At 33.3% G+C, this 144,179-nt stretch overlaps 2 protein-coding genes and 1 long non-coding RNA gene across 9 annotated transcripts; all 3 read right to left on the bottom strand.

Moving 5' to 3' along the window:
- Positions 1–32,560: 32,560 nt before the first annotated feature.
- Positions 32,561–102,636, bottom strand: LOC129809927 (uncharacterized). 6 transcript variants are annotated; one of them, XM_055860073.1, is made up of 10 exons: positions 102,137–102,636; positions 100,564–101,097; positions 49,174–49,398; positions 48,882–49,086; positions 45,417–45,529; positions 45,195–45,329; positions 39,807–39,861; positions 38,808–38,977; positions 33,507–33,725; positions 32,561–33,391 (listed from the first exon to the last, which is right to left on the bottom strand). In XM_055860073.1, exons 2-10 carry the CDS (start codon positions 100,927–100,929, stop codon positions 32,792–32,794), a joined length of 2,088 nt encoding a protein of 695 aa, XP_055716048.1. In that variant the 5' UTR covers positions 100,930–101,097; positions 102,137–102,636; the 3' UTR covers positions 32,561–32,791. The 6 variants fall into 6 exon arrangements, with proteins under 6 accessions (XP_055716048.1, XP_055716049.1, XP_055716051.1 ...); XM_055860074.1 differs by having other exon boundaries at positions 100,564–101,145; positions 102,137–102,600; XM_055860076.1 differs by having other exon boundaries at positions 100,564–100,934; positions 102,137–102,600.
- On the bottom strand, positions 61,846–68,508 carry LOC129809928 (uncharacterized). 2 transcript variants are annotated; one of them, XR_008752689.1, is made up of 5 exons: positions 68,356–68,508; positions 67,698–67,884; positions 66,425–66,478; positions 65,921–66,088; positions 61,846–62,601 (listed from the first exon to the last, which is right to left on the bottom strand). It is a non-coding gene; the product is annotated as an uncharacterized LOC129809928 (long non-coding RNA). The 2 variants fall into 2 exon arrangements; XR_008752690.1 differs by having other exon boundaries at positions 67,698–67,839.
- Positions 102,637–135,666: 33,030 nt separating the features above from the next.
- On the bottom strand, positions 135,667–142,188 carry LOC129809926 (thymus-specific serine protease-like). The gene is made up of 4 exons (XM_055860072.1): positions 141,880–142,188; positions 141,749–141,818; positions 136,244–137,017; positions 135,667–136,185 (listed from the first exon to the last, which is right to left on the bottom strand). Exons 1-4 carry the CDS (start codon positions 142,165–142,167, stop codon positions 135,770–135,772), a joined length of 1,548 nt encoding a protein of 515 aa, XP_055716047.1. The 5' UTR covers positions 142,168–142,188; the 3' UTR covers positions 135,667–135,769.
- Positions 142,189–144,179: the final 1,991 nt, after the last annotated feature.

Below are 144,179 nucleotides of genomic sequence, written 5' to 3'. Positions count from 1 at the left end.
AGGCCGTTTAACCCAGTTCATTTTGTTCTCATTGGACGCTTTTTCTGTTTAGAAGTGGTCTGATATAGCTCCCATAATATCTGCAAGTAGGTATTGGACCAAGGAAGGATGTCTTGGTACTATATTTAGCCAAAGCAGGGGAAAGTGCCAATGCTTCATATGATCCCAAGCTAGGGTAAAGTGATATAAGTTGGACTTAGTGTTACAAGTTGGAGAATTTGCCGGTACAAGTTGGACATGGCTGTTTTCTTGATAAATACAGTACAAAATTAGTTTTTAAGCACAAGGAACCAAATTATACAACTAAAGCATTAAACATATACAAATAAAAATTAAGTACTAAATTTATCAAGAAAAAAAGCCCTGTACAAAAATTGTACCATTGTCCAACTTATACCACTTTACCCTAAGTAATGACTAAATTTTTCCTAAGTTTCTGAATAAATGTGACTCTGCAATATATTTTAAAAACTGGGTATTTTCCCCTTGTTTTTAAAACATGGATTCGATGAGTCACATTTTATTGAAAAACTTTAAAAAAAAATTAGCCATTACGAAGCTAGGGATCGTACGAAGCATGAGCATCCGGAACCCTATCCGGAACTTACTACTTAATTATTTGTTTAAGTGTCTGTAAACTTTTCAAAGAACCAAGCCTATTTCAGTCGAAAAGGGTTTTTGTCAGCTTGACCTAGCTCTGTATTATCCACAGTTACTCAAGGACACTATCAGGTTCTTCTTTCCATCGTTTTTAAGGACGTTAAGTCATTTGTACCAAGGCTAGAACGCTACCGTAAAGGCTCAAATAGACTCAGGTTGATCCTCGATTAGCCTGCAAAATATGGAAGTAAATTTTTATTCCAAATTGCCAAACACTGAGGTCTTAGGATCATCAATTAGAAGTCCTTTGCATGAATTTCCTTCACTTTCCTTTAATGAATTCCTAATCTTTTCCTGTCAAATTTTACAGGCTAAATATTCTCGAGGATCAGCCTGAGTCTATTTGGGCCCTAAGGTTCGATCTATTCGATTCTCCTTGTAAATTCTCGGAACAATCTTGCTTTTTACGAAAAGGTGTTGTTAGCTCCTCGCCTAATTCTTCTTAGTAGGAATATATCCCTTATTCGTTAGCCTCCGATTAATGGCTTACTCCTGCGCTTGGTTACCTGATCTTCTATCATTCAAGTGAAGATAACAGTTGAGTTAATTTTCCTTATTCCTTATTCAGAAGTCTTATGAATTTAAGGGTCCTTTGAGCTTAAATATCACTGTCTAGCGAATCAGTGGAATATGCCGAAATACTAAGATATTTCAGGCAGAGATTATTGTATCTTAACAATAAATAAGACCTGTATATACTTTAGCACTCGCCTGTTAACGCCTAGGCGTAAAATCGAAGTACTGATTTCCATTAATTTCTTTAAGCTGTCTTTTGGCTTAAACCGTTTTTTTAGGATTGTAGAACTGGTCTCACTTAAGTATACATATCGTTCAATACCGCATACTTACTACAACAACATACGCACATCCGAGACACCATCTTAACATTCGGTCTAGAAGTCTATCCCACAAGAGGGTCAATTTTAAACTGTACCAAAAGGTTGAACCAGAGGGTTTAAATTTCAAACTATACTGCTTAACCCATTCCTTACCATGGTATCATACATCATACGCGAATTGAGTGATTTTGGATGATTTATTCTTGAGCAATTGCTCTTCGAATTGCAGTCAGGAATAGATTTTTAGTAACTTTAGTCCTTCAATTACTTGGGAAAAATAGTCCGACAGAGATGGGAATACATTTTGTTATTCTTCACTCGCTTCGTGGAAAGTCATGCAAAATTTTTGCTCAAAATGGCGATGGAAAATTCGACATCCTGTCGAGTTTGTTAAAATTGGCCTTCATCCTCTTTCCTGATTTGAATTCTAGCTGCCAATTTGTGTTCTTGTATAGTTACTCTATGTAAATAAATAGAGTTTATAATTAATTAATGTAAAGAATTTAAATTCAGTGACCGTTAAGATGTGTCTTTGATAGCGGCACCCCACGCCCCCGTAATAGATAAAAATTCTTTCTTTTCCAAAAAAATTATGTTTTAATCTGTATGAAACTAATTCCTAAATATGAGCATTCTATCTCAAGTATTTTTAGTACATTGATTGAATGGGCTAAGTCGAGAGACGGCTTAACATAATTATATATAGTCAAATAATTATTAGACTACATTCCCATCAGTTTCCCATTGAGTCGTCTTTCGACTTAACCCTTTAACCCTTTCCGGACGAGTGGTACACCGGGTGTTTCAAAAATTGGAAAATTAAAAAAAAATTTTAATATATAGAAAGTTATTTTGTTCTATAAATTATCCGAAAAATTAGTTTTCTTTCACCGGGACACCGGTATCCCATTCGTCCTTAAAGGGTTAAGCCGTAACAGTGTAAGGGTGTAAGAGCCTTTAGATATCTGAAGACTGCCCAAAAGACTGCTTAGATTAAGTATAATCGCAATAATGATCAACTATATTTCCATTGATTCCAAGGCGTCTATCGGAATTATTCTTTAAGGACCAGTAGGTCACTAGTGACTCATACTCATGCACCAGTCTTCAAGGAATTACGTCGTAGATCTATCTAGGACTTGATGGAGTCTGAGAAACTTTTAAATCAAGAGGTAAATACAGAATTTGATGCTCAATAGACTCAAATGGTGGCTAAGATACAGACACTAGGAATTCTGAGGTCTAGGAATACGTAAAACAAGGAAAAGGTAATGGAGTGTTTAAAGATGAAAGTTGAGCCATTACGGATTAGGGCCGCTTTAATATACAATAAATTTTAATCAAGCCAAAATTTCCATCCCCATTGTCACCATTCTTAAAACTATATTACTGAAGGCAATCACTTTATCCAGTCTCAATGCAATGTTCAAAGATAAATTTACGACTTTCGGCTAAAGATTGATTTTCAGTTTCAAAGCAGTAGCAACAAATTCCGTTTTTTAGATAAATATCCCAATAATTTTTTTTGTGTTGTAATTGTAATTGAGTTGTATTAAACTGTTATTTATAATCTTTTTGCTATTGTTATTATAAGTTTATTTTCTGGTACTTGATAATATATCTGAAAATAAAGTTGCTTTTTTTAAATAAATTTGTGTTTTTTTCTAATTCATACATAATATTCTAGATTCTAACACTCAGAGCATTTGACTTTACTTTTATTTATAAATAAAAATATTATTAAAGCGTTCTATTTACAAATGAGTAATGATGGAACGTGTAAACAGGAATAACATCAGGTAAACTGAAATACGTTTTATATAGCGATGTTAAATGAACCATAAATCACTAAATTTCAATTTTTAATCCAAATACTAACAATTTTTTTACTATTTAACAAACCTGTGTTAATGATTTCCATTTTCAATATTTGAATTATTTGAATGCAGAAATATAAAAAAATAAACATCACCTTCAAACTTTTTTTTTCAAATATGTTTTCAGTGAATTCAAATGCAAATTTCAATATAAGCTCAGAGAGCATGAATAATCTCACAAATCATATATTTTAGGCCATAATTCTATGCTATCACAAATTGAAAATACTTTTGCCAATGAAATTCAATTAATGATTAATAATGGTGAATTGCAATTGGTAATGGATGGTGGGTGAGGGTGGAATAGCAATGAAGTTCTATGAGTTTGAAGTTGAACTTATGGCAAGTGTCAGGCACAGTTGCGGGTTTTATTAAAAGGGAGCCCCCTCATCACTATACCTTTATTCTATCCTCAGTTCCCTGAGAAATTTCTTCCTTTGGGGCAAAAATATAATTATGCTTTCAAAAATAAATGGAATCATCTGTCTCTGAATTAAAATATTCTTCAAACTCAAACCCTTTTCGAACTGCCATGGAAACCAGAATGATGTCACTAGAGATGGAGTATTTGAACAAATGGCACAGGGCTTTTTGAGAAAATTCAATATAGTACTGGATTTTAAATTAATTCTCAAGTAAGATATTTTTAATGAAACAAATTGATTCTTAAGACTCAATCTCGAACAATGAATAAACAACTCTGAACTTGGTGGATGTTATTGTGCTACTTTGAAATTCTATAAAAATGGACTACAAGTGAGTTAATTCGGTTTTGAACAATCTAACCAACAAAAATAATAATGAAAACTTCTTTCACCATAAATATCAACTTTACAGTGAAAAAAATTACACAACAGATATTGTTCTAAGCATTTGTTCACCATTATTTCCAATTGAAACTTTTGCTATTCATCCACCAAATGTTTTCTGACACGTTTACACATACCCCAAGTTTTCCCATTAGAAAAATTTTCCTGTTACAAAACACATTTAGAGAGGCAAAATTTCAGAAATGCATTCACCAATGGAAAATTTCCACTCTATCAAGTTCCACAAAAATAACTTCATAGCTTCATCTAATACAGAACCACAAAAAAAAATTCCCTTACTGGTACAATTTGTTCAAAGGAACTTTTTGCTGATTGTTTTCTCTTTGATATGCATTCCACTTTGCATTTTGGAGTTCTTTCAAAAGGAATTTCTTCGTTGGGAAATTCAGCAACTGGCTATGGGGAAGTTATATTACTTGTAGTTGGTTATCTAAAATATGAGTATTTATTGGAAAATGGATAAATTGATGCATATGCTGAATTGTGCTGCAATTAAATAAATTTTACGTACATGTGTGGATTTAACTATGTTATGTGATTTTATTCAGCCATATGTATTGATCCATCCAGCATTAATTTTATTATAAAGTTGTTACGTTTTATTTTTTACACATTACAATACTTCCAATTCATAATTGATTATTTTATCTGTGTTATTAATTGTAATGGTGTAAGCACAGATTTTTTTTTTGTAATTTGTAATCTTGTTTGCGAAACTGCTGAAAATAAGCGAGACAACTTAAATTGATTTCCACTTATTATTAAATTGATTGTCGGTGAAATTATACAGACCTTTGCAAAATATTCTACTTTGCGCATTGTATTTTTTCTAATTATTTTATTCAAATTACAGAATTTTTCCAAAAAAAAAAATGATAAAAAGAAGGAGTTGAACTCAGGAATCTTTACAGAAATTGAGACAATTAAACATTATTTAATTAGAAGTATAAATGAGATATTATAGAAAGAGAACAATTAAAATAAAGCATTATGAGGAACATAACACGTATGTACGAATTGTGTTCTATAAACATATCTCTCAATTGTGTAATATTTTTTTTAATCCATAAATTGGTCTGCAAAAGCTCAGTCGTTTTCTCTTAATTGCTCAAATTTACTTTTGTTTTAAATTCTTTAGTAAATTGCACATTATACCTCTTCATCTGCTAGTAGATTTCATTTGAATTTTTGGATTTTCGTTTAAGTCTTTAGTACGATACTCACAGAATATCACAAGGCATAAAAGTAAAATTAAAAAAAAATCTTTCAATGAAACTTTTGATACAATTTTATCAATCATATTTATCAAGTAGACTTTTAAAGGCAAAAAAAAGTTAAAAATATGCTGTCGGATCCGAATATTGGATTTTTTAAAAGTAAATTTCCATTATTACTATATTCAGCAGGGGTGAAATGATGACTTTGGCTATCGCTAGTATCGATTCGACACTATCGAATCTCTAGTATCGTTAGATCCAAATGATGAGATGAAATGACTGTCGGCTCTTTACCCATTGTCGACTCGTTATTGTGACACTTTGGGACAGTGAAATATAACCTCACTTTCGCTTGTTTTGATTTTGCAATCGGAGTTATTTTAGTGATGGTTTTGCTTTTAAGTTATAAAAAATCAAAAATTAATTTTCATGGAAAGTGTGGTAATTGGGGAAACCCAACATTCTTTTGGAACGAGAAGACACGAAAATTCTGGGATAAAAACAACTCATTAGAGCTTCCGGAAGATGTGTAATGTGTAAGGAAAAAAATCATTTATAGCTAATAAAGTCTATCTATCAAAATATGTCTTTTTTATTTGTCTTAGATTCTTACAAACTGAATGACTTGCTGCACTAATGCTGCTGAGGAAATGGTTACAGGAATTTTCAGAAATTATGGGAATGATATCACTCTCTGTTCCATAAGTGCTGTTGGATTGTGGTTTTTTAGACTTTAGAGTTACCAAGGAAGGGCAGAACCTCTGAAGAAAGCTGACGAATCTATGGTCATCTCCGATAATTTACGAGTTAGATTCAATCTCCAAGATTCACTTCACTGTCCAAGATTCACGGAATCTTGGACAGTGCCTTTCAATCACTGAGTATGATAAATAAATAAAATAAATAAATAAATAAAAATTTCCCGAGAACTGTTCATTATTAATAGAATTTAATAAAGATGTAACAAAAGAATAAAAAAAATATTTATTTTTTAAATTAAATGCAAAATGTTCACTAAATTTCACTTCGAGAGTACAAATCGACAGCTCCAGAGGTGTCGATAGACTAGTAGCGATAATTATCGACACTAGCGACAAAAAATGTAAGTTATCATCTCGTTCGCCCATAATCGACACTCGACACTAGCGATGGGACAATTTGAGAGAGTTATCAACGTGGCTGAAGTTAGCCGAAATCCACCCGAAATGTGGTTTGTGTCTTGGATGACCCGAAAGGCTATAAGCCGACAAATGGTTTGTGTCTTGGCTAAACAAAAAGGTGCATGACCCGACATATGGTGGGTGTCTTGGCTAATGAATAGGCCTTTACGTTATTTTTTCATGCAAAAGAAACCCAATCACTAACAAACTAAATTTAACGATAAGTGATTTTTTTAAAATTATTTCCTTGTTCATTTTCTTTTGATTAACTCTCTTTTTCATTTTATTTGTTTAGCAATCACTTTATCTGTGATCATAGCGACACCCGAAAAATTTCGGGCGTTGATCTCAGCGACTCACCCGAAAAAAAATATTTCAACTGAAAGAATACTCTAATAAAATTGTATACACAAAATAACATTAGAGTTAATTGTTTTGATTAAAAACATAATTTCCTTATTTAATACAAGTGCGTTTTCCTGTTTATTTTTTGAAATTATTAGTTCATCGCTGATCCCAGCGACACCCGAAAAATTTCGGGCGCTGATCTCAGCGACACACCCGAAAAAATTCATTTCCACTGAAAAAAATATTTCAATGCATTTTTCCACACGGAATTGCATTTAAATAAATTCGAGTGATTAAAACATTCACTTTTCCATTCATTTTTTTTACAATGTGAGTGCGTTTGCGTTTTTAATTCACGAAAAATCATTTTTCCGTTAATCTCAGCGACACCCGAAAAATTTCGGGCGCTGATCTCAGCGACTCACCCGACAAAAGGTTGTTGTCTTGGATATTGTCGCTGATCACAGCGAATCACCCGAAAAATTTTGAATTTCTTAACGGAAAACATTCCATTGCAATTTTTCCAATTTTTCACACGGAATTACATTTGAATTAATTCTTTTGATAAAAAATATCACTTAACAATTAATTTCTTTACAATTCAAGTGTATTTGCGTTTTTAATTCACGAAAAATCACTTTTCCGTTACTCTCAGCGACACCCGAAAATTTTCGGGCGCTGATCTCAGCGACACACCCGAAAAAATTCATTTCCACTGAAAAAAATATTTCAATGCATTTTCCCACACGGAATTGCATTTAAATAAATTCGTGTGATTAAAACATTCACTTTTCAATTCATTTTTTACAATTCAAATGCGTTTGCGTTTTTATTTCACGAAAAATCATTTTTCCGTTAATCTCAGCGACACCCGAAAATTTTTGGGCGCTGATCTCAGCGACTCACCCGACGGTTGTTGTCTTGGATATTGTCGCTGATCACAGCGAATCACCCGAAAAATTTTGAATTTCTTAACGGAAAACATTCCATTGCAATTTTTCCAATTTTTCACACGGAATTACATTTGAATTAATTCTTTTGATTAAAAATATCACTTAACAATTAATTTTTTTACAATTCAAGTGCGTTTGCGTTTTTATTTCACGAAAAATCACTTTTCCGTTAATCTCAGCGACACCCGAAAATTTTCGGGCGCTGATCTCAGCGACACACCCGAAAAAATTCTTTTCCACTGAAAAAAACATTTCAATGCATTTTTCCACACAGAATTACATTTAAATTAATTCTTTTGATTCAAAATTTAACTTTTCATTGAATTTCTCTACAATTCAAGTGCGTTTACGTCGTTTAATTCATGAAAATTCACTTTTAGGTTAATCTTAGCGACACCTGAAAAATTTCTGGCATTGATCTCAGCGACACACCTGGAAAAATTATTTCAACTGAAAAAATTTTCCTAATGCATTATCCCCATTATCCCATATCCACAAGGAATTACGTTAAAATTAATTCTTTTGATTAAAAATATTATTTCATAGTTAATTTATTTCCAATCCAAGTGCGTTTGCATTTTTATTTGATGAAAAATCACTTTGTCGCTGATCCCAACGACACCCGAAAAATTTCGGTTGCTAATCTCAGCAACACACCTGAAAAAATCAATTCCAATGAAAAAAAATATTCTATGCACTTTTCAAAACGGAAATTATCTTGTATTTTTTTTTGTTAAAAATATCACTTCTCAATCAATTTCTTTGAAGTTTAAGTGCGTTTTCACTTTTATTTCTTGAGAGTTGTTTCCACCCGAAAAAGATTTGAATATTTTTAACGGCCCACCCGAAAAAATTATTCATTTTCAAGAGAAGTAATTCTAATGCATCATTCAACACAGAATTGTATTATAATTAAATTCTGTGTATTAAAAGTACCATTTTTTCTGAATTTTCTTTCATTATAGTGCTTTTTAATTCTTAATTTTTGACAAGCCACTTTGTCGTTGATCACAGGGACTCGCCCGAAAAAATCTCTTACTTAGTGCGCCCACCTGCAAAATTTGAATTTTTTTTAACGGAAATCACGTTCAAATGCAATTTTTTATTGAAAATTATTCTATAATGGTATCTACACACAAAGCAATTTTCGTCAAAAATTGTCTTTTCCCGTCATATAATTTCGTCAGATATCTTTAAGTTTTCTGCAGAAAATATCTACACCTCTGCCGAAAATCTGCCGAGAAATCTGTAGATATTCCTACGAATTTTATTTGCGCTTGGGACAGAATTCGTCAGAAATTTTTCCAGATTTTCTGACGAATCCTGGTGCATACTCTGACGAATTTTTGTAGATATTTTGCCGATTTTCTGTAGATGTTTTTCTACATTCCAGACTTTCCAGACAGCTCTATTTGAAAAGATGGAATATTTTTTCACTGAAGTTTGGAAAATTCAATAAAGCTATTCTTGGTGATATCACAGTATTTATATAAAATAAAGAATTCTGCGATGCCGTGTTATAAGTAGAGAATAGTGAAGTGAAAACTTTAAGCAAAGTGTCGACCTAAATTTCGTGTTTTTGTGTCATTCGATTGGCGATTTTTAAGAAATTAGTATTTTTGCTTGAATCTTTTTAGTTATCTAAAATGTTTAATCGGAAATGCTTGTTAAACAGAGCATACCATTTTCTTGTAATTTCTACAGTTTCTTGATAAATCAACAATATTTTTATTGAGACAATGGATATTATGCAGATTTCCTATGCAGAAATTCTGCCGAGAATCTGCAGATTCTCGGCAAATCTCAAATATTGTTGATTTATCAAGAAACTGTAGAAATTACAAGAAAATGGTATGCTCTGTTTAACAAGCATTTCCGATTAAACATTTTAGATAACTAAAAAGATTCAAGCAAAAATACTAATTTCTTAAAAATCGCCAATCGAATGACACAAAAACACGAAATTTAGGTCGACACTTTGCTTAAAGTTTTCACTTCACTATTCTCTACTTATAACACGGCATCGCAGAATTCTTTATTTTATATAAATACTGTGATATCACCAAGAATAGCTTTATTGAATTTTCCAAACTTCAGTGAAAAAATATTCCATCTTTTCAAATAGAGCTGTCTGGAAAGTCTGGAATGTAGAAAAACATCTACAGAAAATCGGCAAAATATCTACAAAAATTCGTCAGAGTATGCACCAGGATTCGTCAGAAAATCTGGAAAAATTTCTGACGAATTCTGTCCCAAGCGCAAATAAAATTCGTAGGAATATCTACAGATTTCTCGGCAGATTTTCGGCAGAGGTGTAGATATTTTCTGCAGAAAACTTAAAGATATCTGACGAAATTATATGACGGGAAAAGACAATTTTTGACGAAAATTGCTTTGTGTGTAGATACCATTATAGAATAATTTTCAATAAAAAATTGCATTTGAACGTGAGTTCCGTTAAAAAAATTCAAATTTTGCAGGTGGGCGCACTAAGTAAGAGATTTTTTCGGGCGAGTCCCTGTGATCAACGACAAAGTGGCTTGTCAAAAATTAAGAATTAAAAAGCACTATAATGAAAGAAAATTCAGAAAAATGGTACTTTTAATACACAGAATTTAATTATAATACAATTCTGTGTTGAATGATGCATTAGAATTACTTCTCTTGAAAATGAATAATTTTTTCGGGTGGGCCGTTAAAAATATTCAAATCTTTTTCGGGTGGAAACAACTCTCAAGAAATAAAAGTGAAAACGCACTTAAACTTCAAAGAAATTGATTGAGAAGTGATATTTTTAACAAAAAAAATACAAGATAATTTCCGTTTTGAAAATTGCATAGAATATTTTTTTTCATTGGAATTGATTTTTTCAGGTGTGTTGCTGAGATTAGCAACCGACATTTTTCGGGTGTCGTTGGGATCAGCGACAAAGTGATTTTTCATCAAATAAAAATGCAAACGCACTTGGATTGGAAATAAATTAACTATGAAATAATATTTTTAATCAAAAGAATTAATTTTAACGTAATTCCTTGTGGATATGGGATAATGGGGATAATGCATTAGGAAAATTTTTTCAGTTGAAATAATTTTTCCAGGTGTGTCGCTGAGATCAATGCCAGAAATTTTTCGGGTGTCGCTAAGATTAACGTAAAAGTGAATTTTCATGAATTAAACGACGTAAACGCACTTGAATTGTAGAGAAATTCAATGAAAAGTTAAATTTTGAATCAAAAGAATTAATTTAAATGTAATTCTGTGTGGAAAAATGCATTGAAATGTTTTTTTCAGTGGAAAAGAATTTTTTCGGGTGTGTCGCTGAGATCAGCGCCCGAAATTTTTCGGCTGTCGCTGAGAGTAACGGAAAAGTGATTTTTCGTGAAATAAAAACGCAAACGCACTTGAATTGTAAAAAAATTAATTGTTAAGTGATATTTTTAAATCAAAAGAATTAATTCAAATGTAATTCCGTGTGAAAAATTGGAATGGGGAATGTTTTCCGTTAAGAAATTCAAAATTTTTCGGGTGATTCTCTGTGATCAGCGACAATATCCAAGACAACAACCGTCGGGTGAGTCGCTGAGATCAGCGCCCAAAAATTTTCGGGTGTCGCTGAGGTTAACGGAAAAATGATTTTTCGTGAAATAAAAACGCAAACGCATTTGAATGGTAAAAAATTAATTGAAAAGTGAATGTTTTAATCACACGAATTTATTTAAATGCAATTCCGTGTGGAAAAATCCATTGAAATGTTTTTTCAGTGGAAAAGAATTTTTTCGGGTGTGTCGCTGAGATCAGCGCCCGAAATTTTTCGGCTGTCGCTGAGAGTAACGGAAAAGTGATTTTTCGTGAAATAAAAACGCAAATACACTTGAATTGTAAAGAAATTAATTGTTAAGTGATATTTTTTATCAAAAGAATTAATTCAAATGTAATTCCGTGTGAAAAATTGGAAAAATTGCAATGGAATGTTTTCCGTTAAGAAATTCAAAATTTTTCGGGTGATTCGCTGTGATCAGCGACAATATCCAAGACAACAACCTTTTGTCGGGTGAGTCGCTGAGATCAGCGCCCGAAATTTTTCGGGTGTCGCTGAGATTAACGGAAAAATGATTTTTCGTGAATTAAAAACGCAAACGCACTCACATTGTAAAAAAATGAATGGAAAAGTGAATGTTTTAATCACTCGAATTTATTTAAATGCAATTCCGTGTGGAAAAATGCATTGAAATATTTTTTTCAGTGGAAATGAATTTTTTCGGGTGTGTCGCTGAGATCAGCGCCCGAAATTTTTCGGGTGTCGCTGGGATCAGCGATAAACTAATAATTTCAAAAAATAAACAGGAAAACGCACTTGTATTAAATAAGGAAATTATGTTTTTAATCAAGACAATTAACTCTAATGTTATTTTGTGTATACAATTTTATTAGAGTATTCTTTCAGTTGAAATATTTTTTTTCGGGTGAGTCGCTGAGATCAACGCCCGAAATTTTTCGGGTGTCGCTGTGATCACAGATAAAGTGATTGCTAAACAAATAAAATGAAAAAGAGAGTTAATCAAAAGAAAATGAACAAGGAAATAATTTTAAAAAAATCACTTATCGTTAAATTTAGTTTGTTAGTGATTGGGTTTCTTTTGCATGAAAAAATAACGTAAAGGCCTATTCATTAGCCAAGACACCCACCATATGTCGGGTCATGCGCCTTTTTGTTTAGCCAAGACACAAACCATTTGTCGGCTTATAGCCTTTCGGGTCATCCAAGACACAAACCACATTTCGGGTGGATTTCGGCTAACTTCAGCCACGTGAGTTATCATATCACCCCAGGTTTTCTTCGTGTATAGTCAAATAATATTTAAAGACTTACAATATTTAAAAAACAATCACGAAAAGGCATAAAACAAATGAACAGTAAAATATCTAATTAGGTATGGTCAGTAAAAAACTTAAATCTTTACAAAGATGTGTCTAATTTGTATATAACATTTAAAATATTTGCAAATAGATTGAAAAGCCCTTTATGTTCCCTTTACCAAAATTTGAACGATAATATCCTGTTTTAAATTTTTTGTTACCGCTCAATTTTAACTTTTTACTGATCATATATGTATGTGTATACAATGCATTATGAAAATAATATCTCTATCATTACTGTATAGCATTTCCATTCTATAAGACCTCTTGAAGATAAGAGACGAGAGACGGTTGGATTTTGAATATGCATGGAGGGAGAGAGAAGGAGGAAAAAGTGGTGAATAAGATCAGCTGGAAAGAAAGTAGGGGAATGAGGGGGAACTAGTCTGACAATTACGTGAGACTTGATTTTTGCAAAGAGACGTGAGGAGAGAAAAGTTGTTAGTTTATTTTGTGAATTATTATAAAAATATTAACTTTAAAATACAGAAAAACGACTGTGACGTAGAGTTAAACTGTGTTCAGTCTAGTAGTGGAGAAATTGGTGTAAATAAATAATTGGTGAAGGGAATAATTGTGTTTCACTGCCTCAGTGGATTTGGAGAAGAGCATTTGGCGGTCATCGAGGAAACGTCTTCTGGAAAATCCAGCCGCCTACGTTCCGGATCACTGTTGAAGACATTTAATAAAGGAATATATATTTCCAGGTACGTGAATATCACAAACGGTAGAAGGAAGCCCAAGAAACACACAGTCCCTGACAGATTTATAACACCACAATATATTTATAGGTAAACTGGGCAGGAAGAAGAGGGTATTAAATATCACAGAATCCTATCACAGAGAAATTATTGTTTACCACAGGTAATTCTCCACAATTACAAAAGATTGATGGTTATGTGAACAGTATAGCAAATCTCATGATGGAACAATGTCTCATGATGTCAATTGGTCGACAGGGTAGTTGATTCAAATAGAGAATAAACGGAATTTCGACCTGGTTCTTCTTCACCTTTATTCTCTAGCCAATGTTTCGGAGATGGATGGCTCCTGGTTAGTTGATTGTTTTATCTGAACTGAAATTTTATTGTTTAAAACCAGAATTTAATTAGCTTTCTCTTGGTGAAATTCGTGTTAAAAAAATACGGATTTATGCCTCAGTAATTGCAAAAACATGGAGAGCATGCGAAGATTAAAAGTTGACAAAAAATCTAAATGCGCGTTATGCTAAGATCGCGAAATTGATCGGAAAAAGTGCAGCCCCTTCATATGGAAAATTTTAATTCGGTTCAAGGAAATCAAGCTTGTTGTTCGGAAGAAGCCAGGAAGTAGCCAAAACCTGAGATTAAGAACAAGGGGATGGATAGGAAAGTGATAGAGGTTTTCGAAGAGCAACCCAATCTTTCAGTGCGAGATGTTGCCAAAAAGATGAGAATATCTTAGAGTTTTGTTCAGAAAAAGAAGAAAAGAATTAGTTTGATAACCTACAAAGCTCTGGCCGCTCCCCATCTGACCGATAAACACAAAGTGCTAAAACAAGGTCGCAGAAGCTCAACGATCATCTGTTTAAATGATTCCAATGCTGTATTTGGATGGACGACGAACGGTCGTTAAAGGTCATTTCAATCAGCTTCCTGGTTAGCAATAAATATTATTCAGTAGAGACACGTACGGCTGTGGCTAGAAAGTTCTGGTACTAGAAGTACGACAAATTCCTGAAGAAGTACATGGTGGTAGCCATCTGTTCTTGTGAGCCTTGCAGCACTGATTTCTTCTCAACGGGCAAGATGTACAAAGATATCTACATTAGAGAGTACCTTCAGAAGCAAATTCTACCTCTCTAAATCACCATAAGATCCCCCCAGTGTTGTGGCCTGATCTGGGATCATGCAATTATGAGAAAGTCACCTTGAAATGGTTCTGCAAGAACACTGTTCAACATGTTCCAAAAGATGTTCCACCCGTCCTGCTCCCTGATAGTCCGTCCGATTGATAAATACTTAGGGATTTGTAAGACCGATCTAAGGAAAAAGGCTCAGCCAGCTTAAAATATGCCAAATTTCAAGAGGATTTTGAAGAAAGCCTTTTGCGACCGTGGAAACGATCTTGTCAAATCTCTAATGAAGGGAATGAAGAAAGTTCGAGAATTCGGCAAGAAGGCATCAGATTAAAAAAAAAACTAAAAATCTAGAAAAATCCCAATAATAATATCTTTCCAAAAATATATTTGTTTTTCTTATAAGACAGAATTGTATAAACATTTTAGTTGAAATTAAGTGCAAAAATCGTAAAATTCGCACTAAATATTGTACAAAAGTCAGTATATGGGTCTTTTAGTAATCGGTAAAGGGGTTTATAGGGAAAAGCGCGCTACCTTCGGATGACCCAAGTTTCGAACAACTCATTTTTTCAACACGTTTTTAATTAATTTGAAAATTTCTAATACAGTGTGACCTCGATAGAGTCAACTAATTATTTCCAAGCCTGTTGACTCCATTGGATTCACTGACTCTATCGGAGTCCGGAAAAAATCAATAAAAATGTGAAATTCTGATATAAAGGGGTATTATTTTATGTTTGTACTAATTGATAAATTTAACACGATAGTAGAATATTAGGTGAGATTCTTAACAATCTCACCTACTATAATCCTAACAAAATTTCATGTCCTCCGATCGCGCTCAAACTTGGCCAAAATGTGTTTCGCCACTTCCTGATCACGAATATATGGGGGGCTAAGTTACGTTCCCGGCCGGCCGGCCGGCCGGCCGTCCGGCCGGCCGTCCGGCCGCTCTTTGGAGCTTAATAGCTCCTAAACTAAAAAAGATATCGACTTGCGGTTTTCGGCAAAGGTTAAATATCGTATGAAAATTGCAACATGGTGCATTGACCCCCCACCCCCCACCCCTCCTTCCGCCATTTTGAAGACCCCCCTTTTTTTGTTTTCTCAATAGCTCCGGCCCTATGGCATCGAGCGGGCTCAAATTTTAGTATGTTATAGCTGGGCCTTAGAGCTTTCCATCAATACCAAACTTAAGGTCCCCCGACCCCCCTGACCCGAGCTATAAGGGTCCAAAAAAATTTTCTTAAAATGGCCATAACTCCGGTTCTAATTGTCAGAATTTAAAAAATGAGGGCTTTTTGGAAAGCTCTCGTGAAATGCCACTTCCTCTTCTAACATCTCAAGTTCATAAAACCACCGCTAGGGGCGCTATTATTAAAAAGAAAATTTTTAAATCTTAAAAGTTAAATAACTCAAAAATTCCTTATGCGATCGGGCTGAAATTTTAGTATGTTGTAGCCGTTGATTATACCTATCAAACAAAAAAAACCTTAAGTCGATCCATAACCCCTGACCCGAGCTATAAGGGGTCAAAGTTCGAACATTGACCGGCCTCTATCTCCGGTTCTAATTAACATAGCGGCCTAAATTTTACCTTTTTGGTTTCGTCTCGATGAGCACTTTCAGATGGAAGTTCAAAAAGTCACCACAGGTGGCGCTGTGATAGCGTCAAAATTCATCGAAATTCAAAGTCACTTTTCTCAAAAACGGCATTGTGCAAGTTAATGAAATTTTAGTATGTTGTAGTCCAGTCTAGGACGTTTCCAAAATGGTGCGTATGTGCGCTGTGGTTTCAATAGAACCGGAGATATGAGGGGTCAAAGTTCACGAAATTCAAAAAATCATATCTCCGGTTCTATGTGACCGATTTTGATGAATGAGGGCTCAGACGAAAGATCTCACCAAATGCTACAACTTTCTAGAATATTTGAACTTCGTGGGACCAACACCAGGGGCGCCACAGTCGAAAAACCAATTTCAATATCACATAACCTCAATTATCTCGACTGTCGCTTAACCGATTTTGATGATTACTTCGACACAATTGTAGAGCACATTTGTCTCTACATTTCGTCCATACATCATTTTCCACTCAGACCACGCTATCACTCCGATTTTGCCGTTTTAGTGTGAAAAAATTGATTTTTCCAATAATAACGCTTTGAAATCACTCAGATGCCAATTTGACTGCCTCTACTCCACCAAGACACTTAAAATAGGGGTTTAAATGGAAAGTCCAGCAAAATACAACAATTCTTTGATATAGTTGAAGTTCAACAAATGACTACTTGGGGCACTCTGGATGAAAAAACGAGTTAAGAAACAAAAAACCTCGCTTATCTTGACTTCTGAGTAATCGATGAGATCATGTTCTATGGGAAAATTATAGAGAACATTCTGGTCTACATTTCACCCATATATTACTTTTCTGTCAGTTCATCCAAATCCTTGATATTTTGGTTGAAATACAAAATTTGTATAATTTCACGAATTTGATTCAAGATAACTGAATGGCGTCTCCCAACTTCAGCTCTAAATCGAATTTGCATGCACTCCGAGTTAGCTCACGTTAAGAATCTCACCTACATAAGCCGGTTAGGATTATCTGTGCCTTTTGTTTACTAAACCCGTGACTTCTGCACCCTCTGGTCTAAAAAAGTCGTATATTTGGGCAAAAGTTGAAGATTAAGGAATGATTTTACATAATGTTTTTATTATTAGTAATTATCTTAAATGAAAATTACTATTCATGTGATAATATTGAAGTCCATCCACGATGTTAAGATAAGGAAATGATGTCTTAAAAATTTCTTTTTTAACTTTTTTTTAGAAGAGCTCCGCTAGATATTTAATTGTTGAAAATTTTGATCCAATTAACGTTAATTATTTAGAATTTATTTTAAGCTTTTATTATATGAATGAAGAATTGGTAGTTTTTCTTTTCGTTATGCTATAACTATGGCTCTAAATTTCACAAAAAGAGCAATAAAACCATTTTTTTCTCATTTTCTTGTTCTAAAAAATGGGCGCTAAATGATTAGAGATATCTACTAGGAGTCTTCAGATGACCCCCTAATAAGTCAACCTGGGGATTATTATTATGACCCTCATTTCCTCCCTACCACTCCGCTTCACCGCCAAATTCGTTTTTTTGTGATTACAGAAAAACACGTCATTCGGGATTAAAAAAATCTTAAGACAAGAGAGAAAAGATAAGAGAACTTTCAAAAGCTTAAAATCACAAAAAAATTATTTTGTCGAAATTTAATAACACGGTTAATATATGAATTTTATCATAATATTATTTTTCTTGTGTTAAAACGTTACTTTGCTACACCAAAACACTAATTTTAATTTAGAAAAAGTCATACAATATTATTAGTTCAATAATAATGAAAAAGTTGACTCTATCGGACTCCGTAGAGTAAAAAATAAGCTGTTGACTCTATTGGAGATTGACTCTATCGGGGGTTGACTCTATCGAGGTTCCACTGTATTACTTTTTAATAGCTAGTCCAATGACTCAAATTTCCTGAAAAGAAGCATGGGTCAAATCCATTAAAAACACAGAAAAAAATTGAGTTGTCCGAAGCTTGAGTAGTCCGAAGGTAGCTCACTTTCCCCTATATTCATTTAAGCACTATTCAAAGAAACATGACAAAATTAAAATTGGTTTAAAAAGAAATCAAATGTGAGCTGTATTGATTTTAGAATTTTAAAAACCTTGAAAGTATCATTAATTTTGGGCAAAGGAAAAATAATGAGATTTTTCTTTTTACCTGTAATGGCATAAGAAGCCATTAGTTAATTCGATTAGACCCTTTTAACTGCTCGAACTTCAAGAGAGAGCAGTTTTTTGTGCAAGTATCTAGGTTTTTTATTGCTTAAAATTTCATGTTCATCTGGAAAAATTTAAGTTTTGCTCATTTTGTGTTTTCTCCACATGAAAAAATACTTCGTAAAATTGTTCGTAACATGATCACTCGACGAGAGCATTTTTTGTTCTTTTACAAACATTTTTTTACACAATAAATTATCATCGGTATCGAACTACTTTAAGTCTTTTAAAATGTATATTGAAATACTTTGTCAATTTTTATAAGAAAAAAGAGCTCATTATCTAGAATTTGAACTATACCGCAAACCACTACAGTGTCTTTCTTCGGTTATTCAAATGAAATCGAAGTAATTCATCAAGATTGAAAGAATATCTGTCTCCTCCGCATAATTTCAAGACCATCAATTGAGATCTTCGCTGTCCACATTTCTGTCTCAATAATCAATCTGGATTATTCGCTGAGAGTTCTTCCACAACAGACGGCTCCCTATCCACTTCAGTGATTAATTGAATTGAAAGTTGATGTGAGCTTTTCTGCCGTCCTCCACCCAACAGTATAAATATCAAGCTATCCGATAGCATTCAACTTAACGTAATTGAACTCTGCAAGAAATACCAAGCGGCATGTTCAACTGATTTACCAAAACATTTTTCATGGTAAAATATGTGCAAGTGGCATGCAATTTGCAGCAAAAGCCCAATTTCCACATCCTTTTTCTAACACCCAAAACGCAAAGTTGGGTGTTTTCTTTTTTCGAAAATTGTATGGGAATTCTCACGAGGCAAAATTTTCACCTTTGGTCTATTCACATGATACCCATATTCTTTGAAATACTTTTATGCTTGTATGTGATAATTACATTTAGTTCTTTTTTTTTCCTTTCTGACAAGTTCGCAAATGAAACATTCATTTCTATATATTGAGGTGGGTGGTTTTCGTTTCTCCATGGTACTCTCCCCATTTGCAACATCTCCCACAATAAAAATAATGGCACATTTGCTACCACAGCAGTTCTGACATTTCTACTCATAAATAATTACCATTCTATATCCTGGCAACTGCACACGCCACCACTGAAATGTTATTTTAATTTGCCACCAACGCAAAATCACAAAACACCTCTCAAGCGTTCACACATTATATTTCAATAGAATACGCAATTTCCTGTAGCTTTTGCAGCAATATCCGGCCAAAATGAGGAATTAGGCCACAAATATTTAATGCCCCTCTCACTCTCTCTTGTATTGTTACAAAAGCGGAAGCATTCCCCAAGAGCTGTTTTTCGTCCATAGGAAACCCTTTAATTGACCGCGAATTCATAATTCATATCTGTTCCATTGTTTCTAACCCGATTAATATTTACATTGTTTGATTCCTATGCAGCACAGGTGAACAAACTCAGTTAAGGATACTTTGCCAGAACGGAAGTTGAGATTTTACCAAAATCAGTAAATTATTCACAAGAATCGGAAGAGCGGTCAGCACTTTATCCCGGAATGAAGCAATTTCAGCTTAAGGGGTTCATACACCGGTGCTTCAGGATGCAAATGAAGGCACTGCAGAGGTCAAGTACAATCGATTTATTTTGGCACGTGTTAATTTCACAAAAATTCCAAAGAAGCTTTACCCAATACATTATGAATAAATTATCTAAATTTAAAATTCTTTTGCAAACGAATCCTTCGTGTTTGAAGAAGAGGAGAAGTTTTTTTTCTTTTATTTTTTTACGTTTATTTTTTTTTAGAAAGAAATTTAAAAGACTGAAAATTAAATTTTAATAAAATGAATTCTGTATCTTTCATTTTATTGAAAAATTTTTAATGGATTTTTCTCGGAATATTCTGCAAAATTAAGTACAACGCTTTAACAATAAATTGAATTGAATTGAACTTTCTAAAGAATTTTATTTTGTTAAAAGCAAATGAAATTACTCTATTAATTTTAATCTGAGAAATTTGGGAAATAAAAATTCCTAATTCTTATTTATGAAAGGAAATTTTGATTTTATCATGTTTGCCTGCACAGAAAAAAATATTTTGTAAAAATTTTCGTAAATGTTTGTGAATTCCTATGGGGGAGTTACGAAATGCTCATGAATCGCATAACCCACAAACATGTTGTACTTTTATCACAAACACTGTTCGTAACATGATCATTTGAGGAACATTTTTTGTACTTTTACAAACATTTGTTCGTAAATATTCGTAAACACACAAAAAATGTTCGTCAAATTTTGTCATTTGTTCGTAAATGTTTGTAAAATATTCGACAGGGAAATAACGAAGTACAAACTTTTGTGGGTTACACGATTTACGAATATTTCGTAACTCCCCCATAGGAATTGACAAACATTTGCGAACATTTTTACAATTTTTTTTGTGTGATATAAAAAGTGTAATGGAAGGCTTTAAACTTTAAATCCTTAAAACATCTTTCATACTTTCAGGTTTGTAAGTTACCAGCAAACCAATTTCTTTCAAAAGAATTTTTTTAAGATCTTTTTTTCAATAACAATTTTATGGTAAGATAGAATTCAAGAGAACTTAGTAGGAGGAGATGGGGCTACTTTGAGCTGTAGGGTTACATTGATATACGTTTTTTTCGATTTATATATTTATTTATTTATTAATATACGATTTATTATTACATGATATTACTATACACAGTAAAAACATTTCAGCTACTTTACCATGATTTTCATTGTAAATTTTACATAAATATGCACAGTAAAAAAAATCATCTACTTTATCATGATTTTCATTGTAAATTTTACTTAAAAATGGTATCGTGTGTACTAATACGCATTTGTGTACACAAAATGTGTAATTTGTGTACAGATTTTGTTTGGAAACTGTGTAATTTATACACATTTTGTCTGAAAACTGTTTAATTTTACACGAAATATGTAAGAAAATGTACACAACTGTAATCATTCGCAGTTGGTTACACAGTTTACCATTATATTAAAGTTAAATTACACATTTTCAGATTATGCATTTGCTGAAATACAAATTTGTGTAATTGTACAAGAGTAATAGTTGTAAAAAAGCAAATCAACAATTATCCTTGTAATCTTTTTTACTGTGTTAGGCAATTTAGTTAAAAAATTGTTTTGAAGAGCTAAATCACATTACGCGAGCAGTTTACTTTAGAAATATGCAAAAAAGTATTGTATCAATATAGACCTAGCTCATTGTAGCCTTACTTTCCCATACATGATTTCAAAGATGTAATGAAAAATATTAGGGTCGGAGGAACGTCTGTTCGACAGGGAACCCCTATTGACACTTTTGTCAAAATGTTGAAAATTAATTTATTTATCTAGTAAAATATAAGTAATATAACGTTTTTTCTGTAATATACGTTTTACTATAAACAGAGGTGTTCAATTTTCATATCCCAAATGGTACAGAGTTAAGGTGTCATTATGTGCTAACACGAGTTCTTAAAGTATCAATAGACGTTCCTTTCACCCTAATTTAACACCCTTGAAAAATTTAATGAATAAGGACAGGTTATAAAATTGAGAAAATCGGCTTCTAACAAGCATTTTGAAAATAATTGCTCCTGAGCCCTAAAATGAGTTAGGCTTTGATTATCTCATGTGGTAGATTCCGTTCCGTCCATCTCTTAATCCTCTTTATCTTAATGGTGAGATTATCCCAGTTGTCCCAAAGGAAAAGAAACTTGGAGTAATTTTCAATAATTCTTCGGTTTGAGACGATCACATCTCCTACAGCATCAGTAGGAGAGTGAAGAGAGCTTCACATCAGTAGGAGAGTAAATTTCTCCCTTTAATAATTCTAAGGCATGAATTCTTCATCCTTCAGGACATTCGACTACTTTTAGTTCGTATCTTGATCCTTCATCTTTTTCCTATGGCGCTGAGCTCCTTTTTACAAGTGAAGAAGCTTCACTGCGTCGCTTGATCGTAACGTTTAATAACTGCTTTCGTTTTATTTTCACGATTCGTCTTTATGACCATGTTTCCCAATACTCTAATGTGGTACTGGGACATACTCTACCACCGATCTTGAAGTCACGGCCAGTCGATTTTTTAATATCGTCAGATTCTTCATCTTGTTAAGCTGCTTGAACTTGGTTCGTCAGCCAGATCTTCCTGTCGCATTGTGCCCAGGTCGGGGAGCCTCATTTCTCATAGCTCACTCTTTGTCAAGGGGGTGACTCTCTGAAATGATCTACCTAAAGAAAGGAAGCAGCGGCTTATTCGATCCTTTCTTTCGTCTTGAATACTTTTTTCCCTTTTGTTTTGTATTAGTTTTTCTTCAACTCTTTGTATATCTTGTACTCTCTGGACTTGGTTATAAACACTGTATAAACATTTATAATGACCTGCAAGGGAGTCCAGCGTTTGGTTCTACAGGTTGGTCACCAACTCTAAGACGGCGATGGACGTTAACTGTTTCTTCAATTGCTGAAACCCTTTCTGTGCTTTCAAGAGACTTATTCTCAATAGTATGCACTCTTGTTGTAAATAATAAGAAAAATAATTAACAAAAATAAAAATTCTTGGAAGAATTATCTATATCCTTGTGAAAATTGTGAGAGATTTGGACAAATTGATTTTGAAATAGAAAAAAAAATTAAAAATATTCAAAATAAGGAATTATTTCACATTAAACATGACTTAAATACTAAACACATTAAATTTTTAACTTAGATATTCATACGTTCGCTATTTTTGATTAGATTAATCAAGCGATAAGATCATCTTTGTCTCTCTTCCAAATTTTGGTATTGGATACCGAACTGACTGAGTGCTTCTAGTAGTATCGCATTGCAAATTTTCGATAAGGTAATCGACGGAGAAAAGAACGAGAAATCACGGATTGTTAAATTATTTTATTAACCATAAAACTTGCTGTAAAATTACTTCTAGCTTATTTCCTACAAAACACTAGATTCTCGTTCAAATAAGGTAAAATTAGTAATTGCTGAAAAATATCTTAAAATCTGAAAAATTGTCTTTAAAATAAACTTCAAAGAACCCGTAACGAAATTGTTGAAACGCTATCAAAATCCTTACATCCAAATCAGACTTTCCGGAATTTTGTGTTATCCGAAATTTCAGATATTATTCTACTTTAATGAGTTCAATAAACAAGAAATAAAATCTATGTATAAATTTTCATTTGCAAAATCCTATTTACTTCATGTATATTTGATTTTTTTTGGAATACAATTTGGAAATTATAGGAAATTAAGTTAATTTCCCTATCAGGAAGATATTTTTGGCTCCATTTTATTAATTATACTAAAAATTTAAAGAAAACACAATATTAATGATAAACCATAATTTTTGCAGTTCTTGGTTCAGTTTAAAAAAAAAATAATTATAAAAGGCCGTAAAATTCATTTATTTTTATTCCTTCATGTGATTGATTTTATCATGAAAAATTATTTTGACTGACACTTTTTAAAATCCTTTGAAGTGTTTTTGAGTGAGACTTAAATATTAAGACTACTTAATATTATTTTAATCTCTAGCTCATAAACGTTTTTAAATTAGACTTAAATGAGGCCTTACCCCTTACCTATATTCAAATTAAGACTTGCTAATCTGTGAATCCTTTAAAATGAACCTGGTTAGACCGACCTTCCTTAATGTTACTCAAAGTAATTAATATCTATTTAAGGATCATTCCTCAAATTTGTACCTGCATACCGAAGTATAAATACCTCCGAATTTCTTGAAGACATTCAGTTTTTAACTTCTTCTTGTTGAGTTAAGTTCGTTCAAAAATGGAATTCACACCCGCTGAGTTACAAGCTGAACTGAAAAGGATTGCTGATGAAGTCAGGAATAATTTGAAGGATGGAGTCCTAACTGTTGATTTCGAGGATGTCACGAAAATTCCGCGTTCCAACTACGCCGACTTTTTACTGAGTGCCACTCTTTCGGATATTAATATCGTTGTGGGTGAAGACGAAGCAGTGGTTCCGTGTCATAAAATCGTTCTTGCAGCTCATAGTGAGGCCTTTGCAAATCTCTTCGGAAACTTTGAGCTAGATCCCGTTGACATTGTGATAAAGGACGTTCAATACGAAGGATTCTACATATTCCTGGAGTACATTTATACGCACAATACTTCAATCCCGGAAGAGACGATGTTCGATGTGCTGAAGATAGCAGCAAGATTTGGTGTGGAGCAATTGGAGTCGAAAGCTCTCGATTGCATTCGTGAAAACATTACCATGGAAAATGCATTTGATTTTCTGGACAAGTGCCTAAAGTTGGAGCATACTCTTATGATTGAGATCTTGTTCAGATTCATCGGACGAAATATCCTGACCATAATCGAAAGGGAATATTACTTGTCTGCAAGCTACGACGCGCTCTTAGCTTTCATTGGACAACCAATTGCGGATTGTCCGGAAAAGGAACTTGCAGAAATGTGCGTTAAATGGTCTAAGTACAAGTGTCGAATGGATTATAAGGAGCCTACTCCAGAACTAGTGAGACGTATTCTTGGAGAAATTTTGGACAAAGTTCGGTTTCCATTGATGAAGGTTAACGACTTTGAAAACTTTGTTGCTGCTCACAAACTTCTCGACGAAACTGAAATTTCAAACTATCGTAGATACTTTCTAGGATTACATAATAATGTAATGCACTCGCAAACCGTAATGAGGACACTGGATTTCGTTAATATATCCGGACCGTTTGAAAGCGTTGCCTTTACCAGGGGACATGCCACTGCTAACGTGGCCTATCCCAATAATTTTGAAAGGGGCATCAAAGTCAAGGAGAAGACCTACGTTTGCGGCATTGGGATACGGATCAAGAAATCAGTTGAACTTGTTGAAGGAGCCTATTTGGTGATCAACAATACTCAGATTGATCTTGGAGAGAACTTCGAACGCTGTTACAGACAAAACTACTCACAAGATGAAGATTTAATTGTGGTCAAATTTCCCCTGGCTTTTGTCGTGGAAGCAGGAAAGATATACGATTTTTGTTTCTACAATCCTAATGGATTTGGCATTGGGTGCAATGAGATTATCTACGCCGTTGGAACGGATAGTGAAGAATTTTGGCACTCTCGACCATATGCTCCGGAGGAAGGGAACAATGCACTAAAATATTTGATTGTGAGAAATAATCAACATGTTGTTGAAACCAAATTGTTCACAGATTTCATATTTTAATTGTAAAATTTCAAGATATTTCAATAAAACTAGGTGAAATGATACGAGTATTTTATTTTGCAAGCCGTTTTGAAATAGCTTTGGAGAGTATTTCCAGTACCTTTTTCAGGATTAGATATTATCAGAAGTTGAATTAAGCAGAATTCTTGGTAGTTGATAAAATTTCTAGTGGATTTTGAGGATGTTTTAGCATCATGAACATGCATATCAAGAGAAAAAGAGCTTAAAGTATTTCTAAAGCTCTTATCACACGATTTGAAATACTTTTTTGGAATTTAAAATGTACAATTATTTTTTTAAATAGGATCTGAAATTCTATTAGATATTCCAATAGTTTACTTTATAATTCACCTCGTGGAATGCGATAATTTAACAAATGTTATTATATTGCACTCTTTTTGAGGTTGAAGCAATAAATGTCAAATTAAATTTACTGTTATGTTGGGAATTTTCAACAAAGCTGCAGGAAAATTGAACTTGCTTTTGCATTGAAAGAAATTTCATTTGAAAAATCAAGCGGCGAGGAGGATAGTAAAATTGACATTGTCATTCGTGAAACACGAAAGACTTTGTTTGTTGTACACATCGAGGATCATAGAGAGGATTTTCCGGGGTCAATTTAGAGTTACAAAATTCTGCCCAACTTTCATCTCTTTGTTCTCTTCATAAACCTTCACCACATGACGAAATTTTTTGAAAGTTTTAAATAAAAAAATAAATTTCATTGCTGCGTAATTATTACAATTATCATAAATGCATTAGAAAGTTGCAAAAGCCTTATTAATTCCGAATTAGTCGTTAAATTTGTAAGCTGAACTGCATAAAATTTCATTTGTATGAAATTTGTTGTTTGAAAATTGAAGAAAAATGGCATGAATTTAGAAAATTAAAAAAATAGAATATAATTAATTATCATCATCATCATTATCAATCACTTATCCCAAATGGGGTTGTGCGCTTAGGCCGTCCAGTCCAGGTTAGCGACCCACGCCGGCCGATCTTCCGCCACTTCAAGAACACTTCACTTCAGATAAACCCCAAGGCACTCCCAGGCAAGATCCTGAATTTGATTCAGTCACATTGTCCTAGGTCTGCTTCGAGGTAGAGGTTTCTTCACAATGATTTTCGTATCTTTTCTGGGAATCTTTTTAATATAATTGTATAGGGCAATTGGAAAAACGGGAGGTGAAAGAGAGGCTCCTTTAAAATGGGGAAGATAAAAAAAAAAAGAATTTTACTGCTCGAACTCGAAGAGAGAATTTAATTCGTTTTTTCCAAATTGTCGCCGCTCTGGAACTAAGACGATAAGAGATATCAATTTACGGTCTTCGATAACCCCCAATAAAATACATTGTCTCCAAACGGTTTTTCCTTCACCCCCTCAAACCCCTCCAAAACCATGTTCTTTTTGGTTTTGTCACAACTGACCCAAGCTTTTCAATAATTTTTGGATGGATATGTTTTGAAACAGAGCCAGCTAAAATCTCGAAAGCCAAATCCCGAAAGCCAAAATCCCGAAAGCCAAAATCCCGAAAGTCAAAATCCCGTATTTTGACTTTCGGGAGTTTTGAACTACTACTGAGTTTTGAAAGGATCCCAGGTGAACATTTCGTTCATATATATTTAAGAGCGGAAAATTGGCCATTTTTATTTATTGAAGGTGAAAACTTCAACCACTTTGGAGGGTTCATTTTTCAACCGATTTGCTAAACTTTAGATATTTTGGAAAGATCTTGAAATTTCAAACCCGTCTGCGTAGATGCTAACTGGTAATTATTCGGTGAAATACCGGTAATTGAATCATTTTTTTCGGAAATAATTTGTTTAGTTGACCTAGCTAGAGCTTTCCCGATCTAGAGGTTAAACGGTAAGAGACTTCGATTTTCGATCTTCGGTAACGTCCTTAAGAGGGTAGAATCTCGAACAATTTTCTGTCTCGTTTCACTTGACCTACCTTTATCTCCTTCAGGACCATGTTTTTCCGGTTTTATTTAAAACTGACAAATTAATTTAAAAAATAATAGTCGCTCATGGACTATATCAATTACGTTTTTCCCATAAACTTCTTTGTGTAAAGATTTTCGGTCTGCTATTACTAATTTGGTCAATTCCAAATTCTAAAATCTATCAAAATATTATATCTTTAAAAAAATAACGGAAAATTAATTAAAAATCGATTTGGATTAAGATGCAAAGGTGATTCATAACTTCTCAAATTTCTAATTTCCAAGCATAGGGGCGAGTGGGGTACTTTCACGCATGTATTAAAGCGTGTCCACGACAATATTGTACCAAATGATTTGATATTTTTATGACAGATGTCACTAGCTCCGCACTGTCGTTGTATGTAAACATTGTAACACGTGTTTCTACCTTTCTTTTGGTGAAACTCTCATCAAATTCTTTTTATTTTTCACTGAGATACGAAATAATAATGGAAAAAAGAAGGGAACTGATCGTGTACACGTATCCAAAAAAAAATCTTGGAATCAATTACGCGAACCTTGGAAAACTCACAAATACCTCACGCCAGACCGTCCGGAGGGTGATTCTTCGATTCCTCGACAGTAAAACTACTGCCCAGAAACCTGGATGTGGAAAAAATCGGGGTATTTGAGATCGAGATTTGGAGAAAAAGGTGATCTTGAAGCTACAAGAACAATCCTTTGACGATATCTGTGAGAGATATGGCTAAAAAACTTAAATGTTCCCCCAGTCTTGTGCACAAAATCAAACAGAGGAATGGACTGAAGACTTTTAAGGCCCAAGCAGCCCCTCATCGCACGGATGCACAAAGTCAGTCAGCTAAAACACGAGCACGAAAGTTGCACGATAAGATGATGTCTGGCTTCAGTGGGTGGATCTTGATGGATGATGAAACATACGTAAGAGGAGACTTCAAACAATTACCAGGACAGCAATATTAGACCGCAAAGTCTCGCACAAGATGTAAGAAAAAGTACAGGTACAAAAATTATGAAAAGTTTCCAAAAAAATATATGGTTTGGAAGTTTGGATAGCGATCTGCTCATATGGACATCAGAGCAAGGCGTTTTTCATGCAGGGCAACATGAACTCGTCAATTTACATCACGGAGTGCCTCCAAAAACGCCTGTTGCCTCTGTACAAATGCCATGACACTCCCGATCTTCTGGCCAGATTTGGCGTCGTGCCATTACGCAAAAGCAACCAAAGAATGGTACGAGGAGAACGACGTTCGTTATATACCCAAGGAGATGAATCCGCCAAACACTCCAAATCTCCGTTCACTTGAAACATATTGGGCTATTATCAAATACGATATGAAGAAGAAGGCTAAACGCGTCGAGAACATCGAGGACATAAAAAAATGGAATGAAACAACCAAGAACCGCGGTGATGATCTTGTACAGACCTTGATGGGAGGACTCAAGAAGAAGATTCGAGATTTCGCCAATTAAATACTTAAATAAAAAACTAATAAGTGCTGTCTCTCTATATACACAGTTTGGGTACTTTTTTTGACAGTTCTCTCTCTGAATATGCACAACTTTTTTTTGAAATTCTCAACGGTTTTTTTCTTTCTTTTAATAAATTATCATTTTTTTATTGTTCTAGAATTCTCCGTGTTATTTTAAATATAATATGAGACAGAAAAAATAAAATTAAGAAAATTAAAAACAAGAAAAATTAGTTACCAAGAAAATAATTTTCTTTATTACTTTGTCAAAATGTAAACAAATTGATTTTGAATGCAACCGACACAAAAGCTGTGCATATAGAGAGTGTGCATATAGAGAGACAGCACTCTATATCTAATAAATCTACAATGAATTAAAGTTTCAAAAAATATATTTCTGTGTTTTTTAATATTACGTTATTATTCATTATTCTTGGGTTCAATCTTAACGTGCACAGGTACACGCTTTATTATAAATATTATATGTTTATTATTTTCGTTCCATTATCTACCTACTAAAATCTGTTTTAAAATACTTTTATTTTTTAATTAACTAAAATTATGAACAAATTGTTGCAATTAATTTTGAATCCTTAATAAATAATTTAGATATTCGGATCGGAGGCAGCCAAAATCCCGAAATCCAAAATCCCGAATCTTCAAAATCCTGAAAGAGATGAAATTATATGTGTAGAATTATTTCCCAAGACACAGAAAATTTCTCTTTGTCTCCAGAAAGCATGGGTGTAATCATGGGAATAGCTACAACACTTTTAAGAATACAGAATTTTAGGTTTCGGGATTTTAGTGTTATAGATTTTGGTTTTCTAATTTTATAAGATAACTAATTTTCCCAAATTTTCCGAATCAATAAATTGTTTTTTTTTTTTTAAATTTATTTTTTTTTCAAACTTTGAAAGAAAGAAAATTAGAAATTATCTTAATCTTTCACAAAAGTTCTTCAACTTTTGCCCTGGAGGATGTTTGCCAACTCTAAGACGGCGGGGATCGCTAAAAATGCTACACATTTTGTTTTTCAAAGTTGTACTTCTCAAGAATTATGATGAATAAATCTCTCTTATTTTTTTTATAAAATTCTTCGGAGAGCTGAATCTGACTTTTCACTGTACAAAACTTTCACAAAAGTGAATTAAAAAAAAAAAACACTTTAACTTTAAGAAAAAAAAACTTTTATCAGCATTTTTTCTTTATTTTCTGGGCGAATTTCAAATTATAGGAGAAGAAATTTGCATGTATATTGAGTTTGGTAGATTTTTTTGTTATACTACATAAATGGTTAAAAAAAAATTAATAAAATTATCGTTAAAGTAGAAAAAATCAATCCTTTTCTTAAATTTGAGGCTATTATGTTGAAATTAATTAAAAAAAAAAGGGACAGATAATCCTAACCGGCTTATGTAGGTGAGATTCTTAACGTGAGCTAACTCGGAGTGCATGCAAATTCGATTTGATGCTGAAGTAGGGAGACGCCATTCAGTTATCTTGAATCAAATTCGTGAAATTATACAAATTTTGTATTTAAACCAAAATATCAAGGATTTGGATGAACTGATAGAAAAGTGATATATGGGTGAAATGAAGACCAGAATGTTCTCTATAATTTTCCTATAGAACATGATCTCATCGATTACTCAGAAGCCAAGATAATCGAGGTTTTTTGTTTCTTAACTCGTTTTTTCATCCAGAGTTCCCCAAGTATTCATTTGTTGAACTTCAACTATATCAAAGAATTGTTGTATTTTGCGGGACTTTCCATTTAAACCCCTATTTTAAGTGTCTTGGTGGAGTAGAGGCAGCCAAATTGGCATCTGAGTGATTTCAAAGCGTTATTATTGGAAAAATCAATTTTTTCACACTTAAACGGCAAAATCGGAGTGATAGCGTAGTCTGAGTGGAAAATGATGTATGGACGAAATGTAGAGACAAATGTTCTCTACAATTATGTCGAAGTAATCATCAAAATCGGTTACGCACGTGTCGAGATAATTGAGGTTATGTGATATTGAAATTGGTTTTTCGACTGTGGCGCCCCTGGTGTTGGTCCCACGAAGTTCAAATATTCTAGAAAGTTGTAGCATTTGGTGAGATCTTTCGTTTAAGCCCTCATTCATCAAAATCGGTCACATAGAACCGGAGATATGATTTTTTGAATTTCGTGAACTTTGACCCCTCATATCTCCGGTTCTATTGAAACCACAGCGCGCATACGCACCATTTTGGAAACGTCCTAGACTGGACTACAACATACTAAAATTTCATTAACTTGCACAATGCCGTTTTTGAGAAAAGTGACTTTGAATTTCGATGAATTTTGACGCTATCACAGCGCCACCTGTGGTGACTTTTTGAACTTCCATCTGAAAGTGCTCATCGAGATGAAACCAAAAAGGTAAAATTTAGGTCGCTATGTTAATTAGAACCGGAGATAGAGGCCGGTCAATGTTCGAACTTTGACCCCTTATAGCTCGGGTCAGGGGTTATAGATCGACTTAAGGTTTTTTTTGTTTGATAGGTATAATCAACGGCTACAACATACTAAAATTTCAGCCCGATGCACAATGGAATTTTTGAGTTATTTAACTTTTAAGATTTAAAAATTTTCTTTTTAAAAAAAGCGCCACTAGCGGTGGTTTTATGAACTTACGATGTTAGAAGGAGAAGTGGCATTTCACGAGAGCTTTCCAAAAAGCCCTCACTTTTTAAATTCTGACAATTAGAACCGGAGTTATGGCCATTTTAAGAAATTTTTTTTGGACCCTTATAGCTCGGGTCAGGGGGGTCGGGGGACCTTAAGTTTGGTATTGATGGAAAGCTCTAAGGCCCAGCTATAACATACTAAAATTTGAGTCCGCTGAATGCCATAGGGGCGGAGCTATTGAGAAAACAAAAAAAGGGGGGTCTTCAAAATGGCGGAAGGAGGGGTGGGGGGTGGGGGGTCAATGCACCAAGTTGCAATTTTCACCCGATATATAACCTTTGCCGAAAACCGCAAGTCGATATCTTTTTTAGTTTAGGAGCTATTAAGCTCCAAAGAGCGGCCGGCCGGCCGGCCGGCCGGGAACGTAAATTAGCCACATATATATTCGTGATCAGGAAGTGCTGAAACACATTTTGGCCAAATTTGAGGTCGATCGGACGACATGAAATTTTGTTAGGATTATAGTAGGTGAGATTGTTAAGAATCTCACCTAATACCAAAAAAACTATCCTACTCAATTTCTCTAAGTTTAGTATATGCACAATGTTCTTTTCTAATTTATTGTATTCGTCCTTTTCAAATAAATTTTAACATGTCAAGCCTGATAGACAATTTTCAAACTTACCTGAAGGAAGATTTCAATATAAATCAGTTGAGTGTGAATATGTCTGGAAGAGAACCCTCGTCCACTTTGCTGAAAATTTCCCAAATTGCTTTCTCAATTGAATTTATAGTAAAACCACCTTGTCTATGTTATTTATATTAAACGTTTAACAAATTTATTTAACGAAATACTTTAACAAATTTATTAAAAATTACATTTACTTTGGCAGAGCGATTTGCTAACAGATTCAATTTAGCCAACACACGGATGTCTGGGTGTGACAAAGAAGGATGAGGCAAGAACCAAGGTAGCCGGAGGGATGTTTGTAAATCAACATCAATTAAATCGCTAGTCAGCGAAGGTTCATTGTAAATTGCTACCTGAAGGGGATTGACTCGTTGATTAGTTCCACAGCCCGGAATTTTGCCGCATCATTCTCCAAGGAGTCCGAGATGCACTCCTTCAGTGTCTTACCATTGCAGGCTTCAGCGAAGGAGCAGTGTGCCTGATCTTGGGATGATCCAGCTGCTGCACCAAATCGTAGAGGACTCGTGGGATGAACGAGAGCCTTTGTGCTGCTTCCTGAAGCACTTGGTAGACTTTCGGCTGAACTGGCGGAACATGCAAAGGCATTGTCCCGACCAAAGGCCTGGCTGTCCATGAGAGTGGCATTGTGGAAGGGTGCATGACTGACGAATTTGGCGTTGTCTTTGGCGCTACTAGTGTTAACTGAGCCTCGTTTGTTGCTAAACATGAAGATCTCACTGGGTATCTGTGGCTTCTGCTGCTGAATCTGATGGATTACCGCCCTCTGACTCACAGCGGCTGATTTTTGTGGCATGGACATTTTTTTCAACTTCCCCACAGCTCCACACATTCGAGGGTCAACCATTTCGTCCTCATAGTCAGACGAGGGGCTTGGGGTAAGGGATAGGGATTCCTCAAATCGATTTATATAATTGCTGCCTGTGCCAATCTGCAAGAATGCAAATGGGTTTCATGGAGGATGGAGAAAGAGTCTCAATAGCACAATTTCATTTTCCCTTCCATAAATATAAAAAAAAGGATCAACAGACAGAAAAAAGCCTTACCGATACAGAACTGAGCCTGGACGTGACACTTTGGATGTCGGACACGGAACTGGAATAGTCTCCGTTCTCACGTTCACGCAATCTCGTCACAGCTCCGGGTTGTCGGCTGTATCGGCGGGAATGGCCATTTCGATGGGGCAGAGAAATGTCTCCGGCTGACCTCAGGGATATGACACCAGCCTCATCCGCTGACTGTGGGCTGAAGAACACTTGGTCGTCCTGGTGGAATCAACGAAATGACATCACGTTTTAGCCATAATCGAGGGTCGGACAACCAAATAAATAGACTCCAAGGTGGGATTTGTTTGCCAAGACCAATTGTGTGTCCTTCCCAATGGAGAGAACATCCTCTTCAAAATAAAAGCACATGACTTTTATTTTCGCGACGATAATTGCATGTCTTACAATTGTGCTAAGTTTGTTGGTAAATATTTAAGAGAATATGTTGAGTCATTGCATTGCACTCAATTCTTTCGTTCGACTCAAAAGTTATTCAGTTCTTTAGATGAATGAGTGCAGAAACAATTAAGTGAAGCATTTAAATACTTAAGAGCAAGACATTTGAATTAAAAGTAGATTTGTGACTTCTGAAAATGAGAATTCATCACGAAATCCTGCACTCCTTTAAAATAGTTCAAATTGTTCAAATATTTTGGGAATAATATAAATTGTCTGAGGCACTCATCATTCTTCCTGAATTTATAAAATTAATTAATGGAATCGGAAAATAAAGTCAATTAGCATTGTTTAATTTCTTTTTGTCTATAGATGCATCATAATAAATTGCTTTGAATTAAACTTGGAAATCCTAGAAATGCTTGATTAGCATCCTTTTAACGTTTTTAGCTGTGTTTTTTTTATAATCACAAATGCCACTAATTCTCAAACTCTACGGGAAAATATATTTTATCTCTTTCGTATTTCCCTGCTCAAACTCAAAGAGAGAGCAGTTAGGGTGATTGGTCTAAAGCGAGACAGTTTGGAAAGTTGGACAAAGCAGTGTGGAATGTGAGACACCTCCTTAAAAACTTGATAATAAATCAAATAAATATTTCAATTTTAGATAAAAGTATTATTAAATCTAATTTTGTGATTATTTGAGAAGTTAAAAATGCAAAAGTCTTTTTTAAACAATCAAAGAGTGATTTGCGAGAAGAATTTAAAAAAGGTTTTGCATGCGTGATATTCATAAAGTTGCTAAGAAAATATCAAAGTGTTTTGTTTGATTTTTCAGCATAAATTGTGAAATATTATTAAGTCTGTAGTGAAAATCGAAGGACATACATCCATTTAAAAGGTGAATAAAAAATATTTGTGAAATATTACATTTAAAAGAGAGAGAAAAGTGATTTAATTTAGTGTTGCTTTTAAAACAAGTTTTATGAAATCTTGGACAAGTTGATTTTGTGAATGAATTTGGTGGTTTTATGCAGTGAAATCATGTTAACAAGGACGACAAAGATCCTTAAGTACCCGGAGAAATAGTTGCAACAGCAATTAGCAGCTGATAAGGAGAAAATCTCATGGAGAAAGGCTGCAAAGATTTCCAGATTCCGAAGACCACTTTTTCTGACAGAATGGATAGTAAATATCTCAACACCTAGAGAAAAACAAATAGGAGCCTCTACAGAACTCCCAATCCCAAAGCAAGTGGAAAAGAATTTGGGCGGATTGGGAATTGAAATGTGCTAAAAATTGCATTCGCTTTAAAACTATAACTTCTGGACAGCGCGAGGCGCCTGTGAAATTTACAGAACCTCTCTTTGGTTGGACGTCCAGGAAATTCTTGGTAATTAGCGTTCCTCAACTGTTACCCGGACATAAAGGAGGGATTAACATAACCATCCAATGTGCAAGTATACACAGAAAACCCTCAACATTTGATTTTATACATATTTTGTATGATATTTTGTCTTTAATATCACGATGTCCAACTTTCCAAAAATTTTTGTCCCGCTTTCCAAAATGTTGTCCATCTTTTCAAAATGTGTTGTTTTTTAATTTGATGGAATATTCCAATTAATTGGTTGAAATGTCTATTAAAAACTGTTAAGATTCTGTTAGAATATTTCACAAGCAATCTCATGATGTAAATTCGGCTTAAAAATGCATTTGAAATTGAACTTTTTCTTAAGTGTCTCCCTTTCCACCATTCACCCTATATAATTCGTTTTTTTTTTCAATGTGTCACTGTCTTGGAGGTTAAACCGTAATACGGGCTTTAGACCTGAGACTTAGCCATATCGATAATTGCTCTAATTTTTCAACAATCAAGATTTTTTGGAAAAAATTAAATTAGAATAGGATTATTAAGGACAATTGACCTATTAAATTCGGAAAAAGCAATAAAATTAGATGCTATTTAGGATTTTGAGATCTTTAGAAACTGGGCTAAACCTCTAGTCTGAAGTCATCTACTAATACGAAGACTATTAATGATGACTAACACGGGCTTCAGACCTATGGCTTAGCTATATGGATTAACTTCTCTAATTTCTTATCTGACAACAGTTTTTGGTAAATTTTGTCTGAAGTTTGGAGTATTAAGAGCAAATAATCAATTGGATTCTGTAGATCCAATAAAAAAGGTTGCTATTTAAGATTTTGATACCTACGGAAACTGGGATAAATCTCTAGTTTGAAGATCGTTCAAGCCCTCCTAAACGTCAAATGGCATGTTTTTTGTTTATTTCCAAGATGGCTTCTACTGATCATCTGTTTTTCAATATGTTTTAGAGATTACTCAGGTGAACATTTTGTCCAAACATACCTATGACCTAAAAAATCACCATCTTGAATTTTTTAAGGTCAATATTTAATAACCAGTCTGGTGGGCCTAATTTTTAACCGATTTGGTTAAATTTGGATTTTTTGGAAAGACCTTGAAATCAATAATGAATCGGTTTAACATAAGTGAATGATTTATCTCTCTCGTTTTTACATTTCTTGTTTGTCCGTATGCTTGTGACTCATGCCAGAGCATTCTAGAATGATAATTTCTTTATCAATTTTTGATTTCGAAATGTTTTTGTGATTTATGAATTAATTTAATTCATAGTAGATCAGTAAGCACCAAAAGACCATTCGAAGAAAATAATTCACGGAGAACTCCATCCCTTGAATTCTAGCATTCCGCAAAACAGGGGTGCTTTACCTTATCTTTTTATTATTCATTCATATAACGTTTACATGAACTAACGGACAAACGGTTTTTCAATTTTTTTAAATTAAAATCGTCCGTATTCGTAGTTTCTAAATATAAATCTTTTCAACGGTTTTAAAAAGCGGGTTTCAGATTACAGGTTTATCTTACTTCTGGACTGCATCGAAACTTTTTACTTAGCTGTTTTACTGATATTCTTGTTTTTAAAAATTAGAAAAGTTACGTCATTATGACTAAACTTTAAATGCTTTAGATCTGAAGATCGAATCTGTATATTACGCAAAGAATTATAATAGATAGGTTCCGTGAACCTACTTAAACTTACAAAGTTTCAAGTGGTTCTAGCAAGAAATATGAAAAGTATTGATACATTGAGTCTTATTTTACTGCTCGAACTCCACAGAGAGAGCAGTATATAATCCCTCGACTTTTTTACTCCGCCCTCCCAAAATTTTCACCCCTCATACCCCAGGCATAGTTTTTCTCAAAAAATTTTCGTGTTTCAGACGGTTTCTGGGAAATTATGTTACGCTGTTTGTCCGTCTGTCCGTTCATCTTTCGTCAGCTCTAGAGGCCAAACGGTAAGAGATAGCGACTTGAGACTTTCGGGGACCCTATCATAAGTCGACTCAACACTGAGAGAAATCCGAAAAAGTTAAAATAACATTCCTAAAATGTTTATTTTACCCTGCAGTATTGATCCGAAATCGGTGTAAATATTATGCTCTTTAGGTGTATTATGGGTTAAAGTTACCCTTTCCATGTTAATTTTACCCTTAAAAAGTGTGAAATTAACATTAAAAAATGTTGATATATTTTTACACCTAAAAAGTGTTAAATTTAAGAGGAAAAAAAGTTAATCGCCCCCCGTTTTTTCTCAGTGAAGGATAGTTAACATGTCTCTTATTTTCCCGAAACCCTTCCCCCCGAAAAACATTTTTTTCTTAATATAGTCTTGTAGAATTCCTTATGTAAGGCACTATAGAACCAAAAATCTTTTTATTTGGGTTCCATCACTGAGATTACTATAAGTGGAGCACTCTTAAGGATCTTAAGAGCTTCTATAGGAATTTGAACAGAAAATTCTCACTTTAAGTCTTTTAAAAGTGTACTAAAAGACTTGTTTAATACTTGGTTCTACAAGGCAGCTATTTTGTTTCTTGGGCCCTTTCCCTCCAAAACCATGTTTTTGGGGATTACTCGAAAGCGCGTCGTGCGATTTTTTTGAATACATTTTAGAGATTATCTAGGCGGACATTCCGTCATTTTACGATTACCGTTGAAACATTCCCAATAACAGGGTTTCAAGTTTAAAGATTAAAAAGGCTCTAGAGATCGTATTTTTCATCGACATGCTTCATATTTGGACTTGTTGGAAAAGTCTTAAAATTTCCAATTAAAACTTAACCGGTTCCAATCGTTGATGAGGAATTAAAAAACACGGATAATGATCTAGTTTTGGATTTATTCACTTATTACTTCACACGATATGTTTCGGAGATGTTTGTCTCCTTCTTCAGGTATGGAGATAAATAGTATATATCGTGTCACAGTAAAAGGTAGTAAAAATCAGAATGACTATCACAACATAACATGACACGGTCTTAAAGTAAATTTAAACTGCAGCAGAAAAAAACCGACGATGGATTTAAACCGGACCTACGCAGTTAGGAAGCCACGATAGGGGTCGAAAGGTCTGGAAAATTGTGTTTTTGATTATTAGGATTTAAGGATATAATCAATAAATTCCGATGCTCAACGGAAGGAAAATGATCCTGAAAGATCAGTAAATTTTAAAGAATTTTTAAAGGGATTTATCTTTTTTTTTTGAACCCTAAGCAAAATTCAAATTTTGAATTTTAAATTAAAATTAAAAGTCAAACACATATTTAGAAAAGATCTTTAACTTTCTAAAACTTCTTTGTCATTTAGTCGTACACCATAATGAACAGATTATCCTCCACTTTGTAAGATACATCTTGATTTAAATGGGAAAGTTGTCTTAAATCGCAAAGTGGCATACAGTAGAATAATTTTCATCAATTTCTGACGATTAATTTCTGTTCATTTTTCTCACGGAGAAGGGATAAATTTGCTGAAATTTATGAGTTTAAAGATATAAGATGACGATGCCTTACCTGCATGTGATCCATGGGACCTGCCTCTGCGCGTCGCGACATAAGAAATTCATCCGTATCATTGGCATAGAGGGGTTCATCGTACCATTGCCGCGGGAGTCTCGTGGAGAGTGACGGATGTGTCCCAACGAAGGCTCCTCTGGCGGCATCGTCGTACATGTACGTGGAGTCTGTGGGAAGAGTAAGAATATCTGAGCACGGTGGGAAGACTCACAATGTAGTCAGGGAGTAATATGATAGTGTGCAATTTTGAATTGAAATAAAACGGCGACATCACACGAGTGCAAACTGTCTCTCAGGGAGATGTGAGTTAAAAGGAGAACAAAGGAAACAACCGAAGAATAGGAATTAGGTCCATCACGTTGCATTACGTGAAATTTGATGCCATTGTGAATTGCAGCCAAGGGAAATTAGCAAACAAATGTACATATTTGCAGCCCGTGGTCCCAATCCCAAATGCACAATTCACCAGGATTACATTTCTGCAAAACTTGTAAAATTCTTTTTCTCATCGTTTCTACCATTGAACTGACAAATATCCCAGAGGGAGTGTCTCCAAGACTCTATCACAATCTTCAACGTCGGATTAATTTGTAATATTGACATTACGAATTCACAAGCTGGCGTCAACAGAAAGGAAATATGTTGGGAAATGTGCTTCTAATCTCAAGACTCTTCCCTTGAATAATCCCGTCAGAATCTTACTATAACTACTATATATGCTCCACTTCCAAATTCACTGCTTGGAAAAATATTTAATTTTCTTTGGGAAAAGAACAATCACAAACCGCGGGATAAATAAACATTTCACTCGAGAGATTTATCATTCTGCTTTCAATCAAAACAATTTATTTCTGCCGCTCAAGTGAAAACACAAGAAAGAATTTGCATAGCAATTAAGACTTCTTTTCTCTCCCTCAGTAACAATATCACATCAAATACAGTCCAATATTGTTCCTTCACTGATTGAATAATAATGGACTTGGAGAAATAAATTACCTGGATGGCCGTTTCTGCTCATTTGCTGGAGTCCTCGTTGAATGTCGCGCAGAATCTGAAATGAATGCAAATGACTAAATTATCACGGAATTATCTTTCCATTTGATGCCCATTCATCTTCTCCAGCGACAGTTTTAGTCTACGTCTCGCAGCTATATGCGACGGTGAATAAAGTATTGTAATTGCATCGATCAGCATAATTTTAAAAGAAACGTCGCTGCTTAATTGAAGGATTGTCATATTGTGAGAAAATTGTACTAATAAATGTAAAGTTAATTCATTTAAACGAGAAAATACCTTTGCAGAGGCATGACACAATATTTAATGAAAGGACTGTTACTTCTTAAAATAAGTAAGACTATTCCTGCGACATCATTATAGATATTATAGGTTATGAAGCCATAAGTGATCCATTTTTCTCAATATTTCTGATTTTTAACTTTTTTTTCTTCACACATAGAGTAGAGAGATAATAAAAAAAAATAATCCTAATAAATCGTAAAAATAATCTACCGATAACTCATTCTACTCCTTACACTGAACTACAAAGGCTACAAAATTATATCATAATATCATCCACGAAGAGAAATGAATCATATCTCATCTATAATAGATTTAGGAAAAATAATTTTATTTTTTCATTACTAAAAATATTAATAAAAAAAATAATGCAACATTTCATCGACCAAAAGTTTGTTACGGTGTACGGAACAATGTAGATAGCGGCCGGAGCAAGAAACGTTTTTAAATCCACATGATTGGATTTTGTGTATTAACGTCTTCTCTCGAGTTTATGAATGTTTTCAAGGATTATTTTAGTCAAAAAAGTGATTTTTCGAGAAAATAAATTTTTATAAGATCGTATGAAGGATTACATTGTTTATTTCATACAAATAGAGTCCAAGATGCGTGGTTAGCGTAAATTAAACCTCCGGGAGAGGCAAGATATCATAAAGAGATTCTGTAATTTCGTATCAATAACAAAAATCGCCGAGTTCTACAAATAATCACGGATTGCAATGCAGAGATTAAGGTCTGAGGACGGAAAGCAAAAGTTGAGCCAAAAAAAAGTTTCTGGTGGATCTAGGTCCAAATCTCAAAGACTGGATAAACGCACACTATCAATCTCTGATACAGATCCGTTAATAATAACCCCAAAGATCCAGGTTCAGAACACTGAGAATAAAAAGAGGCTGCGATTAACTTTTTTTCGTCATAACTTTAACACTTTTTAGGTGTAAAAATATATCAACATTTTTTAATGTTAATTTTACACTTTTTAAGGGTAAAATTAACATGAAAAAGGGTAAATTTAACCCATAATACACCTAAAAAGCATAATATTTACACCGTTTTCGGATCAATACTGCAGTGTAAAATTAACATTTCCGGAATGTTATTTTAACTTTTTCGGATTTCTCTCAGTGAATGAATTGATTTAAAGTTTTAAGAGGAATTATATCATCATGTTAAACTTTGGTACAGTCATAGAGTAATATTATGAAGAGGTCACGTTAGAACATTTTTTAAGGAGGTGAAGGGACTTCAAAAATTGAAATGTAATCAAGTTTCCTCAATGCATGTGTTTTTTAATTGTTCTTCAGAGTGTAAATAAAATTTGGTGAACAGTTCTTAACGCCAGGATCTTTTTTGGCCAAGAACTGGAGTGAATCGTGTTTGGTGATGTAGTACAGTACTAGGAAGTGAAAAAAAAAAACAATTTGCATGATCAGTAAAAAGCTCGAATTTGAGGGTTTCATTAGTGAGTACATCTTGAACTTTCTTTTTAAATGTGCAACCAACGAGGACCACTACAAAAAATGCTTTTCCACAAAAGGAAGAGAATATCTGAGTATTTTCCGACGAATAATTTAAATAAGAAAGAACCGGTGAACGTCGAGGGATGGGGTAGCTTAGAAAAAGATGGCTCTTCCCAAAGCCTTGGGCTCGGACTCCAAGTCTTCCTCAGTGCAGTGGTCAAATCTAGAATTTTCTTGCTTTGTCAATTGGTATGCAGTTTCAGTTTCACAAAGAAATCCATATCAAAGACAGCAAGAAAAATCTTTCAAAAGCCATAATTAAGGAAAATATTAATAATTCAAAGTGCAGAGCGCCAAATCCCATGCCCTGTGAAACCACAGATCAATTGACAAAGCAGGAAAATTCTAGATTTAACCACTGCACTAAGGAAGGCTTGGAGTCCGAGCCGAAAGCTTTGGGAATAATTGTCTTTTTCTGAGCTACCCCATCCCCCGAAGAGAATAAGGGAAGTGTACCACGAATCGGAATGTTAAGAGACATGCTCCATATTTAGTTGAAAATATGAGCCCCAAAACACTATATGATACTTTTTTATCTGAGAAAAAACGGGGTGCGATTATTTTTTTCCTCATAACTTTAACACTTTTTAGGTGTAAAAATATATCAACATTTTTTAATAATTTTACACCTTTTGAGGGTAAAATCAACATGAAAAGGGTAACTTTAACACATAATAAAGTAGACTCTCGCAAATTCGGCTCTTTTAAGATCGGGTTACTTTTTAATTCGGGCAGCGGTTACATGTTACATTTGAAGAAAGTTTGTTGTCATTTTTCAAGTTTGATTATGATTATCAAATGAATCAAATATGCTCAAATTTGGCATGCTTTGTCTTAGTTTTGATGTGATTTTGCATTATTAAGGGACTTTCATGCAATTTACGATATATATGAGTGTGTAAACTCAATATCTGTATGCACTTGAATAAAAAATCGTTGCATTTTATAAAGTTTGTCGCCCGAATTTCTGTCTAATTCGGCTGACATTTCGGTCCCATATGCCCGAATTTGAGAGAGTCTACTGTACACCTAGAAAGGATAATATTTACACTAATTTCGGATCAATACCGTAGGGTAAAATTAACATTTTCGGAATGTTATTTTAACTTTTTCGGATTTCTCTCAGTGAGAGATGCATTAACCTATTTCCATGTATTTACACTTTTGCTATTTCCGGAAATTAATAATATATAAGTTTAAATGAAGGGACTTAATCAGGTGTTCCATAGATCGGAAGAGGGTGAGTCACGGATCGGCAGACGTTTTTGATGGGGATTTATCTGCTTTTTTGGCATCAAAATCATTCTGCAAGGCTTCATTGAAGCTTTTTCGTCACTCTTACACTATTGTACTGTATATATTCACACGAAAAAAAAACTTCTAAAATTGTTAAATTGACATTAAATTGCAGATTAATGTCAATGCAGAAAATTGTTAAATTGCAGATGACAGCTGAGCGCACTGAGCGCAATTTCCACGAAAACAAGTGTGTCGATCCGAGGAACAGATGGAACGAAACGTACTTGCTCACAAAAAATAATTTATTTTCAATATTTCTTGTCGAGACAAATAAAAAAGTGCATTTATAGTGAAATTAGAATCACTGAGTATTCATTTTTTAATTAACACAAATTTGTAAATCATTGTAATCAGTCATAATTCCTCATATTCTGTCAGACAAATTATCGTGCAAAATTTTAAGAGAGTGATGAATGGCGGACTTCTGGCTAAGATTCTGATACTGCGATTTAATAAATGAGGTAAATAATAAAATTTTTTTTAGAAACTCGATGAGAAAATTGGTTCTATTGATTAAATATGAACCAACATAAATAATTTTCAAAAATATATTTTATTGTAAGGGTTCCGCTATGCGGGACAACCTTCAGATCCGAAGTGCACTGACGATCGCTGGTGCATTTCCCTTATCTTTCCTGATTTATGGTAGGCCCCACGCAATTGTACATCTATTTTATAACGAGCTATCAATTAAAAAAACGTGAAGTGTTTGAATTCATTATAAAAGTGTCTGAATTGCCCGGGAAAGCATTGCCAGTTACACTCATTTTATTCAATTTGAGGAAAAATTATTTTACATGGAAACTGAGACAGATTTTTTATTCGAACGTTCTCTCCGTAGCACTACTATCTGAGGGTACATTAAAAGAAAAACAATTTTTTATTAACACTACCCCACTTCCATCGTTGGTTTGGTACTTTATTGAACATGCAGAACTATTTTTTATAAAGCTCTTGGTTTTTTTTTATTGTCCAAAATTTTATTCTTTTTTTTTTGCTTTTTTTAACTTTATGAGGATTAATTTTTTGTTAATTTATATTCTGAAACTTCAGTTTTTTTCAATTAATTCAAATTGAAATAATTATAGTTTTCTTATAATATATATTTTTTAATTTGAAGTAATCACTCCGTAATGATCGTAAAGCTTACGTAGGGGGAAGTGGGGCACTTTTAAACTGGTGTAGCTATAAAATTAAGCCTTTTTCTCTTATTTTAAAATGGAAATGAGCCTTACTGTGATGTAAATTTAGCTTCAGAATTGGTTTGTACGTTTATAGAGCTAATTCGTATCATTGTTCGGTCCAATTCCATTTAAAAATAATATTCAAAGATGTCCCAATTCAAAGGTGCCTCACTTTCCCTTATAAATGACCACTATTCGAAAACAACCGTGTGCTCACCTTAACGAAAATGACAGCGTTTGATTTATTAAAACAACTTACAGTTTGTGTTTGAAAGAAATTTTACTCAAATATTCTAACACCTCAAGTCGTAATTCCAAGAAAATGCAAATTCCGCTAATAAAATCCAATTTAAAAGCAATAGGGCAAGACTTACAGGTATTGCACATATTTTGGCTTCGAACACTTTATATTTTTTTCCATATTTCTTTAAGGAATCTTACCAAATGGCGATGTAATTTTGATAGACAGTAATAAGTCACACATTAAAAGAATATGGGAAAAACATAAAAAGTTCGAATCCATAGTGTGTGCGAAGCTTGAAAGCCTTCCACTACCAGTGCATTGAAAAAGTTTACCAGATGATTTGTATGCAATTTTCCAGCTGAACAGCCCCTCAATGCCATTTTATGTTAGTGTCTCACGGAAAAGGGAGATAAATAATTTACTACAGGCGACTTGGCAATCGAACTTTTGATCTCTGCTCATGATTGCTTGAGCGAGGAAAATACCGGGAACAAAAAAAAGCACAACGAATGACTGAAGTGCTTCAATAGTTTTCAGTTCTCCCTCCATAAACAGTGCATTCAATCCATTTACTGGGGCTACCATCCACTGAAAAACTGCTCCACCCGCAAAATTAATTGCTAGAGTTCGGAGGAATTTGGGTGGTTGCCAAAATATTTGGTCGCCAAGTATCTCTCCCATTCTCAAGTTTATATACCATCAACCACCCCCAAAAACCACTATTCACCCTCCCAAAGCATCAGAGCAGGAAAAAAATGCAGAAACATTTATGGAATTGTGACAAAGTTATGCAATGCAGTTGTATTTACTAGCGCGGCAAAGTTTAATAGTATTTTCGTACCTCCTCATGCTCTCGCTGGTACTTTTCTCTCTTCCTCAGGGCATCTTCCACTTTCAGTCGCTGTATTGTTTGCTCAAAGCCCAAATGCGTCCGCCCATTCAATTGAAATTGTCGCATTCGATCTGTGGCTGGATTCTGAGTGGATGACAATCCAGGAAAAAAAATTAAATTAAACTCTGTCTCTTATCACACTTCCAGGCACTTGATCCGGAGTTAACTTACCCGCAACTGATGAATGGTGCCATTTTGAAGGGTTGCCTTTTCTCGTCTTTTCACAGTTTTCAGTCCTTTGAGAAGTCTACCGAGAGTCATTTTCTTCTTTTTCTCCGAGTTTTCTGTTTTCAAGTACAAGTTAGAGAAGGTTTTGCACAAACAATCTTTGTATTTTTAATTAAAAAATAAAATTTAGTCGTAGATTTTTTAGCACAAAAAAATCAGGAAGCCATTTTAGGGGCCTACAGATTACCTCAGATAACTTATCGCAATTTTCCAATGATCATTAGGCTATGTTCCTAATATCTATTGTAGTTATATCAAAATATTCAATTCTAAGTATGATTGATACATAAAAACCGATATTATCTCAAGGGATAATATGTAACAAAGTAATCAAAGGTCTTAATCTAACGGCGTTATCACACTTGCACATTAAAATTTTAATGTGATTCACATTAATTGTCGCTTGTGAGCGTCCAAATATGTTATTTGTGTCTTTGAGTCACTTAATATTTCGGGTTTTTCTATTTATTGATAAAGAAGTGGACTTGGCCTGCAAAAATAAGTTTAAATTTACCTAAAGCATAAATATTTTTCACATTAAAAAATTAAAGAGAAAATCGCATTAATTTTTTGCATTAATGCTATAAATCAATTTATATCAAATTTTGCGGGTCAAGTCTATCTTTTTATCAACAAATAGATCAAATTTTGAATATAAAATGATTCAAACACACAAATTACACATTTGGACTCTCACTAGCGACAATTAATGTGAATCATATTAAAATTTTAATGTGCAAGTGTGATAACACAGTAAGGAAACTGCCTCATAGTATAACAAGATTATTATTTGGTTTCAACTCCTAAACTTTGCCTAATAAGGGTACAAATACACTCAGGCTGATCATCGAGGCCTGATCCTTCTTGTACAATTCGACAGTGAAGGATTAGGTAAAGGAAATTTATATAAAGGACGGTCCTTTGTATAAATTTCCTTTACTTATACCTTCATTTTCAAATTTTACAAATTAGATATTCTTGAGGATCAACCTGGGTCTCCGGGTCTATTTAATCAACGATTTTGCCTTTTTTTGTATACCGGACATCCCTCTTTTTCATTTGCTGACTAGGCCTATCATCCTGTATCTGCCACTGAAAGAACATCTAATCGAAGATCCTAAACTCGCAGTGTATTTCAGTTTTGGAAAAATATTGACTGGCAAAAATTTAAAAGCTAAATATACTCGTGGATCAGCATGAGTCTGTTTAGACCCTAAGATGTCTCAAGCCGTGCCCCTAGTATAGGATTACCAAGAGTTTTTATAGTTTTCAGAGGGCTTCGAACGGTTCTACGAGTTCCCCATATTCCTCAAAATCCATATAACTTATCAAAAGTTCGCATCTAAGTTTTTTGGGTTTCCTAACAGGGTTTTCAGACTAGAGACTTAGACCGGCTTCAGACTAGAGGTTTAGCCCAGTTCCCGAAGATCTCAAAATCCTAAATAGCGAGCAATTTTAATGCTTTTTGATTGCCCTATAGGTCACTTATCTGTAATAATCCACTCCTAAGTCAAATTTTTCCTAAAAAATCGTGAGTGATAAAAAATTAGAGCAGTTAAGTCATATATTGCTAAGTCTTAGGTCTGAAGCCCGTATTAGTCAAGTCCCCGAAGGTCTTGTATTTCTAAACAGCAAGCTATTAATGTGATTTTTCCAGATCGGATAAACTATTTGCGCTTAATATACAATCTCAATTAAAACCAGGAATGTTAAGCCATTTAGATAACCCTTATACGGGCTTCAGACCTAAGGCTTAACCGTATGGCTTAACTGCTATAATTTTTTATCAGTCAAGATTTTTTGGAAGAAACTATAACTTAGGACTGTATTATTAAGTGCAAATGATCTGTTAAATTTTGAAAAACCAATGAAATTGGTTGTTATTTAGGATTTTGAGATCTTCGGGAACTGGGCTACACAGACTTCGGGAACTGGACGGTCTTCAGACTAGACGTTTAGCACAGTTTCCGAAGGAACTAAAATCCTAAATAACAACCAATTAAATTGATTTTTCAGAAAATAATAGGTCATTCACTTTTAATAAGGCAATCATAATTCAACAAATTTCCAAAAGAATCTTGACTGATTAGTATTATTACATTATGCAACAAATTGACAACTTTTTTTGGCACACGGATCTCACATAGTACGTTTGGTAGAGCCGAGTCTCCTGATCAAGAATCTGTTCTTGGTTTTTCTCCTATACGTCACATTTTTCTTTAATTAATTTTTTTGTTTTTGCTGTTTTGTCTCAAATTATCAATTATTCCTCCGGTTCTAATGAACAGAACTTAATAAATGGACATCTGTTGGAAAGGTAAGTAGTTATGCTTCAACTCGAAAATTGTGATATTTCTTCAAAAAAGTCTTGGGAGTGGAAAAACAAAATCTAACTAAAATTTCTCAAAAATTACCTAAGAAAGCAACTTTTGAAAAATCATATAAACTAAACTAAACTAAATATTATTGTACTCTCTTCAGCACACAATAGACTCCACTTAGAACTACATTTTTGCCATAGAAGACATCCTGCTCGGATACCTCTAAATGCCTTATTTTTTGATTTGATGATGTGGAATTATTCGTATATTGCTCCTGAAACGGTTCGTGAAACACGAAAACTGAAAATCCCAAAATTAGACTCGTGAAACCTAAAAAAAAAAATTTAAAAACAATTGCTTCGTGGAACTTAAGAAATTCAAAAATTGCCTAGCAAAATCTGATAAATCCAAAACTTGCTCAACCAAACTTAAGAAACCGGAAAGCCTTGTCAGTAAAAATGAATATGAGTCACTCCTTGAAAACTAATAAGGCTAATCAAATTTTGCTTTAGAAAAATGACCAAAATCGGAAAAGGGTGGTTTTGAGCCCTAGGGCTACAGTGATATACAATATTATATTTATTTTCTACAGTTGTTTTTGTAGAGCTAAATTATATTACGTTAAAGCCCAGTTTTTACTTTATGAATATGCAGAAAAACGTATATCAATCTAGTCTACGAATTCAATATAGCTCTACCTCCCCCTACGACCATTTAATAACAATATTTCAAGAGAATATCTTCCTTGTTTCAACATATGTTTGTTATTTTAATTTTATCTCAGAAAATAGTTATTTCACGAACATAAAGCGTCATTTGCAGAGCTAATAATACTTGTAGACATTATTATTAGTTTTATAGTTGACCAAAGTGGGTTTACTGACCTAATTTTCCTTTGTTAAAAACAACATTGCACTTGTTTTGTACTAATATGTTTCTCAAAGAAACCTCAATGAAAATTTCCAGTGAAATTTTTACTATGTGGCAACCCCATTTCCCGCGAAATATATCACATATTTTATCATGATCCCCTGTACATTTTATGTGCTTTACGACTATGTGTGAATAGAGCGCAATAGTGGCAAACCTGATGAAGGTATATCACAATAGAGTTGGGCTGCTGAATTGAGGGGAGTCGGTGTACTGGTACCGTAGATGGGTTGCGGTGCCTGGAGGTGTTGGGGGGAATTATTGTGAGAATTGAGTGGTCGTCGTGCTACTTTTTGAGCATAGACGCCATATCCAAACCCATAAATTTCGTCCTCTTCCTTATCCGATAGACAACTCGAGGGCTATGGTGGTTGGGATGTGGAAAAAGCAGTACAAGAAGTCGTAATTAGTGGACTATGGGCTAAGAATTTGAGATTATGGGCTCTTACAGAGTACTTTCCAGGCACATAGATGGGCTGACTGTGGCTGTTGGGCAGACCACTTGAACCAGGACTACCCTGATGGCCACGTTTCATGCTGTTCCTCCGTGGACTAATGTTCGCCCAGGCAGTTACTCGCTCATTCTCCAGGGTGACCAGAACCTCTTCGAAGGGCGCCACCAGAAGCTCACAGTAGACAGATGCCAATCCCTCTAAATGACCCCGACCACCATCCTAAGTGAGCAAAAAAAAAACGAGAACTTCATTAGATCCCTGTGTCAGAATCAATTGCCACATCTTCGCCTAAATTCCAGTCAGACTCATGTGAGAAATGGTATGTGGTAAAAGTTTCCAAACTCTCTCATAACATTTCACACATTCGCAATCGATGGAGCTGAAAGAGCTCCGGGGGGTGAACTGACAGTAATTTTGTCAAATCTACACATTTTCCCACATACCCGGGGGAAAATTGCCTGATGAAGTAATTTGGGCTTGTTTAATGTATGACCCGTCACGTTAGAAGCAAAATTGTTCGTCTATTATATCAATTGTCAAGAGACGCAGGCTATATTCTAAGTTTTCAGGATAAATTCAGCAAGTTCTGTTCTTAAGATTAATTAAGAATTTGAAGTTATAAGTTCCAAAGTATGTCATCAAGGAAAGATGAGTTTAGTATTGTACATTTCTGTTTATTAAAGGTACCATATCGTCGGTTCCGAAGAAGACTATTGTAAGTCTACTTACAATAGTATAAAAAGATGGTATCATTGGATGCAGAAATCTTAGATCTATATCCCCACAAAATTTTATTTTGATTAAGATATTCCTGCAAAAGTTACAAGAAAAAAAACTTAAAATCAGCGTGCCCAATTATTGAGTTTTTTGCCCACAATTTTGCTATAATTAATAGTGTTAACTAGAAAATATTCAATGCGTAAGTATGATGAAATAGTTTCAAAATTTGAAAGCATACTAATTGCTGTGAAATTAATGAAAACAAATTTTAGCTGTCAAACTTTAAACCTCTTTCCTGTAAAGTTTACATTTTGGACTTACAATAGTCTTCTTCGGAACCAATGATATACGGTCTTCAGACTTAAGGTTTAGGTCACTTTTTGGTGGTCTTGAATGGTCTAAACTCTAAGAAATTGCAGTGATTTTTTTCACTCTGATAGATCAAAGTCAATATACCGTAAATACGGGTGATTTTGTCCCCCTACTGCTCGTAAACTTTTCTATAATTCTAGTGTGTAAGAATGCTCTTCATTTGATCAGACATGGTAGTTCAGATCGGTAAAGACCGTTGTTAGGTGTTAGAATTAAAGAAAAGCTTACAAACAGGGGGGTGGGACAAAGTCACCCACATCTACGTTATACAATTCTAAGTATACATTTCCCAAAAAATATAACAAATTACAAAAATTCGAACATTTAAGCCATATAATAGATAAACTTTAGGTGTGAATCCCGTATTACAGATTGGGATGGTTAAGTCGAAAAACTAATCGGTATAACTGAAATTGTTAACTAAATTTATTTTATTTTTTACTGATCTAATTATTATATGAATGCTAAGAAAAAGTTGGTGACTGGAACATTTACTTTCCCTTTTAGATATTTTATAGTTTTTCTAAATTTGTTTTTTTTAATGTTAAATTTTTACAATTTTTTCGTATCACGAAAAATTAGTACGTTTTTCTTAACAAAAAATAAGAAATTCCTTTATAAGAATATCCTAATATTGATTCTACTCGGTTTTGAACAAAACCAACAGAAAATTAAAAAAAAAAAAAACTTTTACAATCGCAAAAACTTGTGAAGATTGTTGCTTTCGGTTATAAATTTTCTTTATCGAAACAATTATTGCACTACAATTTATTTTTATAGAGCATAGCATCAAAGTGTCACAAGTATTTAGCAGAGCATTTAGTAAGGCTAGGGGTGCTTTCTCACCCCTTCTAAACATATGCCAGATATTTTAGCATTTGGCAATTGAATGCTGATAAAACAGAAATTATATATTTAAATAGATGAAATAGCCTGGCTATGAGTTCTAATTAATTCAACAAGTTAATAAAACTTAATTAATGAGAAACCTTATGTTATTTCAGTCTACATTTGCAAATTTTTCTGGGCCAAGTTTAGCTTTTGCTCGCTAAACTTTACAAAGTCTAAAGAATTAACTTTAGTACATAATTGCACATCTAGACGTATTTTAGCGGTAATTAATATGAAATTGTGTTCAAATTTGCCAATAGTCAAATGAAGAGATGTAAAATATTAAATTTTTGTAAATAAAAAACTTAAATTTTATCTATTCAATTTTTGGGCTTAAAAAAAAACTCAATATTCAATGAAAGATATAATAAACATCTAACATATTTGCGAAAGATATGGCAACGCATCCTAGCTTTGCGAAAAACTCACTAGAAAGAACTCTCCGTATTATTTTTTTGCATGGCATAAGGGTGTATACCGGTTTACTACCGATTAAATTGACTCATAAATTTTAAAAGCGATTCCTAATTAAGAAAAAGCACATTTTGGAATACTTTATCATGAGTATCACGGACAAATAAAAAAGTAAATTCAATAGTAAATCCTAGAAAGACAAATCATTTACAGATTACCGATTCATTACCGATTACTGAGAATCTCAGTGGCGCAATAGGCAAGACCGTTGTCTCTTGGGCGGTGAGATCTCTGACTCGACTCTCATAGCTGTGAGTTCAAGCCCCGCCCGGTGCAAAACAACTGAATATCTAGGAAAAAAGGAATTTTCACAACCTTTGCCCAAAAAACTCTTTAAGCATTGAAGAAGCATTCATTACGGGGAAGACGTTTCTGGGCGATCTACAATCAGCAGATTCTTCCAGCACGGGGCATATTATACTAATTACTTTGTAATAGCAAATAAAGTGTCTCGATACGATTAATAATACCGATTAACTCCAATGTAGACGGGTTGGAAATTTCATGATCTTTCAAACAAATACAAATTTAAGCAAATCTATTGAAAAATAGCCCATCCAAAGTATTTTACCTTTGACTATGGTATTCTTTGACTTCGATAATGATAAAATTATTAACATTCTATTCGTATGGTGGGAATACTTTAATTTCCAATAATGATAAAATTTATACTAGTTATAGAGTCCAGCCCGGTATCAGTAATGGAATGAAGCTGTTCCAAGTTAACTTAAAGGTATTGAAAATAGCCAACAATATGCATTTCACATTTCCAATTGTCACGAAATTTTATGTAATGCATTAGGTGTAATGCGTTATTAGTATTTACGTAGGGTGGTTCAATCCTTAGACAATACCCGTTTTTAGTAAAAGCTCTTGTTTGAAGGAACAACTCTCTTATTTTCTGTTTTCAATTGCTTATTCGTATCGGGATATCGGGCTTATGTCACCCAAGTTAGCAGCCCAATAACACGTACTATCGTATCTATTGCAAATTTTTGCACTATATATAATATTTCTAAATATATCTTTTAGTATTAAAGTTTTCAGGCTGCTTGGGTTGCTACAAGGTCTTTCCATTTACATAGAGGAGGTGGGACAGTTTCATGCAGCTTAATAATTTCTGTTTTTTTTGCAGGAATATCAAGTTTACTTAAAGTCGTTGGTATTGTGGGATTAAGCTAGTAATTCGCTAATGTCAATCTGTCTTAAAGATGAGATTTGCCAAACCTAAGTCTTTGATCGATATTGTTAGTATTAAATTCCCGCGTTAATTTTTTTCTTTCTTTTTTTGTTTTCTTTAGTTTCAGTTTTTGTTTTTTTTTATTTTTTCTTTAACTTGCCACAAATTTGTAAGAGGAAATCACCCTACTTTTTATGAGCTTTAAATAAATTGAATTGAATTGAAATCTTTGTCGTAGAATTTAATGGTGTCTAGTCTGCACACTAGAAGAAGTTTTAGTCAAAAATTTCCTTTTTAAAAAAAAAAATCTGACGTTTCTGCCTACAAGGATAGAGGAAATTTTCTTTAAAAAGGCATTTTTTAAGAGATGGCTCCTAGTGTGTAGAGGCCTTAACTCTCAAAAGAGTACTAAAAGAAGATAGTGGATCTTATTAGTTCATTTTTGTTTGATCGCGGTTAGGATATAGATCGTTAGATGAGGATTCTGGGGAAATACCTGACTACAGAGGCGCTAATTTTTCGAGACTATTGTTAAAACCTTTATCTTTATACTGATCCTTACAAGGTTTAAAAAAAATTATTGTATTGCAACTGCTATAACTTATTTAATGTAGGATGAATTGAAATTTTAATCAATCTGTATTTGAGATTTGTCAAACCCAAGTCTTTGATCAATATTGTTAGTACAAGACTCCCGTTAAAGCCTCGCTGGTATCATGCCTCAATGAACGATACTGATTCCTTTTAATAGCGTTCCTGCGGTAATACAAGAACTTAACTTTTAAGGGTACTAAAAAAGGATAGTGGATCTTAAATAATTGGCTCGCGATCGTTAGGTAAGGATTTTGAGGGACATACTGGGGTGCTAACACTGTATGTTCTATCTGCCGGACTTAAGTTTAAATTATTTTATAATATATATGTATAAATTTTTTATTTATTTATTTATTTTATTTATTTACTTTCGGCTTTTTTGTAATTGGGCTATTCTCGCCTTGGGTTACGACCAAGTTATTTACAGTGTGTGATGTTCTACTGGATGTTCCAGGGTAGAAGAATACGAACACTGAGAGAAATCCGAAAAAGTTAAAATAACATTCCGGAAATGTTTATTTTACCCTGCAGTATTGATCCGAAAACGGTGTAATTATTATGCTTTTTAGGTGTATTAGGGCTTAAAGTTACATTTTTCATGTTAATTTTATCCTTGAAAAGGTGTAAAATTAACATAAAAAATGTTGATATATATTTACACCTAAAACGTGTTAAAGTTATGAGAAAAAAAGTTAATCGCACCCTCGTTTTTTTCTCAGTGAATGTAAAGAGTTACGTTGAGAAGGTTGCTCCCATGAAGTGTGGTGCAAAGGAGGGGGAAGTTATCTGCCAAAACTTCAGTGATTTGATTCACTGGAAGAAGAGGCTAGTGGCAGTGCTTGATTTTATTTGATCAGCCAAAAAGTATGCTCCCAGCTGAACAATTTTTTTCCAAGAACTGAGCGCAATTCTTCGCTTGAACCAGAGATCTCTGCGCCATAGATCTACTACTCTATCCACTTAGCCACGAGATCCCCATCTATCTAGAATATTTTCTAGTCATGCATTCATGAATCTGCTTTGCCCTCCCCTATAATAAAGTTATTTAGTAAACGATAGACAACACGACAAAGCATTTGGATGTTCTAAGACGGCATTCCAGTACTCTATTGTCCTGTCCATATATCTAATTTTAGGTTCTTGTTGGAGTGTAAAGGAGCATTTAACAATTCTATGATTCATGCTTTTGTCTATCAGCCAAAATAAATGACTAAACCAACTAAAGCTAACTTTACTCAGGCTTTAGTTATATCAATAACAGCCACAGAATGTGTGGAAATCTGAGAAATTTTCCACCTTACATTCCAATTTGTACATTACCAAACTAATTGTGAATCTTTGAACATTAGGCTAAGGATAAGGTATGGGGAATCCTCTTGAGAGTGACAACTTCCTTTCATTATTCAAATTAAACGTGGGGGTCTGTCTACACACTATCCATTATTTAGCCATGAAAACCTAGAACATCCTCCTTTCTCGCAAAGTGGCGAAGATTTTCAGCTGATGGAGGGTGTTCTATGTGAGAAATCTTGGGAAGAATTTAACTGAGGAAATAGATGAGGTCTATTGGGGGAAGGAAAAAGAGAAGATGTAACGCAATTAGTGCCACTCAGAATGAATTGCTTCTTTGCCGGTGAAACACTTCCTCTCATTGTAGTTCAAACTCCCACACATGGCTCCACAATTGGCAAAATTTTTGGACAAAAAGGAGACGAGTAACTTTCTCAAGAGGGATATATCAACATATAAAGTGTAAATATTATTCTTAAATATTTATGAAATGTTGAATTGTTGAAGTGATTGATGTGGTTTTTGGAAGTTTTGCTGGGTGAAAAACTTTCCAACTAGTTAAGAAAGTCATTTAGCATAGAAAGTTGGAGCTTTTATTAAATTAACCACTTTACAGAGATTAAGATTTCCCATTCATGAACATTTATTTTGCGTAAATAATGAGATGACATACAAGTAAACTTTTCAAGAAGTTCATGCTTGACGAGGAAGAGGTTCACCATTACCACCTTTATAGCTCATTTTCATTTTACTCCATCCACAGCCCAGTTTTTCCCTACCCACCTAATTCCAAAGGTAATCACATCCATTGATACTAATTGTGTGGAAATGTGCTAAAAATCTGTGCAGGTGCTTCACGATTAAAAGTCGTGCATTGTGGTGCTTAAAGTGAGACAGAAATGTGCTAAATCGAGATAAATGCCGAATTGTGAGCACAATATATTTTCTTCTCTATTTAATTTCATATTAAATGAGACAGTGCCTGAAGAAAAACACTCTGGCAATCTGTATGAGATGGAAAATGGCACTTTTCTGTTTAGGAACACAAATCCAAGACAAACAAAAAATCCACCTCGTCCAACTTTCATTCAATAACGACCGACTGTTGGGGTACTGAAATCAAAGGAAAATAGAGATGAATCGCATCCCCATTTAATCCCCCTAGCATAAAGCCAGCTCAAACGAAAATAAAAGGGAGGATAGCTGGCAAAACTAAGGAGAATTCTTGGTAAAATAATCATTCTACATTGTATGCGTAAAATGTGCACTCAGAAAAAATTAGCAAAGGATGTTATTAATTTTTTTATCTAAATTATTTATTGAACATAACTTAAAGGAAAAAATAATTTAAAACAAAAAAAGTGATAATGATGAGGGATATGGTTCTGAAAAACAACAAAGTAAAAAAACGGAAGAGAGCGAAAAACTAAAATTAGTGACAATGCAATAGGTAGGTGAAAGTTCGCTACCTTCGGACGATTGATGCTTCGCACAAATCTTTTTTTAATAGCTAAAAGTCCAATGCCTCAAATTTTCAGAAAGGAGCTATGTAGGTGGAGATTTTCGTGTCTCATAGTAGTGTAAAAAAACCAATTAAAAGTGCACCCAGGAATGATGCGATTTGATGCTGAGGAATGAAAATGTAGGATTTAAGTCATTTTCAGTCTGGAGAATATCAAGAAGCAAGGGTACGACGTTTTTATTCGTACTTTTATTCACTTTGTTTGCACTACTATGGGACACAAAAATGTCTACCTACTATCCAGGAATGCAGTAATCAGTGGTGAAATCCATAAGGAACACAGAGAAAAAAATGAATTGTCCGAAGCTTAACTCGTGCGAAGGTAGCGCACTTTCCCCTTTGCCTAGAGGTTCTTAAAAGCCAAAAATAAATTAAAAGTACAAAAGAAAAGTGATAGGCATCGTCAAATTGACCTTTTGGACATATTTCTAATATTTACGTAGACTGAAACGTTCAAATGCGACTATCTAAGTGTATGATTTTTCTTAATATGTCCAGTCCATGTGATATATTTTTGAGTGTTTGCTTTTAATTTTGTTTTGTCTTTTTCAAATTTTTTTTCATTCGCCCTACCTACCATGACCGGTCAATTTGACCGGTTTTTAAAAAAAGGTTATCAAGGACTTTACTATCGCCTCGTTTCAGTCTTGGATGTTTTAGAGAATCTCCTAGAGGTCATTTCAAAAATTCACAGTAAAGACGACCCACCCCTCTTTCCCCTCCCTCACATGGTTCAGGATCAAAATTGCAGGGGACTAACTTTTTATCTTTAATCTTTGCAATAAAAGAGTGATAAATTCCAAAAATGCATCACACAAACTACATTTAGTGGTTTTAAAAGGTATTTCTTTAATTTCGCATGAACGGTATCTCTAGATTTTCGACCTTTCTGAATTTTTACTTACTATTCGCGACGAAACTGGTTTGTTTTGCCTACATTACTGGCACGTTAACGTCAGTCTCAGGCATAAGCACAGTTTGCACGAATTTTAGCTTCAAGTGTAAATGTCTTATTTCTAGTTATTTCTATTTATTTGTTTCTAGTCGGATCTTTGCAAATTCTAATTTTTTTGTTGGGGTATCTTAAAAGCTACAAAAGCCCTGAAAAGAGGCTTAAAATTGTTATGTAAAATTAGGCTAATTGTACCAAATTGCGACATAGTTGCATTGCATGCATTGTTTTTTTGTTATTTCTTTTAAGGAATGTTTCATTAAACCTTGTATACAGTTTAAGGTTATTGTTTAGTGAATAAAAATATAGACATGGCTTTGGGTAATATTTCGGCCACTTTGTTTCTCATAGTTCTTAGCTCTTCCGGAATTCTACCAAAGTCTTTTACACAGATTTTGTTCGTAGCAGAAAAATTTTCTATTATTTTTTTCAGTTTATAACCTATAGAGAATGAGAAAACTAAAAATTTATTGAAATTTGAGCAACATGGCAGAAATTTCAAGCTAACCGAAATTTTGTACAGTTACCCTGCGTGTATCAAACAAATTCTGTTTTAGATGGCCCATAGAAGTGAGATTTAATTCTATCTAGTTCTACCACAGGTTTTCAAATTAGGATAGTTTTTTTTTACAATTTAAAATTGATGAGGTTGTAGTTCATAAACCAGCGATTCCAAACACTTGCTTCGAAAAGTTAACCCAGTTAACTACTAAAAAAAATCTATCTATCGTCTTCTTATTGTAAGTGAATTGAATCGTTTGTAAGAATACTATAATTATTTAGTTTGATTCTTTAATGGTCTCTATACACTAGGAAAATGTACGTCCATATTGAAACAAATTCCCTATGCTTCTGCAGGAAATATACTTCAATGTTTTTCAATTCAATTCAATTTATTCATCTCAATTTCATCTTTTTGCCCTCTTTCCATGCGGCCATCGCCGTCTTAGCGTCGATTCCAACCTCTGGGATAAACGATGGAAAATCCCTTCACTGGTTGTATGTTTTATGTTACAATATCATCAAATTTCTTAGGTGTGTAGAGGCTATAAGTCACATTCCATTCACGTTTTTTTTTTTGTTAGATTACGTGTTAATAATGGCATATTCTGCTATTATAATATCCAATAAAATTTTATGTCGATTTACATTACTTGTGTCAACTCTTAAACTTTGATTCATTCAGAGAGGAAAAGCTTGACTTGACCCACAAAAGTTTAAATAGACTTGAATAGAGTAAATATGCATTCTGAATACATACTAGGTACAATTTAAAGAAAAAATATATTCTTAATGAAAATTTCTCCTATTATTGGAGGTAGAAACGTCAATTTTTTTTTAAAAGGGCAATTTGTGACGAAATTCTAGTGTGTAGGTGCTATAATTCAGCAAAATAATGAGCAACCTATTAAAATACAATTAAAACCCATTTGTGTAAACCGTTTTCAGCCCTTCGTCCTTGAAATAATCAAAGTTAAAGAGTTTAAGATAATTGTAAGTCCAAAATAAAATATCAGAACGCATAGCGGACTTGAGGCTAGAGGTTTAGCCCAGTTCCCGAAGACCTTACAATCCTAAATTGCGAGCAATCTTAATGCTTTTTGAGAGCCTAATAGGCCATTGCCTTTAATAATCCAATCCTAAGTTAAATTTTTCCAAAACATCGTAATTGATAAAAAATTAGAGCAATTAATCCATATGGCTAGGCCTTAAGCCTAAAGCCTGTATGATAGTGGCAACCGTGGCACCTAATGGAATACTGAGTAGCATTGGTAATCTTTACCCCCATTCGTACTACCAAGATATTTGAATTTGTCTGAGTGTAAGGTGATACTACGATAAGCGTATTATAAAGTAGGGGAATTTCTACATGGTATAGAAATGCATTTTTTGCTCTATGAATGTTTCTTTGAGGCGTCCCACTAATGGAATAAATGGAGGAAGACATGAATGACTGAGGAAACTCGAGGGTGGTCTGCGACGAAATTGCGTGCAAAAGACGCCCTCGGTACCGAGTAAACCACAAATGAATGCAGTAAGTTAGTTAGGCTTATTCAGGTCTCCCCATACAAATAGATAAGTTTTGTGTCACTCAACCGGGAGTTGTATACCCTCCCCTGAGTTATCTTTTTGTTGCGTGTCCTACGTGAGATTTGGCGCAGAAACCGTCTGTTTTCCGCATTTTCTTTCAACATAAATTGCCCAAGTGAATCCTAAACCAAAAAAAAGAGCGAAGGGAATCATTACGCACGAGAATGGAGGAATCTTACTAAATTGCACTTTATATTCTTCCCGTCTTCTCACGCAATTGATGGGTGAAATTCCTTCAGCTTGTAGCTTATTGAGTAGACTAATTAATTCCAATCTACTGGCTACAGCATTATTGAGCAATATTTGGGATTTTACTTTATTTTACTTATACACAGAGAAAAATATGCCACTAAAAACAAGAAAAATCACTCTAAAAATAGGCTAAATTTTGCTCCAAGCAACTAACTTTCTTATTTTTAGAAATATTTCTCAAAATTTCCTAAAATGACAGTACTTGATTCAAGAAAATATTTCTTAAAACTTTCTAAAACTACTCCCTGAATTTTAGTTCATATGGGATTGATTTTAGAAAATGTCCGGTTGATCTTAGAAGTTTTATAGGATCAATCCTAGAAACCTTCAGTTTGATTTTAGAAACTAAATACTTACCTCTAGAAATTTTCGGTTCGATCTTAGAAATTTCGTGGGATCAATCCCAGAAACCTCCTGGGTTGAATTTAGAATCTATATACTTACTTTTAGAAATTCTCGAGTTGATTTTAGAAAATATCTGAGATCAATTCCAGAAACCTCCCGGGTTAAATTTAGAAACTATATGCTTGTTTTTAGAAATTTTTGGGTTGATTTTAGAAAATTCGTAGGATCAATTCCAGAAACCTCCTGGGTTGAATTTAGAAACTATATACTGATTTTTAGAAATTTTCGGATTGTTTTTAGAAATTTCATAGGATCGATTCCAGAAACCTCCTGGGTTAAATTTAGAAACTATATGCTTGTTTTTAGAAATTTTTGGGTTGATTTTAGAAAATTCGTAGGATCAATTCCAGAAACCTCCTGGGTTGAATTTAGAAACTATATACTTATTTTTAGAAATCTTCGGGTTGATTTTAGAAATTGCATGGGATCAAATTTAGAAATTCGCTGGGTTGAATTTAGAAACTATATACTTATTTTTAGAAATTTTCGGATTGTTTATAGAAATGTCATGGGATCGTATCCAGAAACCTCTTGGATTAAATTTAGAAACTACATACTTATTTTTAGAAATCTTCGGGTTGATTTTAGAAATTGCATGGGATCAAATTTCGAAATTCCCTGGTTTGAATTTAGAAACTATATACTTATTTTTAGAAATTTTCGGATTGTTTTTAGAAATTTCAGAGGATCGATTCCAGAAACCTCCTGGGTTAAATTTAGAAACTACATACTTATTTTTAGAAATCTTCGGGTTGATTTTAGAAATTGCATGGGATCAAATTTAGAAATTCGCTGGGTTGAATTTAGAAACTATATACTTATTTTTAGAAATTTTCGGGTTAATTTTAGAAATGTCATGGAATCGAATCCAGAAATCTCTTGGATTAAATTTAGAAACTACATACTTATTTTTAAAAATCTTCGGGTTGATTTTAGAAATTGCATGGGATCAAATTTAGAAATTCGCTGGGTTGAATTTAGAAACTATATACTTATTTTTAGAAATTTTCGGGTTGATTTTAGAATTTTCATGGGATCGAATCTAGAAACCTCCTGAGTTTAATTTTGAAACTATACTTATTTTTAAATAGTCTCGGGTTGATTTTAGAAATTTTATAAACATTCTGGGTTTAAATGAGAAACTATATATGTACTTATTTTTAGAAATTTTCGGATTGATTTTAAAATTTTATGAGATCAATTTTAAAAGACTCTTGGGTTGAATTTAGAAACTAAATACTTAGGTTTAGAAATTTCTAGATTGTTTTTATAATTTTTTCCAAAAACAATTTTAGATTCCTTCATGATTAGTTTTAGAAACAGGATAATTAATTTTGATAATTTTCGAATTAATTTTAGAAATATTGCAGGATCAATTCTAGAAGACATACTGGATGATTTTGGAAACTCAAAACTTATTTTTAGAAATTTTATAAAATCAATCACAAAATTTTGAAGGATAATTTTTAGCAGCAAAGTGTATTTGATCTGTGAAGTTTCAGGGGTAAGCCTCTGCCCTTTTCCAATATGTTTCTTTTTTTGTTTGCTTTTTTCATAATTTCGAAATTCAATTAATCAAAAGGTTTATTCTTTGATAATAATTGATGTTATTTTTAATCATTTACTGGACAAATTCATATTAGAATATAAAATTTACAACGACAAGTTTGAACTCGAGACTTTATAATCGTGCAGTATTGGTGAGAATTTCCCTTCCCATTCAGATGGAAGAGATGAAGTGTCAATAGTAAATAGTAAAAATATTAATCTAATGTTAATAGTTCAAAAAATAATAACAAAATATTGTATTGTATTTGAGTTTCATAATAGTGAAATTTAAAAACCGAAAATTGTATGGACATCAGTAAAGAAGTATTAAATCCTGAAGTTCAACAAAATAGTAAAAAACAAACTTTCTTCTCATAACAATTCAATTTATTTCTTTCATTATGCCCTAATTTTCATAGTTATATGGGCTTCAAAACTAAGGCTTGACCCTTTAAAGACGAGTAGGGCACCAGTGTCCCAAAAACAAGAACAATTTTTTGACTATAGAAAGTTATTTTTTCTTTTAAATGGTCCGAAAGGTTAGTTTTTATTTTTGGGACACAAGAGTTAACTTAAAGGGTTAACTCCGCATCACATGGCTCAATTGATTTAAGATATTTGAGAAAAAAATACCGCAATTGGTTGTTATATAAAATTTTCAAACTTTCGGGAACCGGGTAAACTTATATTTTACACTCTATAGCTGTCTTCAGACTAGAGGATTAGTCCAGTTCTTGAAGGTCTCAAAATCCTAAATAGCAACCAATTTTATTTGTATATATATAATGGATTTATTATAATTTCTAGATAAATTAAGCCATATGACTATAAGCCTAATGTCTGTAGCCCGTATATTACTACTTTACATCAATCTTTTACAAAGTACTTTACTGTGAATTGACCTATTGATGTCTATGGTCATATTGATATATTGTGTAAAACTCCATACCTTATTATATTCCTCTGGATATTTTAAATGCAGCATAGTCCTTCACTTTCGAAACATATTGTCGATGTCGTTTGCCATGCTGTCCTGACTACCTTTAATTGTAGGTTTGAAGAACTTGTCGTTTTCCTTAAACCGTTCCGGTTTTAGTCCATGGAGATGCATGAAATTGCAGTATTTCATATCTGAAATATATTGAAATTATGGCATAATATTTGACTCTTAAAGAAAGAGGAATTATTTTGGACAGCATTTTTAAATCGGTAAGCGCTTCTAAATTTATTAAAATTATGTGATTATTATAGAGTATTTGAGTAATAACGTATTTTATCAAGGCTTTTTTAAATTTATATTTTTTACACATAGGGTAAGTGTGCCAAATTCCGGCCAGCTTGCAATTCCGGCCACCTTTTTTGTTCCTCAAATTTTCATGAATTTTTAGCTTTTACATACTGTAGAGATTATACAATGCAAAATAATAACAAAAAATGTAGCTTCGACAAACGAGATGACGTGAAAAAGGTATTGGAAGAATTCCTTTGTTTACATTTTATGTTTACATTTTTATTCATTTTAAAATGTATTAAGAATGACTTTAAAGTCAATAAAGACGATAAACTGTCTACAAGGTTCTAAGCAACACTCCTAAAGTAGAAGGAATGAAAAAAAAAGTTTCTATTAAAGATATATTACATTTCAAACTTGAGACTTTGGCGCTTGCATGCAACTATGCCGGAATTTGGCACACTTACCCTAATGTTTTCTATTTTAAATAGCAATTTTCATCACAATTTCACTGAAAATTCAATATAAAAAGAATTTTACCGAAAATATTACAGACAGAAAATGTTACAGAATAATTTTAGAGAAAAAGGACGATAAAATATTTTTAAAGGTCCAAAACAATATTTCTGGAAGTAAAAAATGCTTAGATTTGTATTAAAAATATTAAAAGTTTCCTATAGATTCATTTTATTAAATATTCTGATCTATTATTAAAATAATAGCAAAGTTCGGTAGCGCAATTTTATCGTGAAACTGCTCCGCTTTATCCTATAAATATCCTGTCCACTTACTAGAAATGCTGCTTGAAAGTTTTACAATTTTTGGACTTTGTACCTTGGTTAAGGGGGTCATGAAGACTTCAAAACAACATATTTTCTCTAAATTGCTTTTTCAACATATTAAAAAAAAATATTTTATTCGAGCTCTCAGACATATAAAAATACACTATTTATACAACAGTATTTTCTAAAGTTTTAGTTTAAAAATTTTTAAAATTCAGTCGTTGGAACTTTATTGTCAGAGACTTTCTGAAAAGTATTTTTTGCAGTAGTCAAAATTACTAAACAAAGAGTTAATTCATTAGAAGTCGAAAAACAAATTATTTCCTTTTAGTAGATAGGTTAAACTCGTACATGAATGAAATGTTCTTTAAAAAAAAAAACAATGTTTAACTGAGATTCTTTACAATCTCATTATTTTTAAGTTTTGGAAGAATTTTATATAAAAACTTACAATTTACAATCAAGAAAACTAAAAATTCTTTGTCCAAGTAAGTCAAGAACACCCTGGATCGGAATGTTAAGAGACATTCTCGATATTTAGTTGAAAATATAAGCCTCAAAATATCGTTCAGTATTTTTTGTCTGCTAATCGGTATACTAGTGATTCATTTAACTATATCTGCATATTTGAATTTTAAATTTTAAGAATAAATTAATAAAAAATAGATGTAATTGCAACGATGTACTCTGTACCTCGGATCGTCACGAATTTAATCAGGTGTCTCACGGAAAATTGGATTTATAAATTAAATTTGAACTAATGCGCTGCATTCTTCTGAGAGTTAAATTGTAAAAAGTAGCTAATTTTTTTTAAGAATTCATTTGAATTGGTGCAACAATATGGTAATAACCTGACGATCCGAGGAACACTGCCGATAGCTGGTGCTCTTCGCCTACAAGTTTAACCCATTTACTAACAGAAGATATTTTGCTTTTTTAACTTCTAATGAATCTACTGCGTGAAAATCGTAATTATCGAATAGTAAGTTCTTTTCTAAAAAGTTCCCCGAAAGTCACACCTCAATGTCTGAATTTTTAAAATATATGAACGATCATTTCAGAACATATAGTTTAAATGTTGTGTTTTTATGTGCTGATATACTTGAATTATTTTTATCATTTTGTCGAAAAAATATATTTGAAGAAAATATGCTGTTTTTTAGATTTCTTAACGCACGTGATCCTTTAAGAGGTTCAGCATTTCTCAAACTTTTCTTTTTACTATGTAATTTATTTTACTGGATTAGGATTGATTTAAACCGATATAGTAATAAATACCCAAAATATGTAGATTGAGATTTGGATAAGAATTGTTGCTCGTTTCTTAATCGACTCATTAACAATTTCTACCTAATTGGAACTGATTTCAAAAGTTCGAATCCAAAATGTTTTTAGAGATCATATAAAAATAAGTCAAGTTTCTCAAGCCCCATGTTTGAATAAGGATCAATCGAAGCATATTAGATATTACCATATAAATTAAAAATAACATACGTCAAAACGAAGGTTTGTGAGAAAATACCAAATTTTAATTAGCTTTAATGAAAGGAAAATATTTGAAAACACTGGCGACGAGGGCAATGAGATTCAGTGATAGAAAATCAAGACTAGGAGGAATTGTGGGCAGGAAAATCCAAAGGAAAAACTGAAGAAATACGTAGATGATGAGAGATGTACAAGTAAATATTGATCTCTAAACAATTACCTTTTAAATCAAATTAGATAAAATTATTAGGGTAAAGTGGTACAAGTTGGACAGTGGTACAAGTTGGACAATGGTACAATTTGGACAAGGCTTTTTGTCTTGATAAATTTAGTACTTCATTTTTATTTGTATATTTTTAATGCTTTAGTTTTATAATTTGATTCCTTGTGCTTAAAAACAAATTTTGTACTGTATTTATCAAGAAAAAAACCAAGTCCAACTTGTACCGGCGAATTGTCCAACTTGTAACACTAATTCCAAATTATATCACTTTACCCTACTATAATCTGCCATGAATGGCGTTTTCCTTTTTTTTAATGACGTTCGAATTTGAGGTTTTACAAATTTACAAGGATTCAAATTTGAAGAACTTGACTGAACATAAAACTTATCTTGATTAGAGCCTTTTTAACCTTCGAGCTTGAAAATCGCCATTTTAGAAATGATTCAGCGGTATCTCGTACATGAACGAAATATCCACCTAGTCAATCTCACAATACATATAACAACGAAAAAACACAATGCGTTTCCGAACAAACCTAAGGAACATGGTTTTGGACGTTTTGCAGATTAAAGTGAGATGGAGTGTGGGAATAAAGATTATGTTAACGATATTAGTGTCTCGACTAATTCAAGGGTCAATCGAAAGTTCCAAGTCACTGTTTTTAACCGTTATGAAGTGTTCAAGTAAAACCAGTGTATTTGCCTCGCCAAGTTGAAAAGGTTACTTACCAGGATACTCTTGTCTGCAATGCTACCATGGATTATGGGATTGTCCTTTAAAATTTCCCTAAAATTCCTTTTAAATTGTATACGAAATTTAATAAGGACGTCTCTTGCGGATATCATGCTCATCCAGACATCTCATATGAGGTAGCTCGTTTATTTCAGTGTCGTTTTCTATAAGCAAGTAAGTGAAATACAATATTATTAAATTTTATAAAATCTAATATATTTAAAACAAATATTAAGGGAGTCATCTCATTTAAAAGGTAAAAAACATATTATTCCCGATATTTTCCTTGTAATTAAATATAAAATCTACTGATGAATTTTATAGCACTTTCTTTATATCAAAATTGAAGGGATTGATTATTTGAAATCAGAAATATACATGTTTAACGATTACAACTTAGTCAACAAAGGGTTATAATTTTTTACTTATAAACGAGATGACCCACTTACAATTAAAAAGTATTGTTATTACAACACATAAAAAAAAGAAAGACAATATACCTGACAAAAGTTCCATGATTTAATGATATTTTCCAGCCCGGACATCAAACTTTCCTGGACAAATTTGTCAGATTAAAAATTAAAAGAAAATTTTAATGTATAAGAAAACGATACAAAATATGGGACAGGATAAAATATTCTCCATTTTCAGTGAATCATGGGACACTACAGATAAATACATAAAAACATATTCAATTGTCTCAAACTATGTAATTTATAGTATTTTTTTTAATATTTATTTTTTTTAAGATTTTCAATAACAGAAAACCTGAAAAATTTTGAATATTAGTTTGAATTAAAATTATTTTGCGCTACTAAAGACTCTCTTAAATTTAAATATCTCGTACGACGGACGGCGGTTGAATTCAAAATCATAAACGTGATTGAATAATAATATTAATAAATATTTCTTAGTGTGATGATCAAAGAGGATTATAAAGGACAAAACTTGGCGAAAATTTCACATAAAGTTCGACTTTTTCTACAAGATCCTGTCAAAAATCCAATTTTTAATACCTTCAAAAAATCCTCATTCATTCTTGAGCTACAGCTAATGTATAATTTGAAAATATAAATTAATAATTATTAATTTTATTAGTCGTGCATTTATCCAAATTTTGTTAAAACTGTTCTTAGGTTTAAATATGAAACTATTTCAGTCAATAGAACTGGATATTACAGCGTTTCCCGGTTTAAACCAAGTGTATTTAAACTTACGAAGGGTGTATTTAATGTTTTGAACGGTACTGTACATTCATTTGATAACTAAAAATATTTGGATTTTTGCTTTTGGAGGAACTTATAAACTTAAGGGATCTACCGCAAAATTAGATTTTCCAAAGCGGTTTCCAAACATTAGGTTTCCAAAATAGAATTTTGAAATTTTTTTAATGCATATTTCAAAACGCATTCTCTAAATGTATCTATTTATATACATTTATATAAGGGCTTGAGTGTAATATTTTTTTTTTAGAAAATAATCTTTTGAAAAATCGGGGAAAATTATGCTAAATATTTGCATTCAAAACCCATGTAATGTCTAGATTAATTTTCTATCACTTATTAATGTTCTAAGAAAATTTTTACAGAAAATAATGTCGAAAAACAATTTTTAAGGTTGCAAATTTGCGAATATTCCTAAAGAAATGGTTACAACAAATTTTAACTGGCAATATTAAAATATTACACGTTACAACTTTTCCTCATAATTATCCTATATCCTCTTTTATCACTTTACAATATAAAAAAAATCTCATTTTGTTCAATTACTCACCTATCAAAGGGCCAAAGATGAGGATGTTCGCATTTGAGGGATCACTAGCTTCACGGGCTGCTCTTGTCTGGAACTCAAATCCAACTTGACCACCAACACTGAGGTTTCCCGATTTTGCAGCAAATCTTCTAACAAAACGAAACTGAACCAAATAGTTTGATTATTTAGATGTCCGTAGCAAGGCCTCCTATGGTTGAAAGAAACGATTTTCTTTAGTGTTTTTAGTGAGTCTGGTCAATATCTTTAGAAAAAAAATAAATGTTGCAATTTATTGCTAGAACTTTGCCAGATAATAAGACAATAAAACATGGCACGGAAAATATTGTGGAAAAATCAAAAACAATATCCGCATCTGTCAAATATGCCCGCCAACTTCGCCCCCTCCACCGGCCTTTCACACAGACGCCGACAAAGCTTGAAATTTAGATTCTTTGTTTAGGGACCTGCGTGCAAAACAATCTAATGGATTAGTTAAAACAAGCACTCTAAATTTCTACAGCAAATCCTGCATATTCCTCTTCATACTCGCGAAGCCCAAAGAGCCCCACGGCAACCTTTCCTTTCTAATACAATTGGAAAAGATGGCGTCGAGCAATGCGCGTGGTAAATTTTTACACTCGGCTTATAAACTACTAGACAAATCAGATTTTTCACTCACCTAACGATAATAAGAACATTGCTTTCATGACACACTCACTTCTTTACAAATATCCTTTGTGGATTCACTTAGAAAACTACTCTTTTGTCATTTTTCACAGAATTTAATTCCATCGCGCACTTTTCTTCACTGACACTCGGGTGACTGGCACGTATTGACATGACAATACTTGTGATTACTTGCGCAACCCGGCTGTTCAAACATTCACAGATTTATTACATACTCTCGACCGAAAATTCTGATTTTTTTGTGAATGTGCCAGAAATTTCTTGAGAAAATAATTTTTATTTCTGAGGAAATATTTAGTTAGAGTTTTTAAAAATTTTCAATGTTTACGGAAAATGTGTTTTTTTCCTTTTCAAGACACATATTTTCTCATTTTTTGTGCATTTAAGTATTGAAATTTGAGAAAACCGGCCTTGAGACACTCATTACAATAAATTATTGTATTTAATCTGGGAGCAGGACTTTTCTAGCTTTTGTTTTAGTTTATTTACAGTAAATATAGTGGCAGATGCGTTGATAAATTATCTCTAAAAACTGCGTATCCCTTCAATAGCTCCCTTATCATTCATAGAATTCACTGATGCTTATACGAACATATTTAATAATTTTGTGTATAAATAATTCATAGTAAAATAGGATTCCGGGCAAAATCTCCTAAGCTATAATAAATAAAAATGGCTATTCCAGAGATTTTTTCTCCTGGATTCCATCTGCTTCTTCCTTCACATTCCTTCAGGACTGATCAGATGCTGCTTCCTCTATGGGATGAGGAGAGGATCTTTATCCGAAGAGAAATTTCCTGAAATTTTGGTTTTTCTAGTTGTACTCATCTAACCTAAAAATTGACATCATCATAACATGTACTTTAAATTTCAAGAAAATGAAAATGTCATGAGATTTTCGAAATATTCAAAAATCACCTACGCCATTTCATAAGTCAAAAAAGACATTCAATATGTAGAGATAGTTTCATGAAATTTTGGATTTTCATGTTTCTCTCACCTCACCTAAAAACAAACCTACAACATAAAATCGACTTTAAGTTCTAATAAAACATTCATGAAAATTTCATGAAATTTTGGAAATTCTGGAAATTGTCATGAAATTTTCCAAAATCACCTACGCCATTTTAAAAGCCGTAAAAAGACATTCAATATGTACAGAAAGTTTCGTGAAATTTTCATTAAGTTCTCATGAAATTTTGAATTTTCATGTTTCCCTCACCTTACCCAAAAATAAACCTACAACATAAAATCGCCTTTAGATTCTAATAAAACATTCATGAAAATTTCATGAAATTTTGGAAATTTTGGAAATTTTCATGAAATTTTCCAAAATCACCTACGCCGTTTTAAAAGCCGTAAAAAGACATTCAATATGTACAGATAGTTTCGTGAAATTTTCATTAAGTTTTCATGAAATTTTGGATTTTCATGTTTCTCTCACCTCACCTAAAAACAAACCTACAACATAAAATCGACTTTAAGTTCTAATAAAACATTCATGAAAATTTCATGAAATTTTGGAAATTTTGGAAATTTTCATGAAATTTTCCAAAATCACCTACGCCGTTTTAAAAGCCGTAAAAAGACATTCAATATGTACAGATAGTTTCGTGAAATTTTCATTAAGTTTTCATGAAATTTTGGATTTTCATGTTTCCCTCACCTTACCTAAAAACAAACCTACAACGTAAGATCGACTTTAAATTTTAAGAAAACATTCATGAAAATTTCATGAAATTTTGGAAATTTTCCAGTAATACTTATTCCATTTCAAAGGTCAATAAAGGCATTCCATATGTGTTTAAAAAAATTTCGTCTTACCCAAATCATACCTACAACATAAAGTTGACCTAAAAGTTTTCCAGATACTTACTTAGATTAACCAAAATTATTATTACTCGCAAAAAATGTCTGAAACTGCTTTGATTGTGATTCAACAAATTTTCGAAGAAAATCTTTACTGCTCTAACTCTTTTCCAGACCGCAAAATATTCATTGAATGAATTTCCGTAAAACTCACAATATTGTAACTCTTAGTGGTCATATATGATATTTTAACAGAGAAATAATTTTTTCCTCCTCTGGGAAATAGGAAAATTCATGGGTAATCTCGTCCCTAAATGACCGAAAAGGAGACAAGCTTTAATTTTCCCAAAGCCAATATTATCGATTTTGTGAAATATATTTGCATACCAGAGTACTCCTTTACGATGTTGATCATTAAAATAAAAGGTTTTTTGACCAGTATTTTCAGGGTGGTCCAGGAAGTGGTCAAAATAACACAAAATTCTTGCTTGCCAACACATTCCTCATAATATTACACACAAAAACACTTCAAAATACATTTCTTTCAATGCGATGTTATTATAGACACATTAAGTTTTCTCAAGAGACTTAAAGACACTTTCAAGGCAATCAGAATTTACTAAAATCAAGAAAAACATGAAAAACTACCCCGAAAGCAATTTCCTGCGCTGCCAAGTGTCAAAATTATCGGCCATATTGTCAAAAATGTCGTTCGCGATTGAAATTTTGTTACAATGTTGGTGTCAAAAAGCAAATGTACCGTAACATTTTTAACGCTTTGGGGACGAGCGTACCGAAAAAGTTTCAATAAGTTTTTGAAAAATTTTAGAAAGATTTATTTTTCGAATTCATGCAATTTTTAATTGTTAGAAGTCACTTATTGTCCCCGCGAAGTTTTCCCTTATTCTAGTCTAGAAATATGAAAAGAAGTTACAGTATCTGCAAAGAAGCATAAAATTGAAAAATCACGATTTTTGACTAATATTTGTTTCGCTCGGGAAATTATTGGAATCCTGCAAAAAATATCCTAGATTTGGATATTCCTATAATATATAGTTATCCACAAGAATTGGATTTTTATCGAGTCCAAATAGTTCAAAAATTTCCTTTTTCCATGGGTACCCAGGATTCTAAAAGATACGAAGATAACGTAAAAGAAAAATGAAGAAACGAATGACGAATTTACTTAGCTCGCGAAATCTGAAAAGTCACCTAACTTTTTAAATACATTTCGGACTTTTGCAACTTTTTTTCCACTTACACGACAAGATCAGAGAAATGGCATAATCTCAGGAAAAAATCAGTAATAATCCTATGTAGATCAGATTTAGGTTAATTTGCACAAAAATATATTAAAAACTGTGAAGTCTATTGACTATGAATCTATGATAAATACAGGCCTTAAACCTAACATCTTTCTAGAACGTCATTTACGCTTGAGATGTGCAAAATTTCACTTAAACAATAAGAAAATTTTATAATAAATGCTTACAAGTATCTTAAAAATTTTAAAGTCAAATAGATGTTGTTGGATTTGTCATCGGGTAATATGAAAGCATTTTCAACACATGTGGAACGCCATTCTTCGACTTTTTATATGGCATAGGTGATTTTGGAAATTTCCAAAATTTCATGAATGTTGTTTTTTTTTAGAATTGAAAGTCGATTTTACGTTGTAGGTTTGTTTTTAGGTGAGGTGAGAGAAACATGAAAATCCAAAATTTCATGAAAACCTAATGAAAATTTCACGAAACTATCTGTACATATTGAATGTCTTTTTACGGCTTTTAAAACGGCGTAGGTGATTTTGGAAAATTTCATGAAAATTTCCAAAATTTCCAAAATTTCATGAAATTTTCATGAATGTTTTATTAGAACTTAAAGTCGATTTTATGTTGTAGGTTTATTTTTGGGTAAGGTGAAGGAAACATGAAAATTCAAAATTTCATGAAAACTTTATGAAAATTTCACGAAACTATCTGTACATATTGAATGTCTTTTTACGGCTTTTAAAACGGCGTAGGTGATTTTGGAAAATTTCATGAAAATTTCCAAAATTTCCAAAATTTCATGAAATTTTCATGAATGTTTTATTAGAATCTAAAGGCGATTTTATGTTGTAGGTTTATTTTTGGGTAAGGTGAGGGAAACATGAAAATTCAAAATTTCATAAGAACTTAATGAAAATTTCACGAAACTTTCTGTACATATTGAATGTCTTTTTACGGCTTTTAAAATGGCGTAGGTGATTTTGGAAAATTTCATGACAATTTCCAGAATTTCCAAAATTTCATGAAATTTTCATGAATGTTTTATTAGAACTTAAAGTCGATTTTATGTTGTAGGTTTGTTTTTAGGTGAGGTGAGAGAAACATGAAAATCCAAAATTTCATGAAACTATCTCTACATATTGAATGTCTTTTTTGACTTATGAAATGGCGTAGGTGATTTTTGAATATTTCGAAAATCTCATGACATTTTCATTTTCTTGAAATTTAAAGTACATGTTATGATGATGTCAATTTTTAGGTTAGATGAGTACAACTAGAAAAACCAAAATTTCAGGAAATTTCTCTTCGGATAAAGATCCTCTCCTCATCCCATAGAGGAAGCAGCATCTGATCAGTCCTGAAGGAATGTGAAGGAAGAAGCAGATGGAATCCAGGAGAAAAAATCTCTGGAATAGCCATTTTTATTTATTATAGCTTAGGAGATTTTGCCCGGAATCCTATTTTACTATGAATTATTTATACACAAAATTATTAAATATGTTCGTATAAGCATCTGTGAATTCTATGAATGATAAGGGAGCTATTGAAGGGATACGCAGTTTTTAGAGATAATTTATCAACGCATCTGCCACTATATTTACTGTAAATAAACTAAAACAAAAGCTAGAAAAGTCCTGCTCCCAGATTAAATACAATAATTTATTGTAATGAGTGTCTCAAGGCCGGTTTTCTCAAATTTCAATACTTAAATGCACAAAAAATGAGAAAATATGTGTCTTGAAAAGGAAAAAAACACATTTTCCGTAAACATTGAAAATTTTTAAAAACTCTAACTAAATATTTCCTCAGAAATAAAAATTATTTTCTCAAGAAATTTCTGGCACATTCACAAAAAAATCAGAATTTTCGGTCGAGAGTATGTAATAAATCTGTGAATGTTTGAACAGCCGGGTTGCGCAAGTAATCACAAGTATTGTCATGTCAATACGTGCCAGTCACCCGAGTGTCAGTGAAGAAAAGTGCGCGATGGAATTAAATTCTGTGAAAAATGGCAAAAGAGTAGTTTTCTAAGTGAATCCACAAAGGATATTTGTAAAGAAGTGAGTGTGTCATGAAAGCAATATTCTTATTATCGTTAAGTGAGTGAAAAATCTGACATGTTTGTTTAGTTCATAGGATGACCGACGGTAAAAATTCACGCGCAGTGCTTGACGCCATCTTTTCAATTGTATAAAATAAAGGCTATCGCGGGATTCTTTTCGGGTTTTGCGAATATGAGGAGGAATATGCAGGATTTGCTGTAGAAATTTAGAGTGCTTGTTTTAACTAGTCCATTAGATTGTTTTGCACGCAGGTCCCTAAACAAAGAATCTAAATTTCAAGCTTTGTCGGCGTCTGTGTGAAAGGCCGGTGGAGGGGGCGAAGTTGGCGGGCAAATTTGACAAATACGGATACTTTTTATTTTTGATTTTTTTACATTATTTTCATTGCTTTGTCAAAATTAATACTTTATGATCTGTTATACGATAAGGCTCTGATAGTAAAACAGAACGCAGAAAATTGGTTTTCAAATCAGACCCACTAACGACTACATAGAATCGTTTTTTCTTCCACAGGAGGTACTGATACAATTTCCTTGCTCGAGCAATTATATTATCCAATGATTTGGGCGATGTTCTACATAGATTTGCTGCAAAATCGGAGTATATCACAGGTAGTACTGGTGGTCCAGGTGGTTCACATTTGAACACCGTACAACATGAGTCCGTGAAGCGAGTAATTCATCAAATTTGGACATACTCATCATTGATCCTTCCATAGGTACGTAGTTGTATAAAAGACTTTTTTTCTTTTTTACGGCAAAGAGAAAAAAAATGAGAAAGGATAAATATAAGCGCCATGTCGTAACGTTGCTATATAATATTTTAATTCCAAGTTTAAATTTGTTGTAACGATTTCTGCGGGAATGTTTGGAACATTAAAAAGCCGTTTTTCGTCTCTTTTTTCCGTAGCATTAATACATAAAATTAATACATAAATACATAAAAATAAATAATACATAAATATACGTTAATACATTAAAAAATGATAGAAAATCTAGACATTAAGGGATTACATAGGTTTTGGTGGCAATAATTTGGCATAATTTCCTCGATTTTTCAAAAGTATCACTAAAAATTATTGCACTCATGTACCTACATGTATAAAATAGCATCATTAAAAGAATGTTTTTTTTTATATTAAAAAATTTTCAAAATTCAGTTTTGGGGACCTGATTTTTAAAAATCTCTTTGGAAAATCTAATTTTGTAATAGCCAACACAACTTTTGAGAAGTTCATTCTAAATCAAAAACCCAAAAATTTTCAGTTAACAGGTGAATATAGCTAAAAAATAAATGAGGCATTTTTGAAGAAATCAAAATTTGGATTTTTCGCAGAATTTTGTACAAAACAATGCAATTTGAGATGCAATTCACACCGAGTTTTAAAATGGTGCACCGTTGAAATTCGAATTTTTCTTATATTTTTTAATAAAATTGAGCCTTATCATTATGTAATATAGCTGCACAAATAAATTGAAAAGCTAAGTTACACTACGATATGGCTCAATTCCATTGAAAAATAGGTGAAAATCTGCATTTTAAAGGTACCCCACTTGCCCCTACTAATAAATCTATATTTTCTATCTATATTTCTATATTTTGTGTCGTTTTCTTATACACCAATATTTTTTAATGAAATTTAACTTCTTTAAATTTTGAATTTTTTTAAGTCGTTAATAATTGTGAAACAATTTTTCCATTTAGTAATTTCAGTTATTACATTGTTTTTTATGAAGATTTTTTGAAGTATTCTTATTTTGAAAGCTTTAAAAAGTAACTTTTTTGTATACTTACCTTTGTTAAGTTACTGAAAATTATTTATAATCTATTCACTTTTTAAAATAACTTGGGTTTTCGATATTGACAGATATTCAAACCAAAGAGGACTCAGAACTAACTAGTGTTTTCTCCAAAATGTTTGGAAATCCAGGAAAAATAACCGAATGTATGGAAAATATATGCCACTTGGTATTAGACTTCTAGAATTTCACCGAAAGAGCATTATCTAAGGAAAACTCCAGAATGTAAAAGGAAAATCTCAGAGTGTATTAAAAAAATTGCGGAATGTAACAAATTATACACAACTTTGGATGTAAGAAAATGCTCATTGAATATTACAAAATTCTATGTTAGATTTGCTATGTTCGAAGTTTCATGATTTTCTAATTTCCAATTTGCATTTCCATGACATAAATAATTTATTAAGTATAAGAAGAGATTATAATATTAGAAATAGAGTTATGCCCAAGACTCCTTAACAAATAATTTTAAAAATATATTTACAAAAAAAAGTTATTGTGCAATGAGTATTACATTTTTAATCAATCAACTGAAGTGTAATAATCAGATGGAGATATAATCAAACAGCCAATAAAATCATAAGGCATAAAATCCATGTTTTATTTCTTAATTTACACCCACCTACTTTAAGACAATTTCGCTAAAAATGGATTTTTCGACAAATTGTATTCTAAGCTAAGTATATGTTCTGCCGAAGCAAGGTCCTAACCAACTCCATTGAACTAAACAAATGCTGCAATGCTTCTTAATTGATTTAGAAAAATTTCTAAATCAATATGAAAACTTCTAAAATTAAATATTTGGTTTCTAAAATTAACCCAGAGAGTTTTTGAGAATGGAGTTTTGGAAAACTTCTAAAATGAATCTGAAAATTTTTAAAATTAAGTATTTAGTTTCTAAAATCAACCCAGAGAGTTTCCATAATTAATTCTGCAAAATTTCTAAGTCAATCTGAAAATTTCTATAAATAAGAATTTAGTTTCTAAAATCAACCCAGAGAGATTTTAAGAATGGACTTTTGGAAAATTTTTAAAATTAAGTACACTGGTGCTAAAATCAACCCAGATTAATTCTATAATTAATCCTACAAAATTTCTAAGTCAATCTGAAAATTTCTAAAATTAAGTATTTAGTTTCTAAAATCAACCCAGATAATTTCTAAGAATGAACTTTTGGAAAATTTCTAAAACCAACCTGAAAATTTCTAAATTTAAGTACTGTGTTTCTAAAATCAACCCAAATGATTTCTATAATTAATCCTGCAAAATTTCTAAGTCAATCTGAAAATTTCTAAAATTAAGTATACAGTTTCTAAAATCAACCCAGATAATTTCTAAGAATGAACTTTTAGAAGATTTCTAAAACCAACCTGAAAATTTCTAAATTTAAGTACTGTGTTTCTAAAATCAACCCAGATGATTTCTATAATTAATCCTGCAAAATTTCTAAGTCAATCTGAAAATTTCTAAAATTAAGTATTTAGTTTCTAAAATCAACCCAGATAATTTCTAAGAATGAACTTTTAGAAAATTTCTAAAACCAACCTGAAAATTTCTAAATTTAAGTACTGTGTTTCTAAAATCAACCCAGATGATTTCTATAATTAATCCTGCAAAATTTCTAAGTCAATATGAAAATTTCTAAAATTAAGTATTTAGTTTCTAAAATCAACCCAGATAATTTCTAAGAATGAACTTTTAGAAAATTTCTAAAACCAACCTGAAAATTTCTAAATTTAAGTACTGTGTTTCTAAAATCAACCCAGATGATTTCTATAATTAATCCTGCAAAATTTCTAAGTCAATATGAAAATTTCTAAAATTAAGTATTTAGTTTCTAAAATCAACCCAGATAATTTCTAAGAATGAACTTTTAGAAAATTTCTAAAACCAACCTGAAAATTTCTAAATTTAAGTACTGTGTTTCTAAAATCAACCCAGATGATTTCTATAATTAATCCTGCAAAATTTCTAAGTCAATCTGAAAATTTCTAAAATTAAGTATTTAGTTTCTAAAATCAACCAAGAGAGTTTCTAGGAATGGACTTTTGGAAGATTTCTAAAATCAACCTGAAAATTTCTAAAATTAAGTACTGTGTTTCTAATAACAACCCAGATGGTTTCTGAAATTAATCCTGCAAAATTTCTAAATCAATTTGAAAGTTTCTGAAATTAAGTATTTATTTTCTAAAATCAATCCAGAGATTTTCTAGGAATAGTCTTTCGGAAAATTTCTAAAATCAATCTGAAAATTTCTGAAGTCAAGTACTCTGTTTCTAATATCAAGCTCGCTGGTTTCTATAATTAATTCCACAAAAATTCTAGAATCAATCCGGAGTTTCTAGAAATAAGAATAGAACTCTATTATTGACCCTACTTGGAGATAAAATCAAGAATTTATATCTAAAAACTCTTTTAAGAAATTTTTATCTTCATATTTTCTAAAATCAAACCCATATTTTTCTAAAATTAATCAACTTTGTTACTATATTCAATCCTATTTAGGATAGATTTAGGGTTTTAGAAGTGAAAATTTCTAAAAATAAGTGAAATAAGGTAAATCTGCTCTTATCCACAGTAGGATTGATTTTAGAAACCATTTCTTGAATAAAAATTTTTCTCTGTGTAAAATCCAATCGACACGCTTTACACCGGCACGTTCCGATCGCAAAAAAAACACCCAAAGACTTTTGGGAATGAAAAAAAGCATCTCGGAAAAATAATTTTGCCGTAATAAAATTATTTACAGCCAGCGTAAATTTTCCTCTTCCACTCCATGCAACTAATTTCGAAGCAATAGCAAATGGTACATTTAATTTTACAATCACATTAAATTGTACGTGGGGTTGCCCTACAATGCGTGAATTCACCCGATTTTTTTTCACTAATCCTTTTAGACAATATTACGCTGCATACCGTACCTCTCACAAATTGCAAATGAAATTCCTCGTGTTAGGGTTAAATGTTAATTGCGTAATGGCAAATTTCCTTTGATGATTTTGTAATGTTGATTCAAATCAAAATTCATAAATTATCATTCGCCTTTCAGCCACTGAAATTAAAATTGCATATATAAGCATCAAAACTATATCCATGCATATTAATATATACAGGAGCAGGTGTTGATTGTTAGTGCAAAGTAGATGTTTGAAGTTGAAACTTGGCACTAAAATTTTATTGGTAAACAGTCCTTAGTATTCTTCGGAATTAAGCTTTTATCAAAACATTTTGTAGGTAATCCTATTTGGTATGATGTTATTTTACATAAATTTGTGTTACAACAAATAAAATAGAACTGCAAAGTTTCATTAGGCTCATAAACTTCAAAGAACTCCAGAGGTAGAAAATATAATGTAATAAATAGGAGAATCTATGAATGGTTCGCAAGAAGTTGTTTGCAAAAAGATGCTGACCTATATCTATGAAATATCGTATCAGCTAGGAAAAAACTGAGTAAACTATATCTAGATTCTCCTAGAAGTGTACAGAATTCTAGAAGACCTGGTTTTCCAAAAATTGATTTGTAATTTATTAAAAAAAAATCTTATCGCATTTAAAACTTTAAGATACAATGTGGGCGGTATGAAACAATTCCTCAAGAGGACAAGAGGGTTAAAAATAGGGATCAGACAAAATAACTTTTTCTGACTTCGTAAAAACTAACTTTAGAAGACTGTAGGAAAACTTGTATTTGGGACACCGATATTTCAATTGTCCCTAAAGGGTTAAACACACGAAAGTGTCCTTCCAACATTCCTAATCAGTAAAAAATCCGAATTTTGAATAATTTTCTGAAATTTAGTGAAATATTAACACACTTTTAAAACAATTTGAATTTTGAATTCCATACCCAAGTTTGACCGTCGCTGACTTATGTGTTGGACAGACTTACGACGTAAGTCGAGAGAGAGCTTATCATAATTAGAATCAAAATAATGATTACACTGCATTCCCATCAGTTTACCATTAAGCCGTCTCTTTGCTTATTGAGAAAATCGTTTGAAACCGCATAAATGTCAAAATAAGTTTATTTAAGTAGCCATTTGACCAATGACGTACACTTTTCATTTGACATTTGTTCGGTTTCAAACGGTTCTTGCTCACCTTTCGTCTAAGGAATTAGCCATTGCTCTAGCCCTTAGATTAAAAAGTTGTTAATTAGGTTATGTTACGGGTTTCAGACTGGAGGTTTAACCCAAATCCTTTAGGTCTCGAACTTCTAAATAAAACAAAATTTACAAATTTTTGAATACCTAATGGTGAATCTTCCCTCAATATTCTATATTAAGTCAAATTTCCGAAAAAAAATTACCTATTAAGAAATTTGAAAAGCCAAACAAACCATATGGCACAACTTTAGACAAAATTGTCTAAGAATTAAAAATCAAACTGTTTGAGGATAGTAGGGCAATTTCTGTTATACATAGCCATAAATTAAGATATGAGAATGCTCTGAAAATTTTCAAATAATATCCAGTAGGGGAAAGTGCCATTGCTTTACACGGTCCCAAGCTTTAAAATGACTAAATTTTTCCTATGTTTTTCATTAAATATGACTTATCGCAACCATAGTTTAAAAACTAGAGGAAAATGTCCTGTTTTTAAAATATATTGCGGAGTCACATTTATTTAGAAAAATAGGAAAAAATTAGTCATTTTAAAACTTGGGTCCGTGCAAAGCATGGGCACTTTCCCCTACTCAAAAGAAAACTATCACAAGTCAATTTAGCTTGATTTGCAGATCATAAACGTTTAGCGTAGGGGACATAAGGCTACAACGTTCAGAGGATGAGACGTAAATGAATTCATAGATACGGTAGGGATCCTTGTCCACTGAAAAAACGGTCGACAAAAGTCAAAGCGGTGTAGACGTAGAATTTAGTGTTTCGTGCTGCACTATGTGTACTACTGCCTCAATCTCCCCTATACATTTAAACAAAATGACACTTGCTTAAACCTGATTCACTACCCTTATTCAATGTGAAACAAAATTCTGGATTAAGGTGTTTATTGCCATTTTATGCTTGAGAACGAGTAAAAATATTATCTGGAAGTGAAAATGGCATTAAAAATCACCCCAAAAGTAGTTTCGCAATATTTGTTTACAGGTGTAAATTAAACTGTTTATTTGTTCAGTTCATTAGAAAAACGGTCTGGTTATAACTAATTTCAACTGACTTATACAACCCTAAAATTATTGCAAAACATAGCGTAGGAATAATACAAATGAGTTTTATGCAAATTATCAGTCCATAACCGGGAGGATACTGTTCCAGGTTCTCGAAGATTCCAAGACCTTTCCAACAAACCCAAAGTTACATCTGTTGAATGAGAACTATTCATTCTAGAGTCTTTTTACTCTTTGTCCTTAATAACACGTTACTAAGAATATTTCAAGGGAATTTAGGTATGTAGGCGAAATACTGGTCTACCCTAAAGAAAGGTTTATGAAGCATCCAGTATGATTTTGTTAAAATTGTTAAAAGGCCTTTGTTTCCTAATTTGACAAAACCTTTTCGTATTCTGTATTTCAGGACTTCCTTATAACGAAATTTTAACTGATAAAAAATTCTTACGACTTATAAAATGGTAGTACAAATTGGAAAATTTCATTGATACGTTTTCGAAAAATCGACTTAAGTGGTGGCCCCTGAAGACCCCAAGCTGTTATCTCCAATCGTTTTTTTTTTTATTGATTTCCTAACATATCAACAAACGGCCTGACAAAATGCGTGATATAATTTATCAAAAATAACTGAATTGGATTCTAATGTCATCTCTGTTTTTTTATCCAATCCCTTATGCGGTCATCGCCGTCTTATCGTTAATTCCAACCTCCGGTATGAAAACTATGGAAAGTTACTTGATTAGTTGTGTATTTCGGGACCGTATACATTTTATACAATATAAATTTTGCAGTGCTAAAAAATATATAGGTATTGTATTATGCTTCCACTATAATTAGAGCAATAAGCAAAATCATAATAAACGAAGACAGATAAAAAATTTCAAATGATGTTCCAAGAAGTAAAATAGCTGCCTTAGGCCGGCATCAGGCCCAAGGTTTAGCCCAGTTTCCGGTTATCTTGAAATTCAAAATAGCAACCAATTTTATTGCTTTTTCAAAATTTAATGGCTCACTTGCCAATGTTGTCCAATCTTAAGTGATAATTTTCCAAAAAATATCTTGATTGATAAGAAATTAGATAAGTTAAACCGTAGGTCTGAAGCCCGTGTTATAGAACCGAGATTTTGAATAATCTTGCAATGAACCTTTAAAAGGTTTATAATGAGATTTAGTGTTAAAAATTCTGTAGAACCTCTCAAGCCCCTTAAAAGTGCGCCACTTTATTTTTAGTAGTATCAGTGATAGAACCAAGAGCACTATAAGCAGATTAAATAATTTTGGTTCTATAACGCTTTACTTAAAGATCTCAACAAGACTATAATTAAGAAAAAATTGATTTTTAGGGTATGACCTAAGAAATATGTACACAGAAAAAAATATCTCATAAAATTGTTTATAAATGTTTGTAAATTCAGACTGGGGACTTCGAAATGCTCATAAATTGTATAACCTACTAACAAGTTCGTAAACGTTTGTACTTTTTCGCAAACTTTGTTGTAATCCAAACCACCCTCACTTGTGTGTTTGTTCGTTGTCTCCTGCCTCATGCAAAGTAGGGGATTTGATGATGGCAAGTCCCCTTGACATTGACGTGGCCCGTTTTTGGGCAAGATATATATTCAATGTTTTAAGCCTCGACACGATTAATAACAACAAACTTTGTTCGTAACTTGATCACTTGACGACCGACCATACTTTGTTGATCTACAAACATTTGTTCGTACATTTTTGTTTGTCTGGAAAAAAATTACAAACAAATGACAAAATTTTACGAAATTTTTTTGTACATTTATAAACATTTTCGAACAAATGCTCGTCAAGTGATCGTCTTACGAACATTGTTTGTGAAAAATACCAACTTTTACAAGCTTTTCAGTGGGTTATACGATTTACGAGCATTTCGTAAGTCCCCAATAGGAATTCACAAACATTTAATTACGAACAATTGTTCGAAATATTTTTTCTGTGTAAATATACCTGCAATTAAAGTCATATCTAATTTCTTAAGAAGAAAAAATAGAGCAAGAATGTCATAAAGCAGTCCCACTCAGTAAATTAACTCTTCAACAATATTAGTACTTTTCTCGAAAAATCGATTGTTACATTCACTCTTATCAAAGAACATATAAATGTTGAGAAGAAAATATTACTTGGTTGAAAAAATTCAATTAGTTTCTTACGAATGCCATTTGACTTTTAATATTCCCTTTTATATTTTATAGCGACATTTTATATGTAATAAATGCTTTTGGGCCTTGGAGAAATATTATGACAAGAACAGAATTTTCGAGAGATGTTGTAATTTTCTGTTGTACCATTAAATTTAGGAATAAAACTGAAAACTATTATTACTGGTATAATTTATTAAATTGTTCTCGAATTTGTTTTTTTTTTATTGGAAACCGTAATACCTATTCTTATCAGTAATTAATAGGGCCTTATAAAAAGTTGAAGATATATTTGCTTTGTATTCAATTGAGTATTGGTTCAAAGAAAAAATCATTAGAAAAAGGGATATTTGGATTAAAGGTCCATTTCACTTCTTTCGATTTCAATTAAGTCGATTCTAATTTAAACCCTCGAATTCAATCAACCTTATTGCTTGTGTATTTTTCTTCAGACCAATATTGCTTTGATTATTCTTAGTTTTTTTTTTTTTTTTGGTCTATAACTTTGATATTTTTCACATCATTTGTTTGTATAGATTTAGAGAATCTTTAAGCTGGATTTCTTATGTTATTTGTGGTATTTGGATGAAAGTTTATGTACTTTAAACAAGAAGATTAATCAAGGAACAAATCCACAATAAAGCGGTATATACACACCGAAAATATATCGAACATCGAACTATATACCGATCCTATGCAGTTGAATAATTAACGAATAATAAGCCTACGGGATATCCTACCTAATCAAAATATAGTCCATACATAATATGTATGAACCATATTTACTCTAACATCATCTCTTCGACAAATTGCAAAATATGTTTCAATGAAATTGTATGCCCAATGCTATGAGTAATTCCAGTGGAAATTGGTAAAGTGCAGAAAGTATGTATTTAATTAATAAGCTTTGTGCAGAACGTAAATTGTGTTGAGTATTTGCGTAAGGACATTCCCAGAGTGGGACACCCTCAATGACCTGACCGCTGAAGAGCAAACCACCGAGGACAACCAGAGATGGTGTCCCACAGCATGTCCATCAGGCGAACCATGGTAATAAATTTAGTCTAAAAAATATGTATGTCGGTGCTCGTAACAGGAAACCGCACATCCAACTTGATTGCATAGCGCAAAGTCTCTACGTCACATTTATCGCCATCATCAATGGGATATGTGAATTACGTATAAAACGAAGGATGATGATCTCTGAATTTATGATAAAGATGGTCCTCTAATCCACATAAATTGCTTCCATTTTCTCAAAAGACTTGACCATGACGTGTGAAGGAAATTCTCACCGTTTATAAGCATTTATTCAAATTTAGGATGATTCACTGTGACGAAGTGAAGAAAATCAATTTCCTCTGTCGGATAACACTTTTTGTGAGTAATGAGTACCCCGAGGGGAAAGATGCTAAGAAAATCCCTAAATCTACAATTCATAATTGTCTTACTCTTTTTTTTAATTTCATCGCGATGAATAAAGAATATTAATTGCTTTTAAATGTGTCTGAGACAGTTTGTTCTTGATAAATGGAATCGAATTTCACTTGTATGTTGAGTAAATTTGCGCCTTCGTCGACAGAAAATATTAGTAGCATCTGTTTCACTTGAAGTCATTAGTCTGTCACTGGGTGCGTATAAGAAGGAAGAAGGAGGAAGAATGAGCGAGGATCTTCAGTTCCTCGTACAATCACAGTCACTCATCTAAAAATGAATTTCAATGCTTATGAGAAAACAGAGAATATTACTCAAACCATCATAGAGATAAAGAAAGTACTCTATCAAATAACCGTCATAAGCCCAAAAGGAAAAGACACAGCACTGAATTAAATAATCAATAATTCCCTCAATTAGTATAAATGGAGTCTCACACCAAAGTTATGATATGACTTGAAAGAAACCTATTTTTGGGCCTCTCCCTTTTAGAGAATTGCATGATCAAGAGTTGAAAAATTGTAGATAAAGATATTAAAATACGAGACGTAAATTTATGAATAATTACAGTTTTTTTTAGCGTTTTTATTAAATGTAATTTTTTCTATATCTAGTGCTAAATAGGGTAAGTGTACCAAATTCCGGCCAGCATGCAATTTCGGCCACTTAAACATAAATTAATTTTTAGTTTTTGCATACTACGATTTTAGAATGCAAAAAATAACAAAAAATGTCGCTTCGACGAATGAGATGAGATGAAAGAGGCTTTGGAAGAATCCCAGAAGGGTAAGGATCTATGAGAATGAAAGTGTCCGAAATATGCCACCAAAGCTATGTCTACATTTTTTTGAATAGATTGAATTGAATATATTGATTAATGCCCAGGGTACATAATTAATATTTTGGGACTATAAAATATTCATTTTAAAATCTATTAAGAATGATTTTAAAATGAATAATTTTTTTGCCTCTGCTTTACTAGGCTTATGTCGATAATGGTTCGCCTTGTCGCTTAAGAGAACGAAATATTAAATTTTAAAATACTTAAACTGAATTCATTATATTGCGCAAGGGAAGAGCACCAGCGATCGGCAGTGTTCCTCGGATCGTCAGGTTACTATCAGATTGTCGCACCAATTCAAATGAATTTTTAAGAATTATTAGCTACTTTTTACTATTTAACTCTCATAAGAATGCAGTGCATTAGTTTAGATTTAATTTGTAAAACCAATTTTCCGTAATACACCTGATTAAATTTGTGACGATCCGAGATACAGAGTACATCGTTGCAATTACATCTATTTTTTATTAATTTATTCTTAAAATTTAAAATTCAAATGCGCAGATATAGTTAAATGAATCACTCTATTATACCGATTAGCACACACAAAAATACCAAATAGTATTTTGAGGCTTATATTTTCAACTAAAGATCGAGCATGTCTCTTAACATTCCGTTCCGGGGTACTCTTCCCTTAATTAATTAAATAAATATTTTTTATGCTGAATTAAACAGTTTTTTTAAAATATTTTTTTTATGAATTTAATAAATTTCAGTTTTTTATTCTTGATCTTGATTGAAAATTGAAAATTATTCTCATATTAACTATCTCTACGAATTATTAAAAGATCGTATGCACTCCAATTCTTGACCGGGAAGTACTATTTTCTTAAGAAAATCAAGATTTTCCTGAATTAAGACAATTTGATGATGGGAGTCCCATCATTTTGACCCCTCCTTTTCATAAATTTTTCTCTATTTCTATCACTTAATGGTGTTACTGATTCGATCTACCATGTCTAATCGGTAAGAACCTTTCTTAAATATTAGAATTAAAGAAGAGCGTACGAGCAGGAGGGTGTCAAAGTCAACCGCACTTACGGTAAATATAAAATTTCCCTACTTGTCCCTTCCGAGGTATGTCCTCTAAGAATTTAGTGTATTTTACTGCTCGAAATCCACGGAGAGAGTAGTATATATAATCCCTCGATTTTGAGTTATATTTATATTTCCACTTCTTACCCGCCAAGAGGTCATATTTTGGTAGAATTTTGGAAATATGAAGTTTCCACTTTTTGGTGTCACGCTGTTTGTCCGTATGTCCGTCCGGCTGTCGCCAGTTCTAGAGGCCAAATGGTTAGAGACAGCGACTTAGGATCCAAGGGGACCCCCCATAAGTCGACCCAAGGGTCGTTAACATACCTCTCATTTCCCTCAAGCCCTCCGCTTCCCCTCGGAAACCATGTTTTTTTTGGTATTTCTCGAAAACGCGTTGCGCGATTTTTTTTTCATTTTTGGATATGTTTTATAGATTACCCAGGCGGACATTTCGTCCATAGACAAAAATACCATTGAAACGTTCCTAATGACGGTTTTTCAAGGTCAAATGCTTAAAAGACACAAGAGAGCGTATTTTTCAACAGAATGGTATCATTTTTGCGCTCGTTGGAAAGGTCTTGCAATTTTCTATAAAAATGAACCGGTTTTAATCGGTTCTGAACCGGTAATAAACCGATTCATAGCTGATAACTAATTTTTATCTGAAAATTAATTCTATTACTTTTAAAACAATTCTGGCGATCTTTTGAGTGATGTATCGGTTTAAATCATTTGAGAAGCGGTAAATGATGCGAAAATACTTTTGAGGTATAGCATCTAAATCTCGAGTTCGAGCATTTCATAAAGCCTGGGACGCCTTGCCCCCCCCCCTTTTACAGTATACTAAAGATTCCTTCAATTGAATTTGAAAAAAATGATTAAAAATACGAAGTTGTTGTAATTCAAACAAAAAACGTCCAGTTTCTTTAATCTATGAGAAAATCATTCTTCAAATCTGATAGAAAACACAATCCTGCTGATTTTTACAGTTTTTTTGTTGTTTTTTTCTCATTCAACATTGACGTGTGAAAAAATGCATGAACCCAGGATAAAGTGAAAATGTGTAAAATGATGAAAGAGGCGCAACATTCCTTCCCAAACAAGCTTCAGCAAAAAAAATAGGGACTTCCTGACAATGGAGTGCAACACTACAAAAGGACTCACCCTAAGCGAATTTGTTCAGTTAATTGATCTGAAAATATTTCCAATTCGACTGAAGAGAATTTGGAACAATCGATGGCATTTCACCCAGTATTTCTTCTCTCAGATCCTGTGTGACGATTTGCTTACACACACGTGTCAGTAATACGTTATCATGTTCATGGGAGTGAGATGGAATCCTCAGCATTTGCGTGAGTGAAATGCTGAATCATAAATTTCTCTCTAGCATATCCTAAATAAGCTTTCGCAGTGTCTCCAAATGTGCCCCAAATTTGTCATAGGGATGCAAACAAGTGTTGCAATCTATTATTTAATTACTAAGAAGTGCTAGAAAGTTACTGAGCACCTGAATCTCATCTTATTGTTTCACAGGTATCAATTCATCTTTTTACTCAAGAAGTTTCCGGAATTTCAAATGAGAGAAGATGGGTTATAAGAGCATATCATTTAATGGTGCTACCCATTCCTTTCAATCTCAATAGACGTAGAAAAAAAATCCAATTTTGTGTTGATGATTTGACGGAATTAAATACACGCGTTCATGTCTCAAGTACTAAACATTCTCCGTACTTCATTCATCCGCCCCCTAACACCATCAACCCTCCGTAAAAAATACGCTGACAGACGGGATGCCCGTGTCAATGGCATCGTCTCGCACCCAAGAAGCTTCACAATATATTCAATTTATTTTTTAAAAGCTCTCCAAGTGTTTGCACTTGAATCCGTCATTCATACACCAATTTTTATCACTGACTTTCCTTCTTGTCGTCACCAAAATAATCCGGCTAAGATTGGGAGGCGGATGGTGCAGAAAAGCTTTAGTATTTATGGGCCGAGGTGGATATTGAGGTGAAAAAAGGTCTCCTTAGAAGCTTATGTAAATGGCTTGGAGTGCCAAAGAACTTGAATATCACCGTCGATAATTGAAAGGAATTCATCTCTTCAGTATATTGATCCTTGTGATTTAAATAGTCACTGAATTAAATTATACGGTTACCAACATTTTCACTTGAGATTATCAATCGATAATTCAGGATTTGGGTAATTCTGAAGCCTGAATTATGTGGATTGGATTTTTCCGAACCATTTCAAATCTCAATGGAAAGGTATTTAAGAGTAACATCTTAAGTCATGGCCATATTAGGCTTATATTTTCCTAAAGATTTTTGTATCTCTTTTAATAAATTGCAATTAAAATTTTAGGTCGTACTATTTCTAAAAACTATTCTTTTAGTCTTTTTAATATTTTAGTTTGTTTCCTTAAAATTTATTTTTATTAAGGCCTCTACACACTAGGTGCAATTTCTTTAAAAAAAAAGCCTTTTTAAAAGAAATTTCTGGTATCCTTGTAGGCAGAAACATCAGAATTTATTAAAAAAGCCAATTTTTGACAAAAATTGCTTCTAATGTGTACACGTACACTGCGTGAGAGAAATCCGAAAAATTCAAAATAACATTCCGGAAGTGTTAATTTTACCCTGCAGTATTGATCCGAAATCGGTGTAAATATTACCCTTTTTAGGTGTATTATGGGTTAAAGTTACCCTTTTTCATGTCGATTTTACCCTCAAAAGGTGTAAAATTAACATAAAAAATGTTGATATATTTTTACACCAGAAAAATGTTGAAGTTATGGCAAGAAAAAGTTAATCGTAGCCTCTTTTTTTCTCAGTGTAGACACCATTAGGGGAAAGTGGGGCACCTGTGAATTTTAAAACTTTTGAAATAGGGCCTTTTTACTATTTTGTTTATGGAACAGTGCTTTAACATGATATAATTTGACTCCATTGCTCAGTTCTACTTGAAAATAGGATCAAAAGCTTGTTTTAAACGTTTTTATTTTAATTGGTTAATTCAGAACAATTTTTAATTCGGAATTTTAAAATCCCCTCACTATTTCATGTGAGCAAAAGATAATAAGACCGTAAAGTAGGTAGTAGTCCTGAGTATAGAGGGTTGTTTTTTTTTCTTTTGTCTATCATTGAGAAAATATTAAAATTCTGTACTACAAATGGTTCTGAATTTCTTCATTTTACCCTTACCATCAAACTTGTTTTGAACGATTTAATCTACTTGCTTGAAATTTAAAAGCAATCAAATTGATGATATTATTAGTACAAAATTTGCTTCACTTTCCTTCTTATTTGAGTGAAGCTGAGGTAAGTGTGCCACATTTCGGCTATCTTTAAATTTCGGCCACTTTGAGTGTAATTTCGGCCAAGTAGCCAAATTATTTAAAAATACACTGAGGGAAATCCGAAAAAGTTAAAATAACATTCCGGAAATGTTAATTTTACCTTGCATTATTGATTGGTTAAAGTTACCCTTTTTCATGTTAATTTTACACTTAAAAAGGTGTAAAATTAACATTAAAAATGTTGATATATTTTTACAACTAATAAGTGTTACAGAAAGACAATGATTTTTTTTTTAAATTTAAGTATTTACTCTTTTGAGAATGTTTTAACATAAAAATTGTTAAAATTTGGGTTTAATTTGAATTAAAATTGTGTCATGTAAGCTTCAGTGTAGATAGAGTCTTACAAAAAATACGACACTAGTATCTTGTGTAGCTTGTGCTACTGGCATTATAGGAAATTAAAGAATTAAAAATGATTAGAGTTCATTGAGCATTGTTCTTTTTTATTGTACATAGTTTATGTGTATCTAATCATTTTTTAGATTTCGAGTGAAATTTCAAAGTTGGATTACGAATTTCGTGTAAAAATAAACACTTTGTGAGCATCTCTCTAGTAAGGCAATATTTACTATTTCGCCCACATTTTTGGTTCCCCAAAATTCTGATTTATTTTAATTCTTATTCATTTTATATACTGTAATTTTTTAAGGATGCGAAACATATTATGTCTTTTTAAAAAAAAAATGGAGAATGTGGAGAATAATTAAGAGAATCTCTACAATTTTTCTAGTGTTTAGTTTGAAAACTTAATGTTTCAAAAAAATTTTTTAACTCTGATATTTTGACAAATACCGTTCTTAAAACAGATTCCTGACAAAAACTATGATATTTGTAAGACAGCTGTATTAGATTGACCGTAACCTAAGCCATTACCCTATCACTAAGATAATATTAAGAGCACAACGGCAGCCGTTACATGCTTCATGGCGAATGGTACAATTTTCAAAACTACTTTTTCATTCTCTACTGCATACATTTCAAAAGCAAAGTAGTGCTTCCTCTTTTCGTAAAAAAGACCAAAAGCACGGAATACATCTCAATCACATTTCATTTTTGGAGTGAAACAGAGACGAGATCGTGCATTTGAGGGGATCATCAAAATGTTCTTCCGCTTCAATGAGTGCACTCGAAACACTTTCTCTCTGTTTCATTTGATAAATATCCCGAAAGTGATATAAATTTCCCTGAGGTTTGATAGTTGGAAGCTGTAGACAGGGAGCGGGGAGGGGTGGAGTGGACGATGGAATTGTTTCGGGTGCTCTGAATGATGGTTCACACTAATTTGAAACTGTGAAACTCTGTAAACTCGCCATGGTTGAAGCCAAACCCGGATAATCATTTGTCCGCATTTACCATGGAGAGAGAGGCCCCTTTAGAAATGCCCACAAAGAGATGCCTTATCGCCGATTCGTTGACCATTTTGTGAATGATGACGATGGCCTTTTCCACATTTCTCCTTCTAAACATTGGTTTTTGTCATCTGGAAGGGGCACCCTTATCGTTCTCAATTTTCTCAAACATCCCACCGAATACACGGGATAATTGTGGTTGTCGAGGGGCCACCTTTCTGGTGGGATCGTAAAGAAGTCAATTTGGGAATGAGAGACAAACCCAGCAATTATCGACTGATACAAATTTAAAAGGCACAACAGAAAAAAAAGACAACTCAAGTTCCGCTGTATATGTTTGTATCTACCGAACAAACATTCGAAACAATTTAATTTTATTCTCCTCGCTTTGTTTATTCTTCGTGCTTCTGCCTCATCCTCCTCCAAAAAACCAACTCACTTGAAATCCATGATACTGTGGATTGATGAGGTCGACCTTAATGGCTCTTCTGCCAACCACACAAATCCAAATGCTCAGCGGTAGAAAATTAAAATGCATTCTCAGAGTTATTTTTATGTGATTATGGTAATAGTGATGAGAGATTAATTCCCTAGGCCAAAAAAGCATCAACGTCAAATTTTTGAATGTTGCACCAAGGTGGCTTCAAGTGGTGCATTTGCGTGTGAAAGTTTCTCTCCATTTTTGGGTAATTTGATTCTAGAGTATTCTTATCGTCTTTCTCAGAAGTTTACTGGTAGAAATTCTCAAGAATGTGAGCCTCTAGCATGTCTTTCTGGCAAACTCTGCCCTCAGGCACCATAGTACCATTGATACTAAACTTCTGACTTGGAGCACTCTGTCTTGAAAATGTTGCGTGAAGTGTTTCGCGAACAAACTAAATTGCTTTTCAATTTGATATTAGGGGTATGTCATAATGTAAGATAAGATCCCGGCTCGAGATAAGCGTCAAGAAGATTGCAATTTAAGATAGCATAATACGCAATATTAAATTATTTACATATTTTTCAATAAAATATGTTCATTCTTATGCCCTAGACAGATTTAAGACTTAAGCCGAGAGACAGCTTAGTGGTAAGTGATGGAAATTCAGTTCAACCATTATTTCGAATATAATAACGCTAAGCCATCTCTCGGCTAATCCTCATGTCTGTCAAGGCCCTGACAATTTCTCATAACGGTGGCTCTTAAGCGTTGGGAACACTCGAATTAAGATTAGACGTCAATTAAACCAAGTTATAAGGGGAAAGTGGGGCATTTTCATGCAGCTTAACCTTCAATTACGACACATTAACTAAGCGACTAAAAATCACATTGGCTCCGTTCAGTAATAACCTTTCGAAGAGACAAAGCCACTCCAAAGCCAAGTCAAACCTATTCCAAAATCTACTAGAAACCTAAAGCGCAAGTTCAAGTACTCGCCGCTCTAGCGCTGATTTTTCTGTCATTTCGAATTTCGGTATTGAGCCCAAACAGAAGTAGATTTTGATTCTCCAATAGTGTCTTGGATGAAAGGTAAATGGAACTCTATTTGCACAAAAAGTCGTTGAAGTTCGAAGAATTCAAATTCAATTTCGAATTTTCATACTAAATTTTCGAACAAGGTGGGGAAAATTTATCAAAAATCACACTAAAAAGCTGGCAAAAGAGTTACTCAGTGATTATGGAGTGATTAAATACTGGGGCAAGAACAGTAAACGTTGTTGTTCTGTTTTTTTTTCCTCACAATAATGTGAAGACCGTCACATTTTGACACTTGAGCACTTCGAAATTCGAACAGGATGTAACTTCCGTTACTTTGCGAAAGTACTAATAAGTAAGAAAGTCTCTTTTTTGGATCTTCAAATAGATTTTCAAAATTTTCAAGATCTACTTCTGTACGGAAATATTCTTGACACTTCAAATGTCAAAAATGGCAACAACAGTATAAACGTTTGCTACAAAAAGTGAATTTTTGTCCATTTTCGTAAAAGTTCAAGATGATAGAACGTTTGAATTGAATTTCATTCGAATGAATGTCCTTTTCATGAACTTACTCAATTTTGTGAGACTTGTCAGCTTAAATGTTCGAACTTCCAACAGGTTTTTAGGTAAATTTTCTCGGATATGCCTTCGAATAGGTGCAGAAAAAACCTCGAATGGAGAAAGCTCTCCAATTTGGAAGGTTTTTGCTGAACGAGAGGATTCAAACTAACTATGTTCCGGATATTTCTCTTGAGTATTACCTATCTGAAAAAACTATAGAAAAATTTCAAAATAATTATTTTTCGTCCAAAAAATCTTTATATTCGAAAGAAATGCATGCGTGAATCCCATCCTCCCCTATCTCAGTTATTGTATCATAAATATCATCCGAATTATAGAGAAATTTGGTGTAAAACTAATTGAATCCAGCGATTTTTCGTTCATTTGCATAATTATTTAACATTTAAACACCCATAATTATTGAAAATTCCGCGAAAAATCCTCAGTATTGAAAAATCACCACACAATTAAGACAAATCGCAGTCAATTTGAGCTTATTTGCTTAATATGACAGATATAAACAAACGTGAAAAAAATCAACATTCTTTTTAAATATAACTACCGTTCGAACTAAAGGGTAGTCTGAACTTAAAAAACTGAATTAATATGAAACAGCTTGTGTTCCTACAGTAATACATTGTATTCTTCTCTGAAATATTAAAAATTGTTGAATTATTTTGAAGAGTTTCGCGTAGGCTATTTTCTGTGTAATCAATTTGTCATCCGCGGCTCTTGTTGTTTTTTCTGCAGCCAGAATACTGAGACACAGGGCGTAAGCTTGAGGTCACAGGCCTCCTTCTCCAGGAGAACCGGGTTTTAAGGTGGTCCGCGGTTTAGTATTAAACTAAAAATTTTTCGTATACGCAGTGATGCCAATACTTCCAAATAAACAGTCGGTTCTAAAACCAACTACAGCCATTCCCTATCCGCCACCTGGGACGAGCTCGATGGGTACCCTAATCACACTAGAAAAGCTATGCAAGACATTGCGGGAAGGCGTCGACCTCGAGGCAGACCTAGGACAAGGTGACTGAAACAAATTCAGGATCTTGCCTTGGAGCCCCTTTGTGATCAAATCCGAATATCTTCTTAAAGTGGTGGAGGATCAGCAGGCATGGGCTGTTAACCTAGATGTCATGGGCCCGTGTTCCCAATAAGGACAGGCGCTAGAAAATTATGATGATCTTGAAGATTTTTGCGATACTCTCTGTATGTTCTATTCCGAGCCGAGTGCTTATAGCCAGTCTATCCTCAAAAGAAAAGACATTCGAAGATCTATTTCGAAAGCAAGAGATATTATTATCTCTCATTTCATTTGCGTGGTAGCTGAAATAGTTCCTGTGCGAATTTCGAAGTTCTTTCAAGGCCAACATGTATCAACTTCTAATTTGTTATGAATCTCATGGATCATAGACTAAGACCGTCTTCAGCCTACAAGTTTAGCCTAGTTTCCGAATGTCTCAAAAACAGTAACCAATTTAATTTGTTCTTTTGATTCAAATAGATTAATTCTTCTTAATAGTTCATTTCTAAGTCAAAATTTTCCAAAAATTTTCGATTGATAAGTATCTAGAGAAGTTAAGCCTTAGGTCTAAAGCCCATATAACTCATTCAGCAGATTGTTAGTACGTAACATAATTTTATGCGAAAATTTAATTTTAAAATTTGAAAGAAAGTTTGTATTCTTCGAACTAAATCCGCATCGAAAACTACGAGCAGGATAGAAAATTCGTTTTTCTTCTTCAGGTGAATCATAGTTTCCACTTAATGATCACCGGAGGTGTCAATTCAATATCCACAGTATCCGAGATTCCTACATCTTTCTACTTTGTGATTATTAACAACAAATTTTAGAAAAAAGTAATTTTAGATACTTAGTAAAAATCGATTTCTCTTTGAGACACTGGTATATCCAATCACAAATTCATAATTCGAAACAAAGATTTCATGATTAACGATACTGAGTAGAACACTTATAAGACCGTTAAAGTATTTTAAACGAATTTACGGTATTGTAATACCATTTTTGTATTTTATGAATATCTACGGATTAAAAAAATAAGCAATAGGTTGAAAAATCACATGCTATATTTACTAGATATAACCGCGATAAAAACCCGCGAGTGTCTTTGCTAAGGTAAACAACTTTTTTATGTGGATATAATTAAACAGCATGTATGATGAATGGAAAATTTCTGTAAAAATATATAAATAATTAATTTTTAGTTTTGTTTTTGTGTTGTTTTAGATAATTTTAGGATTTTTTACGGCAATCTGGTTCTTGTCTCGGTTAAATAGTTTCTGCATCTCTCATAGGATTTTCAGCCATCATAATCTTCGGGATTTAACATTACTTTTTCTTGCTAATCGAATCATGTAGAGGAGAATAAGTCATTCGCTGACAGATTTCGGAATTACCCAAGTGGCTTTTTGGAGGCATTCGAAACAGCTAAATGGAATTTATTAATTAGTTAAATTGTCTATAGAGCTCTTGAGCTTTTTTTAATTTAATAATCAGAAAAAAACTGCTCTCTCTTGGAGTTGGAGCAGTTAAAAATAATAAGTGCTCTGTATTAGTCAATCTGCTTGACTTTATACAATTTTTTTCTTCTTATTTCAAAATGTTTTCTCCGATCATAAGACTTGCACTTTACACAACCATTTCAATCAGCACTAAGCCTCATTAATAAAGCCTAATAACTCGATAGCAACATTGTAGAAAATAGTCTAATCTCTTTCACTCATGAATATCCCTCTAATTCTAATTTAGACTCTGTGAGTACCTATCTGTACCGCTTATCGTCACATAAGGTGAGAAAAGGGGCAATCGATGCAATAATTCCGTATCATCTGCAATTTTTCCGGGAGTGCCATGGACTACACCTCAAGAAGTGTTTCTATGGTGCGACCTTCGGCAAATCTTGCGGGTGCAGAAGAAGAAACACGGTGGCAACGACCGTTGAGCAATTCATTCCAATCGTGACGCCCCTGAATGTGGCCAAGAATCTTCAGTTTCTTCGGGCACATCCAGCTGCGGCATGTTTTCATTTGTTTTTGTGGATTCTTTTTTCGCTAAATTGATTACCTGGCCGACTCTAGCCAGAGAATCCATGAGAGCCATTTGTACAACTTCCTGGTTCTCAGCTTAACAATCTCAGCACTGGACGTGCCTGTGTTGGAGTGGAAAAGTTTCTCTTGCACCTTTTTACTCTCAACCAGTATTAAGTCATAACGAGTTCTAATGGATGCTTTCGGAGAACCATTTCAATCAATTTTATTTGATCGGTGATTTGAACTTACATGCAAATCACTCGATATGGGAGGGAATTTCTTGAATTCTAACTTGGTATTTTATGGACTTACAATCGCCGTAATTTGTTCTCTTTGTTGGTGTTCTTTCACAAAAACTATGTATAAAGAAAGAATATCTCTTTGAAAGATACCATTACTATTGTGTAGCATTTTTTTTTTACAAAGAATACTGGTTCATCTAACCCATTAAGTCAAGTTCAGAATTCCGCTGGTTATTTGCTTGTTCTAAATTCATGAAATACATTCTTCTTAAGACGACGAATACCCCAAAAAAAATAAAACTAAAGATTTTCCTTGACATTTCAACCCTCAAGAAAAGTGATAAATGCTTTATCAAGCAATTTAATAAATCTTAAAAAACTCCTACCATTTCTTAAAACAGTATTCGTATTGAGTTTTCTGGAATTAAATATTATTCACATTTATTAAGTATTTCATGCAATAAAATATTTAAGTAACTTCGAATTTCCTAATTGCCCCGAGCTTGAAATTATTCAATGGTCTTATCTCGTAAGTAAAATCAGTGGGATTTAATGTTTAATTACATGTAGATAATATTTTATTAGAGAACATTCATATTAAAATGTTTACAAAAAATCTTGAATTTTAATATGATAAAAAGATTTTTGAAAGGGTTGCAGAATTACTGGTATTACTTATGACTTGTCTGTTTCTTCTAGAATACATCCATAATTTGATGATTTTAAGAGAACATTGTATTTTCCAAACACATTTTAAGCAATCAATTGCTAAAGAATTAATTTCCCGACTCTAAAGAATCGAATCTCAAAAATCCCTAGAACAATTTACTGTAAGAAAGAATTTTTGTATTTTCAAAAATGACTAAGATCAATAAATGAGACATTTAGAGAATTGACAGGAGGTGTCTCTATTGGTTAAATATATACCCTCAAGGACCCTCTATGTTCTCTCAAAGACAGCACCTGAATATTTGGTTTAGTTTATTATGATTTTTTAAAACGTCAGTCCAAAGGATTTTTTGGGGATTTTTTAGGAAAACCTCATTATTTCACCCTTAAGTGGTAGTTTTACAGATTTCATGTATTAATATAAAGTTGTAGGGCAACTCTTCACCATTCCAACGGATATCTGAGATTAAAATTTCGTTCACTAAAACTGGAGATATAATCAGTAAAGTAAAACAAAACAGATAAAAGGCAAAAGTAATAAATTCTCAGAATTGTGATGTGATTGAAAAAAAAAGTCATTTTCTAAATCAGCGCACCCAATACCATAATAATCATCTAATACTTCTTAAGAATTTTTTAAAAAAAGTAAATTTTGTAGAGCTGTGTAATTAATTTTACTTCTTATTAAAAATATTTTTTTTTCCCAAAAGTTGATCATTTTTGATCCGCCAAAAGTTTGTTGCCTCATTTGAAAAAATAATTCAAAATGGTCAAAACATGCAACCAACTTAATGTAAACTGGTAACTTTTTGAGTTTAAGTAATTTGAGAGGCAATGGGTTTGTATATATCTAAAGTTGTCAATGGTAATTATATGTATATTGAAGTGATGACAAATAATAAGAAATAATCTGTTTTTTGATAATTTATAATTTAAGTTGAAAATGGCAAATTCCAAAAAGTTAAATAGTAGGAAATCGTCCAGAGATACCACCGGAATGAATCTGCGTCGTTAATTCTCACAAAAATTTGAACTATGAATATATTTTATGCTTCTTTACTTCACACAAAATTATGCAAGAAATCAAAAAGATTAAAATTTTGAAAAACTTTTCTAATAACGAAATTTAATGCCTTTAATAAATCTGAAAATTTATTAAATTGTCTTTCTAAGTGCATTAGAATCTCAAAATCGCAAAAAAGTGAGTTGACCCCTTGTAATTTCCAAGGAGCGAATATAATAAATAAATAAATAAACAAATAAGTAAAGCCATTGTAATTTCAACATTGAAAATTCGCCGTATGAGACAACTCAACTGATGTGATTTACCGAAAATGACTTTAATTGGTTATATGGGGCTATCGATTCAAACCGGATCATAACCCTACTTTTCCTTACAGGTAATTTATCATAAACAAGGTGGGCATTATTTGAGCAGGAGTTCTGAGGTGTTTCATATAAACTATTCCATGTACTTATTAACACAGTCAGCTCAAGAAGTAAAATAGCTATCTTATAGAACCAAGTATTAGACAAGTCTTTTAGTGCGCTTTTAAAAGACTGAGAGTGAGAGTTTTCTGTTGAAATTCCTATAGAAGCTCTTAAGATCTTTAAGAGTGTGCCACTTTACTTACACACTGAGAAAAAAACGGGGGTGCGATTAACTTTTTTCCCTCATAACTTTAACACTTTTTAGGTGTAAAAATATATCAACATTTTTTAATGTTAGTTTTACACCTTTTTAAGGGTAGAAATAACATGAAAAAGGGTAACTGTAACCCATAATACACCTAAAAAGGGTAATATTTACACCGATTTCGAATCAATACTGCAGGGTAAAATTAACATATCCGGAATATTATTTTAACTTTTTTCGGATTTCTCTCAGTGTAGTAATCTCAGTGATAAAACCAAGAGCGTTATAAGCAAATAAAAATATTTTTGGTTCGACAATGCCTTACTTAGGGAATTCTACAGGACTATATTAATAAAAAAATTGCTTCTCGGGAGAGAGAATAAGACACAATGATTTCTAAAAGGTTTCTTTTTGCAAAATCGCAGGTAACAAGCTCACACAGTTGGTTTTATAGATAAAAGTTTTACAGGAATTTTTGGTTGAATACTTGAGGCCACTGTCGTCTTAACATTGTTTATCAATATCAATTCCAATAGAAAAACCATAGAAAATTCATTCTGAGGTTGTATGGATCATTAAGAAATAGGTTAGTCTTGAGTCTGAAAGCTTCCGTAATCAGTTGGTCGTGCCTTGTTTAGAATTTTAGGAAAATTTTTAAATTACCCAGATTTTTTAATTAAATTCTGGTACCAAGTTGTAATTAAAAAATAAGAAAATATCAAGATTTTGATAATCTGTATCAAAAAAATCAAAATCAAGATGTAAAATCCGTGAAATGCTTTGGATTCCTAATAATACCGTAGCCCCAAAGTGAGGATATTTTACGATTTTCAGTTTTCTGTATTTGTTTTGTATCTGGTTTTGATGCAAATGCGGATGGTTTGAGATGGATGCAAGCATTGTCGTACCAAATCCCAGTCATTTCCATCATAGAGCCAAACACTTTACCCATCTGAGTCACAAGATAGATAGATAGATTAAAAAAAACGGAGTGTACTTGAGTTTGCAGGTGATCAGACATCTAGGCTCTTTTTAGCCACTTAGTATACCCGACAATCTCAACTGCAATTCGATTAAAAATTTCATAACTAATTCCATAATTCCATAATTGAATTGTAGAGAATTTTATGTCCTTATTACGATGAGACCCTACACAATCTTTTATAACATTATTAATAATAATCTAATATCAATTGCATGGAATGGAAACAGTTTCATAATACTATGTGTTGAACTGTTTCCAAATTCCAATATCATCATTTCCAGTAAATTCTGAATAAATCCTTTGTACAAGAAATATTTGACTTGAAATATAGAACTATAGTCAATTTAATTTCCTGTAAAAGTATGTTAATTCTTTTATTCTTTTTTAAAATAAAGCTAAAACGCTAAAAAGTAATTTATTCATTATTGATTCTTAAGAAATTAATTCATTTCGTATAAGTAAAGTTTTTTTCGTTTTTATTCTTTTGTGTCATCTTATTTTAATACACATCTAATGCGTGTGTTTATGTATTATTTCACATACTTAATTTACATCTGAGTTAAGGCGTCTACACATTGGGAGCAATTTTCGTAAAAAATTGCGTTTTTGACAGAAATTTGACGTTTCCCCCTACAACGCTGCAGGGAATTTCCTTCAAAAAAGCAATTTTTGACAGAAATTGCTCCCAATGTGTAGAGGCCATTAGAAAGTCAGCACTCTTTTTCTCAAGAACCTTGACTTTTTAATAAGTATCTCACTTATCACAGTACATCTAATTATAAAAAATTCATAGCTAAAATATTAAAATCTAAAAGAATATCTTCTCAGTAATCTTCTTACTTCTTACTTTAGACAGATACCAAATGGTGGTCCTTAGGTAAAAATCTACCTGGGGAGATTCTATTTATTTTAGCACCTCGTTAAAATCTAGTATCTTCACTTTATCTTAAATTTAGACAATTTAGCCCAAAATTCGAGCATTCTGCAGAAAACACCTCAACCATAAAGCTTTCCAGCCACTTGAGCCCTATTCAAATGAATTGTCTATTTTCATCATCATCACGCACTTGAAGGCATCATGAGGATTAATCGACGCCTCAATTGGCATAAAAAACAGACAATTTTTCGAGAGATGAGGCATCAGAGCCATAAAAAGAAATGGTAAAATTAAATTTTTAGAGATAATCTCCCGGGAGAGAGAGAGTGGCGGGAAAACTTGGCAGGAATGTTCTTTTTCGCATTGGATGAAATTACAATGATATCCCCATATTGTGCGGAATATGTTCTCAATTCCACGTCCCATTCTAACTATTCAATTTCATCAGAAACTCACCGGTGTGGAATATGGATGTGAAGTCAATCGGATTGAGTCAGCATTCAGCTGTTCGCGAACAAGGGATGCAATGTCATTGGGCGGTGGGGTGTCTCTACCCTCGAGGATCTCACGACTTCCAGACAACCCATTTGGCTCACTGAGCACAAAATACAGATTCGTTGCACCCTTCTCCCTCAGCTGTCGGATCGATTTGAGTAGTTTGTGTCGGTGATCCGGGGTCTGAACCCCAATTGCATCCAAATCCGGATCACCAATTTGCTTGCAAATTTCCAGATCGTCATAGCCATTGTCTAGGAAACTCTCGGCATACTGGCCCAGACCCAGTGCCTTGAGCCACTCACACACTATATTGTTGGCAGCCATTGTTTCTTTTATTTAAAAAAATATATATATAGAGATAACACTTTGCCCAGGGGATAGGCTGTTGCACACACTTCACTGTCTCAATTTACGGTGCACGAAGTATTTTTCCCGTCTTACCAAATGCCCTCAATTGAGAGTGAATTGGCCGAGGGAGTGTTCATTTGGTCTCTTTGGCACAGGAAGACAAAAAAAAAAACATTCATCAGGGCACACATGCTATGGCAACAAGAGAGGGTTCATCAGTGGTTCCGACCAAAGTGAACCCCTCTCCCTTGTAGCTGTAAAAACAGACTAACTCATGCGAGGAGCATCACATTCTCCTCTGGTCAATTAATCAATTTCCTGGATTTTTTAATTATTCTTTCACTGAGGGCAGGTGTATACAGTATAATTTGCACCATTGAAACTTCTGAAATCGGACTAGACAGTCCTGCAAGGAGGGGCTTCATGAAGGAGCCGTATAGCGGACCCTTCGGTTTGATGAAAATCCACCAATTTTCCATTGCCCCCAGGGAAATATATTGCGATGTCTTGTACAAGAAAGTGTACAAATGTAATAAAATGAAACTCAATCAAGCATCAAATAAATTGTCGACACAGTGACAAAGAACCCAAGCATTATTACTTGAGTTCAGGGAAAACAGGAGCATCTTGATTGCGTTTATTTATGAGATACATTCCCCTCTTTGCTTATGTTGTGCAATAAAAATAAACAATAAATTTTTCATATTATGAACTTTGTACTTTATTCCGCTATTCATGATCCCTATATACATATACCCTTATTCCTGCATCACCTGCTCTCATCAGAGAAATTTTTGTTCTAAATTGTTTAGCTGGAGCTTGTGGCATCTCATCACAAATCCATTGTTTTTCCAGGGAAAATTGAAACTTGGGGGGATGCACGGAATACTGTCAAATTTGGATTTTACTCACGTGCGAAATGCGTTTTTGGGGATGAAGCTATGAGGGGTGTTGTGGAACATAGAAAGAATACCCCTTGAGAGGAAATGAATTTATAGTGAGTAATCCCTCATGCTCGTGTCACAGTGCAATATCACACCATGTGAGGAAATTGCAGATTGAAGCTCCAAGATTTAACAGAAGATCTACCTCTGTGTTTGTGTTTGATGTTATTTAGAAAAAGAAACTAACACTATTCTATTGTTGGTTGAAGCATTGGGATTTCTTTATGCTTGGCATATACCTCTGTGTGATGTTATTAGGTTTACTTGTTCAGCAGCACGGAATGTGAGACACAAAGAAATTCTTGAGATGCAGCCCAGGTAAATGGTGCCTGAGGAAGTTCAAAGAGAACGGTGGGATGAAGGAAGGTAGCACATTCTTCAATGACCACTGATATCCTCTATCGAAGAAAAAAAAATCACTGCACAATGCCAATGGACTATCACTTCCACCTTATGCCACAATCACTACCAATGAGCCATCAACTCTCACTCCTCAATTGGACACGTTATTGACACACAATGTCTCTTGCACAAAATCACTAGCTGAAAGTTTCGGCGTTGCTTGGCAGGGAGGACAATCAACAATGAAGCTACAAAGAGGAGCGAATATCGCAGAACGTGTGACACCGTTGCCAACCACTGAGTCAGTCCTCCGCAGTGTGTAAATGGCGTTCGTTCCGAGACTGAGTCCACTGTACCGAGTTCTTTCATTGAAGAGCGTCGTGGTAGACCTTACTCTTCAGTGGAAACCGGTTCTCTCTCTCTCACTGCCATCCCCTCAGTCCGCACCCTATACCACAATGCTGGAATAATCCCCGATTGCAATTCCCAATTCAGCCAGCTCACCAATACCATCATCCGGAATATGGCAATTCCAGCGTTCGGGTCCTCTCCATGAAACCGAGCGCAGACGCTCGGTCACAACTCTCACTTACCTCTGCAACTCTCTCGCGGAGAAGACACTCGCGAGCATGGTCCAAGAGAGGGAGAAACCCTCCTTCCAGTCCAACCATTCCAGCTGGAATGGAAGTGAAGGAGAAGTGTACTGGAAAGATCAAACCTATATCAACCAGTTCAAAATATTTCCCATTTGAAGTACGGCAACAATGTTGGAAGTGCTATATACATTTGCGAATTTCAGAGCACTACTAATTAATTCAGATTAAAACATATAACAATATTTTCAACTGGAAGATAATCCGAGAAGAAGATTAGAATCTAAATTAAAAGCCGTGGTCACATATGTTGGCTTGAACTCTGTATCAAATACATAAGTATCTAAAGCAGTTCTCAGCTATTTTCGTTAGTGCCAAAGTTACCGAATTCATTTCGGGAAAATAGGTAATTCTAGTTGTTAACCCTTTGAGGACATGTTACTCATCGTGACCCTAAATAAAAGATACTTTCTAAAAAATATTAAGAGGAAAAAAAACATCTTACATAATTAGAAGAAAAAAATCACTATGGGTCAATGGCCATCCACTGGTCTTCAAAAGGCTAGGCTAGGCTAGAACATGTCTCGAATTAAAAACAAAAATCCATTTTGATTTAGTGGAAGACCTTCAGACTTCGCACACACTGTGGCTTCGAACACTTCATACTTTCCCATATAACTTTAATGAATCTAATTTAGGGGAAGGTCTGCGAGCTTTGCACATATCGTGGTTTCTAACACTTCATATTTTCTCATATTACTTTAATGAATCTAACCTATTTTTTTCAGGAAATGTGTAATTTAAGATTAACTATTAAAATGTGCCATAGATAGGTTTGATTCACTAAAGCAGGCCTGAGCTAAAGGAAAAGCCGAAGTGAATTTGGTGGTGCCTGTTAGCATCCTTCGAAATGCCGCGAAAATTCACGTTGAGAAAATGAGAGGTTTTTTAATGTGAAAATTGTTTAATTCTTTAGAGTTAAGTCATTTTCACAATAAAATCCTTTTAATAATTTATTTGAATACAGTTATTTGGGTTCATTAAGAATAATTGTCGATATTACAACAAAAACATTGGGATGAAATTTTAGCTGGAAGACTCATATTCTTCTGAGCTGTCCCGAAATTCAGGATAGGTTTGAGAAAAACCCTTTTGTACAACACTATTTTGGTTAATAAGGAATGCAAAAGTACATATCACACGAAGGGGCACGACCTGCTAATATGGATAAAATAGAGAAGAAAATATTTTGTCGCATTTCAGAGATTTTTTGCAACCGCAGCGCCGCCAGACGTTTGTCATGGCAGTTATTTGTGTCTCTATCTCTCTTTCACAGTTGAACTGCGCGCGATTTAAGAACTTTCCAATTGAAGTGATATTTGCATTTAGTTTCATTGTATTTCTGCAAGATTCAAGTAAAAGGATGTATAGTGAACAGCTGTCTTCCGATAAAGATATCAAGAAGACAATTTCTTTCTATATGAGTTTTTATGTCTGTTATGTCTTTTTGGCACAAAAATATTTATCATTGCACCTTGAATAACCGGGATTAGTATTACCAGTATGGATATCTGTAATTTCCATTAAAATTATCAACACAAAATTTCCGATATTGCATGACTTTTAACGAGCACAGGTCTATACTAAAGCAATATGGGAAAAATAAAAAGTGTTAGAATCCACAGTGTGTGCGAAGAATGAAAGCCTTCCTCTAATAGTACAACTTGTTAATTTATTTTCCCAATATTTCAAGAGAAAGGAAATACAATTCTCCAGATGAGAGAGACTTTGGAAAACATGGGTGGAATTATAACTTTTCGATACTGTCGAATCGATTGTATTGATAAATCTATAACACTTAGATCAAGTCAGTGACGACTTTTTACGCAACGTTTGGCCATTTATTGTTACATTCTTAAGAAAACGTGACTGTTGCTAAATATCTATATTAGCTACAAAAAGTACAGCTATCCTTCAAATTTTTCAAAATCGACAGTCGATACTATCGAAAATAAGTTATCATGTCACCCCAGAACTAAAAAACAGTTTCGTCAAATTATCAAGAAAAGTTTGTCAAAAGGATGTTCTTTCAAACAGAAAATGAAAAAGTTTTTTAAAATCTGAGACCAAAATGGACCTTTTTCAAACTTAAAACTTTGTCAGAAGGATATTTTTTAATAAATATGTAAAATGCGAGAAAGTTTTGTCAAATTGGTAAACAACATCCTTTTGACAAAATTTTGACAAGATCCATTTGCCCCTTTAGCCACTTTTTTTTCAGAGTAGGTCTAGCCGGTCGATGAATATACATTTAAATTTTTCTAAAAATTACTTTCTTTTTAAGTGGTTTGAGCTCCCAAAATCTAGCAACAAAAGTATCTATGCCATTAAAATTACGCAAACTCTTTTTAAAAAGCACTAACTAGGGTTTTAAAAAAGGATTTTTTGATCGAAACATAACCCTTGCAATGCTATTACTAATTCCCGTGCAATGAAAGATTTTTCAATCAATTCCACTGACCAAAATCTAATACAAAAAAAAAAATAAAATAAAATAATAAACAAAAACAATAGTAATGCTACCTTGAACGTTAAAAAAATGGTTAAAAAAAACCCAACGGAGGCGGATTCAGTGTTTTTTATCTGGTATTAACGATTGGGGCCATTGAAACATAATAGCGCTTAAAATTTAATATTGACATATATAACTTTTTTTTTAATTACTAATGGATGATAGAGAATTTTTTTTATTTAAGGAACTTCCCTCATGAGCTGTGCTCATGGTGCTCATGCAAGGCTAGGCTTCCAAAAGTTCCAGCACTTGAATTTGCAGAATTTAATCTTTTGTTAATTCATTCTGCTTTTGTATACTAAAAATTTGAATTAAATGTTTTTTCTTAATGAGCTGGAAAAAGGATTGGAATAACTTATACCTTAGACGTATACAGAGCAAAGGAAATGTTTGAAGAATTAACACATTCGGCGTTTCCTGTAATTATTTAATTACACATAATCTAACTATAAAAATATAGAACGAACATAAATCATTCGACGAACATAGGACTGCAGCATAATCCACAAGGAATTAAATATTAGGACTCATAAAATATTTTAGTAGTTTCACTGCTTTCACTGATTGGCTAAATTTTAGTTGCTTTGAACGCGCAACAAAACACAAATAAAGTGGATTAAATTTTTAATCTTAGCCAGATGAAGTTGAAAAGAAAAATACCTGATAATATTATATTTAGATTGATTGATTGAATTTATAATTAAATTGTTACTTTTCCTGCTCAAACTCAACACAAAAGGCAGCATATGTATATAAAGTATAGTCTTAAAGTCGATCGGTTCCTCAACTCCACCCATAGAGTTATTTATTCAATTTATTTATATAGTTGGTATAATATTTAGCGTATGGTTTAACATTATTCAGTATCAATTTCATAGAAATTGACCATAAAACATTCAAAAACTGATTAAATAATTCCATCGGCCGAGTTAAGGAACCGGTCGACTTTAGGGCACTGAACCTTAATCTCTCGATTGTGAATTATATGTATATATATTCCGACTTCTTACCCCCTTCATATTTTGATAGAGTTTTGGATTTGGAAATCTGAAGTTTAGAGTTTTTTTTTATGTCATGCTATCTGTCCGTCCGGCTGTCGCCAGCTCTAGAGGCCAAATGGTTAGAGATACAGATTTAATACTGAACCTATGGACCGTTTTTGCTCATTTTTCCTAACACGCTCGGTCAAATCGCAGACCGCAGTAGAGTAGGATACTTAACAATTTTTTTCTTGGAAAAAAAGGAAAAGTTAAAATTTAAACAATGAAAAATATATTAAATGAATATTTTAAGAAATTCGTAAAGATTGATAGCGACATTGTTCAGTTTAAATATGTGTTAATTTTAAAAAGTTTTTAAACGAGTCAATTTGACCGCTCTTGGTAGGTTTAGTGTTAATGACTTGCTATCTTCGAGAGTCCTTCCTAATAAGTCGAGTGAATAACCGTTAGCATGCTCCTTATTTTTCCTCCACCCCACCCCGTGTGGTTTATTCATTTCTGGATATGTTTTATAGATTATCAAGCCGGACGTTTCGTCCTTATTGGAAAATATCGTTATGCGATTTTTTTCATTTTAGATATGTCTTAAAGTTTATCAAGGCGGATTTTTCATATTCATACGAAAATTACTCTTGAATCATTTCTGATAGCGGTTTTTTCAAAATCAAAAGTTAAAAATGGTCCGTATTTTTCAACCGAATTATGTCATATTTGGGCTCATTGAAAAGGTCTTGGAATTTCTGATGAATCGGAACCGATTCCATTTGCTTATGAATCGATAATCAATCTGTTAATGACCAATAACAGATTTTTATCTGAAAATCAATTGTATTACTCCGATTACTCCTAAGATATTTTCGGAGATCTTTTGAGTGACTTATAAATCACCAAACGTACCATGCGAGATCCATATGCCAAAAATTGCTAATTTGTTGCATAGTGTACATAATTGTTCTAATGCTTATCCATCTTGTCCATAAATTTGGAAATACATTAGGAAATAGAAACAATCCAATCCAATGAATGATACGTTTCAGTAAAATTAATGAAGAAAGATAAATGGTCATAGTGTTTTTATTAAATTTTTGACCAATTATTTTACAATATCAATTAATATGACTTTACGTTATGGAAAGCATAAAAATTTAATATATTTTTTTAATTGAAATGCAATATCGTATGACTATAAAACTAGTTCGATTTTCTAGATGAAAATATTCATGATTATTATTAAAAACAAGCATTAATAATATTTTTAAAAGAGATGGCAAAGCGTCCCAGCTTAGCGGAGTGCTCGAACACACGAGAAAGAGTTCTTTGTGTATAATTATTTTTCATACCATTTGGGTCCATAAGGATTTACTAATTGATTCCTAAATTTAAAAAAAAAATCCGAAATAAGATTTTTTTAAGAAACGCATATTTCAGAATATTTTAGCATGAATACTGAGCATACGGTTAAATAAAAAAGTAAATTTGAGATAGGTATATTATTTACGGGTACATTACAGATTCATTTTCGATTTAGCAAATCAGTTGAAAAATAGGCCCTCCAAAGTAGTTAAACATTCACCTTCGAAAATTCTATATTGAAATATTTTTCGAAGTTAAAGATCTAAGGACGAAATATTTATCTTGATTACCATCAAAATATATTCAAAAATGAAAAAATGCTAGGAGCCATTATTTGGGAAAACAGAAAAAAAGACTGTCCTAGATAATGTTATTTTATAGGGGGGTCGTCGGAGACTGGAAATCGATATCTCTTACCGTTTGACCTTTAGCCGTGTTATAATTTAAAAAGAAGCGAATTATATAACTGCTCTTTCTCTTTGAATTCGAGCAGTAAAATAATGAATGTATATATGAAATAAATATTCTGAACAATATTCTGAAAAAAAATATTGCATTTATATTGCACAAGTTATCTATTTGAGTTTTAATTGGTCATAATATAAAATATAATTCTATGCAAAAAAGGTAATTAATTCTTCGTCTATGAGTTGTATTTTTATTCACTTTCTGATCTTTGTCTTTTTTTTTCTTTTGGATGTATTCCTGATTTAGTATCAGAATTTACACACATCAAATTTGGAAAACATTTTGGAACTCTGTTATCTTTTTTGGATAAACTACGTTTAAGTAGAAATTAATTTTAATTTTAAATTATTATTAAATTTTCATTCACTGCATTGAGAAGCAGAATGGCTTGGTGTTATTCTTAAGAAGTTACTTCACTTCGAAGCACAATGACCCAGCAGGGGTAAGAGAAAGGTATAATGACTTTCAGTGACAGTTTGGGAAGCGATATATTTCAGAAAATACTTCCCAATGCTCCAACAATAAGTGAAACATTTGGCTTTGACTTGGTAGATGGAATTAATGAGGACATTGAAGGGTAACCCCTTTTCTTGTGAAGGAAGCGTCTAACCATTCATCAAATTAAACCACAGGTTTGACGAATGGTGGCCGTGATTGAAGACTTTCTCTGCATCCCAAGAGGAGTAAAGCGGAAATTGAAGTGGTACGTGACCTCACAATGACGACCTTTGCCATCCACGAGAAAAGTTGCCTTTTGTCACTCCTGTTACGTGAGAGTTTTCGGTGGTTCCGAATAAATAGCTCCATTGTTGAGCATTTGTAACACACATAAATTTGTCGTTCTAACTATAGTCGGTGGACAGGAATGAGTTGATATGTATTATATTTTTCTGCAGAGTAGTACTTTCCCAGGAAGTCAACCAATTGATGCATGCATTCGGGGAATTTCCCAATAAATTCCCACACGATTTACTGTTGTTTCGTATGGTGAAAATGGCCAATAAATTTCCACTAAAATACGTACAACATGCCACCAAATCGATTGATCTTCAATCAAACCAAAAAGTATTCTAAAATGCTTTTAATTGCTCAAATTCAAAGAGAGAGCATTGTATGTTATCCTGTAATTCGGTATCGAACTATTAAACTTTAGAGGGTTTAATAGCCTAGTTAAGATCCTGCTCCAAATAGATTTTATGAAAAACTCCAAATACTTCCATTTAATCTTAAGATATCTGTACTAAAACAAGGATCAGTAATAAATCATCGACTGCCTGTTATTAAGAATTGAGCTGTGCTACTTTTTCCCCCTTCATATTTTTGCTGACAAGGGTTTGTGGTTTCACGGTTTTTACGAATATTTTTATAGATTTTTCGGATTAAAAAAAATATTTTTTTGGATTTCTCTGATTTTTTGGGGTTTGAAAACCCTTTTTCTGGTATTTTTAGGTTTCACGAAAATCTTGCTTTAATTTTTCGAATTTAGCGAAACATTTCTTGAGACACTTCTAATGGCAATTGACAAGGTTTTCCCCACATGAGAGTTATCACCTGCTTTTACACGATGTATCAAATTGAAAATACATACCCAAGAACAACAAAATTTTGTGAAATGATCAAATTCTTGTATACTCGAGCATACTGCTTATTTCCCTGCCATTGTTTATTTTTTCCGTAGTCAATTCTGTCCATTCTATTGAACATTTCACAGTAAATCCAATCTATATAGTGTTTGTAGTTAAATTCACTGTGGATTTAAAGTTATTCATTAACATTTCTCATGGTCCTTTTGCAAATACGAGATAAAACTTTTTTCTGTAATAATTAATGTTTTTCCGAGAGATTCTTCAAATGAATTGGTACAGAGAGATTACTTTAAAAATTCATCGTAATCGCTGAACTTTGACCCAGCATATTTGGATGGATCCCCTGAGGGCTTTGCCTCTTGCAGCATGAAGAGATGGAATTACACAATTTACTCATGATGGTGGAACAAAGTTGGGATTCTAGTGTCTTTCTCCCTAAAATATTACTCCATTTCGTACGTGATCTGAACCCCAACACCTGACTGAGGTAATTTATCAATGGAGGAGGAAATTCTTCTAAGAAAGTGGTCAAACTTGATGCGCTATTGATGGAAAGTTTCTTGAAAATTATCCAGAGTGCTGAATTATATAATGGCATTTGAATTACATTTAATTGCTAGAAGTTGCGAATCAATATACTTCAATATTTCAACTAGATTTATCGCAAAATCTTTTGATAATTATCTGAATAAGACAGGTAATCAAAACATTTTCTTCAAAATTTATTTATAATCAGAGATTTTAAAATAAAATTATATGTTTCAGCTTATTTTCTGGGCTTCAAGAGCTTTCAAAAACTTTTCAATAACATAGAAGCACGTTCCATATCAAATAATTAAATAAAAATTTAATAATTTATTAGATTTCTCAGAGAAAAAATCTTCAATTCCTTTTAATTCTATTCTTCCAAGCAAAAGTGGTTCTGGGGGCAGAGTGCCACAGAACATTTTTATCTTGCCTCTGAAGATATATATTTTCCATAAATACACAAAACAATATCGAAGAAGTCTGCTTCGAACTGAATTGCTATATTGTTATCACACATTATACACAGTAAGCCAGATTGACTCATTTCTTGCACAATTTTTGAAAAAATATCTTTAAAGGGGAAACTGGGGCACCACCAAACACAGGGTACCACCAAACACTGCGAGTTTTTAATCGGATATTGGATATCAGAGGATAAGACTGATAGGAATTTATAGGCACTATAGGGATGCTTGTCCACTGAAGGAATGATCGAGATAGTCCAAGTAGTTTAGAAATAAAAATTAGTGTTTGGTGGTGCCCCAGTTTACCCTAATCTTGTAAATTTAGAAATTTTTATCGCATACGATAGTATTTAGAAACATCTCAGCATCTAAGTTAAGGGGCTACGTGGGCCAAAAAGAATGGAAAGTAGCATATTCATCTGAAGAATTCCTTACACGCTGTTTGTCCGTCCGTCTTTAAGGGGCTTTATCAGTTCTTCAAAGTACTAATTAATACTACAGTGTCGGCCAAAACTTTTTTGACAAATCTTTGTTCGAGAAACTAGGTGGAAAAAACTGTTGAGTTGCTTGTAATCCATAGACGTTAATAATTATAATAAAATTATAGTAATTATTAACGGCCAAAAGTTTCTTGACACATTTGCAAAACTTACTCAAAACGCTCAAAATGGTAAAATACGTGCAACTCACTTCTTTTAACCCAATTAAATTTTGATTATTGAAATTTTATTTTTTGGGCGGTGGGGCAACTTTGAGCTGTGACTAAATTGTTATACGAGTTTTTTTTTGCATATTTCTAATGGAAACTGGGTTAACATGATGTAATTTGGATACACAAAGTAATTGTGGATCTAAATAAAATAATTGTAAGCACCAGCTTCATACAAAAATAGGCGGAAAAACCGTATAACAATCTAGCCTAGCCCCACATCTCAAAGTAGCCCCACCTCACCCTATGTCATTTGAGACAAATGGTGAGTTAACATAATTCTAAAGTTTGCAATGATCACTTTATACATATGAAAAATGGCGATAAAAGATAACAAAATAATATATTTTTTTGTTACCCGTCTAAGCGTTCGTCCGCCCGTCGGTCCGGCTGTGTGGCCGTTACCACGCCTAGAGCCCAAACGGTTAGAGATAGTGATTTGGGACTTTCGAAGGACCCCACTCATAAGTCAATACTGGGACAATAAACATGCGTCTCCTCTTTAAAACACACCCTCGTCTTTCTCTTCAAAAACATGTTTTTTGGGATTGTTCGAAGGCACGTTGTCGTGAGTTTTTTTTTCATATCATGTCGATAACTAAGGTATTTTGGGCAATGTTTTGAGTGACTTATAAATCGGTTCAAATCAGTTGCGAATCGGTATTGAAACCGATAAATCGGTTATTGACAGGTTATGAACCGATTTGTGAATGGGTTCAAATCGGTTGACAACCGGTAAACGGTAAATGATACGACAGTACTTTTGAGGAGTAGCAGATAGTGAATGGAAAAATATATATTTGTTGATTTTTTTCTCTTTAATTCTTTACGACATTTTGAGGATGGATGTCGTCTTCATCAGGTCTACAAAGCACTTCCAACAATTTTTAGAATTTTTTGATAATTTTATTACATTTCATTTTTTCATTCTTATTTTGATTGTGGAAAAAAATCACGTACGGTGGGAAAATCAAGACAGGTCTATTTTTCCGTTCACTATCTGCTACAACCCATTAGACCGAAAACTCCTCCAGTACTTTTGAGGTATAGCATCTAAATCTCAAATTCAGGCACTTCACAAAGCCTGGATGCATTTGAATGCCCTGAGTATCTATCAAGGCTTCTGATTAGCGGGGGCTCGGCCAGTGCTCGGGGACTCATAGTGCCTAAGGTCAACAGTGCCTGCCTTTATCGGCCACTATTTGTAAAGGGCGACATGTGTAGGCCCGCGAATAGGATTCGTCATTTTTTCAGACTGAGAGAATCGTAAAAAAATATTTTTTATCTTCAGGGTAAATTAAGCTAATTCAAAACCAGCTCCAAATGCAAATTTCTCGCTACTCCAAATGGAAACGTCATTGTTTTCACGATAACTACAATACTAAAATATTATATTTATATATTTTCTATACCACAGTTTCATTATTTAGTTAATTTTGCTCCAAATAAAGCGAAAATCCATTCATATTCACAAATTTTAATTTGTTAATTTCTCAGAAAAATTAAGTACCTTTTCACCATCGAATTTTTCATCGATCGACCATGTTTTCCAATGAAAACCACAATGAAGGAGCTGTTGTTTATTCGTTTTGTTTAATATTTATGTCATATTTCTGGCAAATTATAGTTAAATTAAGTGCTAATCTTTATTGTTAACGATACGTGAAGATTTCAAATGAAATAATTACCTATTTCGTGAGCAAAAAGGGTTTTTCTGAAGTGTCTGCAAATGCTTCAATAGGAAACCCCGGAAATATGATTTTTTGGAGAGATTTTCTTATTGTTTTAGATGGGAAAGGAGAAGAGACCAGGAATAGGAACAAATCTTGCGCTCAGGAGCAACTCAACAAGGTTTTGGAAGCCTTTCGTTGCGGTTTCACTTCCACTGTTTGTCTCCAATTAGAAACTTTCCCTTGTCTCCATTTGGATTAATATGTTTCCAATAGAAGCATTTTAAGCTAGCGTATTTTTCTTGTATTTAAGAAGTTTTCAAATTATATCTAAAGAATTTTCTTTAAACAGTAACATATCAGAAGAGTCACGGAGCAAATTTATGTAATTCTCTTCAGAAAAAATATAAACTTAATGTGTTGAACCTTCTGTCAAAGTTAAAGCGTCTGCAAATGGTTTTGCATTAGGAAATTTACCCTATATGCTTAAAAATTCGAATGAAATATTTTTTTTATTATACTAAATAAATATGGAAAGAAAAAAATGCTGTTCTTTTAAGTTCGAGTAATACACCTAACCCCTATTGTATTCAATTCTGACATTGTATTTATGTTTAATAAACAATATCAAATCTATCAACGATAATTTCAGTAGAAACATTTCATTGCACGTTAATGCTATGAATTGAGGAAAATACATACATGAGTGCGTATATTCAGAGCATTCCAATGTGATGTATCTGAAATATCTTTAATTATTAGGCATTCCTGGGTAATTCCGGTTGATTACCACTCATCGATCGTTTATAATTGCTTTCAATTAAACCTTAATTGAAAAGATATTTTTTAATCATAAACTTTCTTATTTTTGACCTTTGTATCTTAATTATTTAATTGAATATTAATATTTTAATTTCAATTAGTGGAATCCTCTATTAGAAACTCCGGAATATGTTTTTGTTCTTTACCATCCCTAATTTCACGTACATTACATACTATATGTACATATAAAAAGTCGACTTATAAGTGATGTTAAATTATGAAATAAGCAAAACTACATGTGAAAACTCATCAACAAACGATTAAGAAAGGCAATTTCTTTGTCATTGACTAAAAGTTTCTGGAGATACAAAATTAGTCTGAATTAAATTTTATGTTGTTTTGAGAGAAACTTCTACAAAAAAAGAGCCCATTATCATAAAGCAAATAGAGTTCTTCCATCTGAATCGGAAACTTCGGGTTCGCACATTTAGAATAGCTAAATTGTGCCAAAAAAAAAAATTACGAAAGTCAAATTTCCTTTCTTATAGTAACTTATGATTGTGACTAGTGCTGCATGCTATGCATTTAATTAGTTGTGCACCCACATTGAGATTTTCTCATACATTTTGGGAAGTGAATTTTGGGTGTGGCCTAGAAGCGAATACCAATAGAGGTAATTAAAATTGAAGCACATAGAAGGAGCATCGATTGCAACATACAGAGAAAATTGATATTCATTCCATTCATAAATCTTCATTAAAGTTTGGAGAACAAAGGAATTATATACATTTGAGAAATGTAGATTGAGTGTTTTGATAATAATGGAACTATTTTACGCCTTCACTCAAAACTTCAAGTGTTATTTCTTGTTAAGACCCGGGATTTTGACTTTATTGCTTCAAGACATCATGAACACTTACTATACAATGATGAATTGCCACTCGATAGTAAAATAGTTGCATTTTGAATTAGAATGGAAAATACAAAGAAGTGTTTTATTGGCACTTGCCGAAGTGCACATTGGTTCTAACAATGTTTGTGGAGAATAACGAACCTCACTGTAATTGTGGTTCTCTTGTGGGAAGAAAGCACCTGAAACTTTTTAACTTCATTTGGCATTTACATACGATAGAAACAAAAGTTCCATCTAACATTTTCTACAGAAGAATTTTGATCTTCTCTTCATCAATTCAACTCAATGGAAAACTCTAATTCAATATTGAAAATTTTTAAATTTTAATTCTTCACTTTGGAACTTTTCCAATTGCTTCTTGTTCATTTTGCAAGGATACAAAAAAAGGTATACTTGAGTGTACTTCTATTGTAAAATTTTAATTTTACAAAAATAAATTTCTTTTATTAATTTTAGAATTGATTCAAAACATTAAATTACTTGAGAATAACTTAATTTTTTTATAGGACAGAGCGGGAATTTTTGAAACAGAAGTAGTTTGAGATGCTTCCCCAAAAATCGCGAATCTGACAATATACTTTTATATTTGAAATAGAATTTAAAAAAATATATATATTAAATAATATGTCTTTGGAAATCTTTATTTGTCTTTATTTTACTTATTTTTATTTTAACATGTTTGAGAGTATTGATTCAGTATAAATAGGGGTAAACAGAACTGCTACTCGAGAGTAATCGTCCCCGATTAGTCAATTAGAGCGACTAATCGGTGCCGATCAGCCAATTTGCCACTTATGGTTCATTCGCTAATTTGTTCGCCTCCTGAAAAATATATTCAACAATTAAAATTCTTGCCAAAACCAAGGGGTAGGTAACTGTGCCGCTGACGGTTCACTCGATCACCAATCCGTCGATCTAGTGCCGATCTGCCGCAAGTAAGTTTACAAGATTATTGTTTCCAGTGTAGAATATTAAAATTTAGCGCTGGACTTGTCTGTCCAAAAACGGAAAAAATGGGAACACATGATGACTAAAGATATGTATTACGGTGCTATCACACTAGGATTTTCACAATTTAAAGTTATATTCAATTTAGCTAACATAGAGAAAAAAGAGGGTGCGATTAACTTTGTTTCCTCATAACTTTAACTCTTTTTAGGTGTAAAAATATATCATCATTCTTTAATGTTAATTTTACACCTTTTTAAGGGTAAAATTAACATGAAAAAGGGTTAATTTAACCCCTAATACACCTAAAAAGGGTAATATTTACGCCGATTTCGGATCAATAATGCAGGGTAAAATTAGCATTTCCAGAATGTTATTTTGACTTTTTCGGATATCTCTCACTCAGTGTATGAAATTTATAAAATTAGACGAGCATAAACGAACGTTATACTTCTTAAGAGCGAAAACACACATAAATCTGCCGATTCTTCGCTAAAATCGTGGCAATTTACCGATCTTTGTTAATGAACATAGCATTTTCAACATGCGGATCCGTCAATTTCTGGCCAAATTGTGTCGATCTGTCGATTTCTCAGCAAAATAGTTCCAATCTGTCGATATTTACCTCCAGATCGACAAAATTTTGCCGATCGCTGCTATCGGTCAACTCTGAGAACCACTTATTCACCCCTTGGCTAAAACTTTGAGATAGGCAATTTCATCTTGTTCTTTTACTGCTAGAATAAATATGTTCAGGTTTTATGAAATGAAAACGATGCAAAAAAAATTGCAAAAAAATCTAGTGAATCACTAGATGGTTTTACAAACCCCCCGAATATCTCGAATAAGCTCGAACTCCACGGAAAGAGCGGAATGTGTATCAAATCCCTCGAGTTTTCCACTCCCCAAAATTTCCAGCTTCCTCCCCCCCACCCAGGGACAAATTTCCTCAACATTCTGTCCATCCGTCCGACTGTCCGTCCGTCTGTCTGTTCATCTGTCCATCCTAATGTTCGGCCGTCCGTTCGGCCGTCCGTCCGGCCGTTATCACACCTACAACCTAACCATCGGTAATGAACTGGTTCATGACTGTTAACTAATTTATATCCGTAATTCAGTTACATTACTCCTATGATAGTTTGGTAAATTTTTTGAATGATTTATATATCGATCGAAATCGGTTGCGAACCGGTAATGAATCGGTTATAAACCACTAAGAATTTTTTATCAGAAATTTAATTCTATTACTTTTAAAATTTAAACAATTCTGGGCAATCTTTTGAATGAATTATTAATGGATTCATATCGATTTAGAACCAATAAACGGTAAACGATCCGAAAGTACTTTTGAGGTACAGCATTTAAGTTACGAGTTTAAGCGCTTTGCAAAGCCTGGGATGATTTTGTCACCCCTTTTACTTACAATTTTACTACTCGAATTCAAAGGTAAAGCTGTTTTATTGCTTTTCCAACTTGTCACTGATCTTTAGTTTAAACGATAAAGAAATAAATTTTCGGTCTTCAACGTCCTCCAATTAAAAATATTTTTGCTCTCCATAATCCCTCTCATTCCTACTACCCTTAAGGCCTTGACAGACCTGAGGATTAGTCGAGAGACGGTTTAGCGTAATTATATTAGAAATAATGGTCAAACTACATTTCCATCATTTTCCACTAAGTCGTCTCTCGGCTTAAGTCGTAAGTGTGTCTAGGGCATTACTCTTTGAAATTTATGCTTTTTTGGCTTATTTCGAAAATGTTCCCAGCGATTTCTTTTATTTTCAGATACGATTTTTATGAAGTACCTAAGAGAAAAGTTCATCCATATGCAAATTATTCCCATCTAAATTAATTTCCGATATTTTAATTTTAAATATTTAACTAAAATTGTTTCACAACCAATTTAAAATGTTTCTTGTTTAGAAGTCAAATCTTCAAAAAATTGCAATTTCTTAAAAATATTTATCACGATTTTCTAACAAATTATGTATAAGAGATAATACAATGCTCGTAGGTTAGAGCATTTCAATGCTATATGCTTTCCCATCTCTTTTCTATACGTTAAACCTTTAAAATTGAAATTAATGTGCAAAGAGCATAGTGTAACAAATCATGAAATTTGTTGATACATGCCGCAAATTTAACGCATTCGAGTTAATGCAAAAGAAAAATTCGTCTCATAATTTATTGCAAAAAATTTAGTTTATTTAATTTTATCTAATAATTTATGCATATTTTTAATTAATTAATTAATTAATTAAATGAAAATATGCAAATTTAAACGAGATTTTTTTTCCAAATTTTTAAAATGAAATTCTATTCTAAATTCAAATTACAAAGCAAAACTGTTGTACATTTCAAAAAAATGTATTAAACAGAAATTTTAAATAAAATCATTTTAAAATTTATACAAACAGGCCTGAATTCTATATTCAATTTAATTTGAATAAAAAATATCACTTTGCACTTTATTTGCTGCAATACAATGAACCCTGGGAAAAGATAAATCTACAGCCATTTACGCTTTCTTTATGGCATTAATCATAACGTTTGAGGAAATTGATTTCGGATGCAATTTCAGGCGTTTTCACTATTTTTTTTGTTCCTTTGAAAAATCTCAGCATAAAATACATTCTGATTGATGCTCCGTAGTGTCGTAGACTCCCTTGTGTTAGAGTCACAGAAGGGTGGTAGGAGTGTGAATGCAAAAAAAGTTGATGGAGGAAACAAAGTCGAAATAATACAATAAATTGCTGCACTTTAACCATTTTACAAATGGGACCCACTTTGCTTCGAAGTATGTCTGTTTTCAGAAAATCATTTCACACCACATTGGTTTTAAAATATCGCTTGCATCGCCCCCATAAGGCACAAAAGATGGGACTAAAAAGCTCCCATACTAATAATATACTTCTTGCTGAGTGAAATAATGCTCCCGAAATTGTATGTCTTATGGCAGAAAGGCACCCCCGACGCCATATAAATCTAGGACATAGAGGGTGTATATCTCAAAGGATATTTCTCAAAAGTTGGTTTACCAATTTATCAAATGTTGAGTGATTAGAGATGGAGCAAACACTACTTACATGCGGAAAATGGGCGGAGAGGCGGCGTTTGAAGGAACAAGCAAGAGAAGTTTACGAGTAAACTCATTAATGCGCTTCGGCCTCAATTTATGGGGGTAAATAGTAAATTTCAGTGTGTACAAGCACATAGTAAGCTTCATTTAATTACTCAACAACTTTAATTGGATGCTGGGTGTATGTAAATTCAAATTTTACCCCATCCCATTGCTTTCTCCGCAACGTCAATTGTCTCAAAGTTGAGGACCACGTCGGCTTGCAAGAAAAAAATCTCAAACTATGTGTTACCCTCATTTTTCATGGTTGTTAATTGCCATTTTCTCTTTCTGTATTGAATATAATTGAGAATTCTTTATCCCCAGAGGCTCTAGTAGGGGCCAAGGAGTCTATGTACTAATGGACGTAATTACTGAACGCATTGATTTGCAATGAATCTCCCTTTTAGTTCTCTCTTGCCATTGAACCATTATCCCACTCTTGTATGATTGCTTCTTGTTTAGCTAGTCCCTTTGAAATTTGTTAGTAAACTTCCATCAACTCACAACTTGAAATACTTTTGCATCATCATACAAGTTACCACAAATAGCTCTACTTTCATTCAATCTTCAGTGAGTATAATTGGTTAGTTTTAGTGTATAAATTAAATTGATGAACAATTATATTGATTTTAAGTTTAAATTACGAATCTCAAACCTCAATGGATTACGAATGATAGAATGGTCGGCGCAGTCGGCACGGATTAGTCACTCGTTTGCAGTAACAAGGGTGAATTCACATATAGGATTTGAATAGTGATCGAAAGAATATGATCGAAAAAATAAGGTGTCGAGTTAAGATAAAGTTCCTCAGATCAAATAAAAGAATCAATGATGGCAAAGTTTAAGGAGGAGTCTGAATAAGGAGCCCAGTAATACTACCAGTCCGGTTCTACTGTGAGACCACTATTCTTGCTATTTAATTTCCTACTGATACCTTTTTTTTAATTGTATTTCTTTTACCATTATATTTGGACTTCTTACCATCCGTCTGTGCGTCTATGGGTCTGTGTGTCCGGCCTTTACCACGCCTAAAGAAATATCGGTTAGAGATAGAGTCTTGGGACTTTTGGAAACCCCGTCCCCCATAAATCGACACTGCAACCATTAACATTTTCCTTATTTTCCCTCCCCCCATTCCACAACAAAAACCATGTTTTTTAGGATTCCTCAAAAATGCGTTGTTCGATTTTCATCAGTTTTAAAATAAGTTTTATAAAAACCATCCAGGCGAACTTTTAGTCCCTATACGCAAATACCCTACAATCATACCTAATAATGGTTTTTCAAGTTCAAATGTTAAAAAGTCTCTAAAGAGCGCATTTATCAACAGAGTGGAGTCACGTTTGGACTTGTTGGAATGGTCTTGGAATTCTTAGGGCCTTGACGGACATGAGGATTAGCCGAGAGACGGCTTAGCGTAATTATATTAGAAATAATGGTTAAACTACATTCCAATAAATGAGTAATTTATTAGAGCGCATTCGTCCCTAATTGGCAGGAAATCTGCAGCTTACAATTTTTGTCTGAAAACAAAACCAAATTAATTTTCAAAATTCATAAGTTTATTTCATAGTTAAACCAAGAAAAACTGAAGAAAATCATAAAGTTGGACCTTTTTCGCAGGTTTTAAAAAAATAGGGTTTTCGGATAAAATTCTGACTTTAGCATGCTGTAAAAAATAGAAACAAGAGATTTTCTGAAATCATTTAGGTTCAACTAGAAGAGCATTGCGTTTCAATCGGTCCATAAGTCTTTTGAGAAGTGGAGAAAACGAGCTTAAAAGTTTTGTATGTTCGTCCAGGCGCTTTCAAAACTGCTACGCGCTCCTTTGCTTTCGTCTCTCTATCTTCGAAAATACTTCGAATAGAGTTCTGAAATTTTGTTGGTGTATTCTTAGATAGTTTATCTAACGATTTAAGCAATAAAAAAGTATTGATTTCCTTTGACCTTGTAATTCGGGAAACCCCCTTAACAAGTCTAAAAAGATTCATAACCGATTGATGATTTTTATCCGAAAATCAATTATATTACGGTGTATTTTGAGTGATTTATGAATCGGTTCAAATCTGTTGAGTACCGGTAAAGAAACTACTTTTGAGGTATAGCATCTAAACCACAAGTTCGAGCACTGCATGAAGTACTTATGTCTGGAAGGCTTCGCCTCTTCTTTAAACTTGAATTATTTCTTTTTTTTTACTTTAAAATCAATGTCCTCATATAGTGAAGTACTCTCATACGACTTAAATGATTCACACATCGTCACGAAATATTTTTAGGTATTTCTAGTTGATACTCATATAAATTTATTATCCTATTTACATATAATCATATAAATCATATCATCTTGACTAAAGTATATTCTGAATTCGAAAAAAATTAACATATTTATTTCTATGAAGATGAAATTTTTCATCGAAATATCGACAGAACATCGATATCCGTCAAGTTAAAACAACGTGGCAATAGAGTTCTTGTAACTCTTCAGTTTCTTTTTACTTTAAGCCTTTAAGGGTGATAGGGTCAAAAACAAGGTGCCAAAAACTTTTTTTGTAACAAAACCTAACATTAAAAATTTATCCTTTAAAAGTTAGTGATGGATGTTTTTTTTTAAAAGCTAGTTACTGTAGGATGTGCTCCAGTTTTCTAAGACGATGCCAGTTACGTATGACTTAATTGAAGGCATAAGGATTTTGGGAATACTGCGAAACTGAGATGCATTACCACACCTTTTTAATTTATTCTTTTCTTATTATAGTATAGAAGTTTTTTATGTCTTGATCATGAAAGAGCCCTTATTTTTAAAGTTGTGATAAAACTTTGACACTGTTTTGCTTTCTAGAATTTGCAAAGTTCCAGCAATAGATCTAGATGTTCAATTCAGTGTTGGAGTTCCGTGAGAATTTACTGTTTGGAATTTTCCTCTCGGATGGTAATGGCTATCCTTTTGGCATTTCATGAAAAATAAATCACGATCGCGAGGGTGATGCTTCACATGAATATCTCTGACCATATTGTTCCCTTTTTATCATCATCATGTCATGATTTAGTGGGAAAATCTCTGTGAGGTATCAGTAGAAAAATAATAAATTGTGTGCTCAATCAATAAATCTCCAACGCTTGTGGATAGATGAGGAGATTTTTTTTTGCGCGCGAGAGATTTTTATTGAATGTGATTGTACTGAAGCTCCCATGGGAAAAAACTGCTGAGGGTATGAGGTTAACTTTTCGCAATTGACGACATTGACCCTGCAGGGTGGTGACCTTCGTTCCACCATCGTCACTTTTACTGACACGTAATGATGGAAAAGTTCACCCTTGACAACAATAGAAAATCAGTCTATTTGCCAGAGGCTTTTTTCTCGTCTCTTGTGTGGATATGTCTCAAGCACACCCCATTCACCCACCTAGGATAGCTCTCCCTTGTTCCATCAACCCTCTTGTCTTCATGTATAGAACTTTCTCTCACCACTTTAGAGATTGTGGTTGAAATAAAAAGGCATAAAAAGAGAAATACTCCACCGACATCGCCACATAATGTTGTACAATTTGCTTCATTGGAAATTCTGTCTCGTTCTGCAATTTATTTGAACTGCTTTTTTGCTCACAAAAAAAGTTGGATGATCAGCACAATCGTATTAAAAGGTGATGTAAAAGCTAACTTTTAATTAAAATTCATTTCAACTCATAATATAAAAGTCTCCTTTTTAATGAGACACAACCATAAGTCTTATTAAAATTATGGAAAAAGTGAAAAATTTTGCAGAGAATTAAAAGCGAAAAGGTTTCAATATTTTGTAAACTCTATAAAAAATTTTTTAAATAGAAATTCCAAATTTATGCATGAATAACAAAATTTCGAAAATCAAATTTTTGGATCGTAATATCCCTAGTGGTAGTTATACAAAATTAAGATGTTCTACAGAAAAATATCAGATCATAAGATCCTTTTCATTTCTTTGCATGATTAATTTCTGTTACTTGAAACTCTTGATTCACTTGAATTTCAGTTTGACGGAATATAGCAGGAAATAGACGGTTCAGTGTTTACGATTCAGTGTTTCCGGTTCAGTGTTTCTTGATTTTCATAATTTTATTCTCTACGACGTTTCGAGGATTGATGTGCTCTTCATCAGGTCTAAAATTCAATTAAACAATTCTTTTAGACAACATTTCCATCAAAAATATTTTTGTGAATTTTCTTACATCGAATATGGCAAGGAAAATCACGTACAGGAAACTCCCCTTTGAGATCAATTTTCATCGCAGCTATGAGAAATCCATCTTCCCTTGTTGTATTAGTTTGTTGCTGTCTCATTTCTACTCGTTGTAAGTGAGGTGTAGATGGTGTTGATCCCCTCTGTATCAGTTTTTCTGTTGACCGTGTGTGGTTTGTGCATGTGAATGTGGAGCATCTCTAAATACTCAATTTCTCAATTACTGACTGATAGAATTAGCATACATCTCTCAAGAAATGTTTGAGGTATTTCCCCCTTCTCGACAACGCAGGAAGAAAGAAAGGATGTTGTCCTCTTTGCCTAACCAAGATAAGCATCGCTCTTTACAAGAAATATAGAAGGGAGCGGTAAAAACGAACACCAGGTGAACCTATGCTCCTCTACCTTCTTCTTTGAGTGGCTTTCAATATCCTGAGGAATCTTATACGAGTCCCTTGTCCGCACGAAAAAAACGCTATGCTTCTTCTGAAGATTTCAGCCTAAGTAAACCTTTTCCTGATACGGTAAACATCACCGTCACATCTTCAGGAAAACTGTGGCATAGTACCAACAGAAAGAGAACCCACTGCTGTCTAATATAAAACTATACCGTCGGGGACCCAATGGGAGAGTATGTCATTCACGCCGCTACGACATTTTGTCTAGGGGCCATAAGTGATTCTTCTTTGATCCCCTTTTATCGCCGCCTGATCGGCAGCAAATTCGTGATGCAGTCGTTGAGAATTCCACCTCTGATAGACGAAGGAACCGATCGTCATTGAGTCCACCTGAGATGGTAACTTTGCGCAATGAGACCAAATATCACTCCGGTGGAAGTGTTTTTAGAGAAGCCAAGTAGGTGGCGTTCCACTCTTGCGAGTTCAATAAATTGTTAAATTTGAATAGAAGCCTACGTCTTACAAATGTTGCTAGTTCAAGATTCAGTCTAAAAAGTCGAAAAGTCTCATCCACAAAATTACCTTAAAACCTAATATTTTCGAAAATGGTGCATGCCTTAAACTGCTCCACCTTCCCCTATGAACTATTTGAAATTGAAAAACTGATTCCTAGGAGGCAAAATAATCTTATTCAAGAAGCTTTCGATTCATTCTAACACAATCCTTTGAAAAAATGAAGGTCTCATTCAAGGGTAAAAACATGGTGCTCAGACTCAGAAGTTCAATAATTTCGCAAGCTTGTTTTTACCACGCAATTTATTTTTAAGTTTACCGTTCACAAGAGGTCTCAACTGATTTAAAATTCTTCCAATAAATCGCCCAAAAAATTTAGAAGCAATATATGATCGAATTTTGCATAAACATGAGTCATCGGTTCACCGATTCACAACGGATTCGCAATAGATTGAAACCGGTTCAAACTTGTAAAAGATTTCAACACTGAGACAAAAAAGAGGCTGCGATTAACTTTTTTCGTCATAACTTTAACATTTTTTGGGTGTAAAAATATTTCAACATTTTTTAATGATAATTTTACACTTTTAAGGGTAAAATCTTCATGAAAGAAGGGCAACTTTAACCCATAATACACCTAAAAAGGGTAATATTTACACAGTTTTCGGATCGATACAGCAGGGTAAAATTAACATTTCCGGAATGTTATTTTGACTTTTTCGGATTTCTCTCAGTGAAGACCTTTTCAACGAACTCAAATTTGAACTCATTTGGTTGAGAAATAGGCTCTCTAGAACCTTTTAACCACATTGACCTTGAAAAACCGCTATTAGTTTTCATAAAACATATCTCTCAAAAAAATTCACAACTCGTTTTTGAGAAATTCAAAGAAGATATAGTGGTTTTAGAAAACAAAAAGAAAGAAATGAGGTAAAAATTAGGGTCATTAAGGTAAAAATTAAGGTTCCCCGTTGGTCTCAAGTCGCTGTCTCTAACTGTTTGACGTCTAGGTATGATGGCGGCCAGGCAGACCAAAGGACAAACACCGTGCCATCATTTCTTATAAGCCATGTGGAAATTTTGGAATGTGAAAACATTGAGGGATTATATAGCTCTCTTGGTAGAGTTAAAGCAGTGATAAAACCATTCAATGCATTTTCTCGAAAATCCACATAAGAAAATTCTTTCAGTTTTCGTGTATTTCGCACATGAAGAGAGAGAAAAAAAGAACAACCATAAGAATTTGTATGAATAACAGATATAATAAATATCTTACCATAAACCTTGTTGGGGAAAAACGTGAGATAAAGGTCATAAACAATCATACATATGGGAAGGATGAGTGTTGGGGAAAATGTTGTGTTGCAGTGTCGTGTGGAAAAAAAATAATAGTATTTCAGCAAGAATTTTTCCCAAATAGCAAGAACTGCTGTATCCCGAGGCATTATTTTTCCGTTTCACTTCGCGTGAAAATTACAGATAAGACCTCCATCCATGTTAGGGCTATGATCGTATTGCATTGTGCTCCTTGTGCCCAAGCTCGTCCAGGAACAGGACACAGGAGGACTGCCCTGTGAAATGCTATTTTGAGTGTCTGGGGGCGCAGAGAAAAATCGCGGGCGGGGGGCGCGTCTGCACAATATAAATCATTTTGAACGGAGGTAGTTGTCGGCGATACACCTTCTTCGTGCTGAGGACTGAGGAGGGAATGGAGAGTTTATGTGTGTGGGAAGTTTACATGATGCCACCGTGTTGAACGTGGTAATTGAAAAATGTACAAGAGGAATACCACATTGGATACACCATTTTAACCAGGCGCCTCCATTTACTGTGACCGCATCTATACAGAACACCTTACCGCATCCCACATTTGCAGGACGACCGACATAGCCCTTGCCGAAGATAAGGGATATTGTATTTTAAACACTTATGTAGTAACAGGAAGTAAATTGAATACGTCTTTGTTGGAGTTGCATTTTATTAAGATAATAAAAGTAATATTTTTACTTTTTAATTTTTATCATTCCCTGGTTTACAATTCATTTTTTCTCTGTGAATTTAAATTAAAAGAGAAAAGTGACTTTATTTAAATGATTTAAAATCTTGAAAGGCCCTAAATTATTTTTTTAATATATAATGAACATTAATAAAACTTTATTTGAAAGATGTTTTCAGATTTTATTAGACGTTGTTTTAAAATAAAACTTATCAAGCGTATATTGGATGTTTTTTAGCTTTTGCAAACTGAAAACTGGGTATGATGTAAGCGTAATTATTATACAATTGTTTAAGAAAATAATGTTTAAAATAATAAATTGAACAATATTGGAACTTTGCAGAACGCTTACACTCGTGATTTTCGGATAAACTAGTAAAAATAAAAGGATCAAATTGATCCAAATTTAATCCTTTTGCAAAGGATGGATCAAATTTCAAACTCTGAATGCACATTTAGTATAATAGAACATGTGAATTTGATCCATCCTTTGCAAAAGGATCAATTTGATCCTTTTATTTTTACCAGTGTACTATTATGAAAATTGTAGTGTACGACAAAGCCATTTAGGCTATTTAGTGATCCACCTTATAAGGAACAGCATCATATCTACGAATACGAGCATTTCGCAAAGTTTTCTGCGCTCTACCATATTTACCAGTTCACAATCGACTTAAATTTAATTATAAACTATTAAAAGATTTTTCAAACAAAATAATACGCAAGTAATTGCAAGTAATATTCAATTAAAATTAAGAAAAAAATATCGGTTTATAAAATCGATTCTATTCGATTTAGACTTTATTTGGGATTTAAAAGTTATTCACGTAAGTCCTCACTTGTACTCCAATAGTACAGTGCGTACCATTACCATAAGGTCACTTTGCAGAACTCAAATTTTTTTTGTGTATTGGTTTAATTATTTTTTTCTCTGCAAAATACTTCTATATATATTTTTTATTTATTTTTTTCCACAAAATACTTTGATTTGAACCTATTTTTCTTAAATTTTAATAGAGAGAATATTAATTTTACACGTTTTTGATCGTATAACTACGATAATGTCAATAAATTCTTAAACGGATTGAAATCATGAAATCCAAAATTCCGAGAGCCAAAATCTCGAAAATCAAAATCACGAAAAGTTAAAATCTAAAACCCCGAATTTGTCAAAATCTTGAAAGTCAAAATCTAAAAAAGCCCAAATCCGAAAAGTAAAAATCCTAGAAAGCCAAAATCCTGAAAGCCAAAATAATGAATCCTCTCGTTCAGTAATAACCTTCCCGATTTGAGAGTTCTCTCCGGTTGAGGTTTTTCCTGCACCGATTCGAAGGTATATCAGAGAGGACTTACTTAAAAGTCTGTTGGAAATTTGAACGTTTAAACCCAGTTACGCAAAAGTAAGTTAGTTTATCAAAATGACATTTATTTTACTGAAATTGCAGTTCAAACGTTCTGCTATCCTGAAGTTCCACAAAATACACAAAAACTCTCTTTTTGCAGCAAACGAAGTGTCAAGAATACCGAACTTCGAAATGGCAGAACAAAAAATCAGCGCTATAACGGTGAGTACGTGAACTTACACTTCTGGCTTCCGTTAGATTAGGTAGAATAGGTTTGGCTTAGTTTTGGAGTGGCTTTGTTTCTTCGAAAAGTTATTACTGAACGGAGTCAATGGATCAAGATCCCGAAAGCCAAAATCCCAAAAAAACAGAAAATATCCCTTTGTCTCCAGCTAACGCGGGTGCAGGTTCAGTCGTGCAATTTTTAAGAATTCGGGATTTCGGCTTTCGGGATTTCGGATTCCGGTATTTTGGCATTCGGCAGTTTGGTTTTTAGGATTTCAGTTTTCGGGATTTTAGCTTTCAGGATTTTAGCCTATTTGGAATTTTGACTTTTGGAATTTTGGGTTTCGGGATTTTGATGTTCGGGATTTGACTGGGATCCATCCTCTTCCCTTAACTTGAAAAAATAATGTTTTTTGTACTAAAACGGGAAAGGTGAGAACCAACACAAAGGTTACGTTAAGTTACCTCAAGTTGCTACTCTAAGCTCTTTTTACAGCTACATAAAAGGTACCTGTAAAAACTTCAGCTTATTAGTGTCCCGTATGCTCACATCCAAAGTGTGATTCTCTAAAAGTGTTTCGACTAAAAATTTTATAGGTTGTTATTTGCACAAGATGTGGTTGATGTTCGAAAAATTTCCAACAAAATTTCGAATTTTTATTCTAAAATTTCGCGTACAATTGTGTAGTAATACTATAAGTGTAATTTAGTAAAAGGCCTGGAATTTCACGAGGCTCGTAGATTTGATTTCTTCCCACGACAAAGTAGTAGGTTGACAAATATTGACATGCAAATCATTTCGAAATTCGAAAAAATTAGGTGCAACATTTCGAAACCGATCTTCGAATGTCTTCTCGATTTTCAGAAGATCTTGTATGAAGATCTAGTATTTTATTTGCCCTACCCCGTAGCGATTATTGCATGAAATTCTGATGTTCTGAAGAGTTTAGTATTTTATGAGAACTTTCATTTGCGCCATCTATTATCCAATTCCGATTAATTTTAGGTATAGAAATTTTGAATTTCAAAATTTAATTTTTCTTCTTGAAATACCCTTAGGAACTCAATTAAGTAACCCCTTCGACAGTTCGACAAAAAAAGGAAAAAATTAATGGATTTTAGTATGGAAATTCCCATGGTACAGGTCTATATGTTTTTGTTAGTAGCATCATATAAATATTAGGGTTGAAATTGGTATTTGTTTTAATGTTAAATATATACAGTGTTGAATATCTGCAAATGGTTTTGCAATCAGTTGGGCAATAAACAGTGGCTGTGCATATATTTTCATATGCAGACGCTACAAATAATGCACATAAATGAAGTTGGGGCGAGTGTAGCAATTCGGGGCAAATAAAGTACTCTGCGGGTGTGAGGCTGTGGAGGCCGAGGAACCCTTTCAATTTTTAATTGTTCGTTAAACTGGAAAATCTGACATCTGCTGAAATTTAATGCAGCTTGTGTGCCAGTGGTAAACATTTCTGCATTGGATAGTGGATTGTGTACATGCAAAATAAATTGCTGTTGTTTGAACCTCATCAACTGATCACGGTATATTTATATGGGCTGGCAATCTCACAAATCCACAACAGAGATCCAAAAAAAACACGAGAGTGGGCATGGATAAAAATTGCAGGCTATACCATGGAGTTTAGTCTTCTACAATGTCTCTAAGAAGTTACCGAGATAATGGCGGACTGTACAAGAGCCATGATATACAATTTTAGCCCTCTTGTTTGCTCAATTTTCGTCAGTTTGCTGGTGGAAAAAAATCCAATTAATTTCCTCATACCACAATCTCGCCTTTCCCCAAAAGCTATAGTGTTGAGAGGATCATTCAAAATGCCTGAGAGAATGGACTTGTGATTTCATAATTACCCAGTCGAGACCGGAAATTAGAGAAGAAGACCCTTTCCATCCACTTGAGCTTCATCAAAGTTTCCAGGGAGTAACTCTCATCCCCCAAGCACCCTTCCAGTACACCAAACTCCTGTTGTCTACTTGTGAAGTGTATAACATAATAAATATGTAAGAAGCTTCTGTTTGTGGCCATTGTGGTTCTTTGGGAGTTTGTTACATTTTGATGGACAGAAAGTTGCCTTCAATTTACGATGTAATTCACCTCACTTTTCAGCCAAGCACCCGGATGTTCATTCTCTATTCAGAATTAAATGCATTTTTGAGTGCACATTTTGGAGTACCAGTCCTCCCTCTACAGCTCTACTGATTACTCCCACCCCCAATGTCCATGTATTTACTGCGGGGAATAATTATGAAAATTTAATGCCCCATATCATCATAAAAAACACAAACAATGCGGCATTTATCGTCATAGCCTTTTTTTTTACCTCAATCAACATTCTGGAAAGTGTCAATGTGGCTACGCAAAAAAAAACGACAAAATCCCTCATTCTACAGCAATATGGCTTTTAATACATATTCTAGAGAGTATGGTCAGAAAAAGAAATAAATTGAAAATCAATATACAAATAATGAGAATGAATATTTTTTTTACATATTTGGATGAATAGTGGTTTTTTTTTCAATTGCTTCATTTTCAAACCAAATATATATTATTACATTTTTTTATTTATCAATTTTAATTGCGCTATGATATTTATTAATTTTCAACTTTAATTGAAAATTTTGTAGTTTTTATCCTGAAAAATATATTAATGTGTTTAATAATTGCTCTCTCTAAAAACGAAAAGTAATCAAAGCACAAATTTTGATAATCGCTGTTTTTTTCTGTAGTTTAGAGCTATTAATGATTTATTAACGAATGCACTAATTCTAATTTTAAAAGACTTAAAGAGATTAAACAGATTATAATTTTACATTTCAGATACCTTTATTCGCTGCTAAATAATTCAGTTTTTGCTATAGAATTCAATTTCATTTCGCTAATTATAAAACGTATCTAATATATTTTATTTTTAAATTAAATTTGCTTTTAGATAGGGGCCGCTGATGACAAATCGTAAACTAGTATTTACGTTTTTTAAAATTACGTTAAGCTTGCCTTCACTTTCGCTTCATATCAAAGCAGATAAATGGAAGTTTAACTGTCATTCACTCACAGTGGGATATATACGATATCTTGGTATCCTGGACTAACTTATTCACATGCATCCTGATCAATAATGTGGGATAATTTTCAGTTAGAGGAAAGATTGCCTGATTGCCTTAGAGCTTAGAAAAAGTTTTAACTTAGGGGAGACTGGGGCACATGTAACCATTTTCGATAGATGCGAATTTGAGGAGATTTTCCAAAGACACCGTATTTTTTTGGAAAACCTTTCTTAGCTAATGTTTTACCCTTGGGTATAGGCAATACATCGAAGGTAATGCGGATGCTGGAAAACAATTGAGTTTTCTATAAAAATAAAATTTGTGTCACCGTGCATTTTTCTCTTTTCACAAAATACCTGGGGTAGAAGTAAACACTTTCTGGGGAGGATGTAAACACCCTTTTTTCCACCCTTGAAATTAACTTTGCACCACTTTCGATTATTTTAATTACTTAAGAGATATATAAAGACTGTATATTTTTCAAAAAAATCACGACACTTTTTACAAAGAATAATTAAAATAGCAAAAAAACTAAAAGCATGCAAGTCAAAGACATTTTTCAATGGATTTTCCCCATATTTTGACATCATGTGACTTTTTATTGAACACAGCGCCACCAATTTTTTTCGTAATCTATGAGTTATAGATATTTCGCATGAAGGTCATTTTCCCGCTCTTTTACCTACTCATTTTGTGAAATTGAAATTGCCTGTTTACATCTACCCCAAATGCTGTTTTCTGACCAATTATTAATTCGTTTAAAGTAATGGGAATCTCAATTTCTCTAGTAAATGCATTAATATAATTCTAAAAGATGTAGGAAAGAACTGGTATTGCTACATTTCGATTATTTTACACAGTTTTTAATTTCCAGGTGGAAATCCAAATGACCAAAATAATCGAAATATCAACATTTTCGGGAAAAATGATTTTTATTTTTAAAGTATTAGGATTTTATTGACTAATTCATCTGTGGACATACATCCCAATGGTAACTATGAATGCTTATGGGTTTTATCCTCTGGAGTCTTAAAATTAATAAAAAAAATCACAGTGTTTACAACTACCCCAGTTTACTACTGCCCCAGTTCCCCCTATAGGTACTTCACACGAAGTGCACAAGGAGTCTGATTGAGGCTGCTATTTCTGACCGGAGAATAGACATATTATATTTTCTAAAAGTAGAGCTGCCTTACTATCCATCTCAGGGATCTCAGGATATAACTTCCGCTCTTCATTTCGTCATTAAAATACTGAATTTTGGTTAGTAGAAAACCAAAGTTTTTACAAAAATTTTTCTGATTTTTAATATGATTGATGGTAAAAAGAAAAATTCTTTTTTTCTATTTTGCTTCTAAATTTGATTTTTTTTCTGGTGAAATTTAGGCCTTTACTGCTCAGTTGTACAATTCAAACTTGTTTCCTTGCAATTTAAAAAATCTGTTGTATTTATAGTTGACTTTTTATTTTTGGACATTTAAGAAAACCTTATTGGCTTTATCACTTTTTTATGTTTATTGATTCACAGTCGGCTCTCATTCATTTGCATTTACATTCATTTATGTCACTGTGTAATTGTCCCTAAATTCTAATATAGTCAAAATTTGTTCAAATTGAATTTCCCATGTTTATCGGTAATTACTGATAATGGACTACCGGTATCGGTTATTCTATTTCCGGTTGTAAATGGATATTTTTTCAAAATTCCTTGACATTTCAAATGAATGATATATGATAACTTATAGCAATCGATTGAGAAATACGCTCTATCTCTATAGAGCTGTTGTCCAGCCAATTTTAATAAATCATTACACAAGAACAAATGGGTATCATTATTAGTTTTATTTGGAACAGCGGTTCTTTTTTAGTTACATTTTAAATCAACACTTTTCATGTTAATTTTACAAAATTTTAAGGGTAAAAGTTATTTATAAATGCGACTGTAACCCATAAAAAGTTAATTCATTTAACGAAAATAATTAAGAGACTGATATAAAATGGTTGGTGTGAGTAGGGTGTAGATTCAATTAACCTAAAATTCTTTATGTAATTCTTTATGTAAAATTCTTTATCCGACCACTACCTTTATTATTGTTCATATACGCTGTTTAGTATAAAAAATCTGGGCTGATCGGAGCTACATATCACCCACTTTATGCTATTTTTTTAATTATATTTTGTGGGTGTATTTACAACGATGTCAGATTATTATCTCAATGGCACAATTAACATTACCGAAATGTTATTTTAATATCTTCATATTTATGTAAAAGTGTAGAAATCATTCAAATGTATTTTCGTTTAACCCTTTTTTTACAGGATCAGTTGGTCATTGGTCACCTAAGAACTAAAACCAACTAAAACATTTTTTTTTATCAAATAAATTCATTTTGTCCTCTGAATTAGTCATGATAAAATGATTTTTTCAAATCACTGGTGACCAATAAATTGGTCCTTAAAGGGTTAAGGGAAAACCCTATGATAAGAACGATCTTTAAAATATATCTGAGATAAAATTCTCGAACGAAACCAGTTACAAATGGTTCCAATTATCTCGTACAGCACTCCTTTTTGTATTAATTCGAGACACTGAATTTGTTAACACTAAACCTACTGACCGTTTTTGATCGTTTTTCGGTCAAATGACAAACCGCGGTAGAGTAGGATACTCAACAAATTTATCTTGGAAAAGAGCAAAAAAATTAAAATTTAAACACTGAAAAATATATTACATGTATATTTTGAGAAATTGATAAAACTTGATAGTGATTTTGCACCTTTTAAATTTGTGTTAATTTTAAACCTGTCATTTTGACCGGGTCTTGGTAGGTTTAGTGTTAATTTGGACTCTGGAACAGAAGAAACTGCACAACGGGTATGCGTCATACCGTAGATATGGGTGACTGCATTCCAGAGGTGACTTTACACTCCTGCTTTTCGTTAGCATTTCTTTAATTCTAGCACTTAAGGATGGTCTTCGGCAATTCGATTTATTATGTCTGATCAGTAAACACCATCTTTAACTGTTGCTATAATTAAAGAAAAGCTTATCTAAACCAGGGGAGCAAAATTACCGCGAAGCGCAAAGTTATCCGTATCTACGATAGCGTAAAAAAGAAAACAGAAGTAATGTTATTGATACAAAGGTTAATGTATAAAAGAGGGTCGTCCAGTGAACCTAACATGGGCTTCATAGACTTAGCCATATGGCTTAACTTCTGTAATTATTTATTAATTAAGATTTTTTGAAAAATTTCCACTTAGAATTGGATAATAAGAGCAAGTGGTCCCTTAGATTCTGATCAACCAATAAAATCGCTTCTTATTTAGGATTTCGACCGCTTCGCGAACAGGGGGAAAACCGCTTAAGTTATGCCCTTACGACTTAAGCCGAGAGACGACTTAGTGGAAAATGATGGAAATGTATTTTGACCATTATTTCAAGTAAAATCACGCTAAGCCGTATCTCGGCTAATCCTCATGTCTGTCAAGGCCCTTACTATCTTAATCCATTTGGCAGGTCTGCTTATTAGGGCGTTTCAACTAGGAAAAAATTTTTTTGGCACTATTCTCACGGTGCTGTATTTGATGAGATAAGAAAGTTTTTCTTCTACGACCATATGATCAGAAGCTGTTTAGAGGTGGCTGAACGACCCTCTCTGTAGTGTAAAATACGGTAAAATCAGAAATTTGTTCTACAGAGAGGGTCGTTCAGCCACCTCTAAACAGCGTCTGATCATATGGTCGTAGAAGAAAAACTTTCTTATCTCATCAAATACAACACCGTGAGAATAGTGCCAAAAAAAATTTTTCCTAGTTGAAACGCCCTACTGCTTATGCCTCTATACTGAAGCAATGCACGCTTAGAGGGACACACATCGTTACGTCATCATTCTAAAAGGTCCGTTTCCGAAATTCTACCAAAATATAATCCCCCGGAGGGTGCCAAATTAGTAATATATATAACCAAAATAAGGGTATATAATTCTCTCTGTAGAGTCGGAGCAATAATAAATTCTATATAAAGTCATGTTGGTGATTGTAGGTGTAGGCAATCAAGTTCACGGTTCATTTTTCTACATTTCCATCGAACTTTCCCAAATACGCCATGTACAAATGCATTATTTATAATATTCTGGCATGTGATTTATGTATTTGGTCTCCCTCCAGGCATCGATCATGTGTAGCGCAAATGAGAGGGACAGCACGGTCCACTGGGAGGGAGACTCGTCTGTTGAGGGTGGATTTTGTAATGGAGCCACCCAATTATTATTGGACAGTGTGAAATGAGTAAGAAAAATGACTATGGGGGGATGGTAGAGTCTGGTGCCGTGCTGGGTATTTCGTGACACATCTAATGGCTTCAGCTGATCAGACTTGTACATATGAATGTGAATTTCATTAATGGAAATTTAATTCAATGACGATTACTCAAAGACCAAACAGAAGCACTTCTTGAGGGTTATTTTTTGGAATGGGTTCCCAAGTGGAACAGGCTGTCCGCATTGAATGCCGTTCATTTAGAAAATGGACAGGAAAAACGAAGAATTTCGAACTGAAGTAGTGGAAAATAAATGACTTTCTCCTTCTTCAGCCAAAATTTGATCATTATCTCATGATTGAGTTGTTTCTTCGGAAAGACATTTCTGACTCTGCGAATGAATGGAAATAGCCAATTTACTGTCACTCAAAATCACGACTGTTTGGTGATCAAAACCAATTTGTCATTTGAGAAAACATCAAATTTCTCACTCTGTAACTTATCTGCAACTTTCTTCTGGCATCTAACATTTAAACTTTTCCTCTTGTAAAACTTACAAGGGAGACAATTATGCCTCGAGGGCAGTTTCTGGGATTGTGTTTCATTATCTGTGGAAATGTCTCATGAAGCAGCCACAGCTATAAGATAAATTGTCTGCTGTAGAATAACTTTTTGTGTGCTTAGCCAAGAGAACCGAACAGTTGTAAGAATTTGAGACATGCTTCAATTTACTTTATTGAATAACATTTTCTTTTTAAATTCAAATGTGCAATAGTATAATATGAAGTGAATCAAAAAGCAATCAAAGTCGATTGAATAGTTAATTCTGGTTTAAAAGTTCAGCAATGAATTCACGAATTTGAGAACGAGCTTTTTTAAGTTCGGGCAGGTCATCATCCTTAGGCTCGTACATATCGGCGCAATGACCAGTACCCCGGATAAAGATGGTTTGGGCTCCTGCAAAGTTGGTTTCAGTTAAACCAAGAGGATGCCATGGATCACTGCTTCCGTAAATGTAAATCGTATTTGAAGCCTTGATATTCGGACCGCCATAAATAACATAGTCGTTGTAAACATTTTTTTCAAGATTAACTCGGCTTAGTTTTTCCCCAAAGACATCAGTGCATTGTTTCAGGAAATAGTCTAAATCAAAATGATTTCCAAAGACATGTGAAGCATTGTTAGAGGTCTGGAAGAAGCCGAATTCTCTGCAGAGCTGGAAGAACCACTGCCGATCTGAAAATAATTTTAATTGAAATATCTCATCTTTAATAGCAAGGGCTAGATAACCTACTTCCATCTTGCAATGATGGTGAATCCCATGTTTCTCCCTGAAGATACTGTATCATTTTGTCATATTTGTAGTCCAAGCAAGTATCCCCATCCTCTTCCAAGAACATCCTGTGAAGCCTTGCCAATCTATCCAATGGTGATCCATGTTCTTCATCCGTCATAATACCACAGACCTCTTTGACGCTGTGCTTAGCATAAGGGGTACGGCTATACTGCACCACTCTTGCGAAGATACTAGCCAAGTTTTCAAACAAGTTCGACGTATCCAGGTTATTGGAATCTTCCAAAGGATCACAGAGCCGAAACTGCTCCACTAAAGAAGTCTTCCCCGAACTGGACTGCAATTGGCGCTCAAATTCGCTAAAGGCTTCCTGAACACTCACACGGCAATCCAAAATGTTATCGGCTACCACAGCGTAGTATTCACGGAAGTCCATCTTACTCAAGATTGGGCTGCTTGAACTAACTGCTCCATGAACCAAATGGGAGAATTTAACTCGCATCCAAGCTGCCATTGAACCTGCATACCCTCCTCCAAATACAATCCAGCGGTTCTTTTCCGTAAGATTGTATTTCTTCTGCATACTCGCAATGAATAAGCCAAGATCAGTGAGAGCAATTTCAGAGGAGAATATGGGCAACTGACGGATGGTTGTAGTTGTTGTAGCATGACTTTTGCCGTAGAAACGCTGTTCGATATAAATGCATAAGGCTCCAAACTCTGTAGCATATCTCAGCCAAGCACCCTCGACCATCCATCTGGGGGAAGCTGCACCTATTGTTTACAGATAGAACACGATTTCAATACAATCATCGTGTGATATGGATAGAACTTTAGGGGAAAGTACTCTCCCTTCGAACGTTCATATCTTCGAATAATGTGAATTTTCTTTTATTTTTCCTAAGATATTTATACATTTTTATTAAATATTAGTTATATTATCATCAATTATTGATAATTACGTGATAATTGTGTATAAGTCTTTAGGAAAAATAAAAGAAAATTCACATTATTCGAAGGCATGAACGTTCGAAGGAAGAGTACTTTCCCCTACTATTCTTTTAACCCTTTACTTAATTTTTAAAGATAACCTTATACAGTCTTCAGACATAAAGCTTAACCATAGCCTGTTTAGGCTATTGGCCTAGACAGACTTAAGTCGTCTCCAGACTAGTAGGAATTTAAAATAAAAAATGCCCCTTTTAAAGAAAATTTCCACTAGGGGAAAGTACTCTCCCTTCGAACGTTCATGCCTTCGAAAAATGTTAATTTTCTTTTATTTTTCCTAAGAAACTTACACATTACTATTAAATATTAGTTACTTTCAAATATTGAAATTATGTGATAAGTATGTGTAAATCTCTCAGGAAAAATTAAAGAAATTCACATTATTCGAAGGCATGAACGTTCGAAGGGAGAGGACTTTCCCCCCATCATTTTAGGCAGAAACGTCAATTTTTTTTAAAAGGGCAATTTTTAACGAAAATTTGCATCTATAGTGTGTAAACGATATCAAGGCTTAAACCGTGTCTAGCGCATAAGCTTCTCTAAAGAGTTTTTGCGCCATTTTTACCAAAATTTAGTTTTATCGGGCACTCTCTCCCGTCTTTTACCGTTTGTTATAATATTCGGAAGTGAAATCAGGAAGTGATTTTGAGAGTTTCATTTGTCTGTCATTGATGTACATAGTAAAATTCTGCCCTTAATTTAGGATCTACCATTCAGATCTTACCGAAATAGGTCTAATCACTAAAAATATTCCTAAGCCTATAATAGTGCCTAAACCTGGGTCTTAATTGATGCCTTAATTCAGTACTGTATTTCGACCGTATACATACTAGTTGAAGTCAAAATGGGAAATTTGGTCTACTCATTTGTTCTTCAATTTAACTTAATTTTTAGCTGAGATTCTTTACAATCTCAGCTTTTGTATTCACAGGTGAAATCCGACCTCGTCAGATCGGGCCCAAATTTTGGATGTACACGTTTTGACACTCATTTCAACGTTTCGATCCTTGCTTGGATCTTCTTGAGGGCCTATTAACATACCAATTCAATTTGACCCAGCACTTTAATGTGAGTTGAAGCCCCAAAGAAATTGTTAAAAATTGCTTAACAAAGTATTTAAGTTAAACTGTATTAGTAGTTACGTAAGAAGCCCTGATGTACATCCCATCAAGCAAAAATGCAAAATAAAGTCTAATTGAAGAATGAAGGTAGTCCGAAGTTCCCACTTTGGCAGTTTGACAGTTAATGCCTTATACGGGCTTCAGACCTAAGGCTTAGCCATCTGGCTTCACACCTCTAATTCCTTATCAGGCATAATTTTTTAGGAAATTGTTGTTTAGGCTTAAATATTAAGGGCAAGATATCCATTAGATTTTGAAAAATTAATAAAATTGCTTCGATATCTCTTACCGTTTGGCCTCTAAACCCAATAATAACTAGATGGAAAACTTTATTACAAAAAGCTAATATTTTGAAGGCCAGGATAATTTCAAGTAGTAAAATATTTCTAAACTATTTGTAATTCTTTTATGCTTAACTTATTTTTTGCCCAAACTTTAAAATTTAAAGAAATTCAAGTTCAAAAGTAAAGATAAATAAATAATTGTGTTAGAGTTTTACCCGTGGAATAATTATTTGTTATTTTGGAAAGGTTCTATTTATTGAAATTTTTTAGCTTTTCTGATGTAGAAATGCTTAAAGAACCAAAGGAACATCATCTATACGAAAAAAGATGCAGTGCAAAAAGCATTAAAAGAGTCCTGAAAAAACAAAGGTATAATGAAATCTGCGGGAACTTGAAGTGCCAAAGTTAACTCTCTTTAATGAATTATATGGAAAGTTTCCGGGCTCCTTGGGACATTACTACGGTGCCTTCTCATAAACAGGAAGAGGACTTGATAATTCAGATTCTTAAAATAGACTACAATTGGCATCCTATTGAATAGGATTAGCTGTCCAAAATTATAATCAGTGTCCAAAATTACAAGCATCGTGTTCAAAATTACCGTAGAAGCGGGTGACTTTGACCCCCTCCTGTTCGTATGCTTTTCTTTAATTCTAGCACTTAAGAAGCGTCTTTACCGCAATCTATCACGTCTGATCAGTGAGGACCTTTCTTAAACATGAGAATTAAAGAAAAACTTATTAACAATAGGGGGTAAAAGTCACTGATAGAGGACAAAGTCACCCGCATCTATGGTACAATCTAATTTATCACTACATATTTAGCCATTTTGAATCATATTAAAATTAATTTAAAAAAAAAGTAAAGTTAAACGATAAGCAGTATTTCTGAAAAGGACGGGAAAAAAAGTTGAATTTATATTGTGAATATTGCACTTCAAGCGACATTGGAACTCGCGTCCTGTCTCAAATTACAAGCACTTCCCTCACATACGAGAAGTCTGTTATTTGTATGATACACCCCTTATCCGTGTGATTAGTAAATTAAAATTAGTATAAATGTTATTCACGGATACACATACAAGCAAGTAAGGGAAGACTTTCATGCTTCGCATACACTTTGGCGTTGCACAATTTATATTTTCCCATATTCATTTAATAAATCTGACCCAATATGGCAGTATATTTTGATAAACAATCTTAAGTCGCAATTTTCCTGAAAAAAAATAGGTCAGATTAATTAAAAGAATAGGGGAGACTGGGGCAAAAATACACAAATCGAAAATTTCAAAATTCAATATCTGCCAAGATAAATAAGATAGCGGCTTAAAATTTTTACCACAAATAGCTTCCATAAACCTTATTCGATATCGTATGTTTCTTCGAAATAGAACAAGGAATTTAGAAAATAAAAAATATCAAAATTTTTAGCCCTATTTTTAAAATATTTTCCTTGAAGAATATATCAATTATTACCTACTTATCATTCAAAATTTATGCACTGATGATTATTTCCTAATGACTTGGATTCTTTGAATACGAAGCCGCTATCTATTTTAGAATTTTACAAAGATTCTGCTCTCAAGAAATCTCTTTCTTAAAAACGACCACTTGGGGTAAAAAGTAACAAAAGGTATGGAGCAAAAAGTTAGAAAAACCGAAACAATTTATGATGTCTCACGGCGAAAAGAAACGTCAATGCCCATGTGTCGTCGCTTGTTGTTTGCATTGCTCAAACAATTTGCAGTCTTTTGCGTGTTTTTCTCTAATATAGCTTGAAAATCGTTTTTATCGTTCAGTTAGAAAAAAGGGTGTTTTATAAAGCTGTAGAGGAATAAATTTCCTATGAAAATATGTTATCTAGGTATTTTTTTTTAATTTACGGAATCCCGTAACAAAGCGATTAAAAATATGATAATATCCCATGCCTGATACTATTTACCCCAGCATTTTTGAGAGTGGTCACAAAATTACCTTTTAGAAAACGGCTCGATAAAAGTATTTCCTTACAAAAGAGAGGAAAATTACTTTCACAAAGTTGTAGAACTGTAAATTTCCTAGAAAACTGCGCTAATTAGAAATTTCTGGGGCGTTCGATTAGTTTGTAAAAAAAAAGTAAAATATCCGTTTTGTGACTTTTTGCCCCATTCTCCCCTGTGGAAAAAATATATCTGGGAAGGCGCGCTTCCTTCGAACTACAGTAGACTCTCGCTCAATCGCCTCTTTTTCAATCGGGCGCAAAATTTTGTTGACAATTTTCACGTTTGATTTTAAAGCAAATTTGTTCAAATTCGCTGTAATTCCTCTTGTTTTATCGTGATTCTTTATATTTGAGCGTCTTTTGTGGAATTTACAATTATTGTGATGCCCAAATCTCTCGATAATTTGGATGACATTTTGCCCTATATGCCCGATTGATAGAGAATCTACTGTACTCAGAGCTTCGGAGAATCAAGCGGAGAACTTATTTTTTTATGGACATAATCCATGGTTTTCTTTTTAAGAAAATTTGAGGCATTGGACTAGCCAATAAAATTTAGTATTACTGTGTTATCACACTTGCACATTAAAATTTTAATTAGATTCACATTAATTGTCACTTGTGAGCGTCCAAATATGTTATTTGTGTCTTTGAGTCATTCAATATTTGGGGTTTTTCTATTTATTGATAAAGAAGTGGACTTGGCCTGCAAAAATAAGTTTAAATTTACCTAAAGCATAAATATTTTTCACATTAAAAAATTAAAGAGAAAATTGCATTAATTTTTCACATTAATGCTATAAATCAATTTATATCAAATTTTGCGGGCCAAGTCTACCTTTTTATCAACAAATAGATCAAATTTTGAATATAAAATTATTCAGACACACAAATTACACATTTGGACTCTCACCAGCAACAATTAATGTGAATCATATTAAAATTTTAATGTGGAAGTGTGATAACACAGTTGGAATCAGTCAACTTTATTAAGAAGCCGTGCGAATCCTGAAAGTTTTCCCCTATATACGTTTTTACACCACAGTCACAAGGCTTAATAACAGATCAATTGCACTAATTAGTTCATCGTATATTGCAATTTATATTATTACCCGATCCGCCAATGAGAAGAAAAACTGGGCCATCTTTTGCTTTAAAGAACTCTGAGCTGCTGTAGTATCGCTAGAAATTTAAAATATCATCTGAGCACTAATTTGAGAGTTCGGTTTGATGTCACGAATACCTGATTGAAGGTTTTATTATCAGATGGATCGTAGGGATCTGTTTGCTGGACGAACCACTCTTCAGATGGCAGAGTTTCACCCTGTTTTAAATAGAGGTTATCCCCGTGAAAGTCATCCAAACTTCTTCCTCTCCAGAATGATCTCCCAGCAAAAGCTGCTCCGAAGATGCAGAACAGCACAAAAATACTCACATTCACCATGATTGTATCTGACAAACTGACATATTTTCCATTTCTCGATCTTATCGTATGCTTCTGTCCAGAGAGATCGCAGAGACAGAAGATCATGGGTCAAGGTGAATCGGCAAAATGACAGAGACTTAGTGAAGGCGGTAGAATTAAATGATTTTTGAGAATTTAAGACAATAAAGAATGCATCGTTAGAAATGGGTTGTTGGAATTTTTATTACTCTAATGTTCTCTCAGCGTGATTCAAACCCTCATGGGATTTTATGTTGAAATTTGTTATGTTATACCTGTGTGAACATGGTGTTATTCTGCAAATTACATTAAATGACACCGCTAACTGACCAACATGCTAACTAATTGGAGGAATATTGCTGCTCTTCCATAACTATCATGCAAATGGTGTTATGCATAATCATCCCCTTTGTCCAAATTAGCGCTCGTAATTTCTGGAATTACGTCCATGCTCAAAAGCAACATTTACATGATGTTGCGCGTTTATTAGAATTTATGAATTTACATTGCATTATCAGATAGGTCACTTTTTATATGAAAACTTTGCGCAATTTACGTAAAATCGGCAAACATCGCTCATTCTATATTACAGGGGCACAAGTTTCTCTTGGAATTATTCAGTATAACTTTAAGTTTCTTTGCCTTCTTTTTCATTATTTTCCATATTTTTCTTACAATAAAGAAAGAGGTAGATGAATACGTTAATCCTGTTCTATTAAAAACAAACTTGTAGAGATTTATGCCCCTGTAATATCAAATGAGCGACATAATTTCGTATTCATTGAAATGCGAGATTTGTGCAAACTAAAATTGATACTGAATCCCATAAAAAGTCTGCAAATAGTTAATTTCAGCTGAAATAATTCATCCAAGCGATAACTAAATGAAAACTTTTCTTTGCCATAAACATCAGCTAAGTGATGAGAATGCTTTTCCCGTAAAATTTCTACTCCTTTTTTTTTCATAACATGAAATTTTCACAGAGGAAAAACTCAATCTACCATCAATTCAATTATATTTGGCGTGCACTCAGTTTTTGGAGTGTTTGTGCACAAAGGCGAATTGCTGGTGCGAAATAATAACAATAAATCATTCTGTTTGGCAATTAATTAAATTTTGAGAAAATTTCCGCTCAACTTCCCTTTAATTGGTAGAAAATTCATAATTTAATTAAAATTTTTGGACGAATGAAAAATTGGTCTCTCTACTTTTCCAATCACATAGCACTGAAAATTTATCAGCGTACAGAGGTGAGTATATATAGTTGAGAGTTCATTGTGCAAAAACTGTTATAAATGGATGGTGTCCACGTGATGGTTGGAAAATTGAATTGAGGTATGGGGGAAAATGGATTGTGGATATGGCACATGGAGTATACAACTCTCTATGCATTCAGACAAGTCCAATTAGTAAAATTATATGGAGCTCTTCATGTCAATTTCGAGCCACTTTAATCACTCATCGTGAGAAATGATTATGAAATTTGTAATTCACACATTTGAATTGATTTGGTGAGGTGTTCTATGCCAATTCAGACGGAGCTTTCTGGTTGGAATCAAGCTTCAAACGCACTCATAGTACAATTGAGATATGAGCCGAATCGTCCAAGAAATATTTCCCAGGATAAGTATCTGATTGAAGTATTGGAAGCATTATTATTATAATAAATAATCAGATCAATGGACAAATCCGGTGATCGTCGGATGGGAGGAGGTTCAGCCCAGAATAAAAATTTCTTTTCTTCCCAGAGCTTTCGATGCTCTACGCACCTTCTTCAGTGGTCGAAAATGTTAGGCTTTTTCTGGGACTTCGTCTCTATTGGGGACAAGGATGATGTCTTTCTTGGGTACATAGGTACTGAGTTTTCACACTTTTAGACAACTTTACAGCACTTTACAAAAACTTTTAACACTTTTTCCAATAAACAATTTCTTTGACTTTTCTTTCTTCTTCAGAAGAAGTTAAAAAAACTCAGTACCTATGTACCCAAGAAAGACATCATCCTTGTCCCCAATAGAGACGAAGTCCCAGAAAAAGCCTAACATTTTCGACCACTGAAGAAGGTGCGTAGAGCATCGAAAGCTCTGGGAAGAAAAGAA

The sequence above is a fragment of the Phlebotomus papatasi genome, chromosome 1 (genome assembly GCF_024763615.1).
Source record: "Phlebotomus papatasi isolate M1 chromosome 1, Ppap_2.1, whole genome shotgun sequence".
Taxonomy (NCBI): Eukaryota; Metazoa; Arthropoda; class Insecta; order Diptera; family Psychodidae; genus Phlebotomus; species Phlebotomus papatasi.
Note: the sequence above shows the minus strand (reverse complement) of the source record. Positions and strands in the feature narration are given on the sequence as shown.

What these genes read in the sequence shown, in the direction of transcription:
- LOC129809927 (XM_055860073.1), bottom strand. Translation starts at nt 100,929, where the DNA reads ATGGCTGCCAACAATATAGTGTGTGAGTGGCTCAAGGCACTGGGTCTG. An exon ending in CACATCCATATTCCACACCG is followed by an intron (nt 49,399 to 100,563) that starts GTGAGTTTCTGA and finishes TTGCTCACTTAG; the next exon opens with GATGGTGGTCGGGGTCATTT. An exon ending in GCACCATTCATCAGTTGCGG is followed by an intron (nt 45,330 to 45,416) that starts GTAAGTTAACTC and finishes TCATCCACTCAG; the next exon opens with AATCCAGCCACAGATCGAAT.
- LOC129809926 (XM_055860072.1), bottom strand. Translation starts at nt 142,167, where the DNA reads ATGATCTTCTGTCTCTGCGATCTCTCTGGACAGAAGCATACGATAAGA. An exon ending in ATAATAAAACCTTCAATCAG is followed by an intron (nt 141,819 to 141,879) that starts GTATTCGTGACA and finishes TTAAATTTCTAG; the next exon opens with CGATACTACAGCAGCTCAGA. An exon ending in ACCATCATTGCAAGATGGAA is followed by an intron (nt 136,186 to 136,243) that starts GTAGGTTATCTA and finishes AATTATTTTCAG; the next exon opens with ATCGGCAGTGGTTCTTCCAG.